Source organism: Bubalus bubalis, chromosome 23, assembly GCF_019923935.1.
Source record: "Bubalus bubalis isolate 160015118507 breed Murrah chromosome 23, NDDB_SH_1, whole genome shotgun sequence".
Taxonomy (NCBI): domain Eukaryota; kingdom Metazoa; phylum Chordata; class Mammalia; order Artiodactyla; family Bovidae; genus Bubalus; species Bubalus bubalis.
Window position 1 is genome coordinate 20,803,184 of NC_059179.1, and position 117,717 is coordinate 20,920,900.

General features: G+C 40.7%; 4 protein-coding genes, 1 non-coding gene and 2 pseudogenes across 11 annotated transcripts in view; 3 read left to right on the top strand and 4 right to left on the bottom strand.

Annotated features, from left to right (window-relative positions):
• SLC25A28 (solute carrier family 25 member 28) overlaps positions 1-10,478 on the bottom strand; it is a 10,653-nt gene extending 175 nt beyond the window's left edge. The window contains exons 1-4 of one of the 2 annotated variants that reach the window (XM_006064571.4): positions 10,093-10,478; positions 3,012-3,240; positions 1,840-1,896; positions 1-670 (exon numbers count right to left, since the gene is read on the bottom strand). The exon at positions 1-670 is cut by the window's left edge and continues 175 nt beyond it. In XM_006064571.4, coding sequence (XP_006064633.1) covers positions 153-670; positions 1,840-1,896; positions 3,012-3,240; positions 10,093-10,383 — 1,095 coding nt within the window. In that variant the 5' untranslated portion in view covers positions 10,384-10,478 and the 3' untranslated portion in view covers positions 1-152. Of the gene's footprint in view, positions 671-1,839; positions 1,897-3,011; positions 3,241-10,092 lie in introns of those variants that run through there. The other variant, XM_044935100.2, reaches the window with a different exon arrangement.
• A 15,514-nt stretch (positions 10,479-25,992) lies between these two features.
• Positions 25,993-61,921, top strand: ENTPD7 (ectonucleoside triphosphate diphosphohydrolase 7). 4 transcript variants are annotated; one of them, XR_006547971.2, is made up of 14 exons: positions 25,993-26,154; positions 26,450-26,539; positions 27,855-28,037; positions 40,110-40,315; positions 40,558-40,708; positions 45,134-45,237; positions 47,091-47,147; positions 47,359-47,492; positions 49,016-49,182; positions 52,877-53,201; positions 54,890-54,975; positions 55,783-55,944; positions 57,736-58,601; positions 61,031-61,921. XR_006547971.2 is itself a non-coding variant. In XM_025274131.3 (13 exons), exons 2-13 carry the CDS (start codon positions 26,532-26,534, stop codon positions 57,965-57,967), a joined length of 1,815 nt encoding a protein of 604 aa, XP_025129916.2. In that variant the 5' UTR covers positions 25,993-26,154; positions 26,450-26,531; the 3' UTR covers positions 57,968-60,189. The 4 variants fall into 4 exon arrangements, 3 of the variants coding, with proteins under 3 accessions (XP_025129916.2, XP_025129917.2, XP_044791036.1); XM_025274131.3 differs by lacking the exon at positions 61,031-61,921 and having other exon boundaries at positions 57,736-60,189; XM_025274132.3 differs by lacking the exon at positions 61,031-61,921 and having other exon boundaries at positions 47,362-47,492; positions 57,736-60,189.
• TRNAG-GCC lies at positions 34,265-34,335 on the top strand. The gene has a single exon. It is a non-coding gene; the product is annotated as a tRNA-Gly (tRNA).
• On the bottom strand, positions 51,303-52,890 carry LOC112581601 (annotated as a pseudogene).
• A 3,942-nt stretch (positions 61,922-65,863) lies between the features above and the next one.
• LOC102403795 (cytochrome c oxidase assembly protein COX15 homolog) lies at positions 65,864-84,380 on the bottom strand. The gene is made up of 9 exons (XM_006064572.4): positions 84,194-84,380; positions 82,858-83,048; positions 80,308-80,430; positions 79,839-80,025; positions 75,101-75,268; positions 72,791-72,872; positions 70,922-71,076; positions 69,191-69,304; positions 65,864-68,250 (listed from the first exon to the last, which is right to left on the bottom strand). Exons 1-9 carry the CDS (start codon positions 84,281-84,283, stop codon positions 68,119-68,121), a joined length of 1,242 nt encoding a protein of 413 aa, XP_006064634.2. The 5' UTR covers positions 84,284-84,380; the 3' UTR covers positions 65,864-68,118.
• Positions 84,381-84,433: 53 nt separating this feature from the next.
• On the top strand, positions 84,434-117,510 carry CUTC (cutC copper transporter). Of its 3 annotated transcripts, none has more exons than XM_006064573.4 (9): positions 84,434-84,646; positions 88,382-88,453; positions 94,659-94,718; positions 98,334-98,543; positions 99,201-99,236; positions 102,121-102,254; positions 112,143-112,170; positions 115,658-115,763; positions 117,002-117,510. In XM_006064573.4, the coding sequence occupies exons 1-9, from the start codon at positions 84,586-84,588 to the stop codon at positions 117,114-117,116; spliced, it is 822 nt and encodes a 273-aa protein (XP_006064635.1). In that variant the 5' UTR covers positions 84,434-84,585; the 3' UTR covers positions 117,117-117,510. The 3 variants fall into 3 exon arrangements, with proteins under 3 accessions (XP_006064635.1, XP_006064636.1, XP_025130110.1); XM_006064574.4 differs by having other exon boundaries at positions 98,334-98,399; XM_025274325.3 differs by lacking the exon at positions 88,382-88,453.
• LOC112581688 lies at positions 113,848-114,009 on the bottom strand (annotated as a pseudogene).
• Positions 117,511-117,717: the final 207 nt, after the last annotated feature.

A 117,717-nucleotide genomic window follows, 5' to 3' on the forward strand; every position in this document is an offset into this window, starting at 1 on the left:
CTGGTGTCAGCCAGACACCCAGAGCCTGGGGAGAGCGAGCCCTCTGCCTTCCTTCCTCCACCCGAGGCTGGGGTGCGTCCCAAGACGGAGAACATGGCTGGAGCAGGCAGGGCATCAGTGCTGGCTGAACCCTGGTTCCATTTGGTGCTGCTTCACTTGCCTGCCCTCCACTCTTCTTGCCTTTTAGTGATCAGGTATTTGAAGAACTCATACACAGACCAAGCGATGGCTGTGGAGGGGATCTGGTAAATGACTCTAGCCTGCACCCCTCGGAAGTAGGCAGTCACCCCGCCTACTTGATACACCGTCCTGAAGGCACTAGCCATGCCTGTGATATGTCCTGTAAGGTTGGAGTTCAAAGCCAGGGATTCCTGGGTGTTGAGCAGTGTTTTGCAAACGTCCAGTGGGGTTGTGGCAGCGGCAGCTACAGCTCCTGCACAGGCTCCGGAGAGGACGTGGGAGCTGGGGTTGTACCGTCTCTGGGGGTTAAAGTGCTCCTGCAGGAATTCGTAGGTCATGAAGTGAATGGCTTGGAAGGGAACGTTCATGGTGAGCTGGGTGGTGTAGCTGCGGTAAAAGGCCCCAGCCCCTTCGTTCTGCCACACTGCCCGGACACAGTCTGTCACCCGGTGGTACGGTGAGTTGTACATCTGCATCCTCTGCTTGACCACTGGCGGCGCCATCAGTGAGAAGGGAATGGCGACAGCATTCAGCCGGTGAGCAGCAATGTCCAGGAGCAGAGTCCCCAGTCAGTGGATCAGCCAATGGATTGGAGAGAGAAAAAAGTATGTGAGTTGTCCGTTGGCCTGCTAAGTGAAAGTTTCCCCTTTCTGAGAGGAGGGGATAGCAGAGGGTTGATAAAGGGCTAAAAAATAATGGAACCACTGCCAGTAGGATTTCTTTAAGACCAATTAATATACAAGATATATCTACCATTGAGACTCCATAGGGTCTCCTTGAAATAAGTACCTATTATTACAACCATCTTACTCTTTCATTAAGTCCCAAGACAAGAAAGGATTCAGTGGCAGTGAACATAATAACAAACACGCAGCCCTAGCAATCCCAATGTTGGTACACAGAATGCCAACGCTTACAATATGAGGACGCCATCCTTCCGCAGGAGGAAGAGCTGGAGAAGGGCTACCAAAAACAAAAGTCTTAGCCAAGAAGAGTGTGGCTTTAGTTTCCAAACATCTCCCACCCCCTCAAGTAGATTCATGGTATGAGTTCGAGATCTTCAGCTTAGCTTTGGCCCTTTCCTTGCCATGGTCTTGCCCAGACAGGTAAACAACTGTAACTTTAAGGAACATGGCAACTGTGCTATCCTTTCATATTTTTGGGGGGACCTCATTCTCCAACTGAAAAGCCAAGATCCAAGCAGCACTGCAGGGACTAAGCTCTGCTAACGTTACCCTTTCATTTCTATCTCAACCATTATTCATTCCAACAAGAAAGACAGTATTTTCAAATGTCAAAATCCATTTTCATCTCTTTGAAGAGAAGTGAAATAATCTGCTAAATTTTTTAGATCAAATCCACTACAAAGTGGACTTTCAGGAAGGCCCAGGAATAGGCCACAGTGTCATGTTTTTCTAGAGAACCCTCAGATGAATTAAATCTCAGTGAATATGCTTCCTGCCTAAGGGAATCTTCCTAAGCACTGACAGCATGGAGGGAGCGCCCTCTACTGGTAAGACAATGTAACACAGCAGGGTTTCCCACCAAAACTGATGGGGTGCTCCCTTCCCTGGCTTTCTTCGGCAAACCCAAAATAAAGGAAAAGCCTAGAGATGTAGATGAAGCTGCCCACAGAGGTAAAGGGTGAGGAATCATTACCTTCTACTGGATTCATGGCAGCATCATGAAGTAATGTTGCCACACACCCAGCCGCACCTGCAAAGGAAAAAACAACTGCCACATGTAAGGCCAGGAGGGGGTGAATGACTCAGGGAGACCCCAGAGTGAAGGGGAGTGGCTGTGATAAAACACAGCAGGGAGGGGAGATACTAGTAGCCAGTTTAAAAGACGGGAACCCACTGCTTCTAGATTCCTGTTGAGAGAAACCAGGCTATCTGCTCCCCCTAACTTACTATGGCCATCAGTCTACCTTCCACAGCTACCATATAAAGGCCAGGAAGAGTCTGAGAGAACAGCCCAGATTTCATCAACCAAGATGGCTCTGAGGACAGATGCGGCTCATGCCCCAGATAGGAAGCTGGTGCACTGTGGCCAGGGGATGCCAGCACACCAGCCCACTAGGGGGAGCACATGAGGGGCAGGCGACTAGGTCTCCACCACAGAGCCTCAACCTTCTGCCCTGCTGCCCCGTGCTGCCCAGCCTGTCTCCAGAGCCTAACAGCTGTCCACCTAGACTTTTCTCTCAGGGCCTGAACTACCCTACCCCTCACCCTCTCCTCTGCCCTTTCACTTTGGTTCTCTCCAGGCTGCTATCCCTTCCCTCACTCCCACACAACCTTCAACCTCTGATTTCTTTGGACAAAAGACCCAGGCCCCACCCCCATTCACGTGTTAAGCTCCTGTTTTGTCCTCTGTGACACAAACTGCCTCCAGGCAATTGGGATCCTGAAAATCTGAGGCGAAGAATTGAGGTTCCATTAATGTCTTCCATGGGTAACTGGGTCACCTCCCATCCTACCCAGAGGAGCAGGATTAACACCTGACTACCAAGAAATACACAGAGTGGGCAGCTCAGTGTGTGTCTCTACATTGTCAGGGCATTAGAAGTTGATGCCAGGGAGAAGATAAAGGAGTCAAGCGGGTACATAAGGAAGGATACTGTAACCATTTGTTAAGGTGCCCAGAAGAAGGCATGGGGTGGAAGCAGCTCATTGTCTTAGAACATCAGGTTTGGAAGTCCCTCCTCTATAATCAGGCCTACCCCAGCCCAAAGCTGCAGTTTCAAACCATGCTGAGACTGGAAAGCACTGATACCAGCAAAGCCCAAAGAGTTGGGAAAGTGGGAGAACCAGCACAGGAAGGCTCAATACCATTGGCAATATGGCTATTGCCCCCAGGGTGGATTACATCACTCAATGTCTTTTTTAACTTTTCATAGCAGGCAAAATAGAGGGCGTGGGCAGGCCCTGCGCCTGTCGCTGTGACGTTCAGGCCTCGCATGGGCCTCCACAGGCCCTCCGTTCTTATAATCCTCCAGAGGGCCTCCAACACATTGCGATAGCGGGCGGCTGGATCCGGCTGTAGGCTCTGCATCCGGGTCTGAAAGTACAGAAGGGAGAAGTGCAGTGTCAGCGATCTGACGGCTCACCCAGTCTCAGCACTCAGGCCTGAGCTCTGGGCAGACCTTCTATGTGAAATCGCGTCAATATGTAGAAGTGATATCTGGCATCCAGTTTTACTGCCTTCCAAATCTATATCCAATCTTTCCAAGGCTTGGATTTTTTTTTTTTTTTTTTTCTGGTCATCTATGACTCTACAGGCTTCCTTGGTGGCTCAGCAGTAAAGAACCCACCTGCCAATGCAGGAGAGGTGGGTTCAATCCTTAGGTTGGAAAAGATCCCCTGGAGAAGGAAATGGCAACCCACTCCAGTATTTATGCCTGGGAAATCCCATGGACAGAAGGAACCTTCCAGGCAACAGTCCACGGGGTCTCAAAAGAGCTGAACGCAACTTAATGACTAAACAGTAACACATGACTCTATGAGTAGAACACCATTATTTTCCCTCAAAAAATTACTCCTTGGTAAGTGTTCTTGAACTCCAAAGTGATTCATAGCCTCAGCAACAAATATTAAGCCTGTGTTTCAGCAGAAGTTGCTTTTGTAGCTTAAAAAACTCAGGCTAAGAGCTCTTTACAAGTGGATTCTAAAGTTAGCTATTTACAATATACTTTATATACTACTGAAAACTGATCCTGGGCCTGCTTCCTGATCACATCCTAATGAGATGAGGACTCAACCTCTGGCATAAGCTTGATGATAATCTGACTTCTTCAGAATGTTTGGCATTGGCAGCTGGGCCTGTACATTACAGTTTTGGCACAAATAACATTCCTAACAGATGCTGCTCTAGTTGCCTGGGAAAGAAAGTTTGCCCTCAAGCTATGAAGGTGGAAACCCATCTAGTCTCTAAAACTGAGGGAGATTCCAGATTTCTAATCTAAACTGACTAAATCCCAAAACTGGCATCAAGGAATAAAGATCAGTCTCAGTGAAACATAACCCTTGGAATCTCCAGAGGATTCAATGACTGGAATGAATGTATACAGTAGATATTCTGTATGGCGTTCCTGGACAAAGTTTTATTGAAATTTGGGAAATTAATCTTATAGTTCACAAATCACCGACCTCTGAAAGATGAGTCTGCAGGGCAGATCTCTTGTTTACTGACCCATTTCAAGGCTAAGGTGGCTTGGAGACTATCAGATAGTATAAAATCAATATCCAGTGCCTGCAATACAGTAGGCACTAGAGATTTGTTTGTTGAATGAATGAATGGAAGAATGAAGAATCTTAGTTTTGTCTACACCAGTTCAAAAACACCATTACTGAACCAATAAGGGCAACTAATGCCCAAGTACAGTTTAAATTCCTACTTCATTCCTGTCACTGATTCAATCTGGACTGAATAGCTGGAACCTTCCTATTGTCCATTTGGAATCCAAGACTAATGTCTCTTCTCAGAAGTATGGGAGAAAACAATCTAACCATATTAACAAGTCCTAGTTAGCTGCAAGCAATCCACATTCCTCTAGAGTTATTTTCTCCTTCCTGCTACCAACAAAGAACTGGATAAAAGGTTAATTATTTGAAGTTCAACCAGAAATACACAGGATCACTATCACAATGGGATACATTCTTTTTTACTTCTCAATAAAAAACACAAAATAACCAAAAAACATCAATTTCCAACAAAGAATGTGTTTACTGATCTTTCACATCACCTGGGAGAATAAAATTCATCAGAGGAGTTATTCAAGGAGACTACAGCCCTTTGCTGGGTAGGGACACTAATAGATAAACTGGTAGCTTAACAACTGTGTGTTTCCATAGGTTTGTTCAAAAACTAATCTTGTATTGAGGGAATGTTTAGAAATCACAGTGTTCTGCTGGAGTCAATGTCATATTTGGGTAACCAGACTTGAAGGTCTGGCCTCAGAGGCCTGGAACCGTTTACCCACAAGAGAAACCTGGATGGTGTAAGTTACACTGAACATTTTACACACACGTCTAAATCTAACTCACAATTCTAACTCAATGAAGATACGCCCTCATGGAGAGGACCCAGGCCTAAGCCACACCAAATATAAAAACAAATATGGCTTCCCAAATTTGTGAGTCAACAAATCTTTCAGAGAAAGATGAAATCTCTAAGTAAGAATGAATAGTCTTCGATATTAAAAAAAACACTGCCTAGCTTTGAAGAAAAGTCAGACTAATAGGGAAGGAAGCAGTGTGGTAAAACAAGCCACACTTCAGTATGAAAGCCTGAGTAGGAGCCCCAGCTTTGCTGGCTGTGTAGTCTCGGGTATGTCACTTGACCTCTGAGCTTCAGGCCATCATCTATAACATGAGACCAAGGATGGCTAGTGCACAGGGCTATTGTGGGGATTCAGTTAAAGCACGTAAAATCCATTGCTAATTTATGAGGTGTCAGAAACACAAGGCTTTTTTATTGTATTCAAATATGGTTCTCAGAAATATTAGTTCATATGTTAGAGTTTACAGATCATGGCAGCATTGTCTCGTGTTACCAGTTTTTGAAGCTATGGATGGGCAACTAACTGCTCTTTAACCACTAATAGATCAGGCTTGATTTTTTATTTTTTGTTTTCACTCTAAAGTTCCTCTGTGGCTGCAATGATCGATATGTCCAGCTGTTCATCTGCAGGTCATGTTTAGGAAGAAGCACTATTGTGAAAGTCTGTGCCTTGCTTGGTTCTGGAAATCTGCTTTGGGGAGGCTGTATGGAAGGCTGGGGAGTCAGACTTGGTTTAAACCATGGCTCTGCCACTAACTGTGTGACCATGGAAAGTTACTTAACTTGCCTCTTTTTCTTCATCTATAAAATAATGAAAATGGTGTTTACTTCATGAAGCTGTTCCAAGGATTAAATCAATAACTGCAAGTCACATCAAACAGGGCATGACAAACATGAGCAACTGCCATTTACTGAATACTTATAATTAGATACAAGAAAATCAAAGAAGCCAATGTTTCCATCTCCTAATCTTCCATTGGTTTGAAAGAGATCTATTTCCCTTTGTTCTTTTTCTTAACTTATAGATTTATTTGCTTCACCATTGCAAAGCCAAAAAGCAGCACCTTGGTTGCAGGTGCTTAACAAGATATTGAGAAGAGTTCTGACTGCTTTAGGCTGCAGAACCTATCCTTTTAGATAAAGTCTGGTGCTTGCCTCTGAAGCACAGAAAAGGAAAACTGGAATTCACTTGCACTCCCAACCTCCCTATTATGACCATGGAAATAGCTGGTTGAATAACTGTAGCCTAGCCAGGCTATGCTGACTTCCCATGGTCCTTCCCAAGGATATTTAACTCGACCAACTAAGATCATGGCATCCGGTCCCATCACTTCACGGGGAAACAGTGGAAACAGTGGCTGACTTTATTTTTCTGGGCTCCAAAATCACTGCAGATGGTGATTGCAGCCATGAAATTAAAAGACGCTTACTCCTTGGAAGGAAAGTTATGACCAACCTAGACAGCATATTAAAAAGCAAAAAAAAAAAAAAAAAAAGCAGAGACATTACTTTGCCAAAAAAGGTCTGTCTAGTCAAGGCTATGGTTTTTCTAGTGGTCATGTATGGATATGAAAGTTGGACTATAAAGAAAGCTGAGTGCCGAAGAATTGATGCTTTTGAACTGTGGTGTTGGAGAAGACTCTTGAGAGTCCCTTGGACTGCAAGGAGATCCAACCAGTCCATCCTAAAGGAGATCAGTCCTGGGTGTTCATTGGAAGGACTGATGTTGAAGCTGAAACTCCAATACTTTGGCCACCTGATGTGAAAAGACCCTGATGCTGGGAAAGATTGAGGGCAGGAGGAGAAGGGGACGACAGAGGATGAGATGGTTGGATGGCATTACAGACTCGATGGATACGGGTTTGGGTGGACTCCAGGAGTTGGTGATGGACAGGGAGGCCTGGTGTGCTGCAGTTCATGGGGTCGCAAAGAGTCGGACACAACTGAGCAACTGAACTGAACTGACCCTGATAAGTGGCCTGGGGATGGACAGTCCTGCATGCCAGAGGCACTGTCAGCTTTCACTGGCAAACATTGTGATTGCCCTTTAGGCTCCAACACAGATATCTGCCTCTAGTCTTAGGGTACTTTGGGCTGCTCTTCCTCTCTGCCACCTATTTATGGTAAAAGAGGAAGAAGGGCTGCTTAAGGACAAGTAAACTGGGACGCCCCTTCTGAAGGAAGAGATCTGAATTTTACTTTCAAGTCTGCACAACAGTATCTACTGCTATAATCAGTATTAACTGACCCTGAGTCCTAATGGTCTCACCTAGTTTCTCCCTCTAGTCATTTAAATCCCAGCATCTATGGCAAATGAAAATGATTCTTCTAAAATATGCTTTTGTATTTTTGAAAACTCCTGAGCATTTTTTTTCCTCCAGATGAAATAATTATTTAATGGAGTGCTTTGAGGCATGACTGTAATGTTGTATTACTAATTAAAAAAAAAAAATTCCAACGCTTATCTAAATAAGAACTGTTCTTCAAAACAGTTACCTTGGAAGGCTACAAGTGACTTATTTCAGCAATGCTGCTGCATTTATGCAAAACATTTCTGGAACTTCTCTTTCCAAATGTTCCCTCAGTGGGTTTATCAGCTCAGGAGGAAATCAGTCTCCTTGCTTTCCCGTCCTACCTTATCTTTGACCCCCATCAGCATTACCCATTTTGATCTCCCACCTGAACTACCACAGTTGATTCTGAATGGCTTCAATGACTAAAACATCAACTCCATCTTGTCAGAGGACAAAGACTTGCCCCATTTAAGGATACGCAGCCAGGTATTCTAGAGCAGCAGTCCCCGGCCTTTTTGGCACCAGGGACCAGTTTCGTGGAAGGCAGTTTTTTTTTCACGGACGGCAGAGAGGAAGGGTGTTTTGGGATGATATGAGCACATTCCATTATTGTGTACTTTACTTCTAATCTAATGCCGCCGCTGATCCGACGGGATCAGCACCAGTCCATGGCCTGGAAGTTAGGGACCCCTCTTCTAGAAGCATTTCTAACAGAGGAAGTTACAGATTGTTTACAACAAAAACAGTATTTATGTAAATATATGGAGTAAGGAGGTAGCTGCCCAAGGTAGTGGGACAACACTTAAATTGAATAGCTGTGGTAATATTTCTAAGTCAGTCACATTATTACATTGTATTTTCAAGCCATTACTCTCCTTGATCCAGTTTTCATTTGATACCCATCCTGAAAGATAGCACCCTAGACTTATCTACTCTTAGACTCTACTCACAGTTCAAGTATAGTGAGGTTACTTTGCAGTTAGATGTTAACTTTTGGATACACAGCATTAACAACTCATAGTCATTCAATCTAGACTCTATATAAACGTCTGAATCTTTTTTATTTGTACTTATCTGTTTGACATTTCAATATTGTCAGAGCACTAGCCATCTTATTCCTCTCTCATGGATTTTACTACTTATTTCTGTTCCTCACAATTGACATGGGTATTTAAAATTCTAATATCCATTTTAGTCAGGTGCATTTACCAGTTTTATGGCCTTTGGTAGGAGCTACCTTGCAGTGTGTGAGAATACTCCTACCAGCTCAGTGTCATTCACAAAGCTTAACAAGCACATTCTCCACTTCCTCATCCACCTTACTAGTGAAAACATGAAACGGTACGGGAAACAGGGAGAAGCAGAAGAGACAGATTTTGCATCTCCCAAGTTAATACTCTCCTCCCGAACATGTAACTTTTCCCTAGTTTGAGAAGAAGACATACATCCAAGAGCTGTGAGACTATTTTTCGACTCTTACTCTTAACATGTAAAGGAAGAACCAGTCTCTGTCAGTATATTTTTTTCAACAGTCCCCTTGAGTTTACTTCTCACTCAACTTATTTAGTGGTGGCTCCTTTGCTAATGCACAAGATAAGAACTGTAAAGAACAATGCATTCTCCCTGTTACCCAGCTTTCTTCAGAAACACCTAGTCACCACCTAGTCTTGTACCCACTCAACAGCCTGCTTGGTGTGGATGAAATTACTTTCACTTTCCCAGGAATCATGCCCTCATGTTGGTCCCATTTCATTTTCTTTACACTAACATCTACTTTCTTCACACTAACATCTATTTTCCAATACTGTTATGCCTCCCTTATAGGCAACTTTTCCCCTTTCGTCAACTTCAAGTGGCTAAAGATGAGGTCCATCCCTCCTAGGAGGGGTGATATGCTCCCTGCACACACACAACCCCAATCCCAGCTACATTTTCATGTTCAGGAAATAGGTGGGGTATCAGGCCTGCTGCACAGGGAAACTGAAACTTTTCCCTGAACATGGTCTTTCCCGTATTATTTCCAGTCAGGAACTCTGAATTCTGACTGCACAATGATTTCCACTCCCTCATTAAGATTTAATAAGTAAATCTTTCATCTAGCTGAGAGATTCCAGACTCTGGTTCCCGCCCTGTCACTTGTAAACACACAAGATTAGTTTGTAAAAGCAATCGGAACATCCCTAACTTTTAAGATCCTATTCTGGGTCTTCAATAAGCGTTACCTTAATGAAGTTAGTAGCACTTACCTGTTCCTTTCCCATCCCACCCTATTTCTGTTTAGTCCCAGATGGGATCCAGGGTTTTGGCTGACAGATTTTCTTCCCAGAGTCCCGATTCAGATCTCACTGACGGTTAGAAATGGGTCCCGGTTCCTGACTGGGATCAATTCCCGGCTGGGACCTTGCTTGCATGGAGTATCGGTCGAATACTGTGATGGTGGTAGGAGCCAGAAAGGAACCCCTGTCGGCTCCGGCTCTCGGCTGGGATCCTGGCTCCAGGCATGACCCAGGGGGTCGGGTCAGCCCCAGGTCGGGTTCGGAGCAGGTCCAGGTCTCACCTTGACGCAGTCGACGGGGTACATCACGCAGTGCTCCAGGATCCCTGCCACGGCGCCCGCCACCATGTGCGTGGTGACAGTAGCTCCAGCCGGCAGCGCCTCGTAGTCCGGGCCGGAGTCCGGATCCTGTCGTACAGGGGGCCTGCAGGCCCCGGCCTCCCCGCCGCTGGCCCCCCGGCCCACGCCCCGCTGCAGCCACCCGTCCAGCAGCGCCGACTCCCCGGGGCTCCGCCCCGGCCCAGCCGCCGGCCCCCCCGCCACACCGCCAGCACCCCGCCCCTCCAACTCCATCCACCCGGGCCAGCTGCGGCGCCCACCCTCGCCACCGCCGCCACTGCCGCCGCTGCCCCCCAACCCCGTCGCGTCTGCCTCAGGCGCGGCCCAGAGAGCCCGGGGCCTCCGGCTCCCGCTTGGCCCTGAGGACACGCCCCTCAGTCAGCCATTGGTGCAGCCGCAAAGTTAGCTCCGCCCCTTACTTTACGTAAAAAAATATGTCTGTGGTATTAGTGAAGTTGCCTGTCATTCCTTCGCCCCGCGGCGTTGCTACCGCTTAGATCCCACCCCTTCCCCTTTGATCTTGGAAGCTTCTTGTTTATTGGCCATTTGATTGGCTAACAGGTAAGATCAACCCGCCCTCCGACTTTTATGGAGGGCGGGAGAAACTTGAGGCTGAACTTTGATAGGCTCAACCACCCTTGATGCTTTGACCCAGGCCATTGGCTAGCATCACGTCGGGATCCGATTGGCTACAGGAAGAGGGCGAAGCGCCCAGGGGCTATCGAGGCGGAATTTGGGCCCCAGACTGGCGCCGGTGGATCTGTGTTGCGCTGCAGGCTGCATCGCTTTGGGGGGTGGGGAGGGGGAGAGGGAGGGGGAGGGGTAAGGCGGTACTCGGCCTTCAAGGTCAAACTGCTGCCTGGTGCCGTTAAGATCCGCGCTCAAGCGCCTGCCCCGAATCCCTAGACTCGCAGGTCGCGTGCGGGATGGTGGCCCTGGCGCGAGAGCTCTATTCCCGCGGGATGTCGGGCTGGCGTGGGGCGGAGCCGGCCTGGGCTTGGCATCCCCTGGCGTGGCCCACCGGCCTGTCAGGAAAGCTATTGCGACATGCAGGCGGCGGCCGGTTAAACTCTTGTCAGGTCGGGAGTGTTGTTCCCTGTGGGCCATGCGCGGGCACACTACTGAGGGCTCGGTGCTCCTCAGGCCCCAGAGTCACCCAATAAATCTCGCAGTTCTTGAGTGAATGAGTTCGGAGACCTGCTGACGTTAGACCCTGAGCCTGGCCGAGAACTGAGGCCGGGAAGAGAGCTGTCGACGTGGGGCAGAGACAATGACAGGTGGGGAGGCCAGGCAGGAGGCAGCTGCTGCCCAAACACAGCAGGAAAGTGCGTCAAATAGGGGAAGCTTGTCCCTAAGCTGACTCACTGATGAGCCCACCTTCCCGGTGACTATTCCTTTTGTTTTAAGACGGCTCTCCCTCGCAGACAGGTGGGCTGGAGTCTCAGAGGGGCGCTTATGGTTAAAGAACAATGTGAGCAGTCCCCAGCCTTAAGCATCATCTGGGCCGTGAGGTTACACAGGTGGTGCTTTGCTATGACTTCAGGCTGGGTTGATGAACACAGGCTTTCCACACTCGGTCTGCCCGGCTTCAGTAACCCTTCACTGGATCGTGTTTGCACAAGTTTCTCCAGCGTTTCCAGATAGGTCTCTACTCCCACGTTTACTGAAATGATGATGTAATTGTGAACTTAAAAAAATCTGTTTCTAGTTTTTGCTTAGATAAACGGTTTTTCTTTTTCTCTTTAAAGCTTAGCCCTTTTCTGGGCCTCCGAGTTTTTTATTTTTTATTTAACAAACTCACTTATTTTCTTCCTATTCAGCAATAGCTGTTTACCCTTTGGGTCTTGACCTTTTGAAAAATAATGAAATTACAAATCCTCATCCCTGCATCTCCGACCCTGTGCACACAGAAAATTTTGCCTATAATTTCTGAGTTTGCAGAGTCCCTAAAAATGACTTGTGGACCCCCTAGGGGTTCATTAACTTCAAGTTAAGAAGCCTGGGTTTCATAAAAAAGAAACCCACTCAATCCTGCTAGAGTACTAATTCCCTTAACTGCCAAACTGCTCTACTAATGAGCTATACCTGCCAAGTCCTTTCTCTTCTTAAGCCCTACATTTTTGCTCTTTTAATCTATGGTCACAAATGACCTTTCCAAATCCAATGGTCTTTTTCTTATTCCCATTTTTCTTCACTAAGAGGTAACACTTGCCCATCATTGACCCATCACTCACTGAAACCTTGTCCTTGCTTCAGGAGACACTGCTCTACTCTTCAGACTTCTGAATCTCCTACACTTCTCTACCCACTAAGGGGGAACATTCCTAAAGGTTTAAATAGTTCCTATTCATCTAATAGTTTAGAGAACTTCACTATCCCAAATCTGTTTTCCTCATTGGAGTCCTGTCTATAGTTCCCTTATTGCGTATCTTGTAAGTGAAATTTCCATGTGAACATTCAGTAAATATTTATTGGGTACCAACTCTGCCTGGCACTGTATTTGAAACTGGTGATACAAGATAGAGTCCATGCCTTCATGGAGCTTACTTTTTAATGGAGAGGAAGGGATAAGCCGTTAAAAATATTGGTTAGCCCTGGATACTATGCTGATAACTAAAGTAGCGAGGTGTGATAATGTGTGGCTGGGTGGCTACATTTGTATGACTAGGAAAGGCCTTTCTGAAGAGGTAAGACTATGGTATTCCCTGATGGCTCAAAGGTAAAGAATCTGCCTGCAATGCAGGAGACCCAGGTCCTATCCTTGGGTCAGGAAGATTCCCTGGAGAAGGGAATGGCAACCCACTCCAGTATTCTTGCCTAGAGAATCCCATGGACAGAAGAGCCTGGCAGGGTACAGTCCATAGGGTCGCAAAGAGTCGGACATGACTGAGTGACTAACACTATGGTAAGTTCTGAATGACAGGCAGGAGCTCATGATGGGCTCAGAGACGGGCATTCCAGAAGAAACTATAGGTACAACAATCCTAAGGTGAGAACAAGGTTGGTATACAAAGAAACAGAAAGGTCAGTGTGGCTGGAGCATGGTTGGGGATGGGAGGGAGTGATAGAAGATGAGGTTGAAAAGATAGGTGGAGGACGAATATCCACTTTAATTTCTGATTTAGCATATCCAAAGAATTGATGCTTTTGAACTGTGGTGTTGGAGAAGACTCTTGAGAGTCCCTTGGACTGCAAGGAAATCCAACCAGTCCATCCTAAAGGAAATCAGTCCTGAATATTCATTGGAAGGACTGATGCTGAAGCTGAAACTCCAATACTTTGGCCACCTGATGCGAAGAACTGACTCATTGGAAAAGACCCTGATGCTGGGAAAGATTGAAGGTGGGAAGAGAAGGGGATGACAGAGGATGAGATGGTTGAATGGCATCACTGACTCGATGGACATGAGTTTGAGTAGGCCCCAGGCTTTGGTGATGGACAGGGAAGACTGGCGTGCTGCAGTCCATGGGGTCACAAAGAGTCGGACACGAATGAGCGATTGAACTGACTGACTGATTCCAAACTCAGCCTTTCCGCTCCCCACAACAACCAATTCCTCTGCAGTTTTTCACTTCTATCCTGTCAGACTCTAAAGCTGGGAGTCCTTCTTGATTGCTTCAGAATAATTATTCTGAAATGTCTCTGTTGTTGTTCATACTCTCCTTTTCCTTCCAAATGATACTATATTTTCCTAGTGTCTGATCACTTTACATTCACATTGTGATAACCTTTGAAAGACCTCCCTAGCTCTGGGGTCTCCTGGCTTCCCCAGTATTTTGATTCCTCTCCTCCCAGAGACATGGTAAAATTGTTTTTCCTACCTCCTTGAAGACAGGCATTGCTATGGGGTTTGCTTGACAAAGGAAATGTGAGAGAAGTATAAGAACCACACATTACCTCCCCTTGCCACCTGACTGGTGATGTTCAGATGGTAGAGGCACTGTCAGGCTGGGGTCCGGGTGAGGATGATGAAGCAGTCACTTACTTGCCACCCTCTTCCTTCCAGATGAACTTTCAGCATGAGCAAGAAAGAAATATCTGTGATTTTAAGGTATAGATTTTAGGACTACTACATACCACAGCATAAGCTAGCCCAGCGCTTCTCAGACTTTAATATTATGCACTAAAGAATTTGTAGAAATGCCACGTTATAATTCTGTAAGCCTGGGTGGGACCTAAGATTCTGCATTTCTGACAAGCTCCCAGGTGATTCTGATGCTGTTTGAGAGCCTGGGCCACACTTCAAATAACAAGGACCTTATCCATCCTAACTCTCTGATATACCCTCTCATCACATCTCTACATACTGTAGCTTACATCTCACCACACTAAACTCTCCTAGAAAACAAATTAGCAAACAAACAGACAACTTTCTTGGTGATATTCTTTATAAACCCTCAATAACTTCCCACACCTGCAACTCTTCAGTCGAGCACTGTAGAATCTTATATTCTTAGGACAGTTGTTTTCCCTATGCTCTCTTCTACCTCCTGTCATTTTCTGTGTTAATCTGTGAGACCACTTGTTTTCTTTAGTAATAAATATTTCAAGTTTTAGCTTGGGCACGTGGCTTCTCAGCAGCTTTTCCCCAATTTCTCTTGCAGCTAGCTTTGTATGTGTGACTAATTTCTGGCGAGTGGGATGTGAGTGTAATTGATTTGAAACATCTGGGTTCTGCCTTTAAAAGGAAAGAGTATGTCCCCTTTGAATATTTTCCTCATTTTCTCCCTTCCAGTCATAGAATACAGACCCAGAAGATGTCAACCAGTTTTGGTCATGAGGACAAGGCCTACCTTAGCAGGTGGCAGAGCAAGAGGTAGAGAAAACCTGCTGCCTTATGGATTACAGTAATGCTCTGGACTACACGCTCTGTTGCAGGAGAGAGCTTGTTCATGAAGTTGCTGTTAGCCTGAGTGTTCATTATAACTGATTTATATCCTAAGTCAACACATGTTCTTCCCTAGAATGCATTTTGCTCTTTGTTCTTATAAAAATCTCGTCTTGAAGGTCTAAAACAGGTCCTACTACTACTTACATTACTCTCTTTCCCTGAACTTCTGTTGTTCATGACCAGACATGAAGTATGAGTATAATATAGAATGGGATTGATTCTGGCAGCCAGAGTGGAAAATAAGACTGATTTCTTTACAGTTACTGAAAGGGAAATTGATTCCTAAATTATCAAGAATAGACCATAAGAGCTATAGGAGTTCAGAGAGGGGGCAATCAGTAAAGACTGAAAGGATGAGAAGATACAGTTATATATTTTATTAGTTTCCAACTGGGGAAGGTGTACAGGAAGACTTTGCAATGGGTATGTGGGGAACAGTATAAGGGAATTGATTTGTTGTCCTCATCTTCTGTATCTCTCCTCAAACTAATCTTCCTGAGAAAGTTGAGTCTGTCCTTCCACCATATGAAAAACAAGAGTGCCTTTGCCCACCATCCTTCATCTTGTTAGAATTCATTGCCCTGGTGTATAAAAACCTCCATGTAGCCAACAACTGAAAGAGTATCTTCTTTTGGAACTTTAGTTACATCATCCTTTAAGCAATAAACTGTCTCTCTTTGCACATTTTTTTTTTCAGATGGTGGTAGTTACTATCACAACATTTTTTTTTTAAATATTTTCTCCTAAATGATCTTATTTATAAAAGAAAAAAAGGCAAAACAAAATCACTTATTTTGATCAGTCTAAGAAACAAACCTAATATCATGCCTAATATCAGGCAAAGCCCCCCCAAATTACTTTAGCTTCACTGGTTCTTATCCAGTAGGAAATTTTAGTTCATTTTGTACTGAACATGAAATAGACACCAGAAAAAATTTTATTTGATACAGTAAATCCATATTATTATTTGGGCACAAATCTTCTCACTGCCACTAGTTTTTTGCCTTCATTTATGCATTTCTATCATATCCTTGTTATTTTGACAGAAACATGTGGTAAATTGTGTAAATAATTCCCCTAAACAATTATTTTTACACCATTTTGTAAACCATACCTACTCATCATATAATACCTTCTCTACTTTTTGCTGTTTATTTTCACAAAGTAGATAAAACTGCATTCTTAAAAGCATCTACTTATGTACTTGGTAAAACAAAAGTGTTCCCCAAATAATATAATCTAAGATATAATACCCTGAACTTTTGGAAACCATTTCATTTAATTACAAGTAATATCTCCATCTCAGACGGTGACATGTTCTTTTAATTCTGTCAAATGTATAATTTTAAACTTGTTTAAATCTTGAAATAACAAACCTGTATATAATATTTTTATTATACCTACTTCTGCCTATCTGAAATGTCTTCTTATAGCCCTTTAACATGACCTAAATAATAGAAGTAGGTCTTTATTCACAACAAGAAAAATCATGAAACACATTTTTAAGGGGTTTTCAGCTCCAACACCAAAATGCCTCTAAGTAAAAGAGAAACAGTTAGTAGTCACTTGATAAAACTTTTTGAGTTTATTTCCAGAAATTGAAAAAGTGATTACTCAAATGAGTAACACATCCTTTTTCAAATGAGATGGTTTCTAATCCTCTGACAAATTTTAAGGATATTGAAAAATGTGACAAGTATTTGGCAAAATCCCATTTATTTATTTGTATAAAAATGTTCTTTGGTACTACCTATAATAACAAAATATAGGAATAGAATTGGTGATGACCTCTATCTCACTTTACCAAAAAAATCATAGCCATCTAGTGATCCAGGATGTAGTTTAAAATGTTTTTAAACCCCCATTCATCTATTATTAAGAGGTACAGGCCAAAAAACTTTTACTTTTTATGTAGTTATTTATCAGTAGATGGGAAGCCCCATCAGGAGGAGTATCTTTCTTTTTTCTGCTGTAATATAATATTTTCAGAATAGCTTAGTACCTGAAACAGTGTAAGAATTTGGCAGAATTTATTTAAAATAATAATGAATGAAACACTCACAGATCTTGGGCCTCAGCTGCTACTTCTCCCCTTAGGTGGTAGCAATGACGCATCCAGTAAGTTCCAGTTCCTTTACCCCTCAGCCTTACTAGGTGTCCTGCAGCTGTAGCCCGAGACACCACACAACAGGGTGCTAGCAAAGCTCATCCTTTCCCTAATCATGGCCTTAATTCTGGGAAGATGCCTTGTAAGCAACAAGTTCAAAAGAGAGTACAGAAATCAGGACTGGAAAACGAGCCCTGCCATTATTTTGTAAGAGTTTACTAAAAGATAGTGAGTTCTTCCTCCCTTTCCATTCCTCTCCTTCCTGTCTTACCAGTGGTCACCCTGAGGACTTATCAGACATGCAAATTTCTAGACCCTGGACCTATCAACTCACATCTCTGGGAATGAAGCGTGGACATCTGCGTTTTCCCTGCAGGTTATTCACACTGAGAAATAGTCCTTTGTTATCACCAGGGTGCAAAGAGTCACACACAACTGAAGCGACTAAGCATATCACCCTACTAGTTCTAAACATCCAGATGATGCTTGTTTTGTAGACTAACGTTATAGTCTCAGCAGAGCCAGTAAAGCTTAATAGTGCTAGCCAGTTCACGTATTCTTTCAAATGGTACATGCCAGGTCCTAAACTAGGTGTTTAGGGAACAAAGATGAATAACCCTAGACATGGTCTCTTTTCTGGTGGAGCTCAGGGTCTAGGGAAGAACACAGGCATTAACTACAGGCTCACAAATGTAAGATTACAACTGGGTTGTATGCTGTGAAGGGAAAACATATGATGCCCTGAAAGTCTATGTTAGAGGGACTCTATAGAGTTATGTTACACAGGGAAAGTGGCATTTAAAATGAAATCTTAAAAATAAGAGTTAGTTAAGCCAAATCAGATGGGGAGCAGTAGAAGAGGTAAGGGAGGCACAACTTTCTGGACAAAAAGACTGTTGTATTGCAGAAGTCGTGTAACTGAGAGGTTTAGGCCAGTATTTGAGGAAGCATAAACTGAGATGCAGCCTGGGAGGTAAATTAGGGGCCAGATCATGAGAGGCTTTGAAAGTCATGTTAAAGGTATCAGTTTATATCTTTAGAACTGTAGGATCTCATTTTGAGTTTAAATTAGATAACATCAAATTTTGCATTTTGAAAAGGTCATTTTGGCTGCTATGGAGAAAGACTGAGGGCAGCAACCCTAGAAGGGTTGTTATTGTTATTTTATGGATAAGAAAATGAGCTTTAACGAACATAACTTCCTCAGGGTCACACAGCTAGGCAAGTTGTGAAACCAGCTTTCAAACACTACCTGCCTGAGTGTAAACTTAGGCACACAGTGCTGCCTCTCTAGATCAAGGTAATAAATCCCAAAATAATTAATTACAATCATTTAAAAAAGGAAGAAACAAAGAGACTTCTCTCTGACTCATCCTGACATTGCCTTGGTCATGAATGTCAGAGATAAAGGAGGGATTATAGGGTAGCTGAAGTTCCATGACTTAATCCAAACTTCAGTTACCTCATCTGTAAAATGGTAATAGTAATAATACATACTTGTTTCAGGAATCAATCAAAAAAGAATGTTAAATTCTTACTATACTATCAACTAGTTAGAACCCAACAAATATTGATTATTATTAATATTATTATTATTATAATTATTACTACTTACTTTTCTTTATGACTGCCCATTTACCCACTGCAGAAATCAATGGCATCATGTTACCTAACTGCCAATCAAGAAACCAAGATGCCCACAACTAGTTACTGTCCTTTGCTTCTTTGCACAACCAACTTGTTTCTAGACTAGAGCACCAAATTTGGGATATCTCACAAATAAGCCTGACAATAATATGCTGATTTCAGGTCTGTGTCATGTGTGACCTCAACTAATGTATGAAATTTGTATCGTAAAGACTAGATTTAAATATTTTTAATTTCTTAAGTAAAATGGCTAAAATTGCAAAACTTTCCTTGAATATTATCAGAGAATGTAAACTGTCTGTTGTCCTTGACATACAAAGAAGATAAACTATCAGCAGGGAATGACACTTGGGTTATTTATCTAAGTAGATGTGATATATTTTTAATGCTCTGTGGTGCTGAATCCTTTATAAAGATATATGGGATATCTTTTCAAAGCAAGCAACTAGCCACAGTTATGGCGGCAACAAACATTATCAACAATATAAATATCATCATTAGCGGAAAACAGCAGATGTGGGCCTCAACCCATGAACCTTAAAGCCCTGAATTATGTGTCATTTTCCTGGCTGTTTTCCAGGTTCTATTTTCCTTTTTCACTCTTTTTACCAAAGGTACATCCCTGACCTTGTTACCTGGTCCATGTCTGCCTTATCCAATGTGCATTTCCTCATTGCCTTAGTAGTTTAGACCAGGGTGGTAACAATAAGGTTAGTGAGAAATGGCTGCTTCTGAATACATTCTTAAGGTAGCACCAACGGGCTTTTCTTATGGACTGGGTTGGGCGTGGGTATGAAAGTAAGAAAAGAATTAAGGATAACTCCAAAATTTGGGGCCTGAGCGTATGGAAGAATGGAGTGTTTTTTACGCCTTTACTAACATAGTATATCATCAAACATTTTAATCTTTCCCAGATTGGTAGCTGAGAAAATGGTATTTAATGTAATTTTCCCCTACATTTTAATTGTGAAAATTGTCAAACATACAACACATTGAAAGAAGAGTAACCCCTTTCATACTGATTTAAACAATGAAGGATATTTTTTTAGCTCAAATAATTGGCTATCCAGAGATAGAATGGAATTCAGGTTTCACTGGACTAACTTAACCATGTCATCAAGAATTTTGGGGGGGGGGCTCCCTCAAACACTCCCTAAGAAAAGCAAATAAACTTTTTATTTGCTCCAGCAAATATATCGCTTTGCCTGGAATTAGGCTGTGTGACCACTCCTGAAAACAACAGCTGTGGCCAAAGGATGGGACTTTGCCCATTACCTTAGGCCTGGCTTGCATGTCCCACTCCTAGAGCCAGGATGGAGTCAGAATCCTCAAATTCACACGGCCTATTGAAGGTGCTCACACTTAAAAAAATCAGAATGGAAACCAAGAGAAGGAGATTACTATCCTTCTCCCCATGCCTTCACCCCAAGTACTGTGGGCATTTTCAACTGCATCCCACCTCCCCAGCTGATATTTCTGAAGAGCCTTTCATTTCTGTGAATGACTTGTGGCACTGATTTCCTGTGTTTGTTAAATTTTCAATCATCCTACTTGTTAATTCACTTCCTACAGCTGCTGTCCTCATTTTGCACTGCTAGGCCGTCGTTTTTCAAGGTATTCCAACACATGGCTATAGTGTTATTAGACTTTTACTGAAGGTTCAGGGTTGTGGAGAGGATTATAATGTATCACAGAACTCAAAGATGAGTTCTAGATGTCAATGCTATTATTTGAAATTTCCCTGACCACCTTGTCTTGAAGACTAGTGATTTTAAAATATGTCTGCAAAGTGTTTGATACTTCTCCCTTCAAAAAGTGAAGCCTAATTGCCCCACCGTTGAATGTGTTCTGAGAGTTAGTGACTGGCTTTTAACAAATAACATGTGGCATAAGTGAAGATATGTGATTTCTGAGTCTAGGTCATAAAAAGAAAAAGCTTCTACCTGGCACTCACATTATCCTTCTCTCTCAGATCACTCTGGGAGAAGCCAGCTGCCACATCATGAAGACACCCAAGGATCCCAGGAAAGGGTCCTTATGAGAAGGCACAGAGGCCTCCCACCAACAGACAGCATCAACTTGCCAGCCATGTAAGTATGCCATTTTAGTGGCATATATGTCAGTGCCAGTTAAGATGTCAGATGACTAGAACCCCAGATGACATCTTGATTGCAGCCTCTGAGACCCTGAGCCAAACTGCTTGTAAATCCCTGATCCACAGAAACTGCTAGAGATAATTTATTATACAACTATAGACAGACAATCGGAGAAGGTGATGGCACCCCACTCCAGTACTCTTGCCTGGAAAATCCCATGGACGGCATAGCCTGGTGGGCTGCAGTCCATGGGGTCGTGAAGAGTTGGACACGACTGAGCGGCTTCACTTTCACTTTTCACTTTCATGCATTGGAGAAGGAAATGGCAACCCACTCCAGTGTTCTTACCTGGAGAATCCCAGGGATGGGGGAGCCTGATGGGCTGCCGTCTATGGGGTCACACAGAGTCGGACACGACTGAAGCGACTTAGCAGCAGCAGCAGCAGCAGCATAGACAGACAATATAGGGATTTTCTTGGGCTGCTCTCTCCTGTCTTGTCTGCCACCACCTTGCACAGGTCCCTCATCTTTCTTTTATTTAATTTTTTTTTCTTTACCAGAGCTCCCCAAACCCAGTCTCTAGAGGGAATGCTCAAAATTTTCTGTGTTTTATTTGGAGAATAATTGAAGTTTTCTTGGTCTAAACCTCTCCCATCTAGAGTAAGCCCAGGGGATCCCACTTTCCCTGACCAAACATACCCATTGTCATCCAAAACCTAGATATTCTGTCTTCCTACCAGGCCAGCTGATACCAGGCCCACTCAAACAGCTGCCAGCTTTTAAAACAATTATTCTCGCCCTAATAGAAGTATGCATGAGCATAGTGCTCCTGAGCAGACAGGAAGTGCATGAGCTGACTGGGGGAGCTCACAGAGAGAAGGTGACACTTGAGCTGAGCTTTGAGGAGTTCATTTGGTAGAGAAGTGAAAGAAAGTCATTTACACAGAAGTAATAACAAGTGCAAAAGCTCAGAGGTAAGAAAAGGCATAATTCTGAGAACTGTAAATATGTCAGGGTTGTATGTGAGAATACCTGTTGAGTAGCTTGGATGATATTGGCGGTTAGATCATATAACGCATTTTAAGCCAAGACAAGAGGAGCCTGGCAGCCTACAGTTCATGGGGTCACAAAGAATCGGACACGACTTAAGCACACATCAGTTAGGGGACCACAGCTAACAGAATCCCCTGATTCAACTGATTTAAAATAAGAACAATAATGAATTTAGTACCTTAAATAATAAGTCCGTAAATAGGGCTTCTCCCATGTTATTCCCAGGCTTGCCCCTACCCCGATGGTTGCAGTCATTTAATGATGACTACAGAGGCTCCAGGTATCCTTAAGATTACTTCTGGAGGTAGAAAAGGGTCCTTTTCTTCTCTCTCTCATTATGTAAACTTTTAATTTCTTTTAAGATGGAGGAAATCTTTCCCCAAAATGTCTTTCATCCTCCTCCCATTCCTCCCAACAGCTGACTTCCCTTTAGCTAGAACTGCACCATATGCCCAGGCTCAATACTTGGTAAAGGAATAGGCCACTATGATTGATACAGACCAGTCACAGTTTACTCTCTAGGGCTGACGTGGGAGCTAGCACTCTTGAAACACATAGCCAAGCATAGCAGTGTGGTTACTACAATAAAATTGGGATTCTGTTAACAAGGTAGAAGAGAGGTCATTGGTGTTTTGGGTAGGGAGTCAGCAGAATCTGCCATACTATGCCAAGGAATTTGGACGGGAAACCACAGAAGGATTTTAAAACAGGAAATAGCATGATTATATTTTATTATGTCAGAATAGAAGGGTACACAAGAGGGGCATGGGTCTTTGGAGGTAGGGTGACCAGTTAGAAGATTTCAGCAGATGATATTAGAGAGAATTTTAGGTCTTTGAATTAGGAACACCCAGTGACTAACCGGATGGAATGGGAAAAGGAAGTAGAAGGAATAGATTCAAGAATGACTTGCAGATTTCTGCTTGGGTGAATCACACGGTATTTCATCAAAGTTGGGAATACGTATGGAGGAAGTCTGGGCGGATAAGGTGGTGAGTGGAGCGACAGTGAATTTGGTCTTGGACAATAAAAGTACCTACAGGACACATCAGGAGAGATGAGTAAACTTGGAGGGGAGAGCGAAGACCACATTAAACTCCATTAGAGGTTAGGGCAGGATGAAGTGTGGAATGAAGGACAATTGATGAGAAATTAAGCTAAGCATACAACTAACACATAGTGTGGGGCTGGTTTGACTGATTTTGCTCAGGGCTGGGTAGAGTCAAGAACATCTTGAGAAAATTGCAAATTTAACTGTAGACAAGCCTTTAAAAAGCAGTTAAAAACCTGTTTTGAAATGCACATTTCTGTAATTTGTTTCAACATGTTGAATTACAGCAAATGAGATGGAGAAATGATCTCAACCCATTTTTTTGGCCTCCTGACTGGAAACCTCAGAACTCAGCCCCGTAAGCTGTTAATCAAATAAGCACTGCAGGCTTTTGTAAAGAATCATGCTTTACAAATGCTTGAAGGCAGTATTGGGATTAAAATGTAGGTTTCTTTTCTGATTTTTAAATTGTATTTATTTATTTTGGGGTGCACTGGGTCTTCGTTGCTGTGCATAGCCTTTTTCTAGTTGTGGTGAGCAGGGGTTAATCTCTAGTTATGGTAAGTAGGCTTCTCACTGAGATGGCTTCTGTTGTTGCAGAGCATGGGCTCTAGAGCCCGAGGGCTCAGTAACTGTGGCACGCAGGCTCAGTTGTCTTGCGGCATGTGGAAACTTCCCAGACTACGGATCAAAGCCCTGTCCCCTGCACTGGTAGGCAGATTCTTAACCACTGGACCACCAGGGAAGTCCTCTTTTCTGTTTTGTAACAATAGTTATGAAATGTAAATTTAGAAGATGTTTGAATGCATCATCAAGTTCTAATAGTTCATCAATCATATACATTAAGTACAGTTTAAAACATAAATAGGCATTTTATTTCTGCTCAAAAACACTCATTTAGTGGAACGCTGGAATTTAAAATATACATAGATTAGATTTATAACTGCATAGTTAGTAGGCAACTTCAAGAATTAAAAAAAAAAAAGAAAGCCAAAACATGTGTTGAATTTTTCCCACATCTATCTTTTTCCAGGCACCAAACTGGGCTCTAGAACAAAAAAAACCACTTGACATTTGTATATTTTTGTGATTAATCCTAACTTTACGCAACTATTCTACTCAATGTAGTTTTTGGGGGCCTGGATAAAATATAACACTTGAAGCAGAGTAAGGATTGAGGGACAAAGAAGAAAGGTGAGAATTGAAGCAAGCTAGGAAACTCAACCAGGTTGGGAGGGTAATGGAGGAAAAAAGAAACAGTCACGAGAGACTGAATATACAAACTCGATAATGGTCAGACCACATATGACAATTAAAACTCTGACCCACAATCAGTAATCAGCTCAGCAATCAATCTCTGCAGCAATCAGCCAAGAATTCTTATGACTGGTCAGTGACTGTTCGCTTCCCCAATTTTTGCCCTGCTTTTCCAACTCAGGACCAACTGGAGAAAGTCAAATATGCTCCACCAAAACAATCACATAAGATGCCATACTTCTAGTAGCCTGCCTCCAGCTTCCCCATGCCAGTACTCTCAAATCAGTGCATACATGAAATCTTCCCGTTTTGTTTTTCTACCTTAAACTTTCCCACTCCCCTGACAGTCTTTGGTTCTCTGCCAGATGCCAAGTGATAGTGAATGACTGCCTTGTTTCATTAGGTATAGAATAGCCTCTTTGTTCTCATTTGGGTGGTCTTCATTTATTCCCACAGTCATTCATTCACTTATGGTCATATATGAATCTATTTTGTGTGTCAGGGAGTGTCCAGCATTGCTGTGGAAGCAGATAGTCCTTGCCCTCAAGGATATCCTGTCTATTGGGATAGATACATACATAAATATAACTAACTCAACATGATAAGTGAAACAGTAGGCATCTATAAAGGAGGTGTAGTTCAAGCACACGACTGAGCGACTTCACTTTCACTTCTCACTTTCATGCATTGGAGAGGGAAATGGCAACCCACTCCAGTGTTCTTGCCTGGAGAATCCCAGGGATGGGGGAGCCTGGTGGTTGCCGTCTATGGGGTCACACAGAGTCGGACACGACTGTAGTGACTTAGCAGCAGCAGCAGCAGATCAAGTAAGGCTTTTAGGGAAAGTGACCCTGAAATCGAAGGTAAGGGACGAGGCTGAGTTCATCTGGCAAAGAGGACCAAGGAAGGTGGAGGCGAGAGGTGGAGGAGGCGGAAACCAGAGGTGTGCGACTGGAGCATAAAAAGGGAGGTGAGCAGTGGAAGAGGCTGCATGGGCAGGTCGTGGACGGCCATGTGTGTGCCACGTTTGTAAGGAGTTGGACTTCATCCTGTCCAAGCGGTTCCCTCCTGGAAATGAGAGGAACCCCTGATATAACCAAGGCAGAAAAGCAACATTCAAGAAACATCCTTGTGTGCATCACCGTAAGGTCCGGGACGGCAGGGACACAGCCGCTCGTAATGTCTGGCTCACAGTAGACATTCACTGAATGTTGGATGAATGGATATAAGTGCTTCGGTGTAGTCGTCATTGTCCCCAGTTTATGTTTTTTTCTCAAGGGACAAGACAGGGAATCCGGGGCATGTTTGAGAGACTGTAGGGAGAACTGCCGTTCTGGAGGGCAGGGTTTGTGGACACAAAACCTCCGACTGGCTGTAGGCAAGGAATGCACCTTTGTCGCGAACCTCCAAGCTCCTAATCTCTCACCCACCCCCACTCCCCCAAAAGGCGAGCGGCTCTGTCCCGACAACAGCCGCAGAGAAAGAGGCCAGTAGAGAACTCGCGCCACCGAGAGGGCAGCAGCCGGTGGGTACCTGGGCGCAGTTTGGTACCTCGCCCCCTGTGAGCCCCCGCCGGCCCATCCAGGCGGAGCCACATACGACACCCTTCCGGATTGGACGCGCCGGAAATCCCGGGGCGGGCAGTAAGGCCGAGCGCTCTATGGGATTGGCCACCCTGGCGGACCGACGTGCGGCCCACAGAGCTGGTTTGCCCGTCGCTCAGGCTGGGAGGAGGGCGGATCCCTCTCCTCGGGTCCCCTGTCAGTCATTGGCTCTCTGCGGTTTCCTTGGGGACGTGGCGCCGCCGGCTGCCCGGGCCTCCTTCCGGCTTGTTTAGAAGCTGCTGGGAGCGCTACTGGACCTAGAAGAACGGTGCTGAGGGAGCCGGCTGGCCGTTTGACCGGTGAGTGTGAGCATGGGAAGGCTGTGGGGCCGGAAGGGGTGGCTAGGGAAAGAGGAACTCCCATCCCGGCCACCTGGGGACGGCGGGTTCCTCGAGGACGTCGCCGGCCCTCTAGAACACCCGGCTCCCAGGGAGCCGGGGTAGAGTCCATTGAGCCCCAGGAACGAGAACAAACGCATCTGGAGTGGGAGCCCGGGGAGTGGGTGGGCGCCATGGCTTCTCGTGAGGGGGAATGGGGTTATAGTCTCGTGGGCACTGCTGGAGATGAACCTGAAACCCAACCAACTCTTTCCAGGAGATGCCGAGGACGAGGAGACTACCTTTCCAAGGCAAAAGGAAAAGGAGGTGACAGGCATTGAGACCACTGAAGGGAACCCATGGCTAGGTAAGATTGCACACTTTATCCTCTGCTGGAAGCTCAGCTGGGGGCTGGCAGGCAGGTTGAGAGGCCTTGGGAGGTTGTTACAAGTGAGGTTTGCTTTAGGGCTGCATGTGGACTTTGCAGCCTGGTCAGATGGATGCAAAGAAGATCAGAGTTGCATTCTTTTGAAGGCGGATACAGCAGCACTTTTCAGCAGTGTCCCAGGGGTGATTGAGTGAGTGCTTGCTCTGTTCTAGTAAGTGCTACTAGGTTGTAATGTTCTTTCAGATTTCCACTTGAGTGAGGCTAGTTGCCTCTTGAGGAAGTTAAACAAAAACACAAACAAAAAATTTTTTTTGTTTTGTAATGAACTTTGAAAACAGACTGAGGTCCTTTTGAATTAGTATGAAAAGTGAACTTCACAGTTGAATACACTTATTCATACATTATAATACTCTGAAGGTTTCAGAAAAGATTTATGTGGATATGTGGGTCAACTTGTACCAAACGAGACAGTTGTCAAATAGAATAAATGGAGAAAGATGCAGGACAGTATACCTACTGGTGTAAAACCAAAGGAGTGGAGATACACACACACAAACACACATACACAGATATATTACCTTGATGGTATGTATTTATTCTTGTGTATGCATAAAGTCCATGATATTGCAAAGAGTCAGACACGACTGAGTGACACACATACACATAGAATGTCCCTGGGTAACAGTGAGATTGCAGAAAGTCAGACACGACTGAGCGAGAGACACACATACACACAAACATTGAGCGAGACACACACACACACACAGAATATCCCTGGGTGGGTAATAGTGGTTGCCTCTGAGAGGGAAATGAGGGGTTAAGGCACAAGACTCACTCTCCACTATATATCCTTTAAACTGATTTTTTTTTTTTTTTTTTACTGTGTGTATATGTTACCCATTAAAATAATTTTAAAAATCAGTTAATAAATTTTGTCTCTTCTGTTTTTTTTGACAGTATTCTTGGTGGGACTGTTGCAAGTGCTCTGATTCTTCAATGTTATATGAGTTTGCACAGGGAGACTGGTGATCTTTTCATTAACATGAAGTTAGTTCTTTGAATTTCACCCCAAAGTGCAGGCTCTGGAAAGAGCAGAGAAGGCTTTTTTAGTTTATATAGTAAAAGCTCCATGAACCATATAGGTCCTTTTCTAAACTTTGAGACTAAATGAACATTTAGACTTCTGGTGGCATAAATTTTTTGTCTTTATTAGGAAGGGCTTTAATCTAGCTTTAAAACCATTTTTAGCATTCAGTTGTAGAGACTTTTCTTACTAATGTTTGTCTTATTTCAGGATCAGTTTTTCCTTCCTCTGCCCAGCCTCCTGGTACTTCACTGTGCCCACAGTGAGCCCATTTTCCCGGCAGCGGGTGGCATTCCTAGGACTCTTCTTCATATCCTGTCTCCTTTTACTTATGTTAATCATGGACTTTCGACATTGGGGTGCTTCATCACCACGAGATAGGCAATATGAAAGGTGAGTCAGCTTTACATTGCTTTGACCAGCTTTGGCAGTGAAGTCATAAATATTTTGATAAGCTGTTTAACATACTGCTACCTTAGGATGAGATGGTTAGATAGCATTACTGACTCAAGGAACACGAATTTGAGTGAACTCCAGGAGACAGTGATAGACAGAGAAACCTGGGGTGCTGCAGTCCATGGGGTCACAAAGAGTTGGACACAATTTGGCGACTGAACAACAACCACCTTTGACTCTTTTGGGGAATACTGGGGAATACTGCACTTTTGGTTAAAACTGCATGCCACTTACTACATTAAAAAGATCTTAATCCCTATTTTGGCAGTGTTCAGTTCTGATTGAGAAATGCTAATGCTACCTTTTAACCATGAAAGGCATGTTTCTCTTTCTCTTTCCTTGTTTTGGTAGGCTGACTTAACTGGGTGCCTAAATGTTTACAATTGTTACCTACTCTTGATAAATTGACCCTTTTATGGTTATTAAATGACTCTTTATCTTTGATTATATTCTCTGCTCTGAAATCTACTAGCCTGGTGTTTCTATGGCAGTTTCAGCTTTCTTGTGATTAGTGTTAGCATGATAGATGTTTTTTCATTCTTTTAGTTTTAGCCTTTTAGTTTCTTTGTGTTTCAAGTGTGCTTCTGGTAGACAGAGTTTAGTTGAGTCTTTTTACCCAGTCTGACAATGTGTGCCTTTTATGTGGGCTGTTCAGGTTTTTCCATTAATCAATTATCTTCAGGGTTTGATCTATCTTGCTATTTGTTTTCTGCTTGGCACATCTGTTCTTTGTTTGTCTTTCCTCTTTACCCCTCCTTTTCTTGAATACATTTTTTTATGATTCCATTTTATCGCCTTTGTTGTTTTGTTAGATATAATTCTGTTTTTTATTTTTTCAGTAGTTGCTTTATGGTTTAAGGCTTAGAGTATACATTTTTAACTTACTACTTCAAGTAATATAGCTCTTCACACAGTGTAGAAACTTCACACAGTGTGCTTTCATTCTTCGCTTTCTCCTTGACCTTGGTGCGGTTGTTGTCACACTTCTTACTTCTTCTACATATGTTATAAGCTCTACCATACATTATTATTTTTGCCTTAAGCATTCAATTATTTTTTAAAGAGGTTTTTAAAAATAAGAAAAAAGGGCTTGTATATTTACCATTTCTGGGTCTCTTCATGCCTTTGTGTAGATTTCATATTTCCATTTGGTATCATTTTCCTTTTGCCTAATAGTCTTCCTTTAACATTTATAGTAGTATGAATCTGTGGTTGGTGAATTCTTTCAACTTTTATATGACTGGAAAAGTCTTTATTTTGCTTTCCATTTAAAAGAAATGTCCACTGAGTACAGAACTCTAGGTTGATCTTTTTTTTTTCTTTCTTTACTTTACAGATGATGCGTCACTGTCTTCTGGCTTGTCTTAGGAGAGCCCTGTTGTCATTTTTCTCTTTGTTCTCTCTGTACGTAATGTGTCTTCCACTGGCTGCTTTTCTCTTTATCATTGGTTTTAAACAATTTGATTGTAATGGGCTTTGGTGTAGTTTTGTTCATGATTCTTATGTTTGTGATTTGTTTATTCTTGGGACTATGGATTTATAATTTTTAATCAAATTTGGGAAAATGTTAATATTATTTCTTCAAATATTTTTCTATACTCTCCCACTTTTCCTTTGGTGTCTCCAGTGACATATGTTGAGTCATATGAAATTTTCTCACAGCCCACTTATGTTCTGCTCACTTTTTTTTTTTCCCTAGTCTTTTTTTCTCTCTGTGTTTTTCTGGATATTTTATACTGCTGTGCCTTCCAATTCATTAGTATTTTCTTCTGTGAGTCTAACCTATTGTTAGTTCCGTGAGAGCTGAATACCTTTTTTCACAGAAAATACATTCGGAATTATTTAATATAGCTTTTATTTGATATAGCTTACCAGTGCATAGAAGATCTGTATTCCTTTAAAACAGTTTTTTTGCTATTTTTTTTTTTAATTTATTTTATTCTATTCAGCTACACTGGGTCTTAGTTGCAGCATGTGGGATTCAGTTCCCTGACCAGGGATCAAACCCTGCTCCCCTGTATTGGGGTGCAGAATCTAAGCAACTGGACTATCAGGAAAATCCCAATTTTGCTATTTTTTAAAGATTAGCTTCTGGTTAGGTTACAGAATGAAATGGTAATATGTTGTGTTCATCATCTGCAACATGATTTTCTCCTTACTGCTTCCCAGAAAGTATCAATTAGGAGGCTTTGGGATACAAGTAATAGTCAGACTGACTTAAATAATAAGAATGTTTATTAGCTCACAGAATGAGAAGTTCAGGGGTAGAAGGACCACAAGTTCAACATTGGCTCTCAGGATGGGAGTCTCTGTCTCAGTTGCCCATTTTGTCAGCATACTAAGTGGTTGTATAATAGCAGCCAGGGCTACCTCCATTCTCACTTGTGTCCTGTAGGAGAGAAGCAGGTCTTTCCATGCTCTCTTAAAAGAATGAAGACCCTTCCTGGAAACCTCCAGCAACTCTTTCCTTGAGTCTTTTTTTGGTCAGAATTGGGACACATGCATCCTCCCCTTAATATTTCTGGGTTGTTCTGTCCCCAGAATTTCTCATTTCCTATTCACTTTGGTCATTCATTCATTAAAACATTCAACAACCATTTATTGACTAGCCACTATGTGCTGAGTGATAGGAACCACGGCATGGAGACCTTGGTGCTTTTTTTCAAGAAGTTTGTTTTCAACTTTCCTCCTCCAGTAACAGTATTGTTTTGTATTTTTCTTTCTTCCTTTTCAAAGAGGAAACACTTCTTTAGATCAATGACAGAGTTATTAACAATTGGTCTTGAGAAACCTGTTCGCTTTAGAAAACTCAATCCATAATTTGAGTGTTTTAAATGTTTATTGAGATTTTCTTGACGTACTTGAGCAGAGTTTCTCATTGGAACATAGCATGGTCTAATTATGGATTTGTTTGTAGGATAATATGGCTAGAGTAAGGACTACTAGGCAGTGAGTGGTGATCTGTACAGCTAGAGGGGCAGATCAGACTGGGCCTGTTAAGCCATTTTAGGGGGTTTAGACATTATCTTAAGGGTAGAGGGAAGGCTTTGAAAAACTTTGAAGAGTGATGTGATCAGAACTGCTTTTTAAGAAAAGGTCACTTTGGTGGCATCATGGAGAATAAATTGGAATACTCTAATAGAGAGATGATGATGGCCTAGACGTGGGTGGCAGCAATGATGATGGAGAGAAGAAAATGCATTTGAGGGACTCATTGGAGGTAGAGTGATCTGATAGTTCTCATCTACTACTAAACTCAGGTGGCCAGATTCAATAAATACTTATGCTGAATTAACTGAAACAAGTTAGCCCCAGAGCTAAGGAACACTCAGACTGTGCCTGTTTAGTGACAACAAAATCCTCACACCCCTGAGAAAATCTTTACACCCTGTAATGCTCTGGCTAAGCAGCCAGCAGCCGTATAGCCTTAGAGCTCCTTGTTCTTTACTTAAAGGTTGTTTGCATATGGCCACAAATTACTACGTGTCCTTAAACTTCACTCATGGCTGCCTATATGAGGCATTTAGGAAACAAAAATCTGTTGAGAGCTTGCAGCATGTGAGACACTGAGCTAGACGCTAGAGTACAAAGGTGAATAAAACGTGGCCCCTGAACTCAAGGAGTTTGTAATCTAGGTAGGAAGGCATATGTGAAGGAATAATTGTTTCCCAATGAGATAATAGTTTAGCTGTGTAGAATCAGGAACAAAGAATCAGGGACTGTACATAGTCAAGAATCAGGAATAAAATTAAAAAGCAGAAATTAACCAAAAGAGGCTTATGAGTAACCATATTTGATGTCACTAAGTTCATGTACTAGGAGCTTGTGTACTGTAGTGATAAGTTAGACTCTCAAATAGAGCCTCTTTGCTTTTGTTTTACAAACTGTATTTTTGTTTTTTTTTAACTTTTTATTTTTAGAGTGTAGTTGATTAACAATGTTGTGTTAGTTTCAGGTGTACAGTAAGGTGATTCAGTTATACATATACATGTATCCATTCTTTTCAAATTATTTTTCCATTTAGGTTGTTACATATTATGGAGCAGAGTTTTCTGTCCTATACAGTGGGTCCTTTTTGGTTATCCATTTAAAATATACTACTGTGTACATATTGTGATTTTCCCTGGTGGCTCAGACGGTAAAGCGTCTGCCTACAATGCAAAGAGTCGGACACAACCGAGGGACTTCACTCACTCACTCACTGTGTACATGTACATACTGTTTTAATTAGCGTGGTTCTCTCTTGTCTCAGACATAGCAGGTAATAGGCAGTTAGAATGGTGGTAGTGGGAAGGGTATGGTGGTCATTAGACGTGGACACACTGATGACAGTGGTTAATAATATGCTGACATCTTGACAGTAGGCAGGAGAGAGGAAATTTATTAAAAGACTCAATAATTCAGATTTTCTACAGACCATTTCTATAGTGGTATTCAATTCTATGAGAAAAGTGTATTAGTCACTCAGCCATGTCCCACTCTTTTTGACCCCATGCACTGTAGACCACCAGACTCCTCTGTCCATGGAATTCTCCAGGCAAGAATGCTGGAGTGGGTAGCCATTTCCTTCTCCAGGGGATCTTCCCGACCTAGGGATTGAACTCAGTCTCCTGCATTGCTGGTGGATTCTTTACCATCTGAGCCAACAGGGAAGCTCCTGAATCATTTGGGGACCTTTAAAAAATACAAACAACTGGACCTTTTCTCAAGGAGATTCTAATATGCAGCCTAAGTTGGGAAGCACTGTTCTACAGTTCAGTTATATTTATCTGGGAACATGGCATTGTGGTATAGGGAAAGAGGGTTGATTTTAGAGTTAATCAGCCCATCATTTTCTAGTTGAGTGATCTTAGACAGATGTTGTACTCTGGTATCTCATTTCTTTAAGTATAAAGTAGAGGTAAAAAATGCCTGCCTTGTCATTTGGATTAAAAAAGAAAAGCATCTGGGACTGCCTGGTGTGTACTGCGGATATTAGGCTTGTTAGTATTATTTGAAATAATCTTGATTTTTTTCTGTTCTGTTTTCTGCCCTGCAAATATACAATGAAGGTAAATGAAGGTAAGGGGCAGCACTAACTCCATTTAAAATTTGTCTTCCAGAATTTGTTTTTTGTGGTGGCTGTTACTGTTAGGCACCAGTGAGCATTAGCTGATGATAAAATGATTAAGCAAATAACTAGGAATTGAGGGAAATACCCATCACTTAAGTTCAATACCTTATAAACAATTAGGACAAGGACTTGTAGTTGTGATTTTTATATCACATACATTTAATAGTCATTTTTTTCCCATTTAAATTGTGGAAAATATTTTAATTTGAATTTTTTCAAATTGTATTGAAAACTGTATTTTAATTTGAATTTTTTCAGTCATTGTGGAACCTACCATATCACTTTGGTGGTGATATGGCCCCAAATTTTAGAAGCATGAGTGGGGGTTTTCCCTCAATATCAAAACCAAAGAATTATTGTTATATAAACATGTATTCACATTGCTGCTGAAGGAGAAAGCAGGAGGTTTACCTGAGAACTAGAATTTAGAAAAAGGTAAATTTAGGGATTGATGAGTGTCAGTAAGGTTTGAATCCAGAACTATTTTTTGGTTTATGCTTCTAAAATAAACTTTATTTTTTAGACCAGTTTTAGGTTCACAGCTAAATTGAGCAGAATTGCAGAGATTTCTCATATACCCTTTGTCCTCCCCCAACATGCACAGCAAAGCTATCTTTAAAAATATTTTTTGTTAGATGTGTTTTAGTCAACTATTTATCTAGTATGTGCCATATAATATGTGCTCCAACAACTTCATCAGACTTACTTTGTATTGTTCACCCATTTATTCATTCATTTATTCACTTAACAAATACTGTCTGCACAGTTCCTTCTCTGCACTTGTCACATTTCAGGCTTCATTGGCCATGTGTGGCTATAGCTATCCTATCAGACAGTTCAGATGGGAAATATTTCCTCCAGGTCAGAAAGTTCTGGAATGTGCTAGCCCTGGATGCTGGTAAATTGTTAAAATATATTAATAATTTTTAGTTTAAGGGATTCTTTTTAGCATGTGTACATGTATATTGTGCAAGACAAACAGTGAACAGTTGTATTCAGTACATTTCTTTTTCACCTTAATGTTTAATGATGTTCACTTTTTGTTAGGGCTTCCCAGGTGGCTCAGGGGTAAAGAATCTGCCTGCCAAGCAGGAGACCCAGGTTCAATCCCTGGGTTGGGAAGATCCCCTGTAAAAGGAAGTGGCAGTTCTCTCCAGTATTCTTGCCAGGAGAACCCCATGGACAGAGGAGCCTGGCAAGCTACAGTCTATAGAGTCATAGAAGAGTTGGACATGACTTAACAACTAAGCATCACCAACAACAAAAACTTTTTGGTACCCCCCACTGCTGTCTTTATTAGTGGGGAAATTTTTGTTTGGCTTATTGTTCTGAAGAATGTCTTTGGTAGCTATTGAAAGGTGCCTTCATGTTCCTTTGCTACCTGGGAATAACTGAGTGAGAGCTTCTGTGTCAGTGATTGGCTCAATAGTGGCCTTCCTTAGGAGTTTTAATTCTGTTTAAAGCAAGTGAAAAGGAGCCATTACTTATGGTTAGAATAAAAATGATAAACAAATATACAGATGAAGTTAAGGGTTCTAATGTATAGTGGAGCAATTCAGAGATTTTGCTAGTGAAATGGAAGACATTTTTTTGCATTTATTCATTTCCTTGTCCTTAATGGTGTTCATAGTGTTTATAAGCAGAGCTTTAAATTATAAATGTTTCCGACTGCTCTGATTAATCTTGTTAGGAAATAAGTAGTAACTTCACAAGATGCTTTTCTGGGCATGTAGTACCATCATCAGTCATGCACAGCTGCTTTGGCTATAATGTCATTATATTTGGTTTTGATCCTTGAACAGAGTTGGGATGATGACAATTCATCAAAGAGGTGGTAGCTCCATGCTAATGGGGGCCACTTTAATGGACTTTTGGCATGTTACTGAGATCTTTTTGAACTCTAGAAGTGGTATAATTTGTGTTGATTTTGTAAGCTAATGGCTTGGTCAGTTATTGCTCTAATGCTGTTAATGTTTTGAGGATAATGGCAGCGAAAAGCCAATTGTCTTCCAGTTCTACCTTGGGTGATGTATATGTGGGTATCTTTCTTTTCACTGACTCAGCAGTGACTGGAGGGAAATCATGCTTCTCATATAGAAAGGATTGGTGGGTTTGAGGCGGGGGTAAGTGCATGTGATGGTAAATTGGATGTCTTCTGGGACAGTGGGTGTGAGAGATTCCAAAGCTTTTGGAGTTTTTCTCTTGGGCTTTAAGTCCTCTTTAGGGATTGACTTAATGCAGTGTCAGCAAAGCAGGAGGATCCAGCAATGCAAGTAATTAATCATGATGGCTAAGTCTAGGATTGCAAATCAGAAATGAAAATATCAAAGAAAGGACCAGTGATGCATCTTAGTTAGGAGCCTAGACGAGGAAGGGCTTCTAAGAAGCCTGAATAGGTCATAAGAGGTCAGAATTCCAGGAAAAGGTGATACTATTACTTCAAGCCAAAGGGAAGAATTTTTCTTCAGTTACTCATCTGTATGGAAGATGAGAAACATAGATACTTCTGCAGCCTGCAGCTACTGATGAGAGATTCAGGTGGAAAGTATAGCATAAATGCCCTCTGGTCCTATCTTTCTTTCTTGTATTGTAGTGTCAGCTGACTTTTTTCTGCCAACGCACACAAGGTGACTTTAAGAGAAAAGAAAGCAAAGTTGAGTTTTACCCAGATTAGAGTTTTAAGGTTTCTTATTGTGACAGGAACCAAAGAGTATCACAGGATGCTTTGGAAAGTCATTGAAATTTTCTAAGAAAGAGACCAACTGATTTTGAGTATAGCTATACAAAGACTTAGGTGAATTGTTAACAGACCAGCAGCTTCGTATTGTGAGCTCTAGGCCCAAGCCAGTCGGTATTGATTGATACATATTGGAGAAATGTGAGGAACATTCTGACTGTATTGGGGCATGCGGTTAATGTACTCACTCTTGAGAAACTGAGAATCTAAATGGAGAGGTGGAGCAAACACGAAAGAAATTTTAGGGCTCAGCCTGAAATATAAGCAAACTGCTTAAAGAGAATAACGACACTCCAAGTCATTGTGAATATTACAAGCATCGGCATTGTTGAGTGGAGGCTTCTTAAGAGCTGGAAAACCATGTCAAAGAAGGGAAAGGGGAAGGAATAGGAAGACAAACAGACAGATGTTTGTTAGAAAGAAGATTGTGTTCAAGTAGCGGCTCTCAAAGTAACCCTTGGAAGTCTCTGAGACCTTTTTAGGGGGTCTGTAAGGCCAAAACTATTTCAATAAAAATACTAACACATTTTGTGTTTAAAAAATTCATAACACAATTTATCATCTTAATTGTTTTTAAGTGTTAAGTATCTTCACATTGTTATGCAGCCAATCTCCAGAACTTTTTTCATCTTGCAAATCTGAAATCTATACTCATTAGACAACAACCCTAATTTTTTCCCTACCCCCAGTCCCTGGTAACCACTATTCTGTTTTCTGATTCTGTGAATTTGCTTATTTTTCATATTTCTTATAAGTGGAATTATATAATGTTTGTCTTTTGTGACTGACATATTTCCCTTAGCATGATGTCCTCAAGGTTCACCCATGTTGTAGCATGTGACAGGATATCCTTCTTTTTTAAGGCTGAATCGTATTCCATTGTATGTATATAACACGTTTATTTACCTATCATGGACATCTAAGTTGCTTCTACCTTTTGGCTGTGGTGATAGTATTTGTTTTTTTTCACTGAGCTGACATTTACACTGATGATACCAAAGCAGTGTTGGGTAGAACTGCTAGTGCTTTAGCACAAATCAAGCTGGAGCACCAAATTAAACCAGTAATATGGTGTCTTCACACAGTTGCAATGGGAAGAAACGTCAAGTTCCACTTAAGAATATCATTTTAATGTTCTGTATGACAAAATGGGAAATATGCATTAAGCACGTTGCTATATACGCAGGTTGTCTCAAGGAAAAGCACTTAGGCGGTTGTTGGAGTTGTGAGCTGAACACAGCCCTGCTTTTATCACACTGTTTTTCACTTGAATAACTGTCAGAACAACTATGAATTTCAGACATGGGTATTTCGTTTTCTTGAAAATGAATGAAGTAAAAACCTGTCACTTTACAGAAAATTACTATCAGTATTTATTGCCAATGATAAAATTTGAATTTTTAAGTGAAAAGTAGAAGTTTGGGATATTTGTTTCTGCCACTGTGGGTGTGCTTCCCAATAGTTCAGAAGTTTTGCGTCCCAATACTTCAAAGACTTTTTTGATAAAATTGGTAGTGATATTAATGAAAGTATGTGGGTTTTTGTAGAATGAAATATGTCGATGTTAAGAAGATTTGCATAGCTCAGTGAACCACTAGTTTTCAGTATATGATGTGACAACATCATGCGTGAGTAAAAGCAATTTAAAGTGAAAGATAGACCAGTGCATTTTAATGTAACAGTATGAAAAGTTCTTAGAGTTTAGATTCCACATTGCCACCAACCTGTAAGAAACTCCACTTGTCCACTTTCAGTGTAGTGTCAAAGGAGAATATCCACAGTAATCTAAAAAGGCTATTCCCTTTTCCAGCAACATTATGTGAAGCTTGATTTTCTTCATATCAGTCAGCTCAGTTCAGTCGCTCAGTCATGTCTGACTCTTTGCGACCCCATGGACTGCAGCATGCCAGGCTTCCCTGTTCATCACCAACTCCCGGAGCTTGCTCAAACTCATGTCCATCAAGTTGGTGATGCCATCCAACCATCTCATCCTCTGTCATTCTTCACATGCTTCAGTCAAAACAACTTATTATAACAGGCTGAGTACAGAAGTAAATATGAGAATCTAGCTATCTTCTATTAATTCAGACACCGAAGAGATTTGCAAAACTCTAAAACACCACCACACTTATAACTTTTTGTTTTAGAAAATAGTTATTTTTCATAAAATTTGTTAATATGTATTGAATTTACTATTGTCTCTACATTAATAAACATTTTAAATGTTCTGTTTTATTTTCTAGTATGGTAAATGTAGATGGATGTAACCCATGTATGCAAAAGCTCTTTGGAGTTCACTAATTTTAAGACTGTAAAAAGGGGTTCTGAGCCCACAGATTTTGAGAACCAATGTACTGGGAAAAGTTATTCATTAAGTAGGAGGGGACAGGATACAGAATCTTGTCAAAGAGAAGTAGAAAGAGTGATTTTCAGAGAAGGAAAGCAGATAAAGATCTGTGAAGTAGAATTGCTGATGAGAAATGAAAAGACATTTGGGGCATGGATTATCTTGCCTGTTTCTTTTCTGTCTGTGGCACCCAGATGTCTGCCCAACCTTCCTGTGACAGAAGTGACCTGTTAAGAGTTGTTGGGTGGATTGTGAGCCCATTGCAGCCCAGTAATTTAATTAGAATGGGGAAGTTTGTGGTGGAATGGAATCTTTAGGACTGTAACTTTCTAGTGTGAAACAGATTTTTACCATCTGCTTCACTTCCCACAACTCACTTTCATATCCTATCCTATCCTATCTCATCTCCCTGACCCTATCCGATGCAGTAATTTACAGGATTATGCACGTTTGTGCTAAGTTGCTTCAGTCATGTCTGACTCTTTGTGACCCTGTGGAGTCAGACAAAGCTGAAGCAACTTAGCACACAAGCTCAAATGTATGTTCCTTTCTTTTTTAAAAAATGCATTTTGTGTTTTAGAATAGGAAAGGTACTCAGCCCTACTTTTTTGATTTTAGAACTGTTTCTACATGGTTATCTTTTCATCAAGTTTGCTTTCTGTCCATAATAAGGAACTTTGTATAGCAATGTGAAATCACCAGTAAACACAAACAAGATTGTTCTTGGGGAGGGGGCGGTATTACTTGGAAAAATTCACAGTATTCTTTTCAAGGTATTCATTCAGTTATTAGCTCAATCTATAGTAATATTTATTCAAATTTCAAAGAATCTAGAAGACAAAATTTTAGTCTGCCTACCATGCATTGTATATTAGCACCAAGAAAGAGCTCTCTTTTTTTGAGTAATAAGCTAAAAGCCATTCTTGCTGGTCTCCTCTTCAGATGAAACCTTTGAAAGAAGTCACCAGTGATGTTTGTACTTTTTAGACCCTCACACTCTGAGGAAACTTGAACATTTATTTAATTTTTTAACTTTAATATTTCTTGAAGCCTCACCACTCAGAAGAAGGATTTTACCAGCTTTTAGCCTTCTTTTCTTTCTGAACTTTTCAGCCCTTTCCCCCAGAGCATCTTCTGCTACTTCTCCCTATGCTTATCATGTAGCAGTAAGAGCAGGGGTGGGCACAGCACCTATCTGTTGGCACAGCAGCTGCTAGCTGCTTAATACCCATTGCCTCTCTGAGGGTAGAGACTCCCAACTACACTGATTTCCCAGATGAGGAAACTACCTGAGAGAAGTTAAGTAATTTCCTGACAGTCTCAAAGCGTAGAAAGTGCTAGAGCTGAGACTCAAACCTTGGGGTTTTGATGGTAGCATCTTTACTTGTTCCATCTTCCTGCTGTCAATCGGGTATCATTCTGCCATATTCTTCATGTTTATATAAAGAAAGGATAGATAAATAGAAATGAAATTAGGATTGCCTTAGTGATCTAGTGTGCATAGCAAACCACCCTGCAATTTAGTGGCTCAGTATTTATTCAGGCCTAGAAACCCTTTAATGCTTAGTAAAAGATTTGCTACCCTGGCCAGTTTCAGAACTACTCCCATACTTCTAGTTATGTAATTTCAGTGTAAACCAGCTGTTGCATTATGTGCATCAGTAAATATGGTCAATATTATTTCATTCCTTTGTTAGGATGTGTAGTCCCGTGTGCTTGGCACATGTAGCCACTTAATGAAGACTCATGAACGGAAGAATTAAATGGTGGTGCTCTTCGCTTAACACTAGCTCCTCTTTCTGCCCGGCTTAGGTATTTGGCTCGAGTAGGAGATCTTGAAGCTACTGACACTGAAGACCCAGATCTGAATTATGGGCTTGTTGTGGACTGTGGCAGCAGTGGCTCTCGGATTTTTGTTTATTTCTGGCCAAGACATAATGGGAATCCTCATGACTTATTGGACATCAAACAGATGAGAGACCGAAACAGCCAACCAGTGGTTAAAAAAATCAAGCCAGGTACTAAATGGAATTTATATCATTGTCGATCTCTTTTATCTGCTGCAGAAATGAGAGAAGAGAAGAGGGAGAAAGAAAGCTACCCTTTTCTTCTGGAGATTCTGGATAATAGGAGGGATTCATTGTTGTCCTACTGTTATGAAATAAATAAATGATTAGGACCTAGACAGACCCTTATGGGATATCAGTCTTCAGAGTCTCTGTGATCTGCTGTTTAATGAAAGTATTCTATCTTACTTAAGGAATCTCTGCAATGGCAGACACTCCAGAACATGCCAGCGATTACCTTCGTCCTCTGCTGAGCTTTGCTGCTGCTCATGTGCCTGTGAAGAAGCACAAGGAGACCCCCCTTTACATCCTCTGCACGGCAGGCATGAGGCTTCTTCCCGAGAGGTGAGACACAGGAGGGTGGGTGACATGAGAGTTGAAAGTGCAGTTTCATGCATTATTCTCTGTAGTTCCCTGATCTGAAGGCGGGGTGCGGGTACATCACACAGAGTTGACAGGTGGCAAGAAAAGCCTTCTTGCTCAAAATAGAGCGGAGCCAATCCTGCAGCCCGTTATTTCACAATCAGTTATCACACATCCATGGCATTTGCTCCTTTGGGATCAATATCTATTTGAGATGGCTGTAATGATTTTTAGTTTTGATTAAGGGTTAGGAGCAGCGGTGATGGTGATAAATTTGGATCATTATCTAGCACCTAGAAAGTGAAAGTGTTAGTCTCTCAGTCATGTCCAACTCTTTGTGACCCCATGAACTATGGCCCACCAGGCTCCTCTGTCCATGGGAGTTCCTAGGCAAGAATACTGGAGTGGGTTGCCATTTCCTTTTCCAGGGGATTTTCCTGACCTGGGGTTCGAACATGGGTCTCCTGCACTGCAGGCAGATTCTTCACTAGGCAGATTCTTCACCATCTGAGGCACCAGGGAAGCCCAGAGTGGGGGCATAGTTTCACAAGGATGGTAGGAAGGTCACCTGAGGGACTGGGTACCTGGGGGGCTCTGGTAAGATTTGAGTTTTCTCTGTAACTTTGCCTGGCTCCCTGGTGACAGCTGGTGCTGCCTGCAAACTCGGTCTCCATGGCTTGAGACCAGGTTTTTCATCACTTGTCAGGTAAGTTTTTTCCATATGACCTTGGCAGTTTAGCCTGGCATTTTTGTCACCTAATCCTAGAGGAGGAGGAAAAGGAAGAGGCAGTGGCTATACTTAGGTCCGATCCCTCCTTGTTGGTGATTTCTCCCCTTTGACACCTCCCTGACCCCTCTACACTTACTGTGGTCTTGGGGGTAGGAATGAGCTCTCTTAACTTGAACATCCATCCTTCTGGAATGTCTACAGTCTCATAGTCATCAGTATTTTTTATTAGCTTAAATATTTCCCCTTGATAATTAGCAGTTCCCTTTGCACAGAACTTCATTTTGTATATTTGGCCAATAGCAATGCAAACCTCTGTCATGTGTACAGGGCTCCATTCAGCCTGTGCCAGACATGCCACACAATACAGTGTGTGCCAGTGCTTCTTTCGGTGCCTGCTTTCCTGCTGCTCAGACACAGGCTTACTGGCTTACTCTCTGGTTTACTGTTGAGAAGCCATTTGTCATCCTTAAAGGCCTTCTAGCTGCTTATTTTCACAAACATTTTGGTTTTAATCTTTTTGTTGTTTTTACTTATTTTTAAAACTGAAATTTATGATGTTATTGCTAGAACCTTACATCATTAAATTTTAAAAGCAAAACAGAAAAGTTATTATTCTACTGTCTTATCAAAACGGTTTCATTTTGTTCTATTCCTTTCTATCTGTACATCTATGTGTAACTTCTACAAAATCGTTATCATACTACACATGCAATTTAGAATTTTTGTTTTTGACAAAAGTAATACTTCATTCTTCCCAGGTGATTTTCCAGGTGGCTCAGTGGTAAAGAACCCACCTGCCAATGCAGGAGATGTGGGTTGGATCCCTGGGTTGGGAAAAACCCCTGGAGGAGGATATGGCAACCCACTCCAGTATTCTTGCCTGGGAATTCCCATAAACAGAGGAACCTGGCAGTCCATGGGCTTGCAAAAGAATCGGATACAGCTGAGTGATTAAACACCACCAGCACCACCATCATTCAGAATTTTAGAAACCCTCGGGAGAGTGTGGATGGCACAGGTGGTGCCACATCATGGGCTCTGTGGATGGACTGAGGTCTCACAAACCAGGAAGGAGGTTGGAGGGCCAGAGAAAAAGCTGACTCAGAGGTCAGAAAGGCAGAGCCAACCAACAGGGCAAAGATTTGGCCACATTTTGTGAGCAAAGTGGAGCAAAGGAGAGGATTGCCCCATCTCCTGGCACTGCCCATCCTTTCCTTTGTCAGAGAAGTTTCTATTTAAACAAAACCACCCCATTAGCTCCACCCCATTTGTCTAAGATGTTCTCTGTCATCATGGAGCTCTGAATATTAATATTTATTTTATCTTAAGAATTTTTAAAGAACTTGCCTTTAACTTGTTTTTTGATCACCTCTTTTAATAATGCCTAGATCTATCCTGTGGAGAAGGCAATGGCACCCCACTTCAGTACTCTTGCCTGGAAAATCCCATGGATGGAGGAGCCTGGTAGGCTGTAGTCCATGGGGTCGCTAAGAGTCGGACACGACTGAGCGACTTCCTTTTCACTTTTCACTTTCATGCATTGGAGAAGGAAATGGCAACCCACTCCAGGGTTCTTGCCTGGAGAATCCCAGGGGCAGGGGATCCTCATGGGCTTCCGTCTATGGGGTCGCACAGAGTCGGACACGACTAAAGCGACTTAGCAGCAGCAGCAGCAGCAGATCTATCCTGGGCTTATGAAACCTCTAAGATAGCTATAGTTGCTGACGTAAGTGTAACAGTCACTGCAAGAACCTGTTTTATATAATTAATGCTTTGTTACTTATTAGTATTTGTGAGAAATATTCAAAATAGGGGTGGATCACCTGGACTGTATTTTGGATTTATTAGCAGTATGTTTTATTTCTTTGCCAAAGGCCTAGACTAATAGAATTTATTCTACTGCCTTTTCATTTTGTAATAGAAATAACTTTAAAGAATTACAAAGTGATATTGTAAGAAAATTATAAAGTGACAAGGAAAAAAAACTTTATTATGGGAAATTTCAAATATATATAGAAGTAGAGGAAGCAGTGTAGTGAGTCCCCATTTACTTACCACCCAGCTTCAGCAGTTGTCAGCATTTTGCCATAGACAATTTTTATTTTTAAAATAAAGAAGCTGTATTCAATTTTAGAAAACCAATGTTCCATCTTGTCCTGTGAAATACATGAAGAGTGTTTTGTTTATTAATATAAATTGGGATAATATTATATATACTGTTTTCTAATCTGTTGGAACTCGAAATCTTTTCATGTCAATACAGGTAGATGGAAATTGATCTCATTTCTTTTAACATCTGTATGCTATAACATTGTATGAATATACCATAAATTATTTAGCCAGTCACTACTGATGTACATACAGTTAGATTATTTCCAGTTTTTCACTGTTATAAGTAATGCTGCAGTATTTTTCTTCTTTGTATTCTTGTCTGATGAGTTTATTGCAATAGCTGTCTTACAATACAGTTACTAGGTCAAAGGTTTAAACGCATTAAAAACTTTGATACATAGTCCCAGATCACCCTTTAGAAAGATTGTACCAGTAATGTACATTTCAAACAGCAGAGTGTGTTGGTGCCCATTCTGCAACATCATCACCAGACCAGCAAGCCCTCTTCTTTGGGTATTTGGGTGTTCTTTGGTATCATCTTTGGGTATGCTTACTGAAGCATATTCAGTAAGAATGGCAAAAATAGCACTTCTTGTTCCCCCTATGAAGTTTTTATCTTAAAAATTTATTGTATATAACAGTGAGCTTTTTTAGAAACTACACTTGACATTATCTTGGAAGATTATTACTTTAAATGTAATTTTCACTTTCAAGGGCTAACATTCTTTATCAAGTCATGTTGACAACCAGTATAACCAGCAGAATATTTTTGTAATGAGTAATTTTTAAAATCCAAGACAATTACTCTTATTTTCAACCAGCATTGTCTCTAGATTCATATTATTACTTCTAGCTGTGTTTCTTTGCTTGTCCTTACCTGATCATACTAATAACATAAAACTTTAGAGGACAGAATGGCCCTGTAGATTAAAGCTTCAAGCATCATCCCCAAATTATGACCTTTGGATTTTGATCCTGCTCTGGCTTTTCCAAATGATAAGATTTTTATGAAGACAAAGAAAATCAACCCTTGAAATATGGAAAAGGAAATTTAAGAGTTTATGTAAAGGATCATATAAAAACTTGTGGGCCAAAGTCTTCTTCCTGTGTGGTGATGTGTTTTTGTATTGTGTAAGGTCTGAGGATGAGAGTGTGTTCCTCAATTTAGCAGCCTCCTTTCATGGTGGTTAGGAATAGCGTAATTACATTTATTTTATAGATTATGACACTGTGCTTCAGTTTTCTGCAGCTTATCCATACTTAGCCTGTGAGAGGCATAGAATTATAGTCTCATCTTTTAATACTATTTGAATTGTAGCATTATATAAAAGATAAGTATTACTGTTACCATATTGCCTTTTAAGAGGGAGGCTATGCTTTTGAGTAATTTTAAGACTTTGAAATTGAAGGGGGTACCAAACAGAAGCAGGGATCAAGTGGCTTGGGTCGGTGAAAGTGGGGTCTAATAAGGCTAAGTAGAAGGTCAAATTGAGGCTGTTTGTGAGAAGAGGGTTTAACCATTAACTGTTAGGGCTTTTTTTTTTTTTTTTGGTTCTTTCTTGCAGGAAGCAGTTGGCTATCTTGGCTGATCTAGTGAAAGATTTACCTCTGGAGTTTGACTTCCTCTTTTCTCAGTCTCAGGCAGAAGTGATCTCTGGAAAGCAAGAAGGTACTGGGCCTTGAGCAGTAAAAGCTTGCACTTGGGGTTTGTAGCTTTGGGGTGGAGTTGCATGCGTGGTCTCATGTTGCCCAAATGTGCCCTCTATGATGAATTATATTTCCGTTTCTTGAAAAACAGAAAATTGTTTGTCTTCTAGTTGCAGTTCACATTGAGGAACAGATTGACCTTTTTCAATCTCAGTTTTACATTTTTCAGTCCTAAAATTCCCATTAGGTTTTACTCTGTTTTTTTTGCTGAGACTCTTTCTATTCATTGGAAGAATGCTCTTATGTCCTGGCTGTATAGCTGCCTTGGGGCTTCCCTGGTGGCTCAGACAGTAAAGAGTCCGCCTGCAGTGCAGGAAACTCAGGTTCAATCCCTGGGTCAGGAAGATCCCCTGGAGAAGGAAATGCCAACCCGCTCTAGTATTCATGCCTGGAGAATCCCGTGGACGGAGAGGAACCTGGTAGGCTACAGTCCAAAGGGTCACAAAAACTCAGACACAATAGAGTGACTGAACATTTTTCATAGCTGCCTTATTTGATAATTCCAACACCTGTGTCATCTCAGGGTTGGCATTTTTTCCCTTATGGGTTGAGATTTTCCTAGTTCTTTGTCAAGTCGTTTTATATTGTATCCTAGATATTTTGAATATTACATTGTTAGACCATGGGTCTTGTTTCAGTCATGAAGGGAATGTTAATTTTTTTGTCTTAGCAGACTGGTTAGGTTCAGGCCTTAAGTTCTGACCTACCTTCTGTGGACTGTGATTCTTTTGATTCTGGCACTGAGATTAGGATTTGTCCTGTGTGTGTGCCAGCCAGTGACCAATCTGAACCTGGGCACAGCCCATACAAATGGATTGACTAGCCAGTAGGTCAGTTCTCAGAACCTTTGATATGTTGTTTAGAATCAGATCACATATGTGAGCCCAGGAGTTTCTACACCACCTCATTCCCAACTCTCCACTATCTCCCCAAGACTTTCTGGTTCCCTGCAGCTCATTTTCATGGTCCTTCAGTAGGAAGTCAGGGGGTTAATTTGCCCAGTGTGCCATGCATTTCCCACAACTGCCTCTGTATCCAGGGCTAAGTGGTAGAGGACAGAGGGAGAAAAGTGAGCAATAGGACTTGGCCTCAACTCTTGAGGCCATAGCTCCTCTGGTCAGAAAGGATTCATACTCCTCAGAGAGATAGGCATCTACCCAGTCTCCCCCTGTGCTGATGCAGGATTGCCTGGAGTAGCAGAGAATGAAATTTTTTAGAAAGGAACTCCCCCCACCCCTCCCTTCTGAACCTTTGGAGTCCCCTTTTATGGTCCTTGGACCACAAAACAGGGCCTTGTAGTTCTTTCTGTGCATATCTGGTTTTGTATTTCAAGCTGGTTTTCAGTCCAGGCCAGACAGTATCTGAGGCGGGAAAATGGGAAACTTGCTGCAATTTTGGTGGTACTTTAAAGCCTGATGTCTACCCCAGCGTGCCTTCTGTCATTTACTTTCAGACTCCTCAGACAGCTGTTCTGTACATTCTATCCAGAGTTTATACTTTATTAGTGGAGAGACAGGGCGAGTGTGCTTAATTACTTCTGTCTTGCCCAGAGCTAGAACTCCAAGATTTACATCTTTTAACATTTATTTTTACGCATTAATTCCTATTCATTGTAGGAAATTTAGAAAATGCAAATAATTTTAAAAGGGAAAAACATCACTAGATAAAAAATTTTTAATTCATACATTAAGACTGTGGAATAAAATACTATGATCACTTTTTTTCCAGGAAAAGGGGGAAAGAGCAGCTGTGGAGAGGTGTACACATGCTATCACAGTAGAGAATTAAGCAAGGGCTTTTATGTTTCTTACTTAGGGGTTTATGCATGGATTGGAATCAACTTTGTTTTGGGAAGATTCGACCATGAAGATGGTGAGTGATACTGTCTTCTTAAGACAGTTCTAAGGGCTGAAGGTCTGTGTCATAACCAATCACTAGCATGTAAGTGCTAATTTTGATTTGTTTTTTTCCTTCTTTTTTCAAAACTTAACATGCTTCTTTTATTGCTTTTTAACTTTCCTCATTTATTTCAGTCCCAATTTGCTTTCTTTTATGGCTTTTTAACTTACCTCATTTATTTCAGAAGCTGATGCTGAGGCTCCCCAGGAATTGGTGACAGGACGCAGAAGGACAGTAGGGATACTGGATATGGGAGGAGCCTCTCTCCAAATTGCTTATGAAGTTCCTACCTCAACTTCTGTCCTTTCTCCACAAGAGGTATTTTACCTTTTGGGGAAATTCAGTTGCTAGGAATGCCCATCTTTGAGAAGGAAGGGCCTATGTTTTGACTTAGACCAACTGTCCTGGGTCCATATATTGCTTCAGATCATTGCTAGCTTATGTTATCTTGGGTCAGTTACCTCTCTGAGCCTCAGGTTCCTCATGTGTGAAAAGAGAATAATAACAGTATCTATTTCATAAAGTTGTGAGTATGAAATAACCACTTGTATAAAGTACTTAACAAGCTGCCCAATGTGTAATAAAAGCTTAGTACATTTTTAGCTATTATTATTATACTACTTATCTGGAAGAGTTGCCTGAGGATTAAACATGATAATGTAAATCCCAGAGTACAGTGTTTGATAAATACTTATTCATTAGATGTTATTCCCTTTCTTTTACTGATGATTCCATTCTTGTGCTTCTGTTATTCCTTGCCTTACTAGAATGTAAAGAATGCATTTTGAGGGAGAAGTTTTATTATACGGAAGAAAAAGAAATAAGACATTTTTCAGCACCTAGTATGTGCAAGACATAAGACATGTTACACTGCCCCAAAAGCTTGTGCTCTATCAGTGGAGACAGCCTGTGGTAACAGGCAGACCACGACAGTTCTGTAATTTGATCTAAACTAGGGTTTCTCATCATTGGCACGATTAGCATTTTGGGCTGAATAAGTCTTTGTTGTAGAAGGTTGTCTGGTGCATTGTATGATGTTTCACAGCATCCCTGGCCTCTATCAGATGTCATAATGCCCTTATATCCCCCAAACTCCCAGTTTTGACAATTAAAAGTGTCTTCAGACACTGCCAGTTGCCCCTGGCGGTGCAAAATCACCTCTGGTTGAGCATCTTGGGTCTAAACAGAGAGCCATGGCAGTGTGGGCACTGGCAGGGTGAACCACATTCACAAAGGCTTGAATAGGTGCCTTCCATGCTGCCTTCATGGAAAGTAAGGTATTTACCTGGTCCTTGGATGATAGCAGCCTTTTGTATAGTGGAGGTTAAGGGAAGGCCATCTGTATGGAGGTGACAGTATGCACAAAAGCACAGAAAAAACAGCAAAGAGCCCAGAATGTCCAGGGAATGATGAATAGCCTGTTGTAGTATAGGGTTTTTAAGTGTGGTAATAGGGAATGCTAGGAAGTGATAAGATAAAGAAAGTTAGATCATGAGGAGTTTTGGGAGCCATGCTAGGGGATTTGGCTTTTTTATCTGTAGATAGTAAGGAACAAGCAAACTTTTTTGAGTAGGGCGGTCATACGGGCTTAAGTTTCATCATCTATGAAATAATTAAACTCTGAAAGTCACCAGCTCTGAATTTTGTGACTATGTTAATCGTGTGACAAGGTTAGGGTCATTTTATGTCTTTGTTTAAAATAGCTCTATGAAGATGAAAGAATGCTATTAATACAAAATGTCTTAAAGAGTAGTCATAGCAAATGAAACCTGGTGTATTAGCAGTGTCATACCTTTCTAGAAATCAACCAAAACTAAAATTTCTTTTACATCGTATTGCAGGAAGAAGCTGCCAAGATCTTGCTGGCTGAGTTCAACCTGGGCTGTGATGTGCAACACACTGAACACGTGTATAGGGTTTACGTCACAACCTTTCTGGGTTTTGGGGGGAACTTTGCCCGGCAGCGCTATGAAGATCTTGTATTGAATGAAACTCTTAACAAGAACAGGTATGCTTGACATGGGATCTATGATTCTGAAATAGAATGTTGTCAGGCTGCAGATATTTGGGAGAAATGGTTACATCCTACCAAGATATTAATAGACATGTCCTTGCTTCCTCTTTCCTCACCACCCCTGCCAGTGGGGTAGCTTTGTGTTGTCGTTCAGTCGCTCAGTTGTGCCCAACTCTTTGTGACCCCATGGACTGCAGCACACCAGGCTTCCCTGTCCATCACTGTCTCTCGGAGCATGTCTATTAGCAGTCCCTCTTGATCTTCATCGGAGTGCCTTCTAATATTTGTTATTAGGACTTAGAAAAGCACAGTGTCTTATTGAAGTGCCCATCTTCAGACATGGCATCACAGGATAAGTGAGCTCAATTAAGTCATTAATTTAAATTGTGTAGTATAACGTAGCTTCTAGAAGTTTCTTCCACATGGAAGTGCTCAGAACCTGTTTGCCGAATTACAGTGGAGTTGCATTTGACGTGGGACTTAAAGATTCCATAGCGTGCATAAAATATTCTCTCTTTAAGTTCAGAGTAGACACTTTTTCCTCTAGCACTGCATGGATCACTGATTCTTCATTTGTGTGCCAGATAAAGTATTTAAACCATACAAAAAAGATCTTCACGACCCAGATAATCACGATGGTGTGATCACTGACCTAGAGCCAGACATCCTGGAATGTGATGTCAAGTGGGCCTTAGAAAGCATCACTACGAACAAAGCTAGTGGAGGTGATGGAATTCCAGTGGAGCTATTCCAAATCCTGAAAGATGATGCTGTGAAAGTGCTGCACTCAATAGGCCAGCAAATTTGGAAAACTCAGCAGTGGCCACAGGACTGGAAAAGGTCAGTTTTCATTCCAATCCCAAAGAAAGGCAATTCCAAAGAATGCTCAAACTACCGCACAATTGCACTCATCTCAAACGCTAGTAAAGTAATGCTCAAAATTCTCCAAGCCAGGCTTCAGCAATATGTGAACCGTGAACTTCCTGATGTTCAAGCTGGTTTTAGAAAAGGAAGAGGAACCAGAGATCAAATTGCCAACATCCGCAGGATCATGGAAAAAGCAAGAGAGTTCCAGAAAAACATCTATTTCTGCTTTATTGACTATGCCAAAGCCTTTGACCGTGTGGATCACAATAAACTGTGGAAAATTCTTCAAGAGATGGGAATACCAAACCACCTGATCTGCCTCTTGAGAAATTTGTATGCAGGTCAGGAAGCAACAGTTAGAACTGGACATGGAACAACAGACTGGTTCCAAATAGGAAAAGAAGTTCGTCAAGGCTGTATATTGTCACCCTGTTTATTTAACTTATATGCAGAGTACATCATGAGAAACGCTGGACTGGAAGGAACACAAGCTGGAATCAAGATTGCTGGGAGAAATATCAATAACCTCAGATATGCAGATGACACCACCCTTATGGCAGAAAGTGAAGAGGAACTCAAAAGCCTCTTGATGAAAGTGAAAGTGGAGAGTGAAAAAGTTGGCTTAAAGCTCAACATTCAGAAAACGAAGATCATGGCATCCGGTCCCACCACTTCATGGGAAATAGATGGGGAAACAGTGGAAACAGTGTCAGACTTTATTTTTCTGGGCTCCAAAATCACTACAGATGGTGACTGCAGCCATGAAATTAAAAGACACTTACTCCTTGGAAGGAAAGTTATGACCAACCTAGATAGCATATTGAAAAGCAGAGACATTACTTTGCCAACAAAGGTTCGTCTAGTCAAGGCTATGGTTTTTCCTGTGGTCATGTATGGATGTGAGAGTTGGACTGTGAAGAATGCTGAGTGCCGAAGAATTGATGCTTTTGAACTGTGGTGTTGGAGAAGACTCTTGAGAGTCCCTTGGACTGCGAGGAGATGCAACCAGTCCATTCTGAAGATCATCAGCCCTGGGATTTCTTTGGAAGGAATGATGCTAAAGCTGAAACTCCAGTACTTTGGCCACCTCATGCAAAGAGTTGACTCATTGGAAAAGACTCTGATGCTGGGAGGGATTGGGGGCAGGAGGATAAGGGGACAACAGAGGATGAGATGGCTGGATGGCATCACTGACTCGATGGACATGAGTCTGAGTGAACTCCAGGAGTTGGTGAGGGACAGGGAGGCCTGGCGTGCTGCGATTCATGGGGTCGCAAAGAGTTGGACACGACTGAGTGACTGATCTGATCTGATCTGATACATATAGTTGTGGGGTTTTTAGTATTTACAATTCTTTGTACCATCATGCACATTAAAGGACAGCATAATCGAGAACAGAGTTCTTTTCCACCATGAAACTATTCACCCCCATTTGTTTAGCTGGAAACAATAGCTTGAAAAGGTACTGGTGTATCCCATTTATAATAATTTCTCTACAGCAATCAATTGTCTTATACAGGGAGCGTGTTAGACAAAATATTGTCTCAAGTCTTTTTTGTTTTTCTGAGTCTCAGCTCCTAAGAGTTCAAGGTGCTTTGGGAGAAGCCTGTTATTTGGATGATTGATGAATGCATTAAAATCAAGCAGTGTGTTTGTGTTCTGAAGTTAGTCTTGCATATCCAGGCCTCCATACAAATGTTGCTTGGCCTAGAGCTCAGATGGCTCCCATTAGCACTGTGGTATCTGAAGAACAATTACTATGAAAGTTTCACACCAATTTTGTTTTGGTCCTTCTTCATTAGCTACTGTGCTTCCTTTTCCATTTTCTTCCTTTGTTGTTTTGCTCCTCCTTTATATCTGCCTGCTGTTTTCTGCTGCTTCAGAACAGGCTTGCATCATCTTCTTCTCACGTGTAAGTTTTTCCTCATTATGTATCTAAGTTACCTAATTCAGAAGACTGATTACTCATCTTGTGAAGCTGCTCATGTATAGAGAAATGTGTGCTTCCTGCGATGTTAAAACTTAATGTTTCTCTCTTTGTGATAATTTTCTGAGCTTTCCTTATAGGTGGTGTCACATCCTCAAAACAGGCTCCACTTGTTCCAAAGCATTTTATTGTGTTGCCACATTCCCATTCCGTCTTTCGGCCTTTACACGTGTGTGTGCATCTTCACCCACAGTTGTCTTAGGAATTGATGAGTAGTTCACTGTATTTGGCAAACTACAGTTGTATTTGGTCTGCACTTAATTTCCACCTTTGGCCAGATCTGCATATTAATCTCTTATTGCTAGACAAGTACAGACTTGAAATAACCAGAGCTGTGTGATGACCATGGTGGGCATCAAAACTTGGCCCTCTCTCCCCCGCAGAGCTGGGCATGTCCTCGGTCCCTGTTGCCATCCATCGCCACTGCACCACTGCCATGGACTGTCTTCAGGACAGTCTTCAGCCCTTTTCACTTCACCTCCTCCCAGTTGTCTCTCAAAACATTAGAACTGTGATCAGCACAGTGAAATCTTTTCACTTTTAAGAGGCAAGTGGTAATGAAGACCAGATGGAGAATAGCAGATTCACATCTCCAGTTTCACTATATATTGGGAAATATGTGTGTTGACTGAAAAACTGAACAAAATCACTGCCATATTTCTCTTTTTCTAAATTGAATTTGCATAATTTAAAAGTTCATGTGATGCAACTAAGTGGTAATGCTCATCCTTGTGTTTAGGGCTGTCATGTAGAGTAACAAGACGTCTGGGAAGCATCTTCAAGGAAGCTGGGTGCAGTAGTGATGTGTTTTGTTTGTTTTTGTCATTGTGACAGGTTGCTAGGCCACAAGACAGGTCTGAGTCCTGACAATCCTTTTCTGGATCCCTGCCTGCCTGTGGGACTCACAGATGTGGTGGAAAGGAACAGTCAGGTCCTGCATGTCCGAGGACGAGGGGACTGGGCGGCTTGTGGGGCCATGCTGAGCCCCCTGCTGGCTCGCTCCAACACCAGCCAGGCCTCACTGAACGGCATCTACCAGTCACCCATTGACTTCAACAACAGCGAGTTCTATGGTTTCTCCGAGTTCTTTTACTGTACAGAGGATGTGTTGCGCATCGGTGGCCGCTACCATGGGCCAACATTTGCCAAGGCTGCTCAGGTACATTATTAATAATAAAAATGACTCATACTGGCAGCAGCCATTTATTGGATGCTTAACTTTGTACCAGACGCTGTGCAAACGGCTTTGCATGTGTGATCTCACTGGCTTCTTGGCAGGAGCCCTGTGAGCCCTTATTTTACAGATGAGGAGGTGAACTTAGAGAAGTAACCTGCTATGCTCTACTGCCTGCTAATTAGTTAGTCTTAGGTCTCCATGGATGTCCAGTTACCAGAATTATCACCCAGATCTAATATTGTCATGGGGGCTAATGGTTTTTCCTCCAGCTTGCCAATAGTCTTGTCTAATGTTTGTGGACAAAGTGTGATCTCCAGATATTTTCCACTTACTGGGTGTTCCCAGGTGTAAATGCTTTTGGAGATGATGTCACACAGGTGGGCAAGTCCACTTTCATTTTCTTACCTTGAGCTTTTAAGAGGCCAGTATGGACAGGTAAAAGTTTAGCTAGCATTCCACAATTCCTGTTCAATTTGGACTCATCTCTTTTTCATTTTTGTATATTTTTCTCTTTTAGCAGAAAAACTTACGGGGAGATCTGTCCTCTCATATTTTTTATTATCTCCCTCTGTCTTCTTCAATTTCTGTTAGTATGAGGGCTTAGTATAAGAAATAATATATGTAGTGTATGTACTGTTCTGTTCCCTAAAGGCAGTCCCTAAGACATTGAGGAAAGCCTGGTTTGTATTTGCCCTTTCCTCTCCAGCCTCCAGGAATACTGTCATATTTCCCTTCCTTTCCAACATTCCCTAACTGTCCATGGCCTGAATCTTTCTCTCATTTTAAAATTTCTTCAAATCCTTTTCCCTTGAACACCAGAGTAGGACTCAAGTTATTACTTGCCCAAACTGCTAGTAGCTTAATATGTTTTCTTTCTCAGGGTAAAGATGATTTTTTTTTTTTAACCTTGACTCAACTGTTATCTTCCCAGTGACATCTTCCTTGGCCATCCTATGCAGAATTGCAGCCCTCCCCAATATTACCCTTTTCTCTTTCATGCTTATTATCTTTCCCATGAGCACTTATGTTATCTAACACACTCTTTGTATGTATGTGTGTGTAAGTATGTATGCATGCATGTATATTTGATTATTGCCTGCCCCCCCCACCACTAGAAGGTAAGCTTCATAAAAATAGAAATTTTTGTTTTATTCACTGCTAGAGCCACCTGGCACAAAGTAGACATTCAGGAAGTACTAGTTTATTAAACAAACCAAAAGGAATGATTCCTTTGGTGAGAATTACAAGGAGACAGGCCAGTGATAGACTTTTGACCATTCTGTTCCATCTGTTTGACTTGTTCATGTCAGTCCTATACAGGGTAGAATGAAGCTGTCTTTGGCTTTTGATGTTGCTACTCCCGGTCCTAACCTTACCCATCTCTAAAGCCTAAGAGGCTCAGGAGCCATGTCAGGCTGGCTTTTAATGGACATGGGGGCAATAGGAATAAAAAGGAGTATTCCTAGGCCACTCAAGTCACCTAGTGGCCTGAGTTCAAGGACTTGCCTTGCCCAGGACCTGGCACAGTGTTAAATGACTGAATATACTATTTCTGTTTTCCTGTTAACTAATAACCCACAAGTAACTTTGGAAATGGAAAACTGACTGTAGGGGAATTACAGAGTTTACCTCCCATTTCGTGTTGCATCATTTCTCTGTGTTTGTTCCAGGATTACTGTGGCATGGCTTGGTCAGTACTCACTCAGAGATTCAAGAATGGCCTCTTTTCATCACATGCAGATGAGCATCGACTCAAGTAAGTAACTTCCTTTTCTCCTTTAGGTGTGGCCTTAAAATGTATGAACAATGAATGAGAGAGAGTGAGTAATAGTACAGATTGGATTTACATTGAAAGAGAATTTGGTTATTTTAGATTTGGATTTTCTGAAGGGTAGAGGCCAAAACCGTGAACTTCCTTTAGTGAAGCCAAGGAAAACAAACTGGTGGTTACCAAAAAGTGTTCTCTCCAAGTGGTTTGAAATCAAAAGCAGTGGTCTTTTTATTTTTACATTTTTATTAAAATGTCAAACATGCAGAAAAGTAGAACAGAAACACATGTATAACTGTCACCTAGCTACAATAAATATCAATATTTTGCCAGTTTGGCTCATCAGTCCTCCCATTTTGTAAGTGTTTTAGTTAAAAATTTTAAACATAAACGAAAATAGAACAATATAATGAGCTCCTGAGTACCTGTCACCCAGCTTCTCTCCTATCAGCTGTCAACTCCCCAGCCCTTCTTATTTCATCTATTTTCCTACCCCACAAATTGATTCTTTTGAAGCCAAACGTCATATTTCAGCATGCTCTCTGAAGGTAAAGGTTGTTAGGGGAAAAAAGAAAGCAAAAGAAAAACAGTCACAGTAGCGTTGCTGCCTTGCTTGAAGGTGTGCCTCCCTTTTGTGGTCAAATTGAAGATAAGGTAGGCTCAGATTTGGCTCCACCTGGAGGTGAGGAAGGTGAAATGGGGAGAGAGGGGTCTTTTTGACATTTTAGTGAGAATATGCATAAAGCATTAGGTTGTTTTTTTTTTCGTTCTTTAAAAAATTATTTTTTCACACAGATATCAGTGTTTTAAGTCAGCCTGGATGTACCAAGTTCTTCATGAAGGATTCCATTTTCCCTATGACTATCCAAATCTGCAGACAGCACAGCTGGTCTATGACCGAGAGGTTCAGTGGACGCTGGGAGCCATTCTGTATAAAACACGCTTCTTACCACTCAGGTAAGTGGACTGACCAAGCATCTTGAGCTTAGAGGATGGTAGTTGGTGCCTCAAAATAGGTTTCTTAAGTTACCGCTCCCTCAAAAAGAGAAACAAAAAACATCCAAATTCCCCTTACTACTGCCATGTGAAACTGCTGTTACTTACCACATATGTTGAAACAGAAGGAAGTCTTGAGAATTATTGGTCTGGAGTCTGTTCTTCTTTGTAATGTCAGGAATTCAGTAATTTTTTAACTTTTTCCCCTGCCGTGCTGCATGACTTGTGGGATCTTAGTAACCAGGGATCCAACCCACGCCCTGTCCTTGGCAGTGAAAGCGCCAAGTCCTAACCACTGGACTGCCAGGGAATTCCCAGGAATTCAATTTTATTTATCTACAACAAATCAGTCTTTATAATTGAGCTCTTACAAACAACTTCTAAGATACTGACTGATGAACTAAAGTTACTCTGAAACTGTATCTGACTCGTTGTTCATTCAGTCGTGTCCGACTGTTTGTGACCCCATGGACTGCAGTATGCCAGACTTCTCTTTCACCATCTCCCAGAACTTGCTCAAACTCATGTCCATTGAGTCAGCGATGCCATCCAACCGTCTTGTCCTATGTCATCCTCTTCTCCTGCCTTCTCTTATTTCCCAGCATCAGGGTCTTTTCCAATGAGTTGGCTCTTTGCATCAAAGTACTGGAGCTTCAGCATCAGCATCAGTCCTTCCAATGAATATTTAGGACTGATTTCCTTTAGGGTTGACTGATTTGATCTCACATCTGACTAAAGAACCAGTGTATGCTATTCCTATAGAGCAGTCTTTCTTGGTGGCCAAAGTCACTCTCGAGATCATGTCATTGACTTGGATGGCTTTTGGGTGGGCCAGAACAAAGGACAGGAGATGCATTTCGGGGATGTCTTGCTCTTATGTACCATAAGATATTTGGGATCATTTTTAGGTGCTCTCTCTTCTGGACTATTTCAGATGAACTCTTAATCTTTGGTGCCTGTTTCTTTAAACTCAATACTGTCGCAAGCCAGGTGAGTGAGAGAAGTGGGAAACTGGAGAGCATGTGCCCCAAACAAAAGGCTGATAACTGTCGTGCAGAAGTGCTGTCCCAGCATCTCCCAGCTCTCCTTGATCAACAGAAGCCAGAAGTCCACATTTTATATGTAGTCTTACTGTTTGGAGATTCACATTTTTAAAAAAACACTGCAGGTCAAACAGAATGAAAATGGATTGGGTGTTTGGACTACAAGAGAAGAGCTTCTCTTTTAGACAGACGGACCATTGCATTTAGGTTTACATGTCTCTATTTTTTCTTCAGATTACAATTTGTTAAGTGACATCTTTCTCTAGATATATCCTAAACTCTCAGGAAGCATAGCAACTTTTTTTAAAATACTTATACTCTGATTTCTTGAACAGGTTCAGGGGCCACCCTATTCTCATTAGTACTGTATTTACCAACTGTGTAGGCTGAGGTGGTATGGGGTCACTGTTAAGACATTTTACAGATAACCAGTCTTGTCTTACTATTCACTTTTTTGGCTTCTCATTTTGTCTCCTGATTTTAGAAGGGGTAGAGGCTTCCTCTAGGCTTCCTCTAGGCCAGGGAAAGGAAGATACAGGAGGAATCTGGGCTTGTGGACATGTTTCAGCTTTGCTTGCTCTGTGGAGCTGGTATTATAGCATGTTTGCATGGATGGAATAAATGGGATAAAACCACTGGACCTTTTAAATTGGCATAAATATTTCTCTCTGAAACTAACAATTCTTTCCACCTTCAATTTCTTATTTAGGGATCTACGGCAGGAAGGTGTCCGACAGGCCCATGGTAACTGGTTCCGTCTCTCCTTCGTCTACAACCACTATCTCTTCTTCGCCTGTATCCTGGTGGTGCTACTGGCCATCATCCTGTACCTTCTGCGGCTACGTCGGATTCACCACCGACAAACTCGAGCCTCAGCCCCATTGAACTTGCTGTGGATCGAGGAGGTGGTACCCATGATTGGGGTACAAGTCGGGCCATGAGGCTGGGCAGGTTCAAGGAAAGTTCAAATACCCCAGAATTGCTGCCCATTGAATTCCACCACTTTCTGGTACTGGCCTCAGATGCTGCTTTGCCTGACTTTGTAGATATTTGGCCTTGGAATTTCTACTTCAATATCTACTTTAATTCCTTCTCAATATCCAGGTCCTCTTCTCTGAAGAGAAGCTGTAATTTAGCCTGTGAAGAACTAAATGAGAGACTGGTGCTAACAAAGGGGACCAACTTTAGTCCAATTGAAGCATGCTTCTGCTTCTTTATCTGAGAGATCTGGTGTGCTCCTGGGATCGAGACTTTTCTCCCCTTGCTTTAAGCATGAAGTTCAGCACTGGGCATGCTGAAAGCCTAGCTGAAACCAAACTTGGGGCATCTGATTCAAAGCCGAAGACGTTCTACCAAGTGCAGCAGCCCCTTCTTTCTCTGTAACAGAGATATCATTTATGTGGAGATCCACAGCCTTTAATAGGCCTCCAAGATTTTTGCAGATCAGCAGAACAGATAAGAATTTCCAGGCAACCAAAATAACACAACTTCTTTGCTTACTCGACAAAGAAGCCACTGTGAATGTGGCTCAAGATCCCTGACATCCTGTTGCTGATATTAGTTAGATTTTAAAAGGTTAGAACCCTTCCTAAATGAATGGTCCAGTGAAGATTTTAACAATATATTTTATGATGCCTCATATGACCAGAATTGAAAATTTTTCCATGTCTCTGTGGCTCCGAGGCTGTTTGGGCATTAATTTTTCTTTTGAGCCTTAAGGGTGCTTGTAGGGATGGAGAAACTGGGATGGGGATTGGGGACCTGGATTTGTCTGGTCACTGTCCTCTTGGCTTGTTTTTACAAGTCCTTACGTGGGAAGATTCAAGAGTTCTTTTATTTCACTGCTAAGATCAATATGTAGTTTGGGAAGGGATGCATCTGGTTTGTTTTTAAAGAAGGAAAGAACAGTATCAGGATAGCGGGCCAAGGCAATAAAATCCAAGCTCTTATTTATTAATGTTTTTCTGAGAAATAGTAGTTTTCTCAGTTGGGCTCTTGGAATATTTGAAAAGAAGCAAATCACAAACTTTGGAATAGACAGATAAATCTGTTAATAATCCACCTGGCAACTTTCAGAATATTTCCTAAGAGATTTCTCAGTCATAAACAGCATTTCCATTAATGGGGACAGGGGAAAAGCCATAGTAATTACATTTTTATCCACTACCCTTCAGGATCTTTGCTTCCTCTCTGCATTTAGCCTTTAAATTGCACAAGGATTTCTTTTTCATCCCCCATGGAACCTTCTTTAATCTTTCCTCTATGTAGCCTTAAATGTCCTGCTTAAGAATATGCTCCCAGAGTTAAAAGAGTTTTCTTTCTTTGTCAGCTTTGAGTTCTAGGATTACAAGAGTAAGGGAAAAGTCCTTGCCTTTAAAGGAAAAAAAGTGGAATTCTTAAAAAATAAATTTCATACTGAGAGTAGAAAGGAGTTAAGTGCTTCATAAAACCAAGAAAAATAAATCCAGATCCTCCTGGAAATAAACTGAGATGAAAGTAAGTATACTTAAAGTAGGTGAAAAGATGATGAGTCTTGAATCGTTTTCAAATTAGATAAAAATGGATCCAGCAGAGTCTTACAGGTTCCTTTGGAAGAACTTTTAACTTTTCATTAGGGCTTATGTCTCAGCAGTTTAATTTTTAAGATTTCTAAGTTGCCTTGATTTTCTTTGACTTCTTATCTTTGTGTCTGTACTGTGAGCGAGCCCTTGCCTATGAATGCTGCTTATAAATAACATCATAGTATGTTTTTGCTAGCCATTGCCTACTCAGGTAACTCTTTTCCCTCACCTTTGTTTCCAAATACCATTTTTGGTTTTCTTATTTTCTTGTGTGATCTACTCAATGATCTTCTCCAAAGCTACCTAGCTAGCTGGCTAAGAGTGATCACATTTGTGTGCTCAGAATGAAATTGAAGCATGGAGGAGGCAGTGATCAGTCCAATTTGAAAGCTCTTATTAAGTTATTCTTCATCCTCGTTATGATGATAATAACTACCATTTGCAAAGCACTGATTGTGTACCAGACACTCCATTAATAATTTTATGTATGTTATTTTAATCATCATGACAACCTTTCAGATTGGTATTGTTCTTTTTATAATTGAGAAACTCAGGATACTTGTTTATCATTTTTTCCATATAAATGTATTTCTTATTCTTAATTTAGTCTGATTTTTTTTAGTGTATTTTATCATGTTTATTATTTTAATATTATCTAGGTTTTATTATAATGAATAAGGCATCTGAGTTCCATGGTATAAAAATGAGGACAAGTTTTTGTCATACCCCTCAGAAAAAGAGTATTTGCTCTTGGGTCTGGCTCCTGTGCTTCTTCCATTGCTCCCAGTTAAAAATTTTAAAGGAAATCTTATTCACTAGAAACAGAAGCAATTTATCCCTCGCTGAGGATAAATGGTGAGGGCCAATAACTTCTATATATTGCTTTCTCAAAATGAAATATTCTTGCATATAGAATCACACAGCCTTATCTTTTAACCCTCTTTTTACCCTCAGTTTTTCAAGGTATCTATTTGCATTTCTGCATTGAGTGGTTTTCATGTGAAAATGATTATGATTCTATAAAATTCACATTCCACTAGTTTCTTTGAGTCTTGCCAAGCAATCTTCCTTACAACAGTAACAGCAAACCTGAACTATTCCAGTGTTTTAATAGGTCAGAAGTGTCAAAATTTAGTCAGTGGTTTATAGGAGTAAGGCTTATGATTCTTTATGCAGGCACAACCCATCACTTTTCTGAATTCTTATCATGAATTATTCTTATCACCTAATTATTTGGCATTACATTCACTTAAGTTGCAGTTAATTCTAATCCAAATTTTATTGGGTTGGTGCAAAAGTAATTGCGGTTTTGCATTTTTGAAATTTGCTGTTTGATATTGGAATACATTTTTAAATATGGTTATGTTATGTCATTTTAATGCACATTTTTTGCTTTTTTTTATAATGACTTATTACTTGCTGTTTATATTTATTTTAAACTAGGGAAATGATGTTAATTAGACAAAAAAGCAAATTGGAGCAATTCTTTTATTCAAGTTGAAAATGAGTTGTAAAACAGCAGAGACAACGTGCCCCATCAGCAATGCATTTGGCCCAGGAACTGCTAACGAATGTAGAGTGCAGTGGTGGTTCAAGAAATTGTGCAAAGGAAACCAGAGCCTTAAAGATGAGGAGCACAGTGGCTGGCCACTGGAAGTTGACAGCGACCAGTTGAGATGATTGTCGAAGCTGAGCCTCTTACAACTACACGAGAAGTTACTGAAGAACTCAACGTCAGCCATTCTATGGTTTGGCATTTGGCACTGGCAGCAAATTGGAAAGGTGAAAAAGCTCAATAAGTGGGTGCCTCATGAGCTGACCACAAATCAAAAATTGTCGTTTTAAAGTGTTGTCTTCTCTTATTCTATGCAACAACAACGAACCATTTCTCAATCGTACTGTGATGTGCGACAAAAAGTGGATTTTATATGACAACGATGACCAGCTAAGTGGCTGGACTGAGAAGCTTCAAAGCACTTCCCAAAGCCAAACTTGCACCAAAAAAAGGTGGTCTGCTGCCAGTCTGATCCACTACAGCTTTCTGAATCCCAGAGAAACCATTTCATCTGGAAAGTATGCTCAGCAAATTGGTGAGATGCATCAAAAACTGCAACACCTGCAGCAGGCATTGCTCAACAGAAAGGGCCCAATTCGTCTGCATAACAATGGCTGACTGCACATCGCACAACCAACACTTCAGAAGTTGAACGAATTGGGCTACAAAGTTTTGCCTCATCTCACCATATTCACCTGACCTCTCACCAACCACTTCTTCAAGCATCTCAACAACTTTTTGCAGGGAAAATGCTTCCACAACCAGCAGGAGGCAGAAAATGCTTTCCAAGAGTTTGTCAAATCTTGAAGCATGGATTTTTATGCTACAGGAATAAACAAATTATTTCTCATTGGCACAATGTGTTGATTATAATGGTTCCTATTTTGATTAATAAAGAGCTGTTTGAGCTTATAATGATTTAAAACTCATGGTCCAAAACTGCAATTAAGTTTGCAGCAACTAAATACCATCTCTACTTTAGCTCCTTGAATTGATTTTCCTTGGTCTAGGAAATTTTAATCACTTTCCACCAACCTTCTATTTATTCTTCCAATATTATCCAAAGTATTCTGCCTCTGTCCTCCTTAGCCCAAGTGCTTTCTTTGACTTCAAAGGCCTAAGTTCAGTCGCTAAGTCATGTCTGACTCTGCGACCCCATGGACTGTGGCACACTAGGCTCCTCTATTCTCCACTGTCTCCCAAGTTTGCTCAAATTCATGACCAAAGGCTTTAGGCAATGATTATCAAAATGTGGTTGACTGAGTCTGCCATGCACTTGCTAAGCTAGTCATTTTAGGCATTAACATTTATTATCATGTCCATATTTATATTTTTGAGGTACAGTAACTTCTCACTGGTTATGGATTCTAGCCCTGGCTTTGTCATTATGTAGCTCAGGAACCCCAGGCAAGTCACCTGCCCTCTCTGGTTCATTTTTCATCTATGACTATGATTGGAGGCCAGTTCCAAAGGGAGAACAGTTGGCATAAGGAACTAAAGGCAGAGAAGTGATAGAGTAGTTTCAGGAAGAGGGCTGTGGCCCTTGGTTTAGAAGACCAGGCTGCCCAGAAGAACCAGTGGTCAGGTCATCTCTTACTTTACTCATAACCCATGAAATAAAGGTTGGTGGAAATGGAGTTTCCAAAAGCAACCACAGTCAGAGAAGGAGATTTTTTTAATTGAAACTTAAGATTTGTTAACCCCAGTAGTTTTATGGATGATGAAACTGACACTCAGAATGTAGTAATACATGCAAATGAAATGCTCATTGATAGAATCTTCTTGCAAGACTGTGTTTCAACAAAATATATATAATATAGCTGACTGCAGCTAATCATGCTCAGTCTTTATAATTGTTTCTGATATTCATTTGTGGTTGCTCACATTTAGGAACAAAATATGAAATACTTTGTCAGAAATAGTATCAGGTTTTCAGTACATCCATTCTGGCTTCTTTAGTTAATATATCCAAGCAACTCGTGTTATGGTTTTACCATCTGTTATTTAAGGTATAAATGTTTATTAGAACTACTTTAAGGAACTTGGTTGTATTTATGGGGCAGTTCCTAGACTCCCTTACCCAGTGTGCCATTTCTTTTTGCTGTTTTTAAACTTCTTTCAAACCAATTCAGAACTAGTATCTAATTTTCCTTTTTCTGTGGTATGCAATGAAACTTCAGTTGGAATTAAGAATTAAGGTAGAAGTAGTAGCAGATGTTTCAAATTCTCCCAAACTAGTCTCTGCTGCTGCTAAGTCACTTCAGTCGTGTCCGACTCTGTGCGACCCCATAGATGGAAGCCCACCAGGCTCCCCCATCCCTGGGATTCTCCAGGCAAGAACACTGGAGTGGGTTGCCATTTCCTTCACCAATGCATGAAGGTTATGCTAATTTCATAGTCCTGCACTAGAGCCATATGGTCAGTCAAACTTGCAAGGATTTGTTGGTATTACAAAAAATATTTGTTAAAAAGACTTAAAATATCTGCATAGACTTCATTTGTATTAGTCCATTAGTATATATTACTAATGTAATACTAGTATATATATACTAATATATATTAGTTTCCTTTCCCCTCTAATATTTCACTATTTCTCATTATTATTATTAGAGGGACAGAGGAGGAATACATTTGTTGACTTTCTCTGCAAGTCTGAGCAATAGTATCGTTTAATTTGGAAAACTGAATCATTTGGAAAACTGAATCATTATTATTAGAGGGACAGAGGAGGAATACGTTTGTTGACTTTCTCTGCAAGTCTGAGCAATAGTATCGTTTAATTTGGAAAACTGAATCATTTGGAAAACTGAATCATTATTATTAGAGGGACAGAGGAGGAATATGTTTGTTGACTTTCTCTGCAAGTCTGAGCAATAATATCATTTAATTTGGAAAACTGAATCATTACCCATACTACAAGGGCTTTCTACTTTTAAAATGTATTCAATTGTTGCTTGCCATTTTTATGACGACCAAAGTTGAAAAAAAAATTTCATAATCCCAGGATGAGTATAGCCATGCATGCAGGATGACTTCAGGCAAGCTGAGGCTCTCCTTTTTAAGTAGTGCAGCTACTCATAGGTCTTCTAGCAGCTGATCACTCCTCTCCACTTCTCCAGGTAAGGCAGCCCTGCGACTCTCTGAAGCAGCCCCTCCTACAGAGCACCTGCCAGTTGAGCCTGTTAGAACTGCTGGTGGTGAAGGCTCTGCCCCCTAATTAGCTTCGTAAAAGTCTTTCTCTGCAGGCAAGAATCGCAACCACTTTGATTTCTGGAATTTGTTGTTGTGTTTGAAATTTTTATTCTATAATCCCCCTTTAGCTGAAGCCTTCAAGTATACACCTTATCTCCTCCATGATTTCCGCCTTGAGCATGAGATCCTGCAGTGCTGAAAGGCATCTTTTTATTATGACCTCAATGAAAAACTCCCTTCTTGCTTTCAAAAACCAAAGGCTGCCTGTATGGCATTACTTTGGGGGGGGAGGGGTTGCTTAGTTTGTATGTTTTTCTAACACTTAACATTAAATAATAGTTTTGCTCAACAGTTATTGAAACTCTGATACTGTTAAGTCAGTGTTGAACAGAATACACAATGCATATTAGAGAGGGGTTGCATTGTCCCTTCGGAGAAGGCAATGGCGCCCCACTCCAGTACTCTTGCCTGGAAAATCCCATGGGCAGAGGAGCCTGGTAGGCTGCAGTCCATGGGGTCGCTAAGAGTTGGACACGACTAAGCGACTTCACTTTCACTTTTCACTTTCATGCATTGGAGAGGGAAATGGCAACCACTCCAGTGTTCTTGCTTGGAGAATCCCAGGGACGGGGGAGCCTGGTGGGCTGCCGTCTATGGGGTCACACAGAGTCGGACACGACTGAAGCGACTTAGCAGCAGCAGCAGCATTGTCCCTTACGCAGGGACATGGCTATATATGTTACATATACCAGTATACAACCCACCATCATGCCAAGACCATAAGAATTGCTGCAGATAAACTGGTTATCCTATTATTGTGATCATCAGTGTTGGTCTTTGCAGCAAGCATCACTTTTTGTTGTTGTAAGTTGTTGGACTCTTGCAAACCTCATGGCCTGTAGCCTGCCAGACTCTTCTGTCCATGGGATTTCCCAGGCAAGAATCCTGGAGTGAGTTACCATTTCCTTCTCCAGGGGAGCTTCCTGACCCAGGGATTGAACCCAAGTCTCCTGCATTGGCAGGCAGATTCTTTACCATTGAGCCATCAGGGAAGCCCAGCATCACTTTAGGCAGTGGCTAATAATGACCCTTGCCACAGTGGGCCGCATTTGTCAAAGTAAGTTAAAAGATATTCTGCATTAATTAAGAAAGCGAGGGATTTTAATTTCCTTTGGTATTTTAAAACCAACTGACAGGATTGTTGGCTTTTGAAAATATTAAAGGAAATTCATTCCATCTTCTGGGTATGATGACTTAATTTGAAAGCAGTGTCTGGGACATCAGTCTGTAATCATCCATTTTCCATTTATTCATACAATATTTGCTGGTATGTGTCTGGTGCTGGGAATAATGCAAACAAAATAATTCAGATAATATCCACTCACCAGGAGCTCAGAGATGGGCATTAATAAAGTTATATCACTAAATGCAATCAGATCTGTTTTTCCAAACTTACTCATCTTTAATAAAAAAAATGAAGTAAAACATCTGCAACTTGAAATTATTTAATTCATTTGGTGCTTTTCTGGGGGGGGGGGGAGGGAACAGTAGCATCATTAGCATATGGTTCTTTGAGTTGGATCAGATTGCCCTCTCCAGACTCAATTATTAACTAAGAACAACCTTAATTTGGGGATCAGGAGATGATAGTTTGGGAACCTGCCTAGTGACTGCAGCTGGCTGTCTTTAGAGAATTCTATCTGGAAGAGGTGATACCCCGCTGACGCACTAACCAGTATCAACACAGTGGATTAAATGAGATCGGGTGAGGTGGAAATTTGGAGGGAATGGGAATAAGCTGGTCAGAACTTTCTAACGTAAGTAGGCTACTAGGGCTACTAGTGGTTCCCAAACTTGTCAGCACATCAGAATCACCCAAGGAATTTGCTAATTATGGCTTTCAGAGATTGTGAATTAACTGATCATTGCTAAGGCTAGGGTCAGGATTCTGAAAGATTCTAATGTGAGAGAAGCTGGGAACCACTTCTGGGAACAGCAAAAGCTGTTTCCTGGCCAGGATTTTTATTAACAAAAAAATCAAAGACAAACTGCTACTTCTATTTTGCTAAGAACCACTTGAGGATGATACACTGTTGGTCACACTGAAACCCAGAGGATACTGGAGTTGAAAGGGAACTGTGATCATCAGTCTAGCAGCTGTACAGGGGCACATCTTAACGTCATTTTTGGCTCCCAGATCTGTTTAGCCTGCATAATGTTCTAAAAAACTTGAGACCATTCACATAAAAATCTGGATGTTTGGTTTGTCTGAAAAGTCCGATCTCACAACTGGACCCGCAGAGCAGCAACAGGTTAGCACTCAGCAGAGGTTTAGCCCCTTGACGGGCACCTGCTCTCTGGTTCACCTGTTTGCACCAGCCTGCCTTAGCAGGCATCTGATTTGGTCCAGGTGGCTCCTACCTTCTACAAAACTAAAAACTAACTTTCTACAACTTTTACCCACTGCTCGCAGCTCTGCAGCACAAAGGAAGCTCATTCCTTCTGCAAGAAGGGGCTTCAACTTGTCAAGGGCAAGATTCTTGCTGTCTCTCTAAATGTTCTCCAGCTGAATACTCCTAGTTCTTTCAAGTATTCCTGGTGTGAAACGGGTTCTGGACTCCCTGCTGTCCTGGTTCCTGCCTCTTGATACATGCATGCTGGTGAGCGTCCTCCTTAAAACATGCAGTACCCAGAATACAATGCAGCACTTGCGGTGTGGTGTTCTGACTATGGCTGTGACACTTCTAGTCACAGAATCTCAACAGCACTCGTTTCTACCAGCGTCATCTCACGGTGGTTCATACTCAGCCTGTGTCCAACTGAAGTCCCTCAGTCTTTTCTTAGATGAAGATGATAAGCTCGTTTTCTCTATCCTAAACTTACATAACCTATTTAAATGAAGATGTTACATTTATGACTGGTTTAATTTCATCTTGAAGATGTCACTCTGGAGCTGTTTTGTGATTGTCATCTATTGTATCAGCAATGTTGGGTTGCTCCATCCTCAAATATGGTCTTTGTGATGCCTTCATCCAAATTGCTGATTTAAAAATGTTGAATAAGACAGAGCCCTGTGAACTATCAACAGAGGCCAAAATCACACCAATTCATTAGTCAGTCATTTGTTTAAATAAACAAAGAGATGTCCATGTACTACACCATCAAGACTGTATTTTTCTTATCCATAAGGCTCTTAGGAAACCCTTTCAGGAACTGATTTATACTATTCTCCATTCATCTCATGTAGTGATGATTAACAGCCCTATCACAAGAGAAACGAGTTAGTGCTTTCCCCCGTTTTGAAAATCAAGACACTAGAAGAAAACAGCTATTTCTTGCTGAAGCCTATCTGACTTTAGGGTATGCCAATCCATCCATTTGAATCTCTACCTGATGGAAGTACAGTTGAGATCATAAGAATTTCTACTCAGGCAGAATCCAGAACTCAGGTCAAGGAAACAGAGATTATGCATGTAGAACCAACAGCTTGTCAACATTTGAGAAAACTGACACAGAACCTGTTAAGAAGCAAATGACAGACAATTCTTTCTCTACGTTAAATCTGATTTTCAACAGATTTAAAAAGGAACCTTAAACATAACCACACTTAATGACTTGCTTGATCCAGTAGATTGTCCCCAAAACAGGCAAAGAATTTAAATAACTTGACCAACTTGGAAACCACCTGGTATGCCAAGGTCCTCCTCTCAGAAAAGCTCCAAGTCTTGTGCTGATGATCTCTCAAAAGCACCGTTTCAGTCCTAGGAAGCTGATCCTCTGAGAATTATTTTGGGACTCTTCGGAGTTCATTCATGAGCCAAAGGGCAACACTGAGCAGAGCCAGGGAGCCCGACTGGTGAGTGGCAGCCAAAGGAGTTGGGACATACATCAGCAGAGTACTAATGCCCAAGCCCACCTGTCACAAAGAAAAGCAAGCAGTAAGCCAAGGAGGAAACCCACATTCAGAACTGAAATGACTGGCATGGATAACCAGACACAAACCCTCCACACTTTCCCATGAGAACTTTAAAGAATATATTTTAAAATTTCACAAGGAAATAGACTGACAACAAAAGAAATTCAAATTAGATAAAACTAAAATTCCCCCTAATTATCCTTCATCTAGCCCTGTTCTCTTCCCCAAAGGTAGCCACTGTTACCAGTTTCTCACACTTGTATTCTTATATACATGTTTAAATAAAAACATAACAGCTTTTAAAAAGTAGATTGCTCTGTCATTTGCTTTTTTTTTCACCTAACAATGTATGTCTTGAGATCTTATTATTTTAAACTGCTGTACAGTATTCCACAGTATGGCTATATCATAGATGTTTATTTAGGTGCTTTCTAATTTTTCACTTATCACAGTAATTCCATAATGAATTTCCTGGCAACAGCTCTTTGTGCATTAGAGTATCTCCAGGGCAGGCAAAAATAAGCCAATGTGGTTGATCAAAGGACTAAACATTTTAACACTTCAAAAAATATTGCCAAATGCCCTCAAAAAAAAGCTATAACAAAGCATGCTCTTACCAAGAACATACAAATGTATGTTTTCCTATACCCATGCCAATACTTGATTTTTTTTTTCATTTTTTTCCAATCTGACAGGTACAAAATGGCACACAGTGCTTTAATTTGTTCCTCTCTGATCATGAGTGAGGCTAAAGAGTTTTTCATATTTACTGGCCATTCATCATTTCTCTTGTGAGAATTGTGTCTTAATATCCTTAACTTATTTTATTTTCTGGTTGTTCATCTTTTAGTCTATAATAAATATTTTCTCCTAGCCTGTCACCTTTCTTTTTAAATTTTGTTTTGGAAACACCTTCAGAATCAAAAGAAGTGGCTTATACCTGTGTATATGCCAAAGCTAGCAGAGTGGTGGCTGCTATCTTGGTCCTTCGAGGAAGGGGAATTCTTCGGGAGAGGAAGTAGAGTACTGTAACGGCAGTAACTGAAGCGATGCCCTGTAGGGTAGAGAGAGTCTCATCAGGTGCCAAAAAGAATGTCCTACCCCCTGGTTTCTGCTCACCTTACAGCTAATTCCCCCAGATCCACTGAGTAACTACTAAACACTCCCCTCCCAGGCAGAGAAGCACCTGATGACTCAAGCTCTTCCCTGCTCCTCTTCTGCTCGCCACTTCAGTACAATGGAGGCGTGGCTCCACTTAAAGTTTCTGCACTTTATACACACTGACTGTCTCTCAGCAATCTTACCCACCTTCCAATGTGGGTGTCTGCCCGGTGGGGCCCTCAGGTTTTAAATTACTCTTTGCATCAATTCAGTTCAGTTGCTCAGTCGTGTCGGACTCTCTGCGACCCCATGAACCACAGCACACCAGGCCTCCCTGTCCATCACCAACTCCCGGAGTTTACCCAAACTCATGTCCATTGAGTCGGTGATGCCATCCAACCACCTCATCCTCTTACTTATCCCTAATTTTATCTCTATTCTAATCCTGTATTGTTAAAACAAGGCTGACCCCAGCACATGAGAGTTACTATTTTCCTGGGCTATGAGTAGAGGAGGTGGTGATTCTTCCAGTTAGTGTTAAAAAGATCTAAATTTTCCTTTTCATTTCCACTTTAGAAAGAGAGTCTGGAGCTGGCAGTAGGATTTCCGACCTTCCATGATATTGAGGAAAATGTTTTCTATCATTTTCGATACCAATTTCACATCTTTTTCTCTTCATAGCCATCCAATTTCAACCAGACTTTACTTATTCCAAAATGCTGTGTGGCAGTGGGGACTGACCCCGCACAAAGTAACTTGCCTTAGCCCCAGCGTTCCCTCTGGATATGAGGCCCCTGGGCCCCTCTCTCTGGGTGCCCTACTGTTACCTCACGCTCAACGTAGCTCAGTCTGATGACATCCTCTGTCCCTAGCTCAACACTCATTTCAATAGTCCCATTCCTGCTGGTGTGTTTTAAACACGGCACAGAAGAAACTCTAGGATCGCCTTTGATCTTTCTTCGCTTCTGTTCCTACAGCCAGTCCTCTAATCACAACCTCTTTCAGATTCATCCTCAAGTCCGGGTCCCACCATGAAGCCCTGAACCTCGTCACTCTCGCAGCGTTACTACAGCAGCACTGCTGCCTCTCCGGGCCTCCCTGCCCCTCACCTTTCCCTGGGCTCTGATTCACCACGCCCAGGCCACCAAGCAACCCTAACATGGTTCATAGTGGGTCCTTAATAAACATTAGCTTAAATAAGATGAGGGGTACTTATGATGCTCTTAGTTCCTTGGGGTCTTGGTGCAGCCCTGATGGCTATGTGTTCAGCAACCACTGTCTTTACACTCTCTTTACTTGGCCTCACTTCTGCTAAAATGACTCTTCTCTGCATGTGCAGGATTGAGGAGAATTAACTTTAAAAAGCTGGCAGTATCCTGCAAATCAGAATTTGGCTAGAGGCATGTGGATAGTTAAGACAAAAACATCACATCAGAAAACTGGTACTAAATTTCTTCTAAAAAGAATTCTAGTACCCACTCTACCATCTCAATGTTGCTAGCAGTGCTTCAGACACCCAGAGCCTGTGAGAAGCTCCTTATGTGTAGTAGCCAGTAACCGCCAGACTTACCAGAACCCGGTGATCAAACTGCACCATGGTGGGATTCTCGAAAACATTCCTCAGGAGAGGGGAGAAGGTAAAGAGATCCTCTGGGATCCAAGATTCTCCCATCTTGGGGAAGGAGTTGTAAACAAGTCCAGCATCCAGCCCTGCCACAAAAGCCCCTGGGTTCCAATAAATAATATTTATTAAAATGAGAGAAAGAAGAGATCAAATACTAGTTCTAACATGAAAGTGAAAGTTCCCTTTGTGACCCCATGGACTGTAGCCCGCCAGGCTCCTCTGTCCATGGAATTCTGCAGGCAAGAATACTGGAATGGGTAACCATTCCCTTCTCCATGGGATCTTCCTAACCTAGGGACTGAACCCGGGTTTCAATCTGCACTGTAGGCAGATTCTTTACCCTCTGAGCCACCAGGGAAGTTCTGACATAGAAAATGTTTATTATCTCAGAGTTAGACAAAAGGAATAGTCAGAGAATAGAAAGATCTACAGCAGGGGTTCTCAAACCCTGCTGTATTCACCATGGAATACACCATGGAAACTTAAAAAAAAAAACTTGCATCCTCACCTACTTCCACCCCAAGATTCTGGCATGCCTCCCCTAGAGGGTGGATGAGAAGCTCTAGAGAGAGGAATATTTGGAAAAGTTCTTTTACTGACTGTGATATGCATTCTCCTTACTGCCTTGCCTCCCTACCGCCAACTGATCTATTCTGGAACTAGTTAATTTACTCTTTCACGTCAAGTTTCCACTTAAATGTCACTTTATCAAAGAGATCTCTCCAATAATCCTCTATAAGATAGCACTCCCCAACCCCACGTCTATCCCCTTATCTTGCTTTATTTTCTTTGCAGCACTCAACATCATCTGGCATGTTATGGGTTTTATTTATCTGTCTTCCCCAAGTGCTCAAAAAAATCTTATAAACTAAACCCTGGATAAACACACAAAGAATTTAATGGATGACTGATCCATTATTTATGATCACAGAAGATTCAGGTATGTTAAATCATATTCCTTATTTTTCTAAATTGCATTTATAAAGTCAAAATTCATGTTCTTCCATCAAAAAAAGGGGGAGGGAGATTTGGGTGGGATCACTGGTTTGATGGTTTTATTTAGAGCTGTGCTGTCCAATCAAACTTTCTGCGATGACAGAAATGTTCTATATCTGTCATCCATCCAGTCAACAGCTGCAAGCCACCCACTGTGGTTACTAAGCACTTGAAATGTGGCTATTGTGACTGAGAAACTAAATTTTATTTGCTTTTAATTAACTTAAGCTTCAATAGTTACATGAAGCTAGTGATTATTGTACAGGGCAGGTCTAGAGTACGAAAGGTAGAGCTGTGATTTAAAGAATGAAAGAGATCTGTTTTAGTCTCTTTGCCCCAATAAACTCCTCACCTAAAGCCCATCTTTGAGGGCAGGCTTTTGTCTGACCTCTCTTGGTATAATGTAATAACAATAATGTTTATATGATAACAACAGCTAACACTTACATAGCCTTTGCTACATGTGAGCTGCTAAATACTTCACATATATTACTTCAACTATTACCATCTTCCCCATTTTATAGATGAGGTCACTGAGGCCCAGACAGGTTACACAGCTTGTCCAAGGTCATATAGTTTACAGAAGGTAAAGCCAGGATTTGAACCTAGAGTTTGGATCCAAGTACATGTTCAATATTTTTGTTCAACTAACTGAAAAGCAGGATTTGGGGAAGGAAGGAATAGAAGACAAGAGTGTAAAGATGGTGGGTATGAGAGAGGCAGGAGTGAGAAGGAGATATAAAGATGCAGGAGGAGAGCATTAGGCAAGAGATCCCACCTGAAGATAAGTTAGGCCACCTTTGTTAAGAAGAGTCCTACCTGAGAGAGCTGTAAGGAACACCAGGCCTGCAGTTCCATGAGCAAACCGTCTCAACCGCAGGAGCTGATGCGTCTCAGTCAACTAAATGAGAAAATTGCCAGAGACACTGACTGCAGGAATTAGGAAAGGCAGCAAGCTCTCCAAGGACCAACTCCAGGGACAATCTGAGGCCAGATCTTCTCTGACTCCTAGACTAAGTTAAGCACTCCCAGAAGACATTCTACTTTATCTAAATTTTATTAAATGTATACATTTACTATTTGTCTTCCCTGCTACCTTGTAAGTTTTGTGAAGACAGGAACTGCCATTTCACTTGCTTACTACAGTAATCCTAGCCCAGTAGATGGCATATAGGTATTCAAATACATCGTTCAGGAATGGAATGATTTGCATTGTTCAGGGAAAGCCATTTCACCATGGTTAAAATGATGTGACTTAAGGTAAAGAACTGGATTTTCATGTCATGTGTAATATTTAGTGTTTAGCAAATATAATCAGAATAAAAACTGTAGAGAGAGTAGAGTAGAGTAGAGATTCTTGCAGTTAGTGTTTTGGGTAAATTGTTTTTATTTTACTGTAGCCAGCTTGTGATAATAATCAGTAAATCAACAGATATTTAGCAAGAACTTTATACACAGGCAAAATGAGCACACATACGCATTAAGGAAAGATACAAAGGAAAGCCAGAGTGCTGCCCTCAAACGATTTACAATCTAGTATGTGAGGAGTTAGGTACCATTACTAAGATTTCATAGGACAGTGTATCAGCACTGGCCATTAGAAATTTCTGTGATGATAGAGAAGTTCTACTATCTGTGCTGCCATTATGTGGCTATGGAGAATCTAAAAAGCAGCTAGAGCAAGTGAAAAAAATTTTTAAGTTAATTTTATTTAAAGTTTAAGTAGATAACAAGTTTGTTTATACAAAGTTATTTTTACTTAATTTTAATTAGAATTTAAATAGCAATAGTGGCTAGGAGCTATTGTGCTGGACAGCACAGTTCTATATGGTTGACTATCATCTGAAATCCTTTCTGTAATTAGTGGAATATAAATAAACAAAAAGAGAAGAACGATTAATAATTAAAAAGTCATTGGTAACCTTTAAGAGTACCATTCAGTTAGGAGTACTTAGGAGACTATACTAAGTACTGTACACTTGATATGCCAAGTGTAGGAGTCAATGTGCAGACGGATATGGATGGGGTGGATGGGGAAGCCGGATGACAAGAAGTGGAAAAAAAGAATGGGTTGTTAGCATGTACAGCTATAGATGTAGATTAGTTTTAGAAGTCTGGCTTTGAAAGTAAGAATAGGAACTAGTCAGATGTCAATCACCTACTATACCAATGTTTCAACCCCATCTGGCTTCCCTGAGGGATGAGTGCCAAGTCAACAACTCCTGTTCTTACTGGGATCCAGATCACTGGCTCCAGGTACCTACGAGATGATTCTACTTAAAAGTCCTACTATCAACCTAAACCTCACTCCATGAACAGGTTATTCAGGCCAACCATGACTTTGACACCTAAAATAATATGCATTTTAAAATGTATTTCCTTTTAATCAGCATACAGAGAAAATACTTTTAGGTGAGATCACTATGGTTTACTATATTGTCAGATCTGCTGAATGGTAGGGTCCCCATGGAAAGAATAAACAACTTAACATGGCTTTTGTACGCCACTAAGGTCCACAAGCAACTGTCATTCTGGCCTTCCTCACCTCTCCACCCATCATCCTGTTGGGAATCAGAAGTCAAGTTGTCAACTTCCAGTCCCCTATAATGAAAAGGACATCTTTTTTGGATGTTAGTTCTAGAAGGTCTTGTAGGCCTTCATAGAACTGTTCAGCTTCAGCTTCTTCAACATTACTGGTGGGGACATAGACTTGGATTACTGTGATAGTGAATGGTTTGCCTTGGAAATGAACAGAGATCATTCTGTCATTGCTGGTATTCATTCCTTCTTATTGCTGGTATTCATTCCCTCTTTTACTAAAACTCATATGTTTTCATCTTTTTCTTGATAGGCAATGCTGACAAAATATTTGGCTCCTATACTAATTATCCTTTGAATAAGCCACTCCTGCCCCAAAGCATAAGTGCAGGTTTTACTTTGCCATCCTGAAGCTATCCAGAGTCTCAGAGTTCATTGTTTCTCTAAACTTTGGTTATATCCAGCTTCTATTAAACTGAACGATGTTGCTAAGGGAATGTATGCGTTTTGACATGGAACTTCCATGTAGGAACAGAATTTCCATCTCTGACCCTGTCCACATGTGTGGTAAACAATACAGACTGACTTTACCTTGTGCTGAGGAAGCAGCAAGGAGAGCGAGGTCCATAAGCTGGCACAGTAGAGCACAAGGGCTGATCCCAGATGGGCAGCAAGGCGGTACTGACTGACTCGAGGGATGTCATGGGAATCTGGTTTTTCTTCTAATCCACTTTTTACCATATACCATCCCAACAGGCCCTACAATCACAAAGAAAAAGGGTAAACAAAACAAGATTGAAGCTGTCTATACAACTTGACTCCCTGAGAAAATGAGTATCCTCTGACCCCTCCTTTCCATATGCTCCCACAATCCCTAGGAACCCAGGAATTGAGACCTACCCAATTTCCACATACAGCACCATAAATACTTAACCACTGTTTAGATTAACATTTTATTGGAGTAGAAGCCTATAGTCAAAGCTGTGGTTTTTCCAGTAGTCAGGGATCGATGTGAGAGTTGGACCATAAAGAAGCTGAGAGCCGAAGCATTGATGCTTTTGAACTGTGGTGTTGGAAAAGACACTAGAGAGTCCCTTGGACTCAAGAAGACCAAACCAGTCAATCCTAAAGGAAATCAGTCCTGAATATTCATTGGAAGGACTGATGCTGAAGCTGAAGCTCCAATACTTTGGACACCTGACGCGAAGAATCCACTGGTAAAGATCCTGATGCTGGGAAAGACTGAAGGCAGGAGGAGAAGGGACGACAGAAGATGAGATGGTTGGATGGCATCACCAACTCAGTGGACACGAGTTAGAGCAACTTCTGGGAGTTGGTGATGGACAGGAAAGATTGGCAGGCTGCAGTCCATGGGGTCACAAAGAGTCAGACACGACTGAGTGAATTTAATTGAACTGAAGTAGAGCCAAATATGATGGCTACTCCATTTCTTCTAAGGAACTGTTGCCCACAGTAGTAGATATAATGGTCATCTGAGTTAAATTCACCTATTCCAGTCCATTTTAGTTCACTGATGCCTAAAAAGTTGACATTCACTCTTGCCATCATAGTCAACAAGAGTCCGAAATGCAGTACTTGGATGCAATCTCAAAAACGACAGAATGATCTGTTCATTTCCAAGGCAAACCATTCAATATCACAGGAATCCAAGTCTATGTTCCCACCAGTAATGTTGAAGAAGCTGAAGCTGAACGGTTCTATGAAGACCTACAAGACCTTCTAGAACTAACACCCCAAAAAGATGTCCTTTTCATTATAGGGGACTGGAATGCAAAAGTAGGAAGTCAAGAAACATCTGGAATGACAGGCAAATTTGGCCTTGGAGAACAGAATGAAGCCGGGCAAAGGCTAATAGAGTTTTGCCAAGAGAAAGCACTGGTCATAGCAAACACCCTCTTCCAACAACACAAGAGAAGACTCTACACATGGACATCACCATATGGTCAATACTGAAATCAGACTGATTATATTCTTTGCAGCCCAAGATGGAGAAGCTCTATACAGTCCGCAAAAACAAGACCGGGACACGACTGTGGCTTAGTTCACAAACTCCTTATTACCCAATTCAGACTGAAAATGAAGAAAGGAGGGAAAACCACTAGCCCATTCAGGTATGACCTAAATTAAATCCCTTACGATTATACAGTGGAAGTGACAAATAGATTCAAGGGATTAGATCTGATAGCGTGCCTGAAGAACTATGGACGGAGGTTCATAACACTGTACAGGAGGCAGGGATCAAGACCATCCCCCAAAAAAAGAAATGCAAAAAGGCAAAATGGCTGCCTGAGGAGGCCTTACAAATAGCTGTGAAAAGAAGAGAAATGAAAGGCAAAGGAGAAAAGGAAGGATATAAGCATCTGAATGCAAAGTTCCAAAGAACAGCAAGGAGAGATAAGAAAGCCTTCCTCAGTGATCAATGCAAAGAAATAGAGGAAAACAATAGATTAGGAAAGACTAGAGATCTCTTCAAGAAAATCAGAGACAGCAAGGGAACATTTCATGCAAAGATGGGCACAATGAAGGACAGAAATGGTATGGACCTAACAGAGGCAGAAGATATTAAGATGAGGTGCAAGAATACACAGAAGAGCTATACAAGAAAGATCTTCATGATCCAGATAATCATGATAGCATGATCACTCATCTAGAGCCAGACATTCTGGAGTGCGAAGTCAAGTGGGCCTCAGGAACCATCACTATGAACAAAGCTAGTGGAGGTGATGGAATTCCAGTTGAGCTATTTCAAATCCTAAAAGATGATGTTGTGAAAGTGCTGCACTCAATAGGCCAGCAAATTTGGAAAACTCAGCAGTGGTCACAGGACTGGAAAAGGTCAGTTTTCATTCCAATCCCAAAGAAAGGCAATGCCAAAGAAGGCTCAAACTACCACACAATTGCACGCATCTCACACGCTAGTAAAGTAATGCTCAAAATTCTCCAAGCCTGGCTGCAACAGTACATGAACCATAAACTTCCAGATGTTTAAGCTAGATTTAGAAAAGGCAGAGGAACCAGAGATCAAATTGCCAAAATCTGATGGATCACTGAAAGAGCAAGAGAGCTCCAGAAAAACATCTATTTCTGCTTTATTAACTATGCCAAAGCCTTTGACTGTGTGGATCACAACAAACTGGAAAATTCTGAAAGAGATGGGAATATCAGACCACCTGACCTGCCTCTTGAGAAATCTGTATGCAGGTCAGGAAGCAACAGTTAGAACTGGACATGGAACAACAGACTGGTTCCAAATCGGGAAAGGAGTACACCAAGGCTGTATACTGTCACCCTGCTTATTTAACTTATATGCAGAGTACATCATAAGAAATGCTGGGCTGGATGAAGCACAAGCTGGAATCAAGATTGCTGGGAGAAATATCAATAACCTCAGAGATGCAGATGACACCACCCTTATGGCAGAAAGCAAAAAAGAACTAAAGAGCCTCTTCATGCAAGTGAAAGAGGAGAGTGAAAAAGTTGGCTTAAAACACAAAATTCAGAAGACTAAGATCATGGCATCCAGTTCCATCACTTCATGGCAAATAGATGGGGAAACAGTGGAAACAGTGATAGACTTTACTTCTTAGGCTCCAGAATCACTGCAGATGGTGACTACAGCCATGAGATTAAAAAACGCTTGCTCTTTGGAAGAGAAGTTATGACCAATCTAGACAGCATATTAAAAAGCAGAGACATTACTTTGCCAACAAAGATCTGTCTAGTCAAAGCTATGATTTTTCCAGTAGTCATATATGGATGTGAGAGTTGGACTATAAAGAAAGCTGAGTGACCAAGAATTGATGCTTTGAACTGTAGTGCTGGAGCAGACTCTTGAGAGTCCCTTGGACTGCAAGGAGATCCAACTGGTCCATCCTAAAGGAAATCAGTCCTGAATATTCATTGGAAGGACTAATGTTGAAGCTGAAACTCCAGTACTTTGGCTACCTGATGGGAAGAACTAACTCATCTGAAAAGACCCTGATGCTGGGAAAGATTGAGGGCAGGAGGAGAAGGGGACGACAGAAGATGAGATGGTTGCAGGGCATCACTGACTCGATGGACATGAGTTTGAGTGAACTCCGGGAGTTGGTGATGGACAGGGAGGCCTGATGTGCTGCATGCAGTCCATGGGGTCACAAGGAGTCGGACACGACTGAGTAACTAAACTGACCTGAAGAGCCAAATACAGAAAAGGACACAAACGTGTATTTTGGGCAAAACCTTTTGGACAAATTCTTGACATAATTTAACATTATGTAAATAGTGAAATATGAAAGTAAAAAGACAGGTGATTTGATAAAAACTTAGACTGTGAAAGCTTTGGAGAAGCTTGACAAAGATAACTGCTTAAAAACAATTATTCTCATGTTAGGTGGGAACAGACAATTATTAAGTTTGTGGGAGGGAAAGTCATAAAAATCTGTAAAGTTTTTCAGGCAAATTGGTTTGCCAGTGTCTAAATTTCTACTCCTTTTTTTAAAAAATTATAATGAAAGTACATGCTTAAGTGCAAAAGTTTAAGGTATGTATTATTATTCTACGATTCCCTGTTTAACTGACTCTTCATTTAACCAAACTGTCAGTTCTAGTCATATCTGATAAGGCACAGCCCTTTCACGCCAACCCTCCCCAGCTAACAGAATCATGTCAATATAAACATATGCTCCTCAAGGTCTTTTTGGCTATTTCCTTCCTCCTTCACTATTACCCTAGATGTTCTAATTACTTTGATTTCATCTGCCGAGCACGCTGGAAGATGAGGGGGTTCACAGTGTGATCTGCCAGCCCCCACTTTCTTCCTCCTAAAACCCTATCTGCCATCTTCAATTTTTGCCTCCCTTAAAGTCTGACGTAAAGTGTTTTTTTTTTTAATTTTAAAACAAACTTTTGTTTCACCAACTATCCCTAGTTTCTATTAGATTTTTATTAATGTCTAACTCTATTATCTGTTTCTATCCCTTCTATTTTGTCTCTTCCATCTCCCTCCTTTATTTCTAATTGTGAGTTGGTATTCTTACCACTTTGATTTAAATCAACCAATTAGCTTCCTCCTGACCAAATTTTGATATTTCTTCAATGCTCTGAGACTCTCCTTTAGAGCCTGTATATCTTGACACACAGCCTACAGAGGTTAGACAACATGCCCTATTAGGTGACAAAGCTGGGCCTTGAAGCCAGGCCTATGACACTAAAATCCACGTTCTTACCTCTTTTGTTATACTGTTTCAAAGATTACTTTACTAAAAACTATGCCCACTAGGAAGCTCCTGAGAACATTTCTGCTTTCCCAAACCCGAGTAAATCTCACCTGGAAGCAAACTAAACCACAGAGGGCAAGAACACGTCCTTTCAGGCCACAGGTGAGCCAGCCCTTTTTCCAAAAGTAAGCAGCAGGCAGGATGTATGCGAGGCCTACAAGGCGACCCCACATTCGGTGTGAGTACTCCATGTACCAGATGAACTTGAATTCCGCCAGCGTCATATCATGATTCAAGCTGGGTGAAAAGGGAAGTCAAAAATAAGAAAGATCCATCTGATTTTTATTTTCTGATAGAATGCAGGAACATTCTTGGTTTTGAAACTTGACCAGTCTGCCATCTTCCTCATCAGCCACCTCAGAATCACTTTGGAAATGGAGGTTTAGAGTAGGAAGCCTGCTAAACATACCTAAATCAAATATCAAAGAAGAACAGAACCTACTGTTCTGAAATGTTTTAAATAAGAAAAAGATTGAGTGGATCTACTGGGATGTTTACCCAATTTTCTATAATACTTACATTTTAAATTCTGGAAATTGCTGATATTTTTGGAATTCTGCTTCCCATTCCTCTTTGCTTGTGGGTGGCTTCATCTCCTTTATTAAATGCCAATCTACCATTGAGAGGCCAGACTCTGTCAACCTTAAGATAGGGAAGAAATTTGAGTGTATGTGTTAAATTTCAGTGTGTATATGTGTGTGCACCACACTCGATTACTCATAAATGGTTTATAGTAGTAAGCAGATCTGAACTTGACCCCTATAAAAGTAAATGTATCATTTCATTGTTTCCTCTTTTGACAACTTGCTCTCTTCTTATTGCTTAGAATTTTGTCAGAAAGAGCTGCTATCAGGTACAAATTTCTTTACTCCTTGTTTTATTTCATTAAACTCTCCTTACTTCTTTCACTAGCATTCCCTGACAGATAAAATCAACCCTTAGACGAAAGAAATGTGCCCGAAGTGCATAGCCAATATTATTTACACAAGGGGAAGAGACTGATACAGATATAAATCAGTTGAGGTTACTGAGTGAATTTAAAGACAATAAAAATAAAAACTTATTGATTACAGCCTACATAACACATAAGGTAAGGGCACAGGGAATGCAGAGAGAATTTGAGGAAGACATACTTTAATAACACTAGAAAGTATTTTCACCAAAAGGGGTCAGGGTTCCAAAAGTAAAAAAGCCGACTTCAGGTCTGAGGCAGGATGTGTACAAGACAAGCCTGGAACATCTTACCCAGAAAGCAAGGGATCAGAGTTTACCAGGCTCCTGTCAGAAAGACTGGAGTCAATCTGAAGAGGTTCCCATTGACTAAAGATAGGACAACGGGAGCAAATCATCACCACTGCAATGGACTGAAACAAATCTAATATATTTAAACCTATGAGCTCATTAATACTTAAAAACTCACTTTATTGGTCACTTTTGGAAAATGCTTGGAACCAACTTATTACTTTGAAGATTGATACATAAAGGGAAAGGAATTAAGTGTTTATCCTGCCTTTCCTAACATGTTGTACCTCAGCATAACCAAATCACTGATGAGAGAAAGTCTTTCTTACAATAGTTGAGCTAATAAAATACCTATTACAATTTTGCAACTCTAATGAAGTAATAGATTTAGGCAATGATCATCAAGGGCTGTTGATATCTTTAACAGACACCAGATATTTATGAGTGACCCAGTCACCTATGAAGTATTTTGCTCCCTGTCCCCAACCTGAACCCAATCAAGCAACAAGTCTGTCTACAGGAAATACGGGGGACAATGTTGTTGCTGTTCAGGTGCTCAGTCATGTCCGACTCTTTGCAACCCCATGGACTGCAGCACGCCAGGCTTCCCTGTCCTTCACTACCTCCCGGAGTTTGCTCAAACTCATGTCCATTCAGTCGATGATACCATCCAACCATCCCATCCTCTGTCGTCCCCTTCTCCTCCTGCCTTCAATCTTTCCCAGCATCAGGGTCTTTTCCAGTGAGTCATCTCTTTGCATCAGGTGGCCAGAATATTAGAGTTTCAGCTTCAGCATCAGTCCTTCCAATGAATATTCAGGGCTGATTTCCTTTAGGTTTGACTGGTTTGATTTCCTTGTTGTCCAAGGGACTCTCAAGAGTCTTCTTCAGCACCACAGTTCGAATGCATCGATGCTTCGGCACTCAGCCTTCATTATGGCCCCACTCTCATATCCATATATGACTACTGGAAAACCCATAGCTTTGACTATTTGGGATTTTGTCGGCAAAGTGATGTCTCTGCTTTTTAATATGCTGTCTAGGTTTGTCATAGCTTTTGGAACATGTTAAATACCATAAATGCTATTAGCAAAATCCAGACCGCGAGAAACTACAAAGTACAAATGACTTGGGTTTCTTCAACAACAGCAAAAAACTGCAAAGGGTGTAGGGGAGGTGGAGGGAGTAGAATCCAAATCTATAACATCTCTCTATAGATTTAAAGAGACCTAAGAAACATGCATGGGCTTCCCAGGTGGCGCTAGTGATAAAGAACCCGCCTGCCAATAGAGGAAATGTAAGAGACACAGGCTCGATCCCTGGGTCAGGAAGATCCCCTGGAGGAGGGCATAGCAACCCACTGCAATATTCTTGCCTGGAGAATCCCATGGACAGAGGAGACTGGTAGGCTACAGTCCAAGGGTGGCAAAGCATCGGACATGACTGAAGCAACCAAGCATGAAGCATGCACAGGAACCAACAGTGAGATGTGGAACTTATTTGCATGTAATCCAAACAAACTGTACACAAATTTTTGTGACAAATCTGAACTCTGATTGTAGGGGGAAATATACACAAACAATGCACAGCTAACAGTTAAGACCTGAACCAGTCTTTATGAAGGGCTTCTACAGCATGCATGCATTAATAAAATCCTAAACTGTTCTATGGTGGGGCAAGCCATCAGACATGTTCCTTCTATAGGCCTCAATTTCTGCATGCTAAAATGTGGGAGCTAGATTAGATGATTTCTAAGATCCCTTCCCCCTCCGTCATCCTTCATGTCTACTGATGATCCAAACAGCTGACTATGAACAAATTACTCACCTTGTTACTCCACCAAGAATAACTGCTCCAGCCACTGTCCCGCTGCAGACCAGGAGCCATCGGCCCACCACCCGCTCAGCAGCCTTTGAAGGGAGAGACACTGTACCCCTTCCAGGTTGCAAAGCTACATCGGAGATAGTGCTGTATTGCCCTGGCCTCAAGGGGCGCCTGATTCCACAACTGCAACCACACTAAGGATCAAGACAGACAAATTACAACTGGAGAAAGAGGAAAAGGCTTCACTCCACTGCTACTCACACAGTCTCATTGTGTCTGGTATAAAGTACCCTGGTCATATTTCCACTGCTACTGTCCAGGTAAAACATCATCTCTTATCTGGGCTGCATCTACCCCCAACTGGTTTGCCTGCCTCCAATCCATCCCCACACTACATGAACCTTCTGTCTCTCATATTTCTCCCAGACTTGACTCTACACCTAAATATGGATTAAATAAGGATTATTTTCTTTCTTTTATATGATTTTTCTCTAACTGGGGTTCTACTTGTCCCCTGACTGACCTATCACAGATCTCAGCTTGGATGTCACCTCCTCTAGGAAGTATTCCCAGACCCCCCTACACATGTGCTGGGTCACTCTCCCAGCACACTATACCTCTCCATCTCACAGCAATGTATCATTTAGCACACAGAGGTTGTCTCTATCTCCCACTAAGCTATGAGCTAGAGGACAGCAGTGTCTCGTCAGTCTGGCTTCTACAAACTTCGTTTCATACACAGTTCCTTTACATAACAAGACCTTAATAAAGATTTGACAAATGAGTTACACACAAATGAACTGTGACTTTCTCTAGGGCAGGAGACTTGATATTTTATCTTGCTTCCACGACCCAGGGATCAAACCCGAGTCTCCTGAGTCTTCTGCATTGGCAGGTGTATTCCTTACCACTGAGCCACCTGCGAAGCCCAGTTAACTAAGTAACTTTAGACAAATTAAGCCTCCATTTACTTCTTTGTAGAATGGAGTTACAGTCCCTAACCTGACTACACAGTAGCTTTGAGCAGAAATCAAACATACGGGTAAAAATCACTGAGCTTTTACTATGTGCTAAACCTCTGTGTATATTAACACAACACTTATGAAGTGCTATTATCCCCATTTTGCAGAAAATTAAATTGAGGCACAGAAAGGTTACCCAACTTGGCTAAGAGCACACAGCTAGTAAATGGTAGGTCCGGATCCGGACTCAGGAGCCCTAGACACAATGAAATGCCTTGTGAACTTCAAGGAGCTAGAGAAACGTGATGTGTGAGGATATCTCTTGGCCCTCTCACCCCATGCCCGCTTCCGCGACTCAGTGCTCTGCAGTGCAGTACCTGTGTTCTAGGCGCCACTCTAGGAACCAGGAACCGGAGACACGGGCTCCCCAGCAAGGCCGTCAAGGGCGTAAAGAGTAATCGCTGCATACTATAAACAGTGCCCAACGGCCACCTTCAACCTCCTGTGCTCTCTGGTTTCCTTTCTCCGTCACCAGCGGAAGAAACACTTCCGGGTCACACAAACGAGCTCCTCCTCTTGGGAAGGCCGGAGCGAGCAGTGACTGCGCCTGCGCCAGTTTATGGGCTTTCGCGGGGGCTGCTGGGGCGTGGACGTCGGGGACGCGCAGGGATGCGCGCATCTGGGAGGACGCGCCTGTCTGGTTGCGCGCGTTGGAACCCGGACTCTTTGAGTGGAAACCGAAGAAGCACGAGGGACGAACGCGTGGAGCATGAAGAGGCAGGGGGCCTCCTCCGAGCGGAAGCGGGCGCGGATACCATCCGGGAAGGCGGGTGCGGAAGGTGGCGGGATGGGGGCGGTGGCCGACTTTGCTGCGGGGTGCGGGCCGGGCCGGGTCGGGGGGGTTCTGGCCAGTGGATTAATCACTATTTCCCTGAAAGTACTTTCTCCTGCTCCTCACAAACACCCCACTGTGAGGCGTAATCTGTTATTCGGCTTTAAACGTGTGGAATCTGAGGGACTGATGGCGAGAGTGGCCCTGATCTGGAGCCAGATATGTGTGTAGGTTCGAATCCCGGCGCCCCCTCGTCTCGTCGTGCGACCGTGTTCAAGTTGGTTAACTTCTCTCAGCCTCGCGTTTCCCATCGCCACACGAGGATACTGGTACCCCCTCACGGCAGCGCTGGATCAGTGTCTGACCTGGAGGGACCGCTTAATAACCTCCTGCGGCGGGGATAGGGGTTGTCCCTAAAGCCACACCGCTCCAAAGTGGCAAAGCTTGGCTGCCCCAAGTCAAGAGTTCTTCCTGCTGCAACCGGATCGGCTGGCATGGCAGGTGCTAGGGAATTTTTGCCAGGTCCCTCCTCCGGAAACTTGGTTCCTCCAAACTAGCGGTTCTGAAACTTTGATCGCAGGACGCCTTGACCCTCCTAAAATTATTGAGAACCTCAAAGACTTTTTATTTATATAGGTTAAATTTATTGATATTGGACATGTTAGAAATTAAAACAGGACTTTTAAAAAGAAAGGGCTTCCCTTGTGGCTCAGCAGGTAAAGAATCCGCCTGCAATGCGCGAGACCTGGTTCGATACCTGGGTTGGGAAGATCCCCTGGCGAAGGGAACGGCTACCCACTCCGGTATTCTGGCCTGGATAAGTCCATGGGGGTCTCAAAGAGTCCGATAACGACTGAGCGACTTTCACTTTCTTTCTTTCACAAACAGAAGCCCATTACATGTTGACACTTTTTATGGAAAAAAAAAAAATCACTATTTTCCTAAGCAAACAAAAAATAGAATAGGACCAAATGTTTTATATTTTTGCAGATCTCTAATGTCTGGCGTAATGGAATTCTCATTACAAATGGAGTGCTTTTGCATTCAGTATGTCAGGTAGCCTCTCGAAAACTCCACTCTGCCTGTGAAAGAATGAGAGTGAAAAAGGCAACTAAAATCTTGGTATTGTTACAAAAATAATTTTCACTGTACAGACTCTGAAAGTGTCTTAGAGGCCCTTAGTCCAGACTTAACTGGACAGCTACACTGAGAACTGCTGCTCCAAACAAATCTCTTTGATCCCTTCAAATAACTTCTTATTTTAGGACAACTGCCTTACTCTTTTCTTTTGTCATAGCCTTTTATGTGCATCCTTACTCTCTTCTGGCCAAGATCTTTTTTTTTCTTTTTTTTTTTTTGGCCACAGCCTGCAGCTTATGGGATTTTAGTCTCCTAACCAGGGATCCAACTTGAGGCCCTGGCATTGAAAGCACCAGAGTCTCAACCACTGGTACATGCTCAGTTGCTCAATGGTGTCTGACCCTTTCGACTCCATGGGCTGTGGCCCACCAGGCTCCTCTGTCCATGGGATTTCCTGGCAAGAATACTGGTGTGGGTTGCCATTTCTTATTGCAGGGGATCTTCTCTACCTGGGGATTGAACCCACATCTTCTGCATTGGCAGGCGAATTCTGTACCACTGAGCCTCCTGGGAAGCCCCTTAACTACTGGACTGCTGGGGAATTCTTGCCAAGATCTTGTCTTGTGTGAGGGAAATGGTACCCCTACAGCACTGTTCAGTTAGATTGATCTAACAGCTGATGTGGGTGAACTGTCAGGAAACCCATGGAATTAATGCAGTGCTGTTGGCTAAGAGCATAGAGTGTCACTTGGCCCTTTCAGAGTTTGAGGCTGATAGTCTCTTAAATAAATGAGGCATTTGCAGTTTGATTTTAGGGAATGATAGATTTTCGTTTTTCAAATTGAAAGTTGATTTTAAAAAACTATAAAAGCAGCATTAGGTAGAAAAAAAAAGCAGTAAAGTAAAAAGAAAGTAAAAGTAATTTTAAATACTACCACCTAGAAGTAATAATTACCAGCATATGCTGAACATTCCTCTAGATATTATTGCATGAAGTATGCATTCATTATTTTTAATTTTTTTAAGAAAAGTATGTGCTTACGGAAAAAATTCAAAACTGTTTTCATCACACTCTTTAGTGTAAATACATGAATGTTTGTGAATTTATAATCATTCAGTTCAGTTCACTGGCTCAGTTGTGTCCAACTCTTTGCAACCACATGGACTACAGCACTCTAGGCTTCCCTGTCCAGCACCAACTTCCGGAGCTTGCTCAAACTCATGTCCATCGAGTCAATGATGCCATCCAACCATCTCATCCTCTGTCGTCCCCTTCTCCTGCCTTCAATCTTTCACCATCAGGGTCTTTTCAAATGAGTCAGTTCTTTGCATCAGGTGGCCAAAGTATTGGAGCTTCAGCTTCAGCATCAGTCCTTCCAATGAATATTCAGTACTGCTTTCCTTCTGAATGGACTGGTTGGATCTCCTTGCAGTCCAAGGGACTCTCAAGAGTCTTCTCCAACACCACAGTTCAAAAGCATCAATTTTTGGCACTTAGCTTTCTTTATGGTCCAACTCTCACATCCATGTAATCATTCAGCCTTTAGTAAATCTTTGTGTGTCTATTCTGTACTATGAGCTATGTACTATAAGCACACTAGACAGTGTGCTTTCTGTGAGTAATAAAGATTTCTCTCATAAAGACCTTACTTAGGAACTTTAGTTCAAGTAAGAATGATCAGGCACCTATCTACATAAATAATAATAAAAGAAAACAATCTTTTAAACAGGAACACTTGGATTATAAAGAGATCTGAGTTCAAAAAAGGGAGACACAGTTTTCTACCTGGGGAGAGAGAAGTATCATGGAAATGTGATATGACTTGAACCTTGGAAGATTTTAGTGTTCAAAGATAGAGCTGGAAGCACTGTGGTTTGAAGAGATAACTAGGAGCAGGAATGGGGATCAGGGAGAACTGGAGACATGTAGAGGAAATAACGTATAGTTAATTAATGACAACTAATAATACTTCCTGTACAATTAGTAGGTACTATTCACTTTACATGAATTATCTCATCCTCTTTACTCTGATGTAAGTATTAAAACCTACTCTGGGGCTTCCCTGTTAGTTCAGTTGGTAAAGAATCTGCCTGGAAGGCAGGAGACCCCGGTTCGATTCTTGGGTCAGGAAGATCCACTGGAGAAGGTATAGGCTACCCACTCTGGTATTCTTGGGCTTCCCTTGTGGCTCAGCTGGTAAAGAATCTGCCTGCAATGCAGGAGACCTGGGTTCAATCCCTGGGTTGAGAAGATCCCCTGAAGAAGGGAAAGGCTACCCACTCCAGTATTCTGGCCTGGAGAATTCCATGGACTGTATAGTCCATGGGGCCACAAAGAGTTGGACATGACTGAGCAACTTTCAACAAAAAAAGTCAGTTTTGGGGAAAACTTAGGCTAAGTAACTGGTCTAGAATTACATATTAACAAATATGTTAATATCCGTGCTCTTAAGCATATATACCTTATAAAGAAGTTTAAATGGATTCTGCAGGCATTGATATATTTCATTGCATGCATGGACCCTAGTGTACTTACCTAGTTACCTGTTACTAGACATTTGGATTTTGGCAGCAAAATGTGAAATATTTGTGTTTAGCTTGGTCTGGATGGAAAGTACCCTCATGCAGTTTCATCGTTCTCCATGTATTTTAGGAGCAGCAAATGGGTTTCTCATGGAAGTGTGTGTTGATTCAGTGGAATCAGCTGTAAATGCAGAAAGAGGAGGTAAGAGAAATTATGGAATGAATGGCAGTTGGCAGTCCATTAAGAGTTTGGAAAAGACTCTGATGCTGGGAGGGATTGGGGGCAAGAGGAGAAGGGGACGACAGAGGATGAGATGGCTGGATGGCATCACTGACTCGATGGACATGAGTCTGAGTGAACTCCGGGAGTTGGTGATGGACAGGGAGGCCTGGCGTGCTGCGATTCATGGGGTCGCAAAGAGTCGGACATGACTGAGCGACTGATCTGATCTGATCTGATCTAAGAGTTTGAAAATGAATCCTGTGAACTGAACTTGAGAACCTTTGTGGTCTCTAAAGAAAACAACCAACCAACTAGAAAACCTACTCATCTTCTAGTCTTATTTCCCCAGTAGATTACATTTTGACTCAAGTGTCCATGATAGTGATTACAAACCTACTTTTTAAAAAAAATTGAGTCTAACAAAGATACAATTTTTTCTAAGCCATTAATTTTAGAGATTTGATGTTTTCTTCATTGTCAAGACTTATCATTATCTCTTTTTTTTTTTTTGAATGCTATATATTTTACCTCAAGGTTTCTTTTGCACCCTAACTTGCTTTAATAAGAAGCATAGAAATTCCCATCATTTCAGCATCAGAAAAATTTTTAGACTTCATTATGGAAAATTTCAAATATATACAAAAATAGAATACTATAATGAATCACCATGTACCCATCAGTTTTAATTATTTTCAGTACATGGCCAATCTTTAAGTTGTATCAGGGGTGAGCAGACTTTTCCGTAAAGAGCAAGACAGTATATATTTCAACCTTGCTGGCTACATTTGGTCTCTGTCGTATGTACTTTTTTTTGGTCATGCTACAGAGCTTACAGAGTCTTAGTTTTCCTCTCAAGGGACAGAACCTGTGCCCTCAGCAGTAAAAGAGTGGGAGTCCTAACCAAAGGACCACCAGAGAATTCCCACTTATTCATTTTTTTAAATAATCCTTTGAAAGGGTAAAAATCATTCTTAATTTGGCAATTAAAAAGAATGAAGTACTGGTTAGTCTGCAACACAGATAAATCTTGAAACACTATTCTAAATGGAAAAAAGTAAAAAAAATACCACATATTATATGATTCAACTTATATGAAATGTCCAGAATAGGCTAATTTTTTGTAGACTGAAAGATTTGTGGTTGCCAAGGATTGAGGAGCCCTGGGGAGAAGAGAAAATGACTGCTTAAAGGCTGTGAGGTTTCTTTTGGGTGTGATGAAAATGTTCTAAAATTGCATAGTGGTGATAGTTGCCAAATTTTGTGAGCATGATAAAAACCGTTGAATTATACACTTTAAATGGGCAAACTATATGATATGTGTGTTTTTCTTAAATACATAAAAAATTTTAAACTTGTATACTGTAACAAAAACAAGCTTGTAAGCCTTTGGCCTCCAGACCATCTGATCTATATTTCTACCTTTCTTACCTCATCCCCAAATTATTTTGAAGCAAATCCCAGACATTATGTCATTTCATAATCAAGCATTTCAGTATCCCTAAAAGATAAAGTATCCCTGAAAACCACAGTCACAGAAAACTAACCAATCTGATCACATGGACCACAGCCTTGTCTAACTCAATGAAACTATGAGCCATGCCATGTAGGGCCACCCAAGAAGGACAGGTCATAGTGAAGAGTTCTAACAAAACGTGGTCCACTGAAGAAGGGAATGGCAAACCACTTCAGTATTTTTGTCTTGAGAACCCCATGAACAGTATGAAGAGGCGAAAAGATAGGACACTGAAAGATGGACTCCCCAGGTCAGTAGGTGCCCAATATAATGAGATCCGTGGAAATAACTCCAGAAAGAATGAAGAGATGTAGCCAAAGCAACACCACCACCCAGTTATGGATGTGACCGGTGATGGAAGTAAAGTCTGATGCTGTAAAGAGCAATATTGCATAGGAACCTAGAATGCTAGGTCCATGAATCAAGGCAAATTGGAAGTGGTCAACAGGAGATGGAAAGAGTGAAAATCGACGTTTTAGGAATGAGCAAACTAAAATGGACTGGAATGAGTGAATTTAACTCAGATGACCAGTATACCTACTACTGTGGACAAGAATCTCTTAGAAGAAATGGAGTAGCCATCATAGTCAACAGAAGAGTCCGAAATGAGTACTTGGATGCAGTCTCAAAAACAAGAGAATTATCTCTGTTCATTTCCAAGACAAACCATTCAATATCACAGGAATCCAAGTCTATGCCCCAACCAGTAATGCTGAAGAAGATGAAGCTGAACAGTTCAATGAAGACCTACAAGACCTTCTAGAACTAACACCCCAGAAAGATGTCCTTTTCATTATAGGGATCTGGAATGCAAGAGTAGGAAGTCAAGAAACACCTGGAATAACAAGCAAATTTGGCCTTGCAGTACAGATTGAGCAGGGCAAAGGCTAATAACAGTTTTGCCAAGAGAACGCACTGGTCATAGCAAACACCCTCTTCCAACAACACCAGAGAAGACTCTACACATGGACATCACCAGATGGTCAATACTGAAATCAGATTGATTATATTCTTTGCAGCCAAAGATGAAGAAGCTCTATACAGTCAGCAAAAACAAGACCGGGACCTGACTGTGGCTCAGATCACGAACTCCTGATTGCCAAATTCAGACGTAAAATGAAGAAAGGAGGGGAAACCACTAGACCATTCAGGTATGACCTAAATTAAATCCCTTACGATTATACAGTGGAAGTGACAAATAGATTCAAGGGATTAGATCTGATAGCGTGCCTGAAGAACTATGGACGGAGGTTCGTGACACTGTACAGGAGGCAGGGATCAAGACCATCCCCAAGATAAAGAAATGCAAAAAGGCAAAATGATTGTTTGAGGAGGGGGAACATTTCATGCAGAGATGGGCATAATAAAGAACAGAAATGGTATGGACCTAACAGAAGCAGAAGATATTAAGAAGAGGTGGCAAGAATACAGAGAAGAGCTATACAAGAAAGATCTTCATGACCCAGATAATGACGATGGTATGATCACTCACCTAGAGCCAGACATTCTGGAGTGCGAAGTCAAGTGGGCCTTAGGAAGCATCACTATGAAGAAAGCTAGTGGAGGTGATGGAATTCCAGTTGAGCTATTTCAAATCATGAAAGATGATGCTGTGAAAGTGCTGCACTCAATATGCCAGCAAATTTGGAAAAATCAGCAGTGGCCACAGGACTGGAAAAGGTCACTTTTCATTCCAATCCCAAAGAAAGGCAATGCCAAAGAATGCTCAAACTACCACACAATTGCACTCATCTCACATGCTAGTAAAGGAATGCTCAAAATTCTCCAAGCCAGGCTGCAACAGTATGTGAACTATGAACTTCCAGATGTTCAAACTGTATTTAGAAAAGGTAGAGGAACCAGAGATCAAATTGCCAACATCTGTTGGATCATCAAAAAAGCAAGAGAGTTCCAGAAAAACATCTGCTTTATTGACTATGCCAAAGCCTTTGACTGTGTGGATCACAACAAACTGTGGAAAATTCTGAAAGAGATGGGAATATCAGACCACCTGACCTGCCTCCTGAGAAATCTGTATCCAGGTCAGGAAGCAACAGTTAGAACTGGACATGGAACAACAGACAGGTTGCAAATCAGGAAAGGAGTACATCAAGGCTGTGTATTGCTTATTTAACAATAAGCAATTTAACTTACATGCAGAGTACATCATGAGAAATGCTGGGCTGGATGAAGCACAAGCTGGAATCAAGATTGCTGGGAGAAATATCAATAACCTCAGATATGCAGATGACACCACCCTTATGGCAGAAAGCAAAGAACTAAAGAGCCTCTTGATGAAGGTGAAGGAGGAGAGTTTTAAAAAGTTGGCTTAAAACTCAACATTCAGAAAACTAAGATCATGGCATCTGGTCCCATCACTTCATGGCAAATAGATGGAGAAGCAATGGAAACAGTGAGAGAGTTTATTTTTGGGGGCTCCAGAATCACTGCAGATGGTGACTGCAGCCATGAAATTAAAAGATGCTTGTTCCTTGGAAGAAAAGTTATGGCCAACCTAAACAGCATATTCAAAAGCAGAGGCATTACTTTGCCAACAAAGGTCCATCTAGTCAAATCTATGATTTTTCCAGTAGCCATGTATGGATGTGAGAATTGGACTATAAAGAAAGCTGAGCACTGAAGAATTGATGCTTTTGAATTGTGGTATTGGAGAAGACTCTTGAGAGTCCCTTGGACTGCAAGGAGATCCAACCAGTCCATCCTAAAGGAAATCAGTCTTGAATATTCTTTGGAAGGACTGATGCTGAAGCTGAAACTCCAATACTTTGGCCACCTCATGCGAAGAACTGCCTCACTGGAAAAGACCCTGATGCTGGGAAAGATTGAAGATGGGAGGAGAAGGGGACGACAAAGGATGAGATGGTTGGATGGCATCACCAACTCGATGGACAGGAGTTCGAGTAAACTCTGGGAGTTGGTGATAGACAGGGAGGGCTGGCATTCTGCAGTTCATGGGGTTGCAAAGAGTTGGACCCGACTGACTGACTGAACTGAACTGAAAAGGTAAAGGCCTTTAAAAAAAAATAGAATAATAACCACAATATCAGTATCATATCTCTAAAAATAATATTTCTTAATAGCATCAAAAATACCCAGTTAGTTTTCAGATTTCCCCAACTGGCTCACACAGTTTTGTTTTGTTTTATTTTACAGTTCTTGGAATCAAGATAGAAAGGTCATTTTTTATGTCTGTTTCAATCTGTTTCCCTTTTTTCTTTCTTTAATTCTTTCTCTTCTTTCTACAGTTTGTTAAACTGATTTTCATCTTTTTTTTCCATCTTATAAAGTATTTCATATTCTACATTTTGCTGACTGTATATGTAGTGTTATTTATTATATTCCTCTGACCCCTGCATTTCCTGTAAAATTTTAGTTAACCTAAAGGCTTAATTAGATTCAGACTTGAGTTTTTTATAACACTACTTTATGGATGGGGTTTTCTGTTGACTCATTGGTAAAGAACTCACTTGCCAATGGAAAAGACCCTGGTTCAATCCCTGGATCAGGAGGATCCCTTGGAGAAGAAAGTGGCAACGCACTCCAGTATTTTTGCCTGGAGAATTCCGTGGACAGAGAAGCCTGGAGAGCTACAGTCCATGGGGTCTCAAAAGAGTGGAACACAATTTAGCAACTAAAAGTAAAAGACTTAATAGATAATGGCATATTCCCTGTTGTATCTCATCAGGGGATATAACATCCTAGTTTTTTCGGTTTTTATGATACTAAGGTTGATCAGTGGATTCAGATATTATCAGCCTGATCCACCTGGTTTTCCTACCAGCTTTCACCTAATAATTTTAGCAATGCTTATTTTAGTAGGGTTTATAAAATGGTGTTATGTTATGTCTAACATTTATTTTTAATTTATTAGCAGTATGCTTCTATAAAGAACTTTCCCTCACCAACTGCTTTGTTATACTGAGGCTCAGTTTGTATAAGAAAGGCAGGATAAGTGCTTGCTGCTTTTTCCTTGTTTACTGATATTGGGGATTATGTGTTCTCTATCCTCCAGTGTACTCTTGTTTTATCTTTACGAGCCTAGATGTAGGCATATTTGACATGTTTGAATCCAGTATAGTTGTTCTTCTTGTTGATGCTCAAAATGTCTTTGTGATGATGCTTATTAGCCAGTAGGAGCCTCTTCAAGCTGGCTTCTGAGACCTTTTGACATGATGCTGTAGTCTGATAGTTCTTTGGCTTTCAGCATTTTCTTAAGCTACTTAAAAGTAACCTGTGCTTTTTTAAAGCTTAGAATAATAAAGACTGTCTTGGAAAAGATCACTGTTTTTTATAATCAATGAATTAGCATTCCACTGTAGTCAGTCCAGAAATTTCTTTATTCTAAGTCACTTTCTTATATATAGAGGCCACCCTATAATAAAAAATTTTAAGAAACCTAGCTTAATTTGAATTAACTGTTAAATTTGACTTTTTCAGTAACATAATGTGGGTTGGAGAATATAGTTGGGTTTAAAAATAGAATTTTAGTTTAGTTCTATAATTTGATTTCTTTCACTTTCTAAGACTCTTTGTTCCTCTATTTAGAAAAAAATGTTTCTGTTTAATACTTTTGAGCAATGCTTTTCAAAATTTTTCTTAATTTTTTAATTAAAAAAAATTATTGTGCTGAGCAGTGCTTTTTTATTACAGGTGCTGGTCGCATAGAGTTATGTTCTGGCTTGTTGGAAGGAGGAACCACACCCAGCATGGGTAAGCGTCCATTTTTTTGGATTTCCTCATAGGAGTTCACAGAGCCTAGAGACAATTGATAATCTGTTATTGGGATCTTTTACTCAAGTTACTAACATGTTAACTGTGCCATGAATATCGTATCAGAAATGTTTCTAGTTGCAGATAAACCTGTCAGTTGTAGATGTGATCAAATAGATATTTTTTTCCCTTTAGGTATCAAAAAGTTGAGATTAAATTACTATTAATATTGGTTCATATACTCTGCAGGCTGTCAGGGACCCTGGTTTTCTTACCTTTTCCACTCTGGCATCCTCGGTATCCTGGCTTTTGTCTTCATTTCTCCCCTCCTACTCGTTGTGCTGTTGTCATTTTGCTTTTGCATATGTTAAAAACTCCACACTTCATTGTTATTATTTTTGTTTAAAGAGTCAGTTATACTATAAAGAGTAAAAAAATAACACAGTCATGTATTTAGTCATGTGTAGTTACCATTTCTGGTGCTCTTCCTTTGTATAGATCTGGTATTTCCGTCTGGTTTCATTTTCTTTCTGCCTGAAGTAATTCTTTTAACATTTTTTGTAGTACAAGTGTGCTAGTAATGAATTCTTTCGGCTTTTGTATATCTGAAAACATCTTTCCCCATTTTTTGAAAGATATTTTTGCTGAGTGTAGAATTCTAGGTTGACAGTTTTATTTTTTCAGGACTTTAGAGATGCTTCTCCAGCTGTCTTCTTGCCTATATTGTTTCTGACAGGAAATCTATCATCCAAACTGTTGTTCTTTTCTGTGTGATTTGTCTCTTTTCTCTGATTGCTTTTAAGGTTTTTTCCTTTATTCTTGGTTTTGAACATTTGATTATGATGTCCCTGAGTGTAGTTTTCTTCATGTTTCTTGAACATGTGCATTTATACTTTTCATCACACTTGGAAATTTTTCAACATTTAATGTCCTCCACTCCCTTCTTCAAAGACTTCAACTAACTTAAATAAGGCTGCTTAAAGTTGTTCCACAACTACCCTTAAAAAATTTTTTTTTCTCTTTCATTTTCTATAAATCTTCCTTTGTTTTCAAGTGTACTAATCTTTTCTCTGCAGTGTTTAATTGCTGTTAATCCTAGCTACTATATTTTTCATCTCACATATCATAGTTCTTATCACTAGATATTTGAATTTATTGTTATCTCTCTTGTCCCTTTTAAACTTTTTTGAACATATAGAATAAGGTTGCTGCTGCTGCTGCTGCTAAGTCACATCAGTTGTGTCCGACTCTGTGCGACCCCATAGATGGCAGCCTATCAGGCTCTACCTACCGTTCCTGGGATTCTCCAGGCAAGAACACTGGAGTGGGTTGCCATTTCCTTTTCCAATGCATGAAAATGAAAAGTGAAAGTGAAGTTGCTCAGTTGTGTCCGACTCAACGACCCCATGGAGAAGGCAATGGCAACCCACTCCAGTACTGTTGCCTGGAAAATCCCATGGACAGAGGAGCCTAGTAGGCTACAATCTATGGGGTCGAGAAGAGTTGGACACGAGTGAGCGACTTCACTTTCACTTTTCACTTTCATGCATTGGAGAAGGAAATGGCAACCCACTCCAGTGTTCTTGCTTGGAGAATCCCAGGGACGGCGGAGCCTGGTGGGCTGCCATCTGTGGGGTCGCACAGAGTCGGACACGACTGACGCAACTTAGCAGCAGCAGCAGCAGCAACCCCGTGGACTGCAGCCTACCAGGCTCCTCCTTCCATGGGATTTTCCAGGCAAGAGTACTAGAATATAGACTAAGGTTACAGTAGCTATTTTAATGCCTTGGCTACTAATTCTAACATATGTATCAGTTTTGATTGGTTTTGTTTGATTGATTTTTTACCTCATGATCCATCTTGTTTTCCTACCTGATATTTTTCATTGTGTGTAAGACATTATGAATTTTACTTTGTTGGCTACTGGATATTTTTGTATTCCTATGAATATTCTTGAGCAGTTAGGTTACTTGGAAACAGTTTGTTCCTTTTGGGTAATGTTTTTAAAATTTGTTACGTGGGTCTGGAACAGTGGTCAGTCTAGAGTTCATTATTCCCCGCTACTGAAGCAAGACCCTTTCTGCACTCTACCCAGTGCTCCATGAATCTTGAAATTTTCCTGTCTGGCTGGTGGGAGCAGGCATTATTCCTGGCCTGGTATGAACAACAGGCAGTATTGCTTCTGATTTTTTTCAGTGGATCTTTCCCTGGCTTTGTATAGTTGCCTTGCATGCATACATCAGTTGGTACTCAGTTGAGTATTAGAGATAAGTGGGGTCAGGTGGGGAGGGTCTCTTCTGACCTCCCTAAGCTGTGACCTGGAAAAATCTCAAGGTAGTAATATGGGTAATAGGAGAGCTTACCACATTTGTTTTCCATCTTTAAGGGTTCATTATCCTTTGTTGCAAACCATTGTTTGATATGTTTTGTCTTTTTTTTTTTTAATAAGTGGAAGGGTAAATCCAGTTCCTGTTGCTCTGTCTTGGTCAAAAGCAGAAGTCCCTATATGAATTTTTGACTCCTTTATTTTATTCTGAGATGGATGATAGCATTATTTATTATAAAAGGTTTATGTATGCAATGGCCTTTTAGTGACTCTTCTCACTAAAATAAAAGAGGGCAGTCCCTGGCCATTCTATGAAATACCTAGAACATATCTGTAATTTGAGGGCAGTCTGTTTTTTGCAACAGCAGTCATGCATGATGTGAATGGGCCAAGCCAGCAATAATATGCCCATCACCAGTCATTGCTTGGTGTCCCATACAAACTGGGGTTCTTGTAGCAAGGAAAAAGAAGTAAATTCATATTAGGTAAACACTCATGGTACCATTGAGAGTTTCTGAACTAGTCACAAATTGTGTCAGATTTGGTTATTTTTGTTCATGAATTTCCCAAGCAAGAATACTGGAGTGGATTGCCATTTCCTACTCCAGCGGATCTTCCTGACCCAGGGATTGAAGCTTCATCGCCTGTGTCTCCTGCATTGCAGGTGGATTCTTTACCCATGAGCCAACAGGGAAGCCCTCATTTTTGTTCATAGATCGCCTGTTAGCATCACAAATAAGTGCAACATTGCTCCCTTTTACATATCTCTTATTAAAAAAGGCTTTACTAAATATCTTCATCTAGTAGGAATCATAAACTTTAAAACTATGTAACCATCTGTATAGCAGGTTTTAAATAGAGATGTAATCATTAGGAAGGAGAAACCAGATCTTAGGGAATACATTGGCAGAACATAGAGCCTGGTAGTTGTTACACTTTTAAATGTCACATTCCAGTAAAAGAATTTTTGTTAAGCACAACAAAAAAATTTTTTAAAGCATAATTGAACAGTGCTTTTAAAATGCAGTAACTTCTGTTTTCTAAATTGCTGTTTTTACCCTTGACTTTTTTATTATGTAAATTTCTACTATAGGTACATTTTTCTTCTCAGTGTCTCCTTTTTCCTTTAGATCATCTTTCTATGGTTTTTACTCCATCAGCTCTTCTGTTCCTTGTAGAAGTGATAACACCAGAGCAAATGTAAAAGACCAATACAGTAATATTTTATTGACTTCCTTAAACTTTTAGCTTACATTTGAATTTTAATTAGTCTGTTCCCTTTCTTATAGGTGTCCTTCAAGTAGTGAAACAGTATGTCCAGATCCCAGTTTTTGTGATGATTCGGCCACGTGGAGGTGATTTTTTATATTCAGATCGTGAAGTTGAGGTGATGAAGGCTGACATTCGTCTTGCCAAGCTTTATGGTGCTGATGGTTTGGTATTTGGGGCATTGACTGAAGATGGACACATTGACAAAGAACTGTGCATGTCCCTTGTGGGTAAGAATTGTATCAGAGACCAGAAAGCCCCTAAAGATGATTGCATTGAATAGTCCCTATATAGAAAAATGCAATCACAGAACTGGCTTTTCATTCACACCTGCAGGCATTTATATTCACCTGTTTTAAACACTATTATTTAGATGTTTTAGGTAGACGGTATGTGCTACAGAATCCCCCTGACTCAGCTGCAATAGATTGGATTATGCTGCTGTTCCTATAGGATTTAAGGGGAATTTACCTTGATCTCTTTAATCATAGCAGCAAAAACTTTAAAAGCTGTTCCAGTTGGTAAGGATGGGGAGACATAGAGAACACAGAGGCAAAGTATTTATATTACTAGGCCAGAGTATTTCTTAAAGATTTTCAGAAGAGTAAGTGATAGATGTAGTGCTGTCCCTATAGTTGCCAGATTGTATAATTTTCATTTCAAGGGGTGGATGACAGTTTTTTTAAATATGAAAGTTAGAGATTAATGGAAACACAGGACTATTAAATTTGGAAGACTACCATTTTTTAAATTATTATTATTTTAGCTCACTGTCTTCACTTAGGAAAAGAAAATATAAAAAAGTCCTGTCTAACATGGAGAGTTCTGTAAATAGTAATCAGTGATTATCTCTTCATTCATGTTGTTATGTGATTTTCTTTTAATAGCTCTTTGCCGTCCTCTGCCAGTCACTTTCCACCGAGGTGAGTCATTTCCATTTTAGAAGTTCTGTTGAACGGTGTCAGTTTTCTCATTTCACCAAATGCCACAACCTTTTCATGAAACACAATTCTATACTGTTACCAATTGGTTTTTTTTTATACCTGTCATGGGACTAACAGTTGTAAATTTAGAAATGCACAATTTCTAGAAAATATGAAGCCTTAGTTATGAAAAGTTGTTAAAGGCAGAAGGTGCTGGTGGTGGAATATAATAGAGGGAAAGAGTAAGCATTGCCTGCAAGTGTGTGTACTTGTCACAGAATTCCAAGCAAGAATCTTGAGATTTATTTTTGTTGCATCGCCTCAGGTCATGTGCAGTCTCAAAAAGAATAAATCACTGTGACCAATGGAAATAAAATGTACTGCTTGACTTAAACCAGATAAGACCATTCTGGAGGTCGGAGTGAGGTCAACGTTCCCAAATTCATGGGCAGAAAGGGGCTGGATTTCCAGTGAAGAATTGGATAATATTAGGAAGAGGAGAGAAAAAATACGTGCTAGATAGTCAATGAACAGATGTTCACTATAGTGCACAAAACTATTTTACATTATTGATAGCTTGTCTACTTGAGAATGATTTCTAAAAAGTGTCTAATAATTTTATGTAAAAATGCTTCCTATCTCTAAATCAGGCAGTTACAGTTCCCATACATTTTTGCCTAGCATTGGTAAAATGGAGGAACAAGTGTGAATTTTGCCTTTAAGGCACTGCTATTGCACATGAAAAGAAAAAAAAAATCTTCAATTTTTTTTTGATTTGATGATATGCATGAGAAATTACTGAATGTCTTTCTGTTCTTTTGAGTAATTGTCCAAAGATTAAGATGAGAGTGGACACCACCATTTGCATCCATTTATAGAACTTCAATATGAAACATTTGTTATCCTTGTTAATTTGTGAAATGAATAACACCAGAAAACTGTTTTCTTGACTTACTGTTTAGCAATGTTTCTTATAAACTAGCAATAACTAAAAAATGTTAGATTGCTTAAAAGTCAAAACTTTGAAGCTAGCCAAAAACAAAAAGTTTTAAAATATGAAATCATTTAAATAAGTAAATATTTATCTGAAAAATATATAGTTTAAAATTTGATATAAGTAATTCAAAATAAACCCACCTTATAGAATATATTTTTCTTTTCTTAAACTAAGAAAATCATTTTAGAGTTCTGTTCTTTTCCTCCTTCAATAAATTGAAAATACTTCCATATTTTTTAATTGTTACAATGTCCTGGATTCCACATTTTTCTCACTTGTGTATTTAATACAGTAAGTCTCCTACATATGAACCTTCAAGTTGTGAACTTTCAAAGATGGGAACGTGCATTTTGCATGTCTAATCATGTAAGTTAATTCACATGTCTAGCGTCACCTGTGTGCACCCTCTATAGGTGATTGTGCCTTTGTGTACTTTACTGTACAGTACTGTATAGAATACAGTAGTACAGTATCTTTATTTCAAGCCCAGGAAGCCTGGAAGTATGTGTAAAGGCAGCAGTGATAGGTATTATAAACCTGTTACAGTGCAGTTCAATATAGCTGATTATGTTAGTTGGATACTGAGACTAACTTTGTTGGATATAGGAACAAATTGGACTTACTTACACTCTTGGAATGGAACTCATTCATATGTAGGGGCTTACTATAATATGATAGTATAATCACTGTGAGAAGGTACTGCCACCAAAAAACGAAAATCCTCTGTAGTAGATTTAGGTGCCTACATAAATTAAAGGGCGAAAGGAAGGGGTTTACCACCTAATCCACCATAGATCAGCATTTAGTATCATGTAGCAGCACAGAGGGAGAAGGCAATGGCACCCCCATCCAGTCCTCTTGCCTGGAAAATCCCATGGACGGAGGAGTCTGGTAGGCTGCAGTTCATGGGGTTGCTAAGAGTCGGGCATGACAGAGCGACTTAGCAGCAGCAGCACAGAGAGTCAAAGCAGAAGTCGTTTTGTTTGGGGTTTCTAAGTGCCAGTTTCCTTAATGAAGAGAAGAGATGTCTCTTAGAAAATAGGATGGAATTGAAACTTGATAGAGTCTGTCGTAAACAACTATCTTTATACTATGAATCTTGAAAACATGGGGTAAAATGGATTAGAATAAAATATTAGTCAATAAAGAGAATATGAACCAAGGCCTTTTCTAGAACTGATGAGTGTAAAGTTTTCCTTCTACTTGTGCAGTTTGTTTGAGCCCTTAGAACAGACTTTCCCAATGTGAGTCACTTGTCTGTCACATTTACAATTTAACCATATCCAAGGGCTACTTGTGCAAATTTACTTTTAAAATCTTAAGTAAATTTATTTTAAAGAGAAACTAATGAAAAAAATGGAAGCTTTTCACTTCTAATCTGCATTTAAGTAAATGCATCTGTTCATATGTATACCATCTAAAATGATCCTGCAGGGACTTCACTGGTGGTCCAGTGGCTAAAAGTCCATGCTCCCTATGCAGGGGACCTGGGTTCTATCTCTGGTCAGGGAACTAGATCCAATATACTGCAGCTAAGACCCAGCACAGCCAAATAAGTAAATTAAACAGATATTTTTTAAATAAAATGATCCTGGTCCCACTAGTGGCACGCTGACTATGGGGTACTGGTAAACTGTTTCTCAGGAAAAAAAGAGCCTTGATTTATAACATTTGTTGATTTCTGTGGTTTAAATACTTCCACCTTGATTGATTTCAAGCTGGTAATGGGTTAATAATCATGCGTGCAAAATTCATGAATATTTAGCAATTGACTCTTGTAAGCCAGGACAAGCTAGGTCTAGCATACCACTGTGGGTATACTACATTTTGGAAAGCACTGTATTAGAGAGATCTGTTCAAAATTCAAGTCAGTTTTATTTATTTCAGCCTTTGACATGGTTCATGATCCAGTGGCAGCTCTAGAGACCCTCTTAACTTTGGGATTTGAACGAGTATTAACCAGTGGATGTGACAGTTCAGCCCTAGAAGGACTACCCCTAATAAAGCGACTCATAGATCAGGTACACATGATTTCTTTCCTTTCTTCCTAAGAGTCTGTTGTGGTCACTTCTAATATTCTATTGTTCAGAGAGGTTATGAAACTACATATTAACTAACTTTGTGGGGTACTCTGTAGCAAGCAGGCAGTAACATATAACTTTTATTTCTTTCACATAGCATTTTTAGTAACCAAGGCTCTTAACATCAAATTATAGACAGTGATTAAACAGCTGATCTACTTTGGATAACTGCAGCAAATTTTACCTTTTTTCTGCCATCATCATTGCATAGCTTGATGCATAGCTTCTTACTGTCGATCTGTGTATACTCAGGGGTTCCTGCATGAAATTTGAGAAAATTATCATTTGGAGGTGAATTCTAAAACTAAAACTAGGACTTCCTTGGTAGTCCAGTGGGTAAGACTCCACACTAATACCGCAGGGAGCATGGGTTCCATCCCTGGTCAGGGAACTAAGATCCTCTGTGCCACAGAGTGCAGCCAAAAAGAAAAATTCTAAAACTATTCTTCTCTCATCCTTCCCCAACTATCAAGATAGGAAATATGTTTATCTCTTATGTGATTTCCTCTTGTGAGTTCGCATCATTTGTAGAATAGTTAGAAGATGGCTTTGTAATTATATTAATAGTATGTCTGTTTTCTCACACCAGTCCAGAGATATCTAAATGAGTGAACATGGACTTGAGATGAGAATGTTCTGGATTTGAGAGAGCTTTGACGTTTGCTGTTTAATGTTGAGTAGATTACTAGCACTTAAGCCACTGTTGCCTTGTGTGAAATTGAGATAATTTTAATATCTTCTTTATAGGGTTGCTCTGAGGATTTATAGAGGTAAGGTAGAATTGCTGCTGCTGTCACTTCAGTCGTGTCCGACTCTGTGCGACCCCATAGACAGCAGCCCACGAGGCTCCCCCGTCCCTGAGATTCTCCAGGCAAGAACACTGGAGTGGGTTACCATTGCCTTCTCCAATGCAGGAAAGTGAAAAGTGAAAGCGAAGTCGCTGAGTCTTGTCCGACAATTGGTAGAGTTAAAACATAATATGAAAGATAAGAAATGCTCTTGGTAAGAGCCTTGGTTTCCATGGTGGCTCAGTTGGTAAAGAGTCTGTCTGCAGTGTAAGAGACCCAGATTCGATCCCTGGGTGGGGACGATTCTTTGGAGAAGGAAATGGCAACCAACTCCAGTATTCTTGCCTGGATAATTCCATGGACAGAGAAGCCTGGTGGGCTACAGTCTATGTGGTCACAAAGAGTCAGACATGACTCAGTGACTAACACTTTCACTTTTACTTTCAAGAAATAATGTGAAAGATAAGAAATGCTCTTGGTAAGAGCTTTAGCAGAGTGCTTGATTTATGATACATGCTAGTGTTTGTAATTATTATTTGTGGTGGTGGTTCAGTTGCAAAGTCACATCCAACTCTTTGTGACCCCAGGGACAGCAGTACACCAGGCTCCCCTGTCCTTCACTATCTCCTGGAGTTTGCGCAAATTCAGGTCCATTGAATCGGTAATTCTGTCTAACTAATCTCGTCTTCTGACCCCTTCTCCTTTTGTCTTTTCCCAGTATCAGGGTCTTTTCCAGTGAGTTGGCTCTTCGCATCAGGTAGCCAAAATATTGGAAATTCCCAGCTTTCAGTGAATATTCAGAGTTGATTTCCTTTAGTACTGACTTCCTTGTAGTCCAAGGGACTATTATTGTTACTGCTATTATTAATAATTAGTCTTTTTGTGTAGACATCTGCTAATGATTACTTTTCTATAGTCATGAAAATAATTTTCAGAAATTTCACATGAGAATCAGATTAACTTTTCTAGTCAGCTTACTGGCTTTAGAAATATTTATTTCTATTTATTATTTATTAAGTGTATATTTATTAATTGTATATTAAGGTGCAAGGGGTCTTCCCAGGTGGCACTAGTGGTAAAGAATCTGCTTGCCAATGCTGGAGACATAAGAGATGAGGGTTTGGTTTGATCTTCCTGGCTTGGGAAGATCCTCTGGAGGAGGGCGTGGCAATCCACTCCAGTATTCTTGCCTGGAGAATCTTCTGGACAGAAGGGCCTGGCAGATTACAGTCCATAGGGTCGAAAGAGTTGGACATGACTGAAGCAACTTAGCACACGTGCAAGGTACAAGGCATTTGCAGCCAACTCATTGGAAAAGACCCTGATGCTGGGAAAGATTGAAGGCAAAAGGAGAAAGGGACCGTAGAGGATAAGATAGATAGCTTCACCAACTCAATGGACATGAATCTGAACAAACTCTGGGAGTTAGTGGTAGACAGAGGAGCGTGGCCTGCTGCAGTGCAAGGGGTCGAAAACACTCAGACACAACTTATGAACTGAACAGCAGGGCGTTTGTACTATGCTGTTGACCAGGGGGCATGTGTGTGTGTGTAGTCACTATCCTTGCAAACTAGTGCACAACAGGCACTTCCAATAGAGTGCCATATTTAAAAAAAAAGTACTGTAGGAGCACACTGAAGAGGAATTAACCCCAGATTTGAAGGGCTGGGATTCACAGCAGTTAGCTTCCCAGAAGAAAAGACATCCACACTGTAGTGTCTTTTTTTATTGAACATGCTGGATCTATGTTGCTTCAAAGACTTTGCTCTAGATGATGTGAAGAAAGGGAGCTATTCTCTTGTTCCTGTGCTTGGGCTTCTCACTGCAGTGGCATTTCTTGTTATGGAACACAGGCTCTAGCGTGCTTGGGCTTCAGTAGTTGCAGCCCCTGGGCTCCATTGAGCATAGGCTCTATATTTGTGGCACATGGACTTAGTTGCTCTGCAGCATGTGGGATCTTCCCAGATCAGGGATTGAACCCATGTCTCCTGCGTTGACTGGATTCTGTACCACTGAGCCACCAGGAAAGCCCCACACTGCAATGCCTTACTCATTAAAAGGATGATTAGTGGCCATCAGTCTAAACTGGAATGGAGAGAGGGAAAGTCAGGAGGATGCTCCTTATAGACAAAATAGTATATGCAAAGGCCTGGAAACAAAAGTGAGCATAACTTATTAAGATACTAAAGAATGACTATAAAATTGAATGTGAAGAGAAGAATATTGTCCAGAGCCTTTTAAACTATTGAAGAGTTTGCATTTTATCCTTGGTTAAGGGGGAAGCCTGAAGGGTTTTGAAATAGAAGAACTGATGAATCAGGTTTCCATTTTTTAATGGTTACTCAGTATGGAATAGAGAATAATTGTCATAGTCATATGTTGCATTTCAAAATGTTGTGTGTGAGAAAGAGACAGATTTGTAGTTTAGTCATTTGGTAGGAAGAGCTAAGTTAAATATTCTTATACACTAAATTTACTTTTTTGAAGTAAAAATTATATGTATTTAAGATGTACAATGTGATATTTTGATTTTCATTCTGTATATGTACAGAATAATACATATTCTGTATATGTAAATCAAAACATCACATTGTACACCTTAAATATATATAATTTTTACTTTAAAAAGTAAATTTATTTATAATAAGTGTATAAGAATATTTAACACAGCTATGTACAACATGATATTTTGATTTATATATACAGAATGAAGGGGCTTCCTTAGTGGCTTAGTGGTAAAGAATCCACCAACCAATGCAAGAGATGATAGTTCGATCCCTGAGTTGGGAAGATCCCCTGGAGGAGGAAATGGCAACCCACTCCAGTATTCTTGCCTGAGAAATTCCATGGACAGAAGACCCTAGTGGACTACAGTCCATGGAGTCAAAAAGAGTTGGACACTACTCAGCATGCACGCATACAGAATGAAATGGTTCCAGTCAAGCTCGTATTCAGCTGCTCATTTAGTACACTTGTGTGGTATGTGTGCGTGCGTTCGTGTCTGGTGAAAGTACCTGACATCTACTCTCTCAGCAAATTATTAGTATTCGGTACAGGTATATTGACTATAGTCATCATGCTATTCATTTGATCTCTAGACTTAATTCATCCTGTGTAGCAACTTTGTACCCTTTTACCAACATCTTCCCATTTCCATCACCTCACCACCCCTGGTAATCACCATTCTGTTCTCTGCTTCTTGTGTTTTACTTTTCTAGATTGCACATAGAAGTAAGAGCATACTAATTTTGCTTTTTTATTTTTCAGTTTTCACTCTGCTGGGTCTTTGGTGCTGAGCAGGATTTTGTCTAGTTGGGGCAAGCAGAGGCTACTCTGTAGTTGTGGGGTGTGGGCTTCTCATAGCAGTGGCTTTTGTTGCAGAACACGGACTTTAGGGTGCACAGGCTTCAGTGGTTGCAGTGTGTGGGCTTCAGTTGTTGAGGTTCCTGGGCTCTAGAGCACACGCTCAGTTGTTGCGACTCACAGGCTTAGTTGCTCTGCAGCATCGGATCTTCCTGGACCAAGGATCTAACCTGTGTCTCCTACACAGGCAGGCAGATTCTTCACTACTAAGCCACCAGGGAAGCCCAACTTTACTTCTTGAAGCCATTTTGTAGCTGTGTAATATACTGGTGAAAGCATAGAATTTGGGATTAGAAAGGTTTATGTTTAAATCCTAGTTTTGCTGTTTATTGAGCAAAAAACAATAGACTTGGGCAGTTTACTTAACCATCAAACTTGCTGTTTATTAACAGTGACCTTGGGGAGTTTACCTAACCATCCTAAACTTGTTTCTTTACCTACAAAGTTGCATAATGAGTGCCAGTTGGCATAGTAAAAGTGCCGACCTCCTAGAATAGTTGTGGATTGCTTCAGCATACATCTGACATTTAGTAAATGGTCTATATTGGCAAGTCACTTTGATAGCCCAAGATAAGCATATAGTTCTAAATAACGTTTTTTGAAAGGCCCCCCAAAAAGCGATAGGATTCATCTCTTCAAACATTTGTCCATATTTTACAAAGCTTTCAGTTGGAAGAAACAGTTACAGTAAATATGACTTTTTTTACGCTTAAACTCATTTCAGCTTTCTACATAGTAAATATTTAGTTTTGTGGGTATTTTGCTTTAGTATGTTTGAGGATACTAAACAGCCTTGTTTTACTTATTTCTCTAACAATTAATAAATTTTATGAAACAGCCTCCTCTCCTTTTTATTCTTTATTTCTTTGCTTAATTTTTTTTCATTGTATGTTTAAGTATTTCAGTTCAGTTCAGTCACTCAGTCGTGTCCGACTCTTTGCGACCCCATGAATTGCAGCACACCAGGCTTCCCTGTCCATCACCAACCCCTGGAGTTCACTCAAACTCATGTCCATTGAGTCGGTGACGCCATCCAGCCATCTCATCCTCTGTCGTCCCCTTCTCCTCCTGCCCCCAATCCCTCCCAGCATCAGGGTCTTTTCCAGTGAGTCAACTCTTCACATGAGGTGGCCAAAGTATTAGTTTCAGCTTCAACACCATTGGGTGTTCCAATGAACACCCAGGACTGATCTCCTTTAGGATGGACTGGTTGGATCTCCTTGCAGTTCAAGGGACTCTCAAGAGTCTTCACCAACACCACAGTTCAAAAGCATCAATTCTTCGGCACTCAGCCTTCCTCACAGTCCAACTCTCACATCTATACATGACCACTGGAAAAACCATAGCCTTGACTAGACGGACCTTTGTTGGCAAAGTAATGTCTCTGCTTTTGAATATGCTATCTAGGTTGGTCATAACTTTCCTTCCAAGGAGTAAGTGTCTTTTAATTTCATGGCTGCAGTTACTATCTGCAGTAATTTTGGAGCCCCAAAAAACAAATTCAGACACTGTTTCCCCATCTATTTCCCATGAAGTGATGGGACCAGATGTCATGATCTTAGTTTTCTGAATGTTGAGCTTTAAGCCAACTTTTTCACTCTCCTCTTTCACTTTCAACAAAAGGCTTTTTAGTTCCTCTTCACTTTCTGCCATAAGAGTGATGTCATCTGCATATTTGAGGTTATTGATATTTCTCCCGGCAATCTTGATTCCAGCTTGTGCTTCTTCCAGCCCAGCGTTTCTCATGATGTACTCTGCATATAAGTTAAATAAGCAGGGTGACAATATACAGCCTTGATGTACTCCTTTTCCTATTTGGAACCAGTCTGTTGTTCCATCTCCAGTTCTAACTGTTGCTTCCTAACCTGCATATAGGTTCCTCAAGAGGCAGGTCAGGTGGTCTGGTATTCCCATCTCTTTCAGAATTTTCCACAGTTTATTGTGATCCACACAGTCAAAGCCTTTGGCATAGTCAATAAAGCAGAAATAGATGTTTATCTGGAACTCTCTTGCTTTTTCTATGATCCAGTGGATGTTGGCAATTTGATCTCTGGTTCCTCTACCTTTTCTAAAACCAGCTTGAACACCTGGAAGTTCACAGTTCATGTATTCCGGAAGCCTGGCTTGGAGAATTTTGAGCATCACTTTACTAGTGTGTGAGATGAGTGCAATTGTGTGGTAGTTTGAGCATTCTTTGGAATTGCCTTTCTTTGGGATTGGAATGAAAACTGACCTTTTCCAGTCCTGTGGCCACTGCTGAGTTTTCCAAATTTCTGGCATATTGAGTGCAGCACTTTCACAGCATCATCTTTTAGGATTTGAAATACCTCAACTGGAATTCCATCACCTCCACTAGCTTTGTTTGTAGTGATGCTTTCTAAGGCCCACTTGACTTCACATTCCAGGAATTGGCTCTAGGTGAGTGATCAGACCATTGTGATTATCTGGGTTGTGAAGATCTTTTTTGTGTAGTTCTTTGGTATATTCTTCCCACCTCTTCTTAATATCTTCTGCTTCTGTTAGGTCCATACCATTTCTGTTCTTTATTGTGCCCATCTTTGCATGAAATGTTTGCTTGGTATCTCTAATGTTCTTGAAGAGATCTCTAGTCTTTCCCATTCTGTTGTTTTCCTCTGTTTCTTTGCATTGATTGCTAAGGAAGGCTTTCTTATCGCTCCTTGCTGTTCTTTGGAACTCTGCATTCAGATGCTTATATCTTTCCTTTTCTCCTTTGCTTTTCGCTTCTCTTCTTTTCACAGCTATTTGTAAGGCCTCCTCAGACAGCCATTTTGCTTTTTTGCATTTCTTTTTCTTGGGGATGGGCTTGATCCCTGTCTCCTGTACAATGTCACGAACCTCCATCCATAGTTCATCAGGCACTCTGTCTATCAGATCTAGTCCCTTAAATCTATATGTCACTTCCACTATATAATCATAAGGGATTTGATTTAGGTCATACCTGAATAGTCTAGTGGCTTTCCCTACTTTCTTCAATTTAAGTCTGAATTTGGCAATAAGGAGTTCATGATCTGAACCACAGTCAGGTACCTCCGGTCTTGTTTTTGCTGACTGTACAGGGTCTCCATCTTTGGCTGCAAGGAATACAGTCAATCTGATTTCAGTGTGGACCATCTGGTGATGTCCATGTGTTGAGTCTTCTCTTGTGTTGTTGGAAGAGGGTGTTTGCTATGACCAGTGCTTTCTCTTGGCAAACTCTATTAGCCTTTGCCCTGCTTTGTTCCATACTCCAAGGCCAAATTTGCCTGTTACTCCAGGTGTTTCTTGATTTCCTACTTTTGCATTCCAGTCCCTTATAATGAAAAGGACATCTTTTTTGGGTGTTAGTTCTAAAAGGCCTTGGAGGTCTTCATAAAACCATTCAACTTCAGCTTCTTCAGTGTTACAGGTTGGGGCATAGACTTGGATTACCGTGATATTGAATGGTTTGCCTTGGAAATGAACAGAGATCATTATGTCGTTTTTGAGATTGCATCCAAGTACTGCATTTCGGACTCTTTGTTGACCATGATGGCTACTTTAGGTATTTATATTTTATAAATATAAAATATTTATATTTTATCTGTTATCTGTTATCTGTTTTTGTTGAACATGAATGCCCCATGAGAGTAGGAACTTACTCTTGCTCATCATGTCAGAGAGGAAAAACTTTTTCTTTACCCTCTTTTTTTTAAAAAGTGAACATTCTTAGGTTCAGTTTTTGAGGTTCAAAAATAAACTAAAAAAAGATAAGCAAGAAAAAAAGATTGTGACCACATGTGTATGTATATTTGGGCATTCACAAAGAAATGTGACTCAAAGAGGTGCTTAGAATTTGGGGCTTATAAACCATCTTAATAGATGCAGAGGAGGGGATAGAGTACACTTAGGGACTCAGAAGTGAAAGGAGAAAGTGCATTTATGGGAAAACAAATGACTTTTTGGAAGGATAATTGGATCATTAGAAGAACATATGGGAGACAGGATGGTTTTTTGATAGTGTCTGTTTGGCTGTGGTGCTGATGAGTTTCTCCCAGCGGGGGGATTTATGACAGTGGAGGGTTTTTTGGTTTGTTTGTTTTTTTAGTTCTTTTGGGAGTCTCTGCTTTTAGGCAAGTAAGGAATTTGAGCCTTCAGCTCAAAATCATTTTTATAGCACACAGCCATGTTTTGGACCCCTTCGATCACAGTAGTCCCCATACCTACAACAGTGTCTGGTATATGGTAGGCACTTAAATGTATTTGTTGGATGGATGGAGGAGTGAATCAAGTGACATTTAATAAAACCTTTCATAATAGAGCAATGTGATCAGGGTTTTATTCTGCATATTAGTGAGCTTGCTGTAGCATGTTATTTTTATCTGTTATTATTACCTACCTGCTACTAGTGTTTCCACTGAGTATACATTTGTAAAAAGGGTGATTTCTGTTTTGATTTTGAGTGATACTGAGTATATATCACCTAAATTTATTTAGGAAATATAATAAAAATTAGAATGAAAGTGAGGAGATTTTAATACCTATCTTCTGGAATTATCAGAAATTAAATTAATTCCTATAGTTCATTTTATTATTTAGTAGCCAATAAAATGGACCTCTGGTGTTTTTTAATTGGTATAATATGGTAGGGAATTTATAGGCTATAAATTCCTGTATTTAGGATTTGAGGATATAGGATTTGAACAGATTCCTCTCCCCACCCCCCACCCCCACCCCCGGTAATTTACAGTTATGCTATGCTCTTTCTTTTATACTAAAATCTTATTTAAATTCAACTACTTTCATTCCATGAAATTAAAAGACGCTTACTCCTTGGAAGGAATGTTATGACCAATGTAGATAGCATATTAAAAAGCAGAGACATTACTTTGCCAATAAAGGTCCGTCTAGTCAAGGCTATGGTTTTTCCAGTGGTCATGTATGGATGTGAGAGTTGGACTGTGAAGAAAGCTGAGCACCAGAGAATTGATGCTTTTGAACTGTGGTGTTGGAGAAGACTCTTGAGAGTCCCCTGGACTGCAAGGAGACCCAACCAGACCAACCTAAAGGAGATCAGTCCTGGGTGTTATTTGGAAGGACTGGTGCTGAAGCTGAAATTCCAATACTTTGGCCACCTCATGTGAAGAGTTGACTCATTGGAAAAGACCCTGATGCTGGGAGGGATTTGGGGCAGGAGGAGAAGGGGACAACAGATGATGAGATGGTTGGATGGCATCACCAACTCAATGGACATGAGTTTGAGTGAACTCCAGGAGTTGATGATGGACAGGGAGGCCTGGCATGCTGTGATTCATGGGGTTGCAAAGAGTTGGACACGACTGAGCGAATGAACTGAACTTTGATTCCATTGCATACCAAGAATTCAAAATGAGTGTTATTTTTCAGTAATAGTTTTTCTTAAGGTGATGTGATTATTTAGTATTTATATTTAGTTCTCCTATTCTTACGTTCATAACAGTACAAGTCTTTAAAGCAATACAATAAAATAACCTTTCTGGATAGAAGGAATTAGTATGCTGAACATTTTACTTATGCATGATTCCAAAGAATTAGAAAAGATCTATTGAAATTAGATATTAGTAGTAATTTAGTATAGTTATTTTTCTGTTTCGCTGCCTTACTATCCTGTGTAAGAGAAAGATATTAAAATTAACTTGTTTAATTTTTTTTATTTTTTCAGGCCAAAGGCAGGATTGTGGTAATGCCAGGTAAGTAATGCCATTTACTAGTATGACACTGAAAATGGGAAGGAAGAGCAAAAGAGGCAGGACAGTATGGGGAGACGTATTAGCACATAGTGTTTAATTTTATTAAAATGTTTAAGATTGGGAGATCCTGACTGCAATTTAGAACTTTGTGTGAGGTTTAGCTCAGAGAAGAGCAGATAAGGATTGGGATTTTTCCACATTTGCTTTCCCATAGTATACAGTCTTGTGAATGTAGATGCTCATTTCTGGTGATGCTTACTTACCAGGTTTGATGCTGCTACACTGGATTAGGGCCACATGTCCTAGTTGGTGACAAAGTATAAGTAAACGTTTAGGTAATATCCCTGAATAATATAATACTCAATTTTTTTTAAATCTCTGATGAGCAAATTCTTGTAATCAGAACAGGTGGATCACATACTCCTAATGATAACTATAAGGTCAATTAAGTACATAATGGCTCATTAGAAGTCAGTAGTTTTTAAAGAATTAGATAAGCAGACCTAGATCCAGAATGAGATGAATATAAAGACAGTCTTAATTTTTTCTTACTAAATTTCTCAAACAGATAAAAAAAGTAGAAAATAGCATATAAATACTCATGTACTCAATTTCTGTATTTAACATCTTGTCATATTTGTCTCATCTTTTTTTATCCTGAGGCATCTTAAATTAAATTAAAGGCATTGTGACACTTTATACTTCTCTTCAAAGGTGGTGAGGGGGGGCGCATTTTAACCACATTGTGGGCATCTAACCACAAGATCATTATCACATCTATCAAAATAAACAGTAATTCCCTACAATACCATTTAATAGTCGGCCAATACTTTTATAGCGTTAAGTTTGAACCACTTACGCTATAAAATGTCCTAATTTCTGGTTTTATTGGATTGTTTCCTTTCAATATTGTTTAGCATGTATTTCCTAGTCTCTGTATTTCCTGTAAACTGGTAGTTAGATCATAAGGCTTGGTTAGATTCTGGTTAAATATTTTTGGTAGAAATAGTTCACAATAATTCTGTATACTTCATGTTTCATCACATCAGAAGGCATATAATGTCTGGTTGTCTTAGTACCAGTAATGCCAAGACTGACCAGGTGTCAAATGGTGATAGATATAAGAAAACTTTTTAAAAGAGGCCAAATAGAGGTATAGTGTCAGAATTTTAGGAAAGCTTTGACTTGTAGCAAGTTCCTGAAACATAAGCAGACAGAAAGCATACATTATCTGTTAAATTGAGACCCTTAAGAGATTAATTAGGGAATCTTAAAGAGACTTAATTGTATCTGATGCATTTCCATTAAGACTAAATGTATTTAGTCTTGACGACTAATACCCACACTTAGACAGTTGTTAACTTAAGATTGCTTTTGCATTATATGTAATTATTAAGTTATGTGCTATGTGCAAGGCACTACTTGGGATACAGAGTTACACAAGAAACTACTTCCTCAAGAGGCTTATAGTCTTAAGTGAGATGATGTTATATCCAAAGTATTTGTGATTATTTAACAAACCTTACCAAGAAAATGCTGATTATATGCCAGGTTCTGTGGTAGATATAAAAACACAGAAATGTATATGAAGTAATCCTTCTACTTGAGGAGCTTACTGAGTAGATCTATAAATAAATTATGATAATTTCATGTAAATAAATACCAGCAAGTAAAAATTCCTGGGTAAATCAGCCTAATATGTGTCCATCACTGGGAAATATAAAGATAAAATATAGCAGTTTCCCTCTAGAGGATTTTCATAATGAAGCTTATAATTTAGGCTCCAGTTCCCTTATCTTTATACTACACTTGATCTTAGCCAAAAGGCCAAGAAGCGATTCCCTTATCTTTATAAAGAAAAGGTATTGAACTAGTTGTTCTTTCAAGTCCCAACTGTTAATCTGTGTTTGGGAAATGTATTACTTATGTTCTGATAACTGAGTAACATGTATTTCAGTGACCAGATATTCTGTTATTTGTTAGAAAGAAATAACAAATATTTGTCTTTTAATCCTTACAACAAGTTTGTGAAGTAAGCAATACTATCCCTCTTTGATGAAAAAAATTGAGGCTCAGTGGACTTGAGTAATTTATCCAAGGCCACATAGCTGTGAAGGGCCACCGTGGTAAAGCCAGGATTCTAATAAATCTGACCTCTCAGTCTGTGTTCTTTCTTAGGGCTCAGTGGTATTTGTTGTTGTTGTACTATATGACTAAAAAAAAAAGTTAATGAGTCTGAAAGAGTGTGTAAGTCAAGTTATTTCAGCAACTTTAATCAGTCAGTTCAGTTCAGTTGCTCAGTCGTGTCCGACTCTTTGCAACCCCATGGACTGTGGCACACTAGGCTTCCCTGTCCATCACCAACTACCAGAGCTTACTCAAACTCATGTCCATTGAGTTGGTGATGCCATCCAACCATCTCATTCTCTGCCGTCCCCTTCTCCTCCTGCCTTCAGTCTATCCCAGCATCAGGGTCTTTTCTAGTGAGTCAGTTCTTTGCATCAGGTAGCCAAAGTATTGGAGTTTCAACTTCAACATCAGTCCTTCCAATGAATATTCAGGCCTGATTTCCTTTAGGATTGACTGGTTGGATCCCCTTGCAGTCCAAGGGACTCTCAAGAGTCTTGTCCAACACCACAGTTCAAAAGCATCAATTCTTTGGTGCTCAGCTTTTTTATTGTCCAACTCTCACATCCATACATAACTACTGGAAAAACCACAGCCTTGACTAGACGGACCTTTGTTGGCAAAGTAATGTCTCTGCTTTCTAATATGCTGTCTAGGTTGGTCATAATAAAGTTGATCTCAAGCAACTTTAATAGCTTGAGGTAAAAAATACATATTTTAACAGTCATCTAATCTGATATCAGTTCAGAATATAATTCTTTATATACAGACATTTAAAAGATTGTTCCTCAAAACAAATGAGTCATAAAATCCTTGATTATGCAATTTTAATAAACTAGAATCAAATTCTTCTGTAAAATGAAATTTAAAAATTGGCATTATAATAAAGAAACTGTGTAACACCTTGCATTGTTCCCATTTCCAGTGAAATCCGTGTGTTATGGGCCAGAGAAAGAACCTTGGAGATGTTCTGTTTTTGTTTTTGATTTTGTTTTGAGGTTTTCTCTTTGAGATACGTTTCTGAGTCTTTGCTTTTAATTTGATTTTGCTTTAATTAAGGGGAAGCAGGGCTTGAGTACTCAATTATTTTCCTTGCCCCAGAGTAATCTTTTAGATCATTGTTATACAAACCAGTGGGCATGTACAGTTCTGTCATAAAGGTTCTTTGATCTTTTGTTCTCCAGAGTCTGCATTCTTGTCTTTCATCATTTGTTTTTAAATTCATTTTAGCTGAGTAAGGAGAGAATATCAAAGAGGAATTTCAGTATGAAGATTCCAGGTAGAGCTAGCAGTCATATTAGTCACTAAATTTTATGTGAAAATCTATTCTATTTACTATATTACTTATTCTTTCCAACAGGGGGTGGCATAACAGATAGAAATCTGCAGAGGATCCTTGAGGGTTCAGGTGCCACAGAATTCCACTGTTCTGCTCGGTCGGCTAGAGATTCAGGAATGAAGTTTCGGTAAAAATGACTTCTTTGACTCCTACTAAAAGGAATGGGATTAATTTTTACTTCTCCAAATAGGAAAACCTTAGTTGATGGCATGATTAATGAATAGAATGTTGTGATTAGCATGTAAGTATTAGTCATTTTTAAAGTTTTTTAACTGCAGAGTGGCTCTTATCCTGCCTTAAATAAGCAGGCTCTTCTGAACATAGGCTAACCTCCAAATCTTTAAAGCTTTACTGAACTTAGACCAGTTAATGGTCTAAGTTCACGACTGACGTGACTTAGCTGCTGCTGCTAAGTCACGTCAGTCGTGTCTGACTCTGTGCGACCCCATAGACAGCAGCCCACCGGGCTCCCCTGTCCCTGGGATTCTCCAGGCAAGAACACTGGAGTGGGTTGCCATTTCCTTCTCCAATGCATGAAAGTGAAAAGTGAAAGTGAAGTCGCTCAGTTGTGTCTGACTCTTCGGGACCTCATGGACTGCAGCCTACCAGGCTCCCCCATCCATGGGATTTCCCAGGCAAGAGTACTGGAGTGGGGTGCCATTGCCTTCTCCGAGACCAGTTAATAGTAAACTCTAATTCAGCAACTAAGCTTCAGATGAAGTAGATATGTATGTGTGCCCATTCACCTGTGATCTCCTTTAGCAAAGTTAATTTCTATGGTAATAAGGATGGAAGAGCTGTAGTCCTTTTTATCTTTCCTACTGTTAATACTTAAATATTTCCTCACTTTTACCCTCTCTCTCTTTTTTTTTTTTTTTTTTAATTTTATTGTTTTTGGCCATGTCTCACAGCTTGTGGAATCTTAGTTCCCTGACCAAGGAGTCAACCCACACCCTTGGTGATGAAAGCAGAGTCCTAACCACTGGACCACCAAGGAATTCCCTACTTCTGGTCATTTTGAAATTTTATCACTTTTAAGGAATTTAAACTATTATGTGTTTTCTATCATACTTGAGAGGATTCCTATAATTTAATAGTTAATTGATTATTTCTGTTTATAAGTTGGGGAAAACGAGATATAAAAGAAGCAAGAGCCTTAGATTTACAATTCCAGATATAAAACCAAATATACTATCTGGTATATTTAGACACTAGGTGTTTCAAGTAACTAATAAAAATTATGAAATATGTTAGTGCAAGGTCCTTGTTCTTGAGCCATGAAATCTACCCTAAAATGAAGTGCCAGTAGGAGGGTTCATTTAACAACTTATGTAATTTTCTGTTTCTTTATTATTTCCATTGCAGAAATTCCTCTGTTGCTATGGGAGCCTCTCTTTCTAACTCAGAATATTCTCTAAAGGTTACAGATGTGACCCAAGTAAGGACTTTGAATGCTATTGCAAAGAATATTCTCGTTTAGCCAGACCTCTCTGAGAGACATGGATATCACCAGACATCACCAGACAAAGATAGAAGAATAGTCTACAGTTCTCTATGACAGCTTTAACCTTCTCTGGCCAGGACAGTCTGTCTTTATTTTGAGTCTTATTTTACCATGGAGAATGTTTCCAAGAAGAAAAAGAACTTGAAACAGAGTACAGTCATCTTCTTTGCTTAATCTTGTCAGCCATCTCCATCATCGTGGTTAAATCTGGCCTACACTTCTTCTGCAGACAGAGGTTTAAGTCTGTTTTCAGTGGAATTAATTGAACTGGGAAAGTTCAGTTGTAAGGTATGAACTCAAATGTGACTTCATGGTCAACTCAATAGCGGTTATTTTGCCTTGTCATTGTAAAATAAAAATTGCCATTCTATTGTGGTAGCATCTCTTATTCATACCCTGAATACAATCTGTAGCCAAGTATTAGAGGGAAGATTTTTTGTTGTTTTTTAATTTTATTTTCTCTTTTTATTATGTACTTTTTGGATGTGTTACCCTGGGCAAGATGCAAAGGATATAAAGTAAATGGTATAGCATAAAAATTTTCAGCCTTGGGAAGTAGGATGTAAAAGTTCCTAGA

Excerpts from the sequence above, each read along its gene's own strand:
- LOC102403795 (XM_006064572.4), bottom strand. The coding sequence starts at position 84,283 with ATGCAGCGATTACTCTTTACGCCCTTGACGGCCTTGCTGGGGAGCCCG. Across the intron at positions 80,026-80,307 it reads CAATTTCCAGAATTTAAAAT|CTTGAATCATGATATGACGC; the intron begins GTAAGTATTATA and ends CTTTTCACCCAG. Across the intron at positions 75,269-79,838 it reads GTGGTTTAGTTTGCTTCCAG|GGCCTGTTGGGATGGTATAT; the intron begins GTGAGATTTACT and ends TTGTGATTGTAG.
- ENTPD7 (XM_025274131.3), top strand. Across the intron at positions 28,038-40,109 it reads CGAGATAGGCAATATGAAAG|GTATTTGGCTCGAGTAGGAG; the intron begins GTGAGTCAGCTT and ends TGCCCGGCTTAG. Across the intron at positions 47,148-47,358 it reads AAGATTCGACCATGAAGATG|AAGCTGATGCTGAGGCTCCC; the intron begins GTGAGTGATACT and ends CATTTATTTCAG.
- CUTC (XM_006064573.4), top strand. The coding sequence starts at position 84,586 with ATGAAGAGGCAGGGGGCCTCCTCCGAGCGGAAGCGGGCGCGGATACCA. Across the intron at positions 94,719-98,333 it reads AGGAACCACACCCAGCATGG|GTGTCCTTCAAGTAGTGAAA; the intron begins GTAAGCGTCCAT and ends CCTTTCTTATAG. Across the intron at positions 102,255-112,142 it reads TAAAGCGACTCATAGATCAG|GCCAAAGGCAGGATTGTGGT; the intron begins GTACACATGATT and ends TTATTTTTTCAG.